The sequence below is a fragment of the Oxyura jamaicensis genome, chromosome 3, assembly GCF_011077185.1.
Source record: "Oxyura jamaicensis isolate SHBP4307 breed ruddy duck chromosome 3, BPBGC_Ojam_1.0, whole genome shotgun sequence".
In the NCBI taxonomy this organism is placed as follows: Eukaryota; Metazoa; Chordata; class Aves; order Anseriformes; family Anatidae; genus Oxyura; species Oxyura jamaicensis.
The window spans coordinates 26,803,650-26,947,828 of record NC_048895.1 but is presented as its reverse complement, the minus strand read 5'-3'; the positions used below and the strand labels follow the sequence as shown (position 1 = coordinate 26,947,828).

The 144,179-nt window shown below is 40.1% G+C and overlaps 2 protein-coding genes across 4 annotated transcripts; one reads left to right on the top strand and one right to left on the bottom strand.

Moving 5' to 3' along the window:
- The first annotated feature begins 46,739 nt into the window (after positions 1–46,739).
- SAYSD1 (SAYSVFN motif domain containing 1) lies at positions 46,740–48,606 on the top strand. The gene is made up of 2 exons (XM_035320624.1): positions 46,740–46,892; positions 46,983–48,606. Exons 1-2 carry the CDS (start codon positions 46,740–46,742, stop codon positions 47,277–47,279), a joined length of 450 nt encoding a protein of 149 aa, XP_035176515.1. The 3' UTR covers positions 47,280–48,606.
- Positions 48,607–48,854: 248 nt separating this feature from the next.
- Positions 48,855–138,793, bottom strand: GLP1R (glucagon like peptide 1 receptor). 3 transcript variants are annotated; one of them, XM_035322139.1, is made up of 13 exons: positions 138,674–138,793; positions 106,182–106,278; positions 104,839–104,949; positions 83,035–83,144; positions 80,116–80,222; positions 76,443–76,596; positions 74,823–74,982; positions 65,580–65,640; positions 61,612–61,681; positions 60,834–60,922; positions 57,722–57,860; positions 56,787–56,828; positions 48,855–52,125 (listed from the first exon to the last, which is right to left on the bottom strand). In XM_035322139.1, exons 2-13 carry the CDS (start codon positions 106,249–106,251, stop codon positions 51,958–51,960), a joined length of 1,281 nt encoding a protein of 426 aa, XP_035178030.1. In that variant the 5' UTR covers positions 106,252–106,278; positions 138,674–138,793; the 3' UTR covers positions 48,855–51,957. The 3 variants fall into 3 exon arrangements, with proteins under 3 accessions (XP_035178030.1, XP_035178028.1, XP_035178029.1); XM_035322137.1 differs by lacking the exon at positions 138,674–138,793 and adding an exon at positions 137,472–137,613; XM_035322138.1 differs by lacking the exon at positions 138,674–138,793 and adding an exon at positions 119,720–119,781.
- Between the last annotated feature and the right edge of the window lie 5,386 nt (positions 138,794–144,179).

Below are 144,179 nucleotides of genomic sequence, written 5' to 3'. Positions count from 1 at the left end.
TTATATTATATTTTAGCATACCATATTTCCATAATTTTCTAGTTCCCCCCTTAGTAGGAATACAAAGTGATTCTTCCAACACACCAAGGAGCTGTGACTTTCTGCATAGTAATAAAAAATATAGTAGTGACATCCTTTCAGAAGAGACAGTGTGTGTCATTCATTGGCTTATAGCAGCAGGTTATTTATTCAAAGCCCATGGTTAGTGATTTCTCCTCAAATCATAAGCAGTTAATATTTAAGAAAGCTGCATGAAATATTTCTTTGTTGCACTTAATAACAACACTACTCAGGAAAGAAGAAAACAAAAACAAACTAGCCATTGAGACAGACTGAGGGGTTTTATGACTAAAACAAGGTCCTTGTGTTGACTTTGGCCTCAGCTCTTGACTATACCAGACAAAAGAAACATTTCTTCCTTTTGGTGTTTACCTGTTCTTCTCATGCATGGTTCAGTGCAATTTGCAGGACCTGAGCATTTAAAGCCCCCAGTCCAGTGAGTTTCGTGCCTTGTTCTCTTCTTATTATAGAGTGTTTGTAGCAGCTGTTCTTCTTTGCAGAGTTTATCTGATCTCATTAACCTCCCCAAACTAGTTGCATGACAGTCATACAAGTTTCTTCTTCGTGTACAAGCTTTCAATAAGAGCAGTGCCCCTCAGGATGAGATGGCCTAGAATCCAGCAGCAGGTCCACACCAGGCAATTTAACAGCCTGAATATTATTTCCTGATACTGTGCACATCCCCATATTTCAGCAAGTGCTTCATCCTCTGTTGAAACACTGACAGCTTCATTTCAGAAACCAACCAAAGAAAGGAACAAAAAAAGCAACAACAACAACAACAAATTGTTGTTCCTTTCTTTTGCTTTGTAGAAGAGCAAGATGTGAAATACAGCATGTTTTAGAAACTGGGCACTAACTTTGCAAGTCCCCCACACAGCAAGCATGAAACTGCTCTTGTTCATGGAACAACTCTAGCTTTAATAAGCTTCACTTTAAAACTTTTACCATAAAGTCTTTGAACAGAGGAAGCTAGCATTAGTTTACATTTCTTAAGTATTCTGATGCTATAAACCACTTAACATTAGTTCCTCTATCATCCAAGTTCCCTATAAATGGATCCAAGTTTCAGGGGTAAGGGAGGAGTAAGAGAGCTTTCTGGTTTTCATAGATGAATCTTAAGTGAGTCATGGGGTGACAAGAAACGGCATTTGGTGGCAACCTTGTGGCAGGGACACTGCATGTCTCAGATTGCTCAAATAGTTGTCATCCACTATTAAGTTAATGCCGATCTTGCTTTTTCCCTTAGAGGTTGCTTTCTGGGTCATTTGTCAGTGCTGAGTCAAGAAGAGGAATAATAATCTCTAAAGCTACAGCAGCACCAGTGCACCATTGTATTATAAAAAAGAGTACTGTCACTTTCATAACACAAAACCTCAAATGGTTTTGCTGAGCAATTATGTGCTACAGATTTGACCTTTATCCTTTCCCAACTCGGTTCTTTGCTTCTTCTCCAAAGGGAATTTTTGTGCGTGTAGGTGGTTTATGGGGAATCTTTTCTCCCCAGTGCAGCAGCACTATTAGGAATGTTGGCAATGAGCCAAGTCAGCTTACAACTTTGGAAATGGCACCATCGAACCACAGGACAGTAAACAATAATTAAAAAAAAAAAAAAAAAAAAAGTCAAAACCATATTTTTTTGTAAATGTGTGGGTATGGTGGAAGCAAGAGGAGGGAGAGGCAGGGAGAAAGCCCGTTCTTCAATCTTTGTGGACCAATTCCTTTTTCTACTCTGGGGCACAGGTAATTGTCACTAAAGGACTGGGGATATTTTCTTGTATTGAACTAAAAAACGAAGCCAACAGAATGTTTGAAACTTAATGGGTGAAAAGAAAATTAAAAAGATAAACAGAGAAAAATATCACAATTTTTTTTTAATGTCATTTAACATATGGTTGGAAGCAGCCAATTCTTACAAAACCTTGAAAAAATATAAAATAAAAAAAAAAAAAACGTATGCATTCCTTTCTGTACTATAATTCCTACAAAACTGCTAGAAACATATTTCAATGCTCCATGCTTTTAGCTCCTAAGGAACCTCCACCAAAACAGACAGCCCCATGCCTCCTAATTCTGCACAGGCTTTCTGCGTCCAAGATGACCAATCCAGCATCTCTGAACAACATATTTTCTTAAAAGTTATTATAAAGAGGAGCACTAATTTAAATAAATAAATAAATAAATAAATAAATAAATAAATAAATAAAAAATGTCTGTCAGGCTTTTCCTTGATGAGTAGGTGTGGGATTTGGGGGAATGTTTTAGGGTGAGTCATAATATGTTTTGTAGATGGGCTGAGGAAATGGCTAGTCTGGAAGCTTAAGAGTCATTTATGGAGAGAGTTTAAACATCCCCAGCATATACAGGTTTAGTGCCAGAGGGCAGAGACAGGAGTAGCTGTCAGAAGTAAAGATGGTGCAAAGAATATTGGACCCTAGAAAGTGTATCAGTAGGTATATTGTCATCCTAAATATGTTCATTTTCTTTATATTCCTTTATACAAACTCAGAGTGTCTTCTTCGTGCCCCATTTTTCTGGTAGCTTCAGAATTTTGTCTTCTTTAGTTTTCACCCAATCCATGCCCGTCTGTCCATGTGTTTAACAGGAAGCCTTTCCCAGCAGGTTAACTCTTCTTAACACCTCCTGCCTCAGACAGCAGCACAGGGGAAATCTCCTTAAGCACAATGCTTGCATTGAAAATGTTTTCTGAAGTCTTTGGTGGTAACGATGAATCACAGCACACCAAGCTACACACACAATAAAATTATTTTTAAATCCAAGTGTGGGTAATGGAGAAATACTGCAAAGGGTTTTTGTCTCAGATAGACTACTTAGCAAGGGATGGGATCTGAGGGCTTTGCCATGGGACCAAAGGCTTTGCCATGAACTTCCTCTCCCTGCTGCACAGCCACAATTTTGCCCTTTTTGATGAGAACATGAATACACAAAGGGACCTGTAATAAAAGACTGTAAAGAGATTTTCCCTCTCAGGTTTTCTTTTTACCTGGTAAAGCTATACCATCTCAAGTGGCACGTGGCTTATCCTGTCTCTGCCACAGCTAACACATAGGAGGGAAGACTGCTAGCTGACAGGCACATGTATCTAGTAGATAGAGTTAAAAGAACTGATAGAGACATCCGAATTATTTTAAATTCATGCCTCAAACACATAAACCTCAAATCTTGGCAGAGACAAAGAAGCCTTTCAGGTGTATTTTATTTTATTTTATTTTATTCTTTTTGTTGGTGGTGGCTTTTATTTTTATTTTTATTTATTTATTTATTTAGGACTATTTTGTTGGACTCAGAAAATAAGAGGAGTTGAAGAGAAAAACATGAATAGAGAGTAAAAAATCACTTCAGCTGTTTATGGGTGAGCTTTTTTAATGTTTACTGATAAATTCAAGGAAAAACATTGTGCATTTCTTTAGAGCTGCTGAAAATATCTAACATTGTCAGCTATTTACTGTAGTTAGGATAAAAGAAAGTCATGTACCACTTTGCTTTCTGGATGGAAATGGATAATATTGGTGAGGTTTTCCTTCATCTGATGATTTACTTTACTAATAATGTAATGCACTGGAATTATGCGTAAGGCTATCCAGTTTGAGAAGACAAGGAAGCTTGAAAAAAAAAAATGCATATATGATGGAAGGAACAAATGATAAAAACAATCTCAGAGATATTGCTGGCAATATTTTAGTAAGACTATACAAACATATGACAGACCTCGGTCCCTAGGAGCAGACAGTTCATGAGTGAAATACTAGAACAGAGTTTCTCAGATAAGATGTGCATTAGCTCATATGCATCCTGCGACTTTGCTAGACTTAGAATGGGATAAGCCATGCATCTGTCCAGGTGAGATAGGCTGGAAGTAGAGAGAGCATCTTTTGGAGTACATAAAAATGTAGAGTGGCTTTATTTTAGTCCATCAAAATCTGACTTTGGAAGGAAAATGGACAACTGGGTTTATAAATATATGAGAATGAAAACTGGTCAATGGGAAGGAAAACTTGCAGATTAAATTTGTTTTGTGATGTTAGGACACTTACAAACAGGATTGCCTGGATGCATTGAAAAATCAGACCTTCCCATTCTTTTAGGGTGACCCAGCTCAAACATGGAAGATAAAGTATTTTCCCAGCCCTAGAGCAGCTCCAGCTTCAGCTGGTTAAAATGCTTCAGACCATCTATAAAATTTTGTAGTTTAAATAAACAAGTTCTTCCTTGTCTGCGTCTCGTATGAGAGATAAAGACCATTTGGCTGCTTGTTTAAAATGTAAGTAGTGTTGCCTTTCCTCTGATACAGTCAGAAGCATTTTTTATATTCTTTAGTCCATGGCAAAAGACATTCACTTGTACCTTCTCAGCACTATTCACCCCAAGATGGGCACAGAGGTTCACCTCACCACACAGTGGTCCAGAGGAGGACAAAGTCATTTTTGCTTGGAGTTACACAATGCCTGTGCCCACACAAATAGCCTGAATGGATGCAGATGTAATTGCTGCTATTCTTCTCTACTGAGCAATGCTAACCTCTCCTGGCCTGCCCCTTGTAGCTGTGCTGTCCTTGCTAGTTTGGTCATTCCCAGGAGGGACTGAGCAAGGGATGCCGGGCTCGCAGGGACTTTTACTACTTGGCCTAAGGCCAGGTATCAAGCTGGCCAGGCTTAACTGTGCTGTGCGCTTTGATTCCTGCTAACTGGGCATCTACTTACCTACTCTTGCTCACAGCCAGGTTTCAACCTGGCATTTTGACAATGGACAACACAAATAAGCTATTTCCTTTACAGGTCATCATGCTTTATAGCCAATGGTGAGAAAACTGTTTCTTCCTCAGTCAGACCAAATTTTTAGTACTGGATGCACAGAGGTAGGTCTGCTTTAGTTTTTTGTTTGTTTGTTTGACTGACTGATTGATTGATTGATTTTCTTTTCTTTTCTTTTTTCTTTTTCAATACTTAATTTTGTTGATGGTGAGCTGCTGGAGCTGCAATTGTTTTTGTCAGAGAGACCAAGAGAGAGCAAGCAAGTTTCAGCTACATCATGTTATATTCCACTGACTTGAAAGTCTCTTGAGACCAACAAAGCTGTGCTGTAAGAGGTTTTTGCCCTTGCCTTTTGCCCCAGCTGTTCCAGAGTGCAGAAAAAAGCTGGTGGTCTCCTTACAGACATGTGAGATGTGGGAGTGCCTACGAACACAGCAGGAAATATTTTCTTGAAAGTACGGGTCATCTCTGTAACCCACTTTTCTGCAGGTGCTGTGCAGGCAGGGTCAAATTCTTCCTGGTCAAGTCTATTTTGCAAAACTAGCTCTCCTCTCATACAAAAACGGAACAGAGGAACAAGCTCTTCAGGACCTGTTTTTCTGGGCAGGTTGGGACAGGAAGAGTTGCACAAAGGCAGCTTCAGCCCAGGCTGGTCTCAGCCTGGAGCCCTTCAGCTACCAGGGATGCTCCATGGGCACAGCAGTGCTGGTGCCCCCGCTGCACCCGTGATGAGAGGGAGCAATGGGCTCCCTCCACCTGAGGACTGTGGCAAAAACAGGCCTTGCCATGGCTTTAGGGGTGTCTGGTAAAAATGCACTGGGGCTGACAATGAAGCACCTACTGGGGGGCTTGTTCCTTTTTTCTTTTTTTCTTTTTTTTTTTTTTTTCTTTCTGGTTTCTGGTTTGTTTCATTTCAGATTGTTGAACTGGTCACTGGATTACTAGGTTCATCTGCTCCTGCTCTCACAACCAGGCTTGTGTAACCAGAAAGTATGTGGGAGTCTGTACGGGAAGAAGCCATGCTGCATCAGTCTGAGGTGTGGGAGACAGGAGAGAAAAGCAGCTTGGGGCCAGAATTGTGCCTTATATGGCTGCTCAGTGTCTGAAGCGCGCCTCTTGGCATACGGCTTATGGTAAAAACCTTCAGGTGCCGTGTTCTTGCATGGCTGTATATCATGTGCTGTTTGATGAGGCTGCACTGAGCTGTTCTGAGTCTGGGCCAAAAGGAGGTAGGTAGCTGGGAGTCACAGCTGTTAAATGGCCAGCCCTCAGATGTGCAAAAGTGCTGCCAAAATCCCTCCTGCAAGCACCCGAGGTGGCCAGTGTTGGCCAGGAAGCCTCATCCTGTGGCCAACTGTATGTCCCCGTGCAGGTGGCTGGTCTCCGCTGTTTCCCCGCCACTCGTGGGAGCAAACAGGACAAGGCACTCTCAGGATGTGGTCCCCAAAAGAGATTACACATCGCCAAGGCCATACCACACTTTATATCAGGCCCTGATTTGTTTTTGTTGCTTTGGCTGAGAACATCTAATGGGAGCGCTCCTGTTTGCTGGGAGGAAACTTAATCTGTATCTGGACTACAGTATAACACTGAGTGCCAGTCTTTCATGTTGCTGGTGCACAACTTGTTTTGAACAGCACCTATTTTTGTTTTCAGGGGTTGTTTTTAACCTTTCCAGAATATTCTGCTGCTGGCAGCCATCCACCAGCTCTGCTTCTTTGGGGGCTCAGCTAAAGTGAATCACACTCAGAGAATGGCCATGTGCTTAGCTGCTGAAACATTGCTTTTTTGCAATATGGGATTTTTGAAATGCAAATATTTGCAGCTCTCCCCAAACCACAAAAATAATGTTTGTCAGTGCTCTAGAGATCAATGCTTAAACCAAACAATTTAGTGCAATCAGGAGGATGTTTTGACTTACTAGTAATATATTTTAAAAGCAAAAAAATGCTTTATAGATACATATACATGTACATACGTATTTATTGATATACATATGTGAGACAGTTAGAGATGTAGATATGTTAGGCAACTCTGATACGCCAAAGTCTTGTCTTAAAATATATATTTACAGCTGTGATAGTATGAGGTTTTCATGGAAGATTACTATAAGCTGACATTTTTATAAATAATGTTCGAGGCCTCAAATAAAACTTATTTGTTTCCTGTCTCAAGCATCTGCCAAAATACTTCTGATTCTTGGGAGACTTAAAGAAGTGGAAGGCTTCCTCTCGCCCTTCAGTTATTCTGCTACCAGATTGTGCAGTTGGGTATGTTGCTTTATGTTTCTCACTCTTATCTGAAAAGCTAGCTTCTCTTTCCCGTCTGTTCCTGAGCTTTGCCAATGCAATGAATACTGGGCAATCTTACAGCCTTGTTACCACTGTAAGTTTTACAACGTAAGTCAACCCTTGAAAGTATTAAAGCTGTCTCACCATTGGTTTTGAAACAATTAATTTGTATTGCATGGTAGAGCCTGATTTTTTTTTTTTTAATTTTATTTGGAGTCCCCAGGATCTTATGATACAGATAGAGTGATTTCTAGTCTTTCCATGCTTGTTAAAATTTAAGCATCTATGTGTTACAGAAGCATCTTAAAGAAGAAAAGGAGGTCATTGCATGATACATCCAAAAAAGAATCCATCTAGGGATATGTAATGAGCATCTGAGCTCATGTCACAATGACCAGCTACTTGGACTTTGAAATTGTGGTAACAAAGCAATGAAAACATGTTCAAATTACTTGTTAAATTGTTAAGCTAAAAGGAGATTAATTAAAACATCATAAAACACAGTTCTTGAAAATGAAATGGAGAAGGCACAGTCCTCTTGTTTTTACAGCAAATGTAGTATTATGATTTTGTGATGAAGAGTTCAGACCACAGCAAATTCCCAGAGGGAAGAATCTTTAAACATAACAACAACAAGAAGGGATTTTCTAGTCTGCTTTTTAAAGTGGCCTCCAGAAGTTAATGGTCACATTTAAATCAGATTTTAGTGAAAACAGCTAAATTTATTTATATGCATGAGTTTGGACGAATATATAGGCTTGTCTGGAAAATGTTCAAGTAAAATGTATGCTCTGTGGTTAGGTTAATACAATAGGTAAAGACTTCATTGTATCTACTCTTTTTCATTTTGTGTTAGTTTACTTTTACTGGAATATAATGATGGGGTACATGTGCTCCTTCAGGCTCTTCTAAAACAACTTGGTGATGTTCACTAGCTGTAGGTGGGCTGGGCTGCTGTGACAAGTAGGCAGCATCTACAATTAATTTGTGATCTAAAATCTTTCTCTTGTATTAGTCTTGTTGCTATCCCCCATTCTGCAGAATGAAAGCAATTTTATGTAATTTCTGTTTTTAAGTTATTCTGGAGGAGGCTCAGACTCAGGTAAATCACAGTGTAGGACTTGCACTTTGTTAACAGCAGTCTTAAAAGTACTTTGCCTACACTGATAAAATATGCATCTCTGCAGAGACATGGGGGGGGGGGGGGAGTAGAAACAGTTGTATAAAGCCATCCCAGAAATCCTGTCTTTCTTTTCTTTGTTATAATATTTGTGATGGTTGTGAGTATGAAATTCAGGTTGTACATAAAATAATGTATAAGAGGATAAGTGAAATCTCCATCTACCACAATACTAAGCACTATTTAACCTGTAGCTGTATTTGCACTGTGGGCAACTTACTAGGCTCTGTGCAGAACTTATTTTTCTTTTTCTTTGTCTTGTGTGTTTTTTCTTTTGGGAGAGAGGTTTGCAGGGATAGGGGCAGTGGGTGGAGGGTTCCCCTTCTGTAACAGACCTCCCCCCTTAGTAAAATCACACTGTTATTCATTCACACAAGACCATATACTGAATGCACTGTGTTCTTGTCCATGACAGCTCTTGTTATTGTTTTAAATGACTTGGCACAATCCCAAACTGCATCAGACAAAATATAAATGAATGTAGGATAGGTAGCAGTCTTGCAGTTTTCCCAGCGAGAAGAACTAGACAGAATCGAGGTATTTTGTGATGCCTGATAAAGAAGGTGTGTGTATATGTCTACTGCATCCCATAAGGGCTACAAAGGAATAGAAAAGAGGGTGAAGGCAGCTGCTTCAGAAGGAGGCTGTATGTACATTTTTGAAAAGAAACAAGTTAGACTTCATTCTGCCAGAAAAATCTGCTGCTGGAATTATTTTAGTCTCTTGCACTGAACATTTTATCTATATTTTGAATCTTACCACTGTTGTTGCCTTGAACATGGCATATATTTCATATTTCTTGTCCCTGTTTGCTCTTTATGCAGGTCCAGCCAGCCTATACCTCAGGCTATGTCTCTAACAGTGTCTTTCAAAAGAGATGATGAGAAACGACCTGATGCAGGCTGGAGGTAGTAAAAACTATTTAATGCACTGATAATTATGGAGTGTTCTGGGAGCTCTGGCTAATGGATGATATGGAAACACCTAGGATTTACAGACTAATATTCTTAGCAGATTTTTGGAATATGAATATTATTTTTAAAATAAACTTTCAGCTAAGCACATGTACCTATTATAAAGAAACAGAGCAAGATAACCTTACACTGAGTCTCTATGTCACCCTGCTCCTATGTTGTAAATTCTTTTGTTATGATCAGTTACTTCTTGCAGTCATCTAGAGGATTGATTTGTTAATGACAGTCACTAGTAAGTATTATTTATGCTTGACTCCCTCAGAATAAGTAATCTCAGCCTTTCTGAATCTCTCCACTTGCTTCTCATGTGAGATTAACAATTACAAATGACATTCAAAGTTTACAGAACAGTTCTTGGCTTTACAGGAACAAAATGTCATGGAAACACCACCTCTCAGCTCCCTCCCCAGTAGCAATAGTAAATATTTGATCAGTGTGTACTTTCCATTCAGCTCAGAATCCTCAGGCTGGTTTGGCACATCTGTTTTTTTGGAGAAGTCTTACATCTGTGATAACAAGGTCACAAATAATAAAGCGGACCTTCCCAAAGTACTTTGGTAAATTGCCGTAGGAAGTAAAACAAGGGGAAGAAATTGAAAGACTTCAATGAGATGCATGAAGATCTGAGGCCATTGGTCCTCTTGATTCCATAGATCTTTAAGATGGATAAGAAAGTGGGACAAGTCATCCCTGCTTTCTGCAATTTTACCTCTGGATTTAGACTTAATTAAAATCAGAGAAATCCCATTTCCTGATTCTTACTGTTTTTTGTGCTTTAAAATCATTATGCCCTGGGAGCAGTCAAACCCATATCTCTTAAGCAATGTTGTTGCTCCCACACTGGCATCCGACCAGCAAAGGTATACCAGTGGGCAATTGTAGGTCCTGTGTAGGTCCAGTGAGCTTTGTAGGTCCTCAGCTGTAAGAGACGGCACAGCAGGACCTACCGAGCTTGACATTGCTCATTTGTTCTCTAACACAGCTGCCTGCTGATCCCACCAGGAAATGTCTCTGAGCCACAAGAAGCCCCATCGTTGTCTGCCTGTGATCTACTCTGAGCTCCCCTCTGCCAGCTACTGGAGATACAGGGCATGGGGTACAGTGGCTCTCCACCAAAATCTGTTTGGCCTGGAGCACCTCAAGGGGCTGCAATATCGTATGCTTGTGCCCTAGGGCAGGGAGCACAGGAGAAGAGGAAAGGAATAAAATACTGAAACACCTCAATGGCAGTTTAGTGCTGCTAAGGGAGGTCTTCTGTGGGTATTCTGGAGGAATATTGCCAGAGAGATGAAGGAAACCATAGCATAGCTGAGAATCAAGCCTTTCACCCCAAATATGGAAAAAAAAAAAAAAAAAAAACATCCAGAAGCAGCTACATAAAGTGCCATTGTCTCAAAGGAATAGAAAAAGACTTATTCTTTTTAAATCTGTGCAGAGAAACTAAATTCCAGGGGAAAAGCACTGATAACAATTTGCTATAAAACCAAGATTAGAGTCCAGACAAAGTACATTTGTTCTTGTTCTCTAAACAAATTTATTAGTTCACACAAGCCATTCAAAAGAGCCTCTGAACAGGTAATTAGAGTCAAAAATTAGGCTTTCAAGGTTTCGTCATATATTTCTCCCTGTTTGTTTTTTATTGCGCAAGCTCAGACACTCCAGTGATAAACTGTTTACTCTGTGGCCTTGCTGTGGTACATGGAAAACTTTCCATGACTGTATTGCTGAAGAACAGAAATAGCTAGGCATGTCCCAAGCAGCTTTTGAAACCCAGTTTGGATCCTGATGAAAAGAGATATTGTTTGGGGGCTCATCAATATCCCATACAACTTGCTTGTTTCTCTTTAAATGTCTTACACGAAGCAGTGTGAATTGCTGGGAAGAGATTTTATTTCATATTATCTTGATAGCTTTTAGAGAGGTACAATGCTGTGCAGTTCTTGAAGAAATTTTCTTTTAGAACTATGCAGAGGGATATAGACTATATTTTTCTCTTTTTTATTCTATTATTGTTATTGTTATTATTAATTTAATGTTGTACTGTATTGAAGGATAAATTCATCTGCCTCATTTTTCAAGAAGTAAAATTATATTTTGATATTAATTTTACCCTAATGTTTTGGGAAATGGAGTGTTTAACTATTTTTCCCTCTGGAGTTTTTAATAGGCAAAATTCTGTGCCAGTACTTAGTGAGTCCTGGTGCCGGGATTTCAATACAGAAAGCTGAGAGGAAAGATATCACAGTTTTCTGTCTCAGTCTGTCTGTTGAGATCAGAGCTGACTTCATTCCTTCTTTCTGCCCAAAATCTCTTAGGTGATTTCTAGTGACTCACCTGACTGCTTCATGTTCATTTTCCTTCTTTGAAGGACAGCTTGAATTCCCACCATCGCCCTCTTCTTTCCATTTCCCTGGGACATAGCCTGTAGGTCTGAAAAAAAACAAGTGGCTACAGTATATGGATATCTGACTGTATCAGATTTACTTGAGATTATATCAGGTTACTCCTTGTTCTCCTTGCAGCTACAGTTGGCACTAAAATAATTCTTGTGGCTTTCAAGAAATAATTATTTTTATTTTATATGTAAGGGCAAGAATACTCATTGCTTAATTTTTCTTCCTCCAGATCACACTAAAATTTCACAGGTAGTTTTTGCAGTTTAACAGTGTTTAACAATCTTTCTGGTTAGGCTGATTAATCCTAGCTGTCCCATTAATCCAGGTAAGAAATACTCTGCTGTGCATCTTTGTCATAACATCTTTTGTGTGAAGCCCATGATTACTTTTTTCCCCTCTACAGATGCATATGTAGAGTTTCAGGAAAATACTAATCTCAGAAGTGAAGTGAAAATACTAATCTCAGTAGTTGAAGGGATTGAGGGAAACCTGACCATTCTGTGATTGGCAAGAGACATGGGATTTTGTACCTTCAAGGCATGGGATTAAAACTGCTGCTGGATGTGGGCTTCCACATCAGCTAGATGATGGTTCTATTAACAGAAGCATTATCCCCATTAGCAGTCTCAGTACAGAAGAGAATATTTAGACAACTCATGCTAGACAGACTAAACTTCCTTCCCTTCAGATGACTTCATCCAGAAGCACTCACAGGAAATGGCATTTCTGAAGTGCGTGCACTATTGTTTGAGTTTACCTGTTTTCTGGAAAACCTGAAGGCTTGAGTCCCTAGGTCTATCCAGGTTACTTCAGCATCATTCTTCTACCACTCTTCTTGTTTGTAACCTCATAAAGATGTAAGAATGCTGAAATCCATTGGTAAAACAGGAGAAAGGTGAACGTAAGATGTTTCTGTTTAAGAAACATAACATACATGTTTCTGTATGTTTCTATATTCTTCCATGCACTTGTCTGCACGGCCTCATTCTCTGCCTCAATGAACATCAAATTCCATTCACAATGAACCAGGGAAAGCAGAACCCTAAGCTAAATACCCTTAGGAGGAAAAATACTTCAGCACTCCAGAGCTTTTGAATTGGAAACTTGGTGATCTTGTTATGATGGACTCAAGGTTTCCAGCTGTGACACTGTGACCCACTGTTTCATTTCAGTGATGTCACTTCATAGGATATAATCAACTTTAAAAGTTTCCCAGGACATCATAATGCTGTTTAATAAACAAATAAACTATGTCTTAGGATTGTGACTCTGAACTCAGAACAGTTAAAATGTTTGTGAACGCGTACATCTCCTGATAAGTTCAGGTTCTGCGAGCCCCTCAATCAAATATGGCAAATCACTGGGACACAGGTCAGGTACCTTCCTCCTAATCCATACTAGGGGGATGCAGAGGGCCACATCTGGTTGTTCAAATACACTCCTTAAGTTTAAGGCAGATTTGGGGAAGCTGGAAATAAAACGGTCAGAGGAGACAAGACCTCTGCAAGGATAAGGAAAAACTTCACTGAACCATCTCCAACAGGTCTTTCTGCCTCCCTTGTGAGTTTCTGGGGGTGCTTTGCAGGCACTGGGAATTAATGTGAACAGCACAGGTAAAAGACAATGACAACCAAGGTCATCTATGTACCTCGTAGTGTTAGGACAGTATTCAGGTTGAGGATGTGACACTGTATTTGAGCTAATTTCTTCCATCCACACAGAATCAGGAAGATTGAGGCTGCTTGTAGTGTTTCATGGTCAAGCAGAGGAGCTGTGCTGGATGAGAGAGGGAAACAGGGCTGGAAGAAATAGTGGTGTAAAGATGCTATGGAAAAGGAAAGGACAAACTGAAATGACACTTTTAGGTTTACTTTCTTAAGACTAGGTTGCATTTCTGGAGGTAGCTGGAGGCTGTCTGGGGGAGAGAAGTGCAAGCACAGGGAGGAGGGGGCTATTAGGTGAGGGCCTCTATTTAATGGCATTTCCCCTTTCCCTTCCCCCAAGAAAACAGTCTCAAATTTCTTATGTATATACCCTTGCCTTTCTTACCACACCGCAAAACTGAGCCACCTCTGTAGCCCTCACTTGTTTAAATATGTCCTATAAAATATTTTCCTTTTGCCCACTACATGTAACCAGAAGCAAAACGCAGTGATTTTAAGAAGAATTCAGATGAACATGGAAGATTATCAACAAAAAAGCAATACTAGTGAGAAAGGGGGAGCTATTTTAATAACTTAATAACTTATTTTATTGGGAAAAACAATGAACAAATAAGTAGCACAATTTCAGAAGTGAGAACCTGCAAGTTTCTCTGCAGATGCCAGAGTTCAGAAGTGAGAACCTGTAAGTTTCTCTGCAGATGCCAGAGTTTTAAGCATAGTGCTTCGTGAAGAAATGTTTTTGGGCTGTTAGAAAATCCCAAGCCATGTAGCTAAGACACCTGAGAAACATCAGACTATATGTATTGCATAGCGAGTGGAAAATCACCAGCATGTTCCAGAGCAATGCTGCACTTCCAGAGCAAGTCCAGGGTTTGAGGCGGGGGGGCTAGGGGCTGCAAGTTAACCTTGGCTGAAATTATAACTGGATGTTCTGGAGACTCTCTGCAACAGCAGCTGATTGTATCTTGTGCATAGATAAAAGTGGATGGACAGAGACATTTCTCTTCTGGTGAAGTTTTGCCTGGAGCTGTAATTTACTGCAAATCAGGGGAGTAACTTTTTTTTCCTCCAAAGATTAGACCGTTACAAGAAATATAGAGACGCTTTTATAGCAGGATGACTTTTCAGGGCTGTAACCATGGAGTCGAACACTCCTATGCCATTCTGATTAACCTCTTCAGTGCTGTCAGAAAGCACGTGCACTCTGGCAACAAATTTCTCGTGACAATATTCCCCCTTTTAGGCATTACCACTTTGGTCATCTGTCTCATTCATAGGCTGAAAAACAGCTGGAGCATCCTACAAGGAAATGCTCTGTACAAGGGGCTTTTTAAGGTATGCCGTGGTCACTGGAATATTTGCATACTTTACTTCTTTACAGCACACAATGAAAAGGAAAAAAGGTACCAGAGGAGGCAAACGAAATAATACAAACAACAGTTTGGAGAGGGTAGAAGACATTGTACCCCAGGATTTACCCCAGTTGCTGGTAGCTAGAGATTGGATTAAGACTAAGTGTATGAGACAGGGAAAGTGACATTCTCTCACACTTTGCTACTGACAGTTTCATTACATTTTTGTTAATTTATTTGTTAATCCATTCAATGAAGTGCTAAAGCAGGAGGATTTTCTTTTCAAACACTTCAAAACACCTTTTGATTCTCTCTACTGGATTCAGACACCCAGACAGTGCTTTTGTTGATGCAGTTTAAAGATTAGCTGTGTTTTTAAATTCAGTGAAATTATAGACGTGACCTGGATATGGACCTGTCTAAATGTGAACAAAACCTGTCCCATAGACTGCAATATCTGCTGCACTTGTTTTCAGATGCCTGTACTCTGAGGTACTGTGTGTGCATGGCGGTAGATCTACCAGCAAGCAAATGTGCCCTTTTCAGGTTTTCTCTCAATGAATGACATTGCATTCTTGATTACCAAGCCTTCTTGCCAGAGTTGCTGTGAAAGGGTCACTGAACTAATAAAAAAAAAAAATTACCCAGACTTTTATTTACTGATTGTCGGCTGATACAATACAGTTCATTCAATCCCAGGCTATTAAAGCCCTGAAGAAACACTGCTATGAACAAGTTCTGACCTAAGTGTTTTCTCATTTTGTTTAAGCTTTTATAAAATCCTGTTCAAAAGACATTCTAATGGAAATAAAGCATTAAGTCTTAATCCCTAGTGGAAGCTACCCAAACAAAACATTTAGTAGAAGCAGACATTTCAAACTGCTTTCACTGATGGGCCAAGATCAGAGGAACTCTTCAGGATTTCAGTTTCACTTCGCCCTGGGAATGACATTTTCTGCTATTTAAAACAAACTGCAATATAATAAAAAGACAAAAGCTAGAAATACTCCAAGGAGAGGAAATCCTTTTCCTCTCTAATACTACTTCAGAGCAAATTCACCTGTGTTTTCCTTCCTTTCTTTCATGCAGATTGAGAGGGCTTCTTCCTATCATCATATTTTGTAGTGCCTGGTTGTGCAGCAGTAAGTGTTACGTTGTCAGAGGCACATGAAGTGGAAGAGAATCCCTTTCAACACTCCTTGACCATTTTGTAAAACATGGTTGGTAAATCCGATTAAATGTGGCCCTGGAATTTCAGAAGTACCCTGTTACTGCAATGCTTATAACATCTCCCAATTGATGAAAAATTTTTCTGCTTATAAGTGCACCTTACCATGGAGATACATTCAGGCAAAAAGCTGGGTTTGCATTTCCATGTAACATTTTTGCATTTTTGAAGTCTATGTGACTTTTTTCTAGATTTGTGGGCCTAGAAGAGCATGGCTTCTTCTCCTGGGCTGCCAAAAGCTTACTCTGTAGCCTCATTGTGCATTGCTTACACCTCAGTTTGGGTGAAGAAGGGTTACATCTGAAGTTAACCTGAAAGTGTTTGTCCTTTCAGGAAAAAAAAAAAAAAAAAAAAAAAAAAGAGAGAGAGAGAGATCTGACTAGCAAAACCTCAGGTTTGCATCATATTGGAGGTTGCTCCTTTGCCATATCTTTCTGATCTAACTGGAGATTGTAAAAAGTTTTCAACTGGAACAACCTCAGCTTAAAGGAGGAAAATCTGGGAGCCCTCAGTTTGTGCATACAGCTTGATCCGCAATCATTCAGCTTGTGCTGATAAAGTTTTCTGTCTGATTTTGTTTGTTTGTTTGTGTTTGTGTTGTGTTTGTGTTTTGTTGTGTTTGTGTTTTTGTTTATCCCTCTTCTTTTTATCCTGCCTGGTGTTTAGAGATAACACAGGCAAGAAATAGGAGACAGATAGCTTAAGGTTAATTTAGGGTTTTATCTGCAAATCTTTAGGGTTTCACGAATAGATTTTTTTACAATACTACTCTAAAAACTGGAACCCACAGAACAGCCTGAAGAGACATTTTTTATTCAAACATGCACATAAAATTAGTTTATATATAAAAATAAATCTCTTTCTATTGCCAGAGGTTAATCCCAATGCTGTGTGCCCACCAGTCATTCCATTCCAAAAACAAATCGTGCCTTTTCTTTGAACTCAAGTTCTGGGTGATTGTTTTTTCCTGGCCCTTGAAGCTGACCTCAGAGTACTACATGCCATCATCTTGCAATGTATCATGCTGAAGAGAGCTTGGGATGGAGTTAAATGTTATGTTGGTCAGCGAATAAACCAAGCTTTTCCCAACAATTATTTTTTTTCCTCTGATAATCACCAGTGACTTTAAAAAAAACAATCTGTGTTTGGATTCAAAAGACCAGCTCTCAGAGGACTTAATGTAATGGCCATGCTGCAGACAGCCAAGTGTTCTTTCCTAGTTTAGTCCTTGCTTAACTGCTTTCTTCAAAGCCAAATACATTTGGATGTATTCTTTGGTATTTGAATGTTAGGAAATGGAAAATTAAAAATAATAATGTAGGAAATTCCCATGTGGGAAATCTGTTGTGTATTCAAAGCACCTTAAGTTGCAACCTTGCACACTGTGGCCTTGAAACATATTGTACCTACAAGCCTGGATTTGAGGTTTCCCAAGGTTTTTATTGACAGGGTGGAGGGCCTGGAAGGGGGACTAGTTCAGACCTGCCTAACTCTATTGCTCTTAGTAGTTCTGCCATCTGGTCTCTGTGCAGATCATCCTTTTTCAACGAAAAGGAACACAGAGCTTGCCTTGACTCTAGATTCAAGCCCAAGATCGGGTTTGTCACTTTTGATTCCTGTGCAGAAAATAATCACAGCAGCAAGAAATGGTGAAAAATGGGCAGTCCTTCCTAGCCTTGTCCTTCCTAGCCTTTCGCTGCCCATCAGAAATGGTCTGTAAGCTGGGGGAAGGTATAAATAGAGTCTGTGGAAAAATCGGTGATGAGAGGTTTAGATGTAACTATCACAGTAGGTGTCAAAAAGTTATTTAGCTCTTTTCTAGAACATACTAAACGATGAGTATCACTGTCCAAAGTGCAGGTCTCAAAGACAGCTCAATGATGATTCGAGCTGTGAGGACAGTTTTTTGAGCAGCAGAATAAAACCAAAGTCAATGCTGGCCTTCCTAGAGAAGGAGAGGTCTGGGAGAGCAGCAGCCAAGGAAAGCCTGCAGAAGCATCACACAGACTTATTTGAAGCATGAAGATAGGAGGAGAAAGAGTTCTCAGGGTTCAGCTGCGAGCTGGAAGAAAGCTTGGCAGCATGAGCAAAGAAAGTGCTTCCTCTAGTGCTCAGTAATGCTCTGCCTAAGAATTCTGTCAGTAAATGCAGAGGTAGAAAGACAGGAAGCTAGTAGTAGTATAAGGTCTGCTCAGGGGCAGGGTAACATAAACTACTTCTTTCTAGCTAATTGACAGAGAAGTAGTAGGGTGCATTTTTAGTGCATTCCTCCAATGAGCAAGGTGTCCAGGAAGGCATTCTGCTTTCCTAGGTTCCTAGATGAGTAGTGCTACAGCTACAAGCAAACCAATCTCTGGCAAAAAGTTACAGCAAATCACTTCTCATAGCCACTTGTCTGCAGGTCATCAAGAGATAGGTGTCTAAACCCATTTGAAAGCAATGGTTTTATGTTCTGTTTTTCCCCTATGATGCCATATAATCTAGAAGCAGGAAATATTTCAGATTTAAGAAGAATCTAAAACCTTAATTCTGTCTCTTCTCAACTTTTAGGTCATTTTCTTTAATAATTTTTTGGTATGTCCTTGACTCCCCTGAGGGGTAAAATGTTCTTTTCCCTGAGACCAATCTGAGCATGCATGTGAGTTGAAAGTAAGTGAAACAGTTTTGCAGGCAATGTGTCACTTCAATTTTATATATTTGAATACTTAGCAAATATATATAAAAAAAATCTAAAAACAAATAGTGCAATTAATCTTGTTCTTACTAGTGCACTGTTAGTCATGGCTGAGAGCTTTCTGGTGGCATTCAGAAGCCATGAAATATGTGGACAGTGCAGCTGGCAGGCCAATTTTCAATACAATGAGTGTTTTTCTGCTTTATTTATTTATTTTTAACTTTCACTCATGTTGTATTTGGCAGTTTTAAACTTCTTTTCCAAAGATGTCATTAGACTTTGACCTTCACATTCCTGTAAATCACTATGACTTTCAGTTTTTCTGCTTCTCCTGCTCTTCGTGTCTTCTCTGTTATCAAGTACTTGTTCCATCTGTTGCTTCGCATCCCTGTGGGTCTCATTAAAGATTATAAGATCTCTGAGATCAGACACTTCTCATTTCACCTCCCTCACAACTGTTGGTGATGGACTTGAGCTTTCTCCTTGAGCCTTTCAAGCCATGAACCATAATCCTGTATTAGAACAAACTGATACAATGTCACCAAAATAAATGCTTCATCTGACATGAAGCGGTGCTAATCTAATTTTACCCATTCCTGAAATTATCTTGCAGAGCTCCTCTTAGGGATCTTAGGCTTCTCGGAGGGGGCTGTTGGTTTTTGCTGTTTGTTGTTTATTTTCCAGTTGCACAGTTCTAGTGACTCTATTTCCTCCAGCCCTGATCACACCACCGGCCTGCCAAACCTCATGTGGAGATAGCCAATGCCAAATACTACCGCACAAAGCTGTTTTTTTTCTGATGTTTTTTTTTTTATTTTGTTTCCGGGTGGGGGGTGTTTTTGGAGATGGAGCAAATATGTTCCCTCAATAACAGTAAAAACATGCCCTTGTACTTGAAGCCTGTCACCTTTCGAACACTTTGTAATAAATACAGTGACCACTCTTGAGGCTGGCCTAGAAAAGGTATTGCTCTGTTTCTCTGGCTTGCAAAAGCCCTACTTCTGCTACCTGAGGTAGAGCTTTGGATGAGCTCTCTACCTGTGCCATGGTTTCAAGGCTGCTGACTGTCAAAGCATTTAGAAGTATCTTAATAGTGTTCTGTTTGTATGCTTGTTTTTTTTTTTTTTTTTTCCCTATTATTTATTTATTTATTATTTATTTAAATCTATAAGCAAGTGTATACTTTCTCCTGTAGTTCAATAAATTACTTATGTGGAAGCAAAAGTTCTTTTTGGCAGTTCTTTGCTGCTTTCCCTCTCAATTTACATGCAACCACAAGTATCTGCTGTTGGAGAAACACTAAGAAAGTTAATCTCTCACTGCAGGGGAGTATTGTACTTCTGCAATACCTAAATCTTGTGAAATAAGCTATTCACCAACCATACTAACCCCACCACTTGATTTAAGAAAGTGGCACAGAAAATAGCATGCACCTCAGGCCCTGCGGCCTGGCAGAAGCAGCACAGCCACCCTCCTCTGCAGTGAACTGCCTTGCTTATTCTTGCTGCTGGGTCTTTGAAACAAACAAGGATGTAGGAGAAAAGAGAGAGAACATCATGCTTAATCAAAATTTTAGATGCCTATGAGTAATTCTGCCAATTCTGCCAAAAACTGCCAACTGAGGTAGCAGTGAAAAGCCTAATGTGCTTATAGGACGCACTAAGCAGGGTATTTTTTGTTGAGATAGGGAAGTATCCAAGCCATTGTTTGTGGCAACAATGAAGTCTCAGATGTACAGTTGAGATCACCTATCTTGACAAAAGCTTAATGTGAATTCAGACAGGTGTAGATGAGGATTAGCAGGCTGCTTAGAAGAAAGAAGTGGACTAAACATTTTCCTGTTACTCCTCCTTACAAGGAGATAAAAAGGCCTTGATTTGTTTAGCCTAGCAGGCAGAAGCTTAAAAGAGGATAAGGCAAATATTTGTAAATGGATTGGAGGGTTATGTATCAAGGAGGGAAAAATCCTGTATGAGAGGATAATACGAGCCCTAGATCAAGTGTTCATTATCTGGTCATGAATACATTTAGGCTGGAAACTGGAAGGTTCCTAAAGACTTCCAGAGAAGTGGTGTTCCAAGCAGGACCAGAGGAAGAAGGAGCTCAAATTGCTGGAAGATCGAGCATGAAATGCCTATGGAAGGGATTGTGTAACTGATCTGGAGAATTCCTGGAGATAAGAATCCATGTGGCTCTGCTAGGTTCAAAAGGAAACCAGATCACTTCTTGCACTATATTTATTTTCGGTAATCCCATGCTAAGGCTGCTGCCCCTTTCTTGTAGGGATCAGCAGAGATTTTTTCCCCTCAAATATTTTCACAAACTCTGTTTAAGGGATTTCTTGCATATTGCAGGGATCTAGCACATCAGTGGTGCCTTCAGTCTCTCTTTGGCTGTCTGTGGTCTACAGCTGTGTTCTCTGAGCTGATGCTCTGGGTTCTGGTTACAAATATCAGGCAGGTAGTATGTGGAAGTCAGTAACTGGACGTCTGTCGAGTGCTGTCCTGGGATTGCAGGAATTCTCACTGCAGGACATATGGCCCAGTACTCCACTCCTGCTGAGGGAGAAATGCTGGTTTCTTTTTCCCTCAAAAGGTGCTAGTCACCCTGTAGTGTTCCCCCATCCTCTGTTTATACAGACAGCTTGTGTCTTTAAAGGCTATTTATTTTGTTGTTTTGAACATTTCACAAGACACATCACTGTTTACTCAAGCAAAAGCCTGGAGTACAACTTAGTCCTTGTCATGCTGTACTGATTGAATCCAAATTTATTTTGCCTCAGTTATTCCTCCTTTCCGGTGGAAAAAAAAAAAAAAAAAAAATTGTATCATGGGAGAGGAGCACTCTCTGGATTCCTTACATGCTCATTGTGTCCCAGTTCTGGCAGAGCTGCCTGAGGACAGCAGGAGGAACCCCCTTCCTCTGGATATGCAAGGAACAAAGCTGATTACTTTTCTTCTCTTGCGGCTTTTGTATTTTGACTTTTGCCCAGGTGAAATAGCTACGAAACTTCAAAGAGTACCAGTCATACCTTTATCTACCAGTTTACATTGCTCAATAGTGCATAGCTAATTCCTTTTTTTTTTATTTTATTTTTTTTCTGTAGAGATTTTTGTTCAAAAGCACTTGTTATGCAGCCAGCTGCTTGGACGCTTTAAGCTAAGAAACAAAAACCCACTGCCAGCTACAAGGTCTTGCTGTTGTATTTTTCCTTGCAACTTTTCATACAGTCAAACTGTTGTTATTGTGCGGAGAACCCAGCAAGGCTATAATCACCATTAAAGAGGGTGGTTTGTCTATGTTTAGTTTGGGTTTAACTATTTTAGGGCAGACAGGAAAATATTTATGTCATTTTTTTTAGGACAGGAATCATCTTTTCCATTTACATTTGTGGAGCGAACACAGCCAGGTCCTTGCAGTACCTGGGGCTCCTGTACTGCAGTACACAACTGTTTGCCATTTCACTTTTTTCACTTTTACCAAGTGTATTACAGAGTCATATATCTATTTCTAGCCAGATATACAACCTTAACTTTGAAGATGTGTTGCTTCATGCATTCTGCAAATAGATAGCTGGAGGGGGACAAGGAGGAAGGAGAGGGATGTTCATGCCTGCCATCTCATGGCAGATAATAATGTCCTAGCATGCTTGGGTGCTGTTGACCTTGTTTCTCATGCAAATGTTAATGAAATATATATATATACATATGTATATATATTTTTTTTTTTTAAAAAAAAGAAGTTTGGAAACCCACTATCCAAAGGGTTTCAAAACTTTATTGTACGAGCCAAATATTTCCAGCTGTTGTTGCCTTCCATTTATTTCCCACAGCATCTTGGCCTGGGTCTGCTAGTGATCTTTTCTTGTTGATGGCATGAGATATTAGCTGAGCCAATGTTTATGCTGCACAGAAGGATATTCTTCAAGCCTTACTTCATTAATGGTTTTAAAGCTTGTTAACCTGTTTAACTTCAAAGGATGGAAGCTTTTAACGCTAAATACTTTGGACAGAATTTATATAGATTTTGATAATGAGTACAATTGGATATCAGTCTCCAGTCTGTGTTGTAAACCGGGAGACACCACACATAGTTCAGTTGCTTCTCACTGAGATGAGTGAGATTACAGCATATACATGGGTGTTTTAAGCAGCATCACATCTGCTAACTCCAACCCATTGAGAGTTTCTAATGTTCAGCATTTTTAAAAGAAAACAATGCTAAAATATTTGATAGTGAGAAATTTGAGGATTGTTTAATACAGCTTCTGTGATCATCTGCGCATTACCTTGTGGCATAGCATAACCTAGTGAGTGGTTTAATTTTAATTTAAACTATTTTAATTTTCTTCTATATCAGCCTACACTTCAAAAGGTGATGTCAAGTTACTCAAAACCACAGTCTGGCTGGCTGGACTGTTTTTTGTTGTTGTTCTGGCTTTCAAATAAGTCTTTGGAGATCATTAGAAGGGAAGGGAGTTTTGCTTTAATTTTATTTTCCACATTGGTGTTACTAGCATTTAAAATTTCCTTTTGTTTTGGTGATGAAAACATCCTACTTGCTTTTTAATTGTTGTAAACATTTACTTAGCACTTTGCAGTTACTAATGAATTAATCTCCCTAATGCTCAGTGAGTGTTATGTGTATTTTAGAGCTCAGGAGCGTTGATGAGACATACCTAAGGCCATGAAGTGTGTCAGTAGTGTAGATGAGGATTTAATTTGAGAACCTTCTATGAGTCACTGTAGTTAATGTGCTAGTGTCAGTCTTCGGGCTTTGTGTATGAGCCAGGATTTGCAATATTATAGAGATTACATCTTTCTTATTGTTCTAAAACAGCTCTTTCAGGTTGTGTTCATTTTTCCTTTGAGGAGTGGGTATTTTTAAAAGGTTGCTTCTAGATCACTGAAATGGTAGCTTTGCTTGAAAGGAAACCTGATTTACAGGTAAAGCAAAACATTAACTATTTCAGTGTCAGCCCTAGAAGTTAGATTCCAAAAGGTGAAAGTCCCCTCTCCATCTCTAAGAGCAGAGAGACAACCTGTTCTCATTCCCACCTGCCTGTCTGCATGGAATCCCAGAAGCAATTTGTTCTGTTGAATCCCAGGGATGCTCACCGCCCCTGCAAGACAGAGCTAAGGGCAGCACAGCCAGGAAACATCTGAAATCCTGATCAGTGTGTGTTAATGCAGCCTCAGACCTAACGGACTCGTTATTTTAATGAGCTCTCATGTGAGCAGTGGGGGCTGAGCAGCCTCTTGGAGCCAGCACAGGCAGAATCTGCCCAAAGGGCCTGCTGGCTCTACAACCCCCAAATGTAGCACCCCATTCTTTCTGGGAAGATGAGGAACAAATCTCTCCTTTAATTCTAAAAATGACAGAAAAGCCACCCCACCCCCAAAACGTGTCACTTGCTTTGTTATTAGCAGTTCATAGCTGGTAGTCAGAATATAAGGCATTGCCTTAAAGTTTGTGTTAGAAGAAGCAGCTCACTGCGATATAAGGTACTTTCATTTCATGTTTGCATTCAACAGTTGTTTCTGCTATTTAAGCCTGATGACCTGAGAATACCAGTGGCTCAACATTCACTGCATGGGTATATGCTTAAGTGCATGTGGCTATGGCTATCTATGGTTTTTGTTTGTTTATGAATTCTAGGCAGAACTAAAAAATTGATGAAAGAGAACTATGGGATGGAGATGGGGAAATAATTTTCCAATCATTTATTACTTTTTCCTCAACGTATCCCTCACCAGCTTTCCCAGGTGATACTGAATGAAACTTACAGCTCAAAAAAGCAGAGCTTTTTTTGTAGCTGGACCTGTTCAAAGGCTATTTATTTGAGTGAAGTAACACTGCCAACTAGTGGTCAGATTCTTCATGGAGTTGAGGCTTGGTATTCTGACCAAAAAAAAAAAAAAAAGAAAATCATTTCAATAAAAATACATGTAAATCACAACAGCTATTACAACAATCTCAATAGCCAGCTTTCAGACAGAAAAAAATATTATATGTTGATTGAATGAAATAAGGCATTTCAATTAGTGGTATGATAAGGATATCATTACATTAATGACATGTTGTGGTTTGACCATGCATTAGTACACTTTACTTTATGCACATTTTACATTATGGTTTTCCTTTTTTTCCCAGATAATTCATTCCACTCATAATCTGATCATCTGTACTAATGGTTTCAAAATCAAAGAAAGGAGTACGTATTATCTCCATCTTGTTTCCCAGTAGTGTTTTTGGGTTTTAAACCATCAATGTGCAGTGGGGCTTGAATATTCAGCTATGGCTCCTGTTTAAAAATGGAGGGTTATTCTATACCAACAAGGTATATTCTTCTAACAGCACTGAAAGCTTTCTTTTTTTTTTTCTTCCTCCTCAGTCTTAGTTTTGAATGTATGTCACCTATCAGATTTGATGAGGTGCTGAGCCTTGAGTTGCCTTTTTTTTTTTTTTTTTTTTTTCCTGGTGTTGCCTAAGGACTCTTCCTGTATACGACTTAGGTTTTGGTATGTGTATGCAAATATTAGTGCCTGTAATCTGAATACCAGAACCTAAACTTAAATATTATTTTATGTTGTTGTTGTTTGTGTTATTTATTTATTATTATTATTTCTGTCAAAATAGTATCCTTCCTATAGACAGTGTTCGTCAAATAGCTATTTCATAAATGTCATGTGGTGATTAACAAGGGGGTTTCACTAGGTGATATAGGAAAAAGCCTAGATCAGGAAGACAGCTCTCTCAGTTCTACAAGCTGGTTAAAATTAGGGTATCTTTTTTTTTTAACCCTGTGTCAGCTGGACATTTTCAGAGCCTGCAGTCTATAGGTCTTCTTTCTTCAGTATCTACAGTTTTCTTGAAGCACTGTATTTCTAGCAGCAGTCTGATGTTGGGGTACCTTATTCTTTTAGTGCTAAACTATGGGAGATATTCCCTGGAGTTTTCCTAGAGATTGTCCTGACTACCTGCCTGCCTAACATTTGAAAAGCAAGCTCTCCATGCGTTATCAGTGTTTATAATTATTAATTTTGCATTCCTAGCCATTTTTAGCATATCTATACTATCGACTATGTTTTATGGTTTCTGTAAATAATAGTGACCTTATATGATCTGCGAAGTCAGTTAGTTTGTGTATGCCTCTTATTCCTTATAAATACAGTACAGTCACCTGTTTTTTATGGTATCCAAAGACCAAGCCATTTCACTTTCCTGATGCTTACTGAACTTTGATCAGCTTCTTGATCTCCAGTGTTTAGCTGTGATACCAAGATCAGGATGTCTAATTCACTTTGGGCCATAGAAAAATGTGGATCAAGCTTAAAGGAAATATTTGGGGGCCTAGTTTTGATTTGCAGTAAAGCTCCAAATCTGCAAACTCTGTCCTCTTCAACCATGGACTAACCCAGGCAGAAAGCTGTCCTCTCCTTCCTGCAGCATCAGGAATTGGAGCCTGGTCTCTGTGGCTACGGAGCTGTACCGTGACTACTTATGGCACTGCCACACGTTGGCTTTGTGCTTGCATCGTTATCCAGCCTGCTTCCACCTCCCTAACAAAAAAATACTCAGCTTTGGCTTTCAGAGTACCACCATGCTCTGTGGCTTCCCTTGTGTTTTGGAGGACAGCAGGGATACAGAACTTCACCTGGCTCTTCTTTGCTTCTACAGGGTTTCTCGTTTCTCTGTCATCCCCCTTTTTCTTTCCTTGGGGGACTTGATTTTGTCCTCCTGCCTTGCTTGCTCAGCACTGGCATAACTGGAATAGTAACAACAGCTCATTTTTTTTTTTCCCGATCTGTGACTACTTGGAAGATTATTCACCAACAACCTTCACAGAAACAACATTCTAGCATGACTGCTGAATATGAAAGTCCTCTGTGTTGCACGTTTCTCACCTGTCTTCAGACCTGTTTTTTGCTTCCCTCCCCTGTCCTCCCCCTAAATCCAAGCTCTGTGGTTTGCATATTGTTTTTATTATCTACTTATCTGTATTTTTAAATTTTTATTTTTAGCTCAGGGTCATCAAACATTGTCTGCATTTCTGGCTGTATGTATTCCCTGCTTTCTTGCCCTTTGTAGCCTGAAGGCAGCTTAAGTTCATAATTAAGCTATGGGCAAGATAGGAAAAGAAAACTGTTTGCTCCGTGAACTTAAGAGCACTTACCATTAACTATGACACTGCTTGTTTATTTTTAATGAAAGAAGAAAAGGGGAAATAAATAACATCTGTTTCTCACCTGTATTGATATATGGGTTTTATGTAGATGAAGCTAGAGGAGGGAAAGACACAGCCATTGCTTTCTGTGATCTTTTCCATCTCTAGTGCTGGAGAGATGACTCCAGAATAGATTTCCTCCCACCTAAGTTTTTCATCCTTCTCTTTTTCCCCTCTCCCCTGGCCTTACATGACCAGCAAGTTTAAAGGGAAGGAAGGAGCAGAAGGAGAGTTCTCAATCTATCATTCTTCTCCCCATTGTAGCCTTTCTTCTTTGCTTCCTGGCAGAAGAATGTTGCTTTTGGGGTTTCTCAGTTGCTAGGAATTCAAAAATATTTGTGGCTTTTTCAAAAATAATTTTGGAAATTGCATCAGTGCTGAGGCCCTGGGGCTGGAAATGCCAAGTGTTACCTAAGTGGAATACTTGGCAGCCAAGAATGGCATCGTGTGATGGGAGACAAACCTGGGGCAAGAGGAGCCAAGTGCCAAGGGTAGAAGGGCCCCCCAGCATTTTCTGAGTCAGACTCAGGCCTTCACGAGAAGCAGCCCACACACAGATTTCTGTGACAGAAGGAAACCGGAGACTACATGGATAGGTGAGCAGATGAGGAGGAACATTTGCCTCAAAGGAAGAAGAAGGATTCTTAAAGGAGAATAAAAACTGGGAGACCCAACTAGCTGCCCCCTGTCAGGCCTCCTTTCAAGGCTGCTGTTTGCCACAGGAGTCCGTGCAGAAGCAATTACTTAGGTTTCTGTACACCACCATCCCACCTAGAAGATTTGAAAGTGAATGGTGAGCACAGTCAGGAAACATGGAGACCTACCATTGGAGTCTGTGGCAAATAGCTCCTGTCTGGGAAATAGTGGAAAAAAAACAGAGGAGTCATTCCTCCCTTGCATGGGCACAATATGCACTCTGGAGTGACACAGAAACCAAGGGAACCCTGCCATCTCTAGGGAAGGCTTAAGATGTTAAAATTCCTGTTTTCTTTGGCGTGGAAAGGAAATATTTTTTGTTGCTTTAAAACCGATATTTCAGTAATACCAGCAGAGGAATTTGTAAATCACATGTGTAATAATGAGAGTAGTGTCTGTGCATGTGACATCTATGAGAAAGAATCTGAAGTGACTGAGCATGTCCTAGCTGCAAATACTGTAAATATGTAAGTTTTTGAGAGATTTTGATTTCTGATACTTTTGCTCACAGTAACTCTACCCGGTTCACAGTTTCATTTGGGCATGCTGTGTAGCAGGTTTGCAACCCAAGAAACACATACATTATGTGAGATTGTTTCGACCTAGAAATGTTGTGCTTCCAAGGGGCCTCTTAAACATTTTGCCTTTTCTCTATCTGAAGGAGCTATGCAACTGCACAAACCTGCCAGTCCCAACCATCTGATACCTTCCAAAATGGCAGCATGTATGATACATACTACATACACAGTGGTTTGTATGCACACATTATGCGCACTGCAAACAGTATGTTTAAGAAAGATGAATTACAGTGCTGATAATGGTTATCTTTATTGCTGCTGTTTTCATTGCAAACTCTGATAGAGCTTTATGAGAAGGGTTAGCAATCCCTGGATTTGAATAAGGACTTGAAATTTTCCAAAGGGCTACCGTATTCAGATATTGGCATTTTGCTTTGCAACCTGCATTTGTTTTCTTCAGCAGAACAGGTAAGCAAGGAACCAGGAGGAAGATTCAGATATTGAGGAATAATGGAGGAATTATGTTTTGAAGAACATGACAGAACCAGCTCTTTGAAATATTTCTCACATCAAAGCAGGACTGTTCTGTCTGTTCCTAATACATATACCCACGTCACATGCTGATCATTTACTGCTGCATTGGTAAAACTCCAGCATACCTTACATATTACACCACACTTAAAAGCTGCATGTAAGCACTGTATTACATTATGAGTTTCCACAAAACCCAAAATTCAGCAGTGCTCCAGCACCCAAACAAGCAATGTTTGCAACATCTAAGTTGACATACATGTTAAAGTAGTGCTCTTTACAATATTTTGATAAGGGAGCTGTTTTGTTCTTCCTCCACAATGCGGATGGCTGTTGTCAGCAAAACCAAAACTTCTTCAGCCACCCTGAATGGCTTCTCTGTTCTCCAAGGAAATAATTTTACACTGTCAAGAAATTCTGTTCAAGCAGCAAAGAGACTGGGTTTTAGCCTCTCATGCCAATTGTCCTTGGTAACAGCCACCCAGTAATTTGTGCAATGGTCCCTCTGCTTTGCTCTTCTGCACTGTCTGGTATTCTGAGAAAGTTTGGCTATAACTGCACAGGATTAGTCACTGTCAGTGGTGGAAAAATGTTCAAGGATATATTCATGCTCAGTGCCATTTTGCAACAGCATATGTGAAAGAATTTTCCTGTTGCTATCTATCATAATATCATAATGTCCTGCAAATAACACTGTGCTGCTGCACTACAGTTGTTCATACATAGCTCTAGGGAAAATTTTATTGCCTGTTTTGCAATCTTCTCAAAATCCAAACCAGGAATTTTTCCCTGTTGGTTCAGTTAGGTCTCTGATGGCTTGCTTCATTTTGTTCCCAAGAACTTGGGGGTCTAGGGCCCCATTTCTTTCTATCTAGAAATGGAGCTCAAATGTGCCACTTGTGGGACAGCTTGGGCTGTGCTTCTCTGGATGTGAAGGAGACCACAGGTGTAATGCAGATCTGAGGAGAAAGGTAAGTTTTGCTCTGGTGCCCTTCAATCATTCCAGGGACTGGCTTAGGAGATCTCTGACCTCTGAAGTGTTCTGCCCTTCTTCTTCCTCTAGGTGAATTCCCTTCTCCACCCTCCACTCCTATGACAAATTAGGGCAGAGACCTGCAAAGACTTTTCTTGACAAATATGACTATCCCTACATCCTCTTCCTCACCCTAGTGTTTTCTTTTGAATATTGTTTTGTTATCATTGATGTCTGATAAGTGCAGGCTCAGATTTTGAAATCATGGCTAAAGAAAGAGATCTGATCCTTTCCTTTCCTCCTGCAAGGCCAGCTAAGAAAGGGAGAGGCTTTAGCTGACCACCCAGCTACTGGGGAAGAGCATGGCAGAGATGGGGACATCACAGAAGCTGAGCAGGAAGAACAAAAAAGCTGCAGTGGGTTTTGTGGTCTGAGAGGCAGGGACATAGGTGGAAGAGGAGTTGCAGATAAGGGCAAGTGTGTGCCCTTACCTATGGGGTATGGGGTGGGGTTAGCTGGAAGAACCTCTGGGAACAGGACAGAGGACTCTGAAGTGTGTGTGGGAGAGTGAGAAGGTGGTGGCAAAAGGTTCTAGGGTGGGTTTTCAGGTCACAACTAAGAATTTGAAACTGGAGAATTCAATAAGGACATCTGGTTTAGGAGGGACTGTGATTACCAGTGGGCAATTCTTGGCCCTTTTCATCCACCCTTCACACTTAGACACATTGGAGCAGGACTCAGGGATGACTCAAGGACAAGAGACATCCAGACCCACCTCCTTGCATCTCCTCTCTGCCCCTTCCATTTGATCAGGCCATCAGGAGTAACCTGAAAAACCCTCTCACCATCCTCTCCTTCGCTTGCGCTATGGAGGTGGCACACCAAGCAATGCAGCAGAAACTCAAACTCACTGGGTCCAAAGTTCTCGGTGCTTCCCTTTCCCTGTAAGGGAATGTTTGATCTTTGGTTGACTGCTTCTTTTAGGTAAACTTGGGCTTTGAACATGTGTTCAAACATGCAGAGCACAGTTCAGAATTATAACAATGGCCCTGATCATGATTTTAGCGTGTGTGTGTTTCTAAATATAAACCATGGTAGCAGGAGATAAGAACAATTTGATCCAGGTTTCTGTACACTCCCATATCATTTGTCATTATTGCAGGTGTAAAAAACACTACACTTCTACTAACAGGTGAAATACTTCTTGTTAGCAAAGTCTGAGTGTGCTTTAATGAGTCTTTAAAATGAATTTTACAGAAATTACTAAATTCTGTATGAAATGCAGTAATTGCAAATGTGGCCTGCTAACTTGCTATCAGGTCATGTGAGAGAGTATCATCATGGCCTTGAAAAAAACAATATGTTTTCTAACTTTTTTTTTTAACAAAATGTGCATGTTACAACGAGATACGGTGCATTGTTTTTTTTTTTTTTTTTTTTTTTTTTTTTTTTTCAGTAGGGTGGCTTGTTAGAAACATTTACTAAAATCTGGGTAGGAAGAAATGCCTGTGTAATGCTGCAGCAAGTATAAACTCTTCTCGAAAACAATGTATTTCTCTTGTCAGGGCACTGGGCAGTTCCCACATAGGCTGCACCTACAGACCTTGCAGTGTCTGTAGGAGGAGGCCTTCTTTATCATTAGCCTGTTTTTTATATCTCTGTTTCGGCTATGTTCCGCGTTTCGATGCTGGCAATTTAAAACAGACCATATGTAAAAGTAGAGCAAGAAAGTGAACAAAACAGGAAATCTTTTATCTGAGAAGGTTAGCCTGTGTATGTGCCCTGTAGTAGCCAGTTTGGGAGCTGTTGGTGTTGTATAAAGGAGTACAGACTCCTGGGCAGAATGTTGATGAAAAATTACTGAGATTCATGTATGTGACCTCAGCAAAGCACATCTGCAGGTAAAGTAATAGAAAAAATATTGCAAACTTTTTATTTTTCCATGGCCCAGAGCACAAAAATAAAGGTTTGCCTTCAGATGGTATGTGATTACTGGATATGGAGTAAGAAACTCTCCAATGGGACTCAATTAATCCAGCAGCCTGAGGTCTGTCTTGTTGATCTTACAACATTTTCTTAACCAACTGTTAAGGCTCTCATATCCTCTTAGCCTTAATTATTTGCCCTAACCGCTGTTCTGTTAAATAAAATGGCATCCATACTGAAAAAAAATGCAGGTGGTATTGTATCTATGACATATTTAATTTCCTAAGCAATTCAGGCAAGACACCTACTGTTTTTGTTTGTTTGTTTGTTTGTTTTTGGTTTTGTTCTGTTTTAGAGTAAAAAGCAAAACCATGGACATTACTTTGCTTAGAATGGAAAATTTATCTACTTGATGCAGCATTAATTAAAAATAAGAAAATCAAATAATTTCCCCTGAAGATGAATTTCAAGATTTGCTTGTCCCTCTTCAGTCCCTCCTGTCTCTTGCGGACATCTTGTTCTATCCAGCAGGTTAATGCTTTTTAGGCACAGTTTAGGATGCCAATATATATGTTTGCACGGTAAGCAACCATTTTGTCCTCTATTTTTTTGTTTATGACTAGGTGGTAGAAGCTACTACTATTTTTATGTGCTCAAAGCTGATAACAGCTCTCTCATTTGAAGACTAAACTTCGCAGCAGCAGCTAAGGTTGCTTTAAGAGGTGTAGAAACTGACCTTGTTCAATGGGCAAAATTTCTAGGACAGAATACTAGCAGGCTTAAAATACTGTACATACCACATTTTTTTGTGAATAGAGGAAGAAAAGTTTGGACTGAATGGCAGCTCCAAACATTTACATGTCTAAAGCTACATTCATCCTCTTGGTTTGTACTGTATCTGTTCCTGGCATTAAGCCCAGCAGCAGCAGGATAACATGGTACTAATTAACTACCTATTGTCTTCTTACAGGATCTTTCAATTCAAGATCTTACAGCCCTTTGTGTTAGAACAGCAATCTACATGTCCAGTGTTTCAAGTGTCCCATACTAAGCTATTGCTCGAACACAGAACAAGGAACTGAAGCTCTCAATTCAACTCTATTCCATAGTAAAATTGCTGTATGTTTATATGCAGGCATCTCCCCAAACACATATTGTTGCCTATTTGCAAGGCAACCAAGCTCAGGTTTTCAGATAACTGAATGCTCAAAGTCAGAGCCCAGGAAAATGCTCACTGACTTTATACATCTTGCTCCTGTGAGAAATACCTAGCTGGAGCTTTCAGGATAGTGAATACAAGGGAATATGCTCATCCATACAGTAATAAACATCCCTGTTATGGTTAGGAATGTGACTTGGGCAAAATCTTCACTTCTTTTTATATTTCTATTTTTAAGTTTCCGCAAAGTAAAACATGGGAAAACTGAAGCTTTTGTTGCCAAATTCTGTTCTGATATGCACAAACATGACTTTGAGTGACCTTTTGAGGGAGGGCTATGCACTTCACTTAGCACAGCAAAGAATAGCATAGGCTTAGAGTGGGAAAGTTAAATAACTAATAGGGACTTCAAGATATTTATTACCAAGTCAGAAGTATTTGGTGAGCAAAATATGGCCAGTTATCTAACTGTTGGGGTGAGGGATAGATAAAGATACAGTAAAGAATATAAATCAGCAGGATCAACACAAAGTCACAAAGCCAAAGAAATAGGGAAATGATGGAAAAAGGTCACCAAAGCTAGAAATGTCAGGAAGGCGACAAAGATGCAACAAACAAGTGTTGAAGTCTATCTGTGAAGACAAAGCAGATTTTTTGTAAGTCTGTCAGGAACAAAAGGTCTGTGAGAGACTGTGTAAGCCAAGGGGAAGTTGTTCATGGAAGTGCTAGATAGTGCTGGGAAACAGAGCAGTTTCTTTGCCTCACCATTCACCAGGAAGAAAAGGGAGAAACCTGCCAGAACCACTGAAGCTGACAGAACAGTCTAGTGGCTCAGCAGAGTGGTCCCAGAGAGCTGGCATCCTCTGTTATACCCCAAAATAGATAGAGATTGCAAGAGTTAACAGGAGGACTGTCAAGAGCCAGCTGCAGTGTCTGCATTGCCCAAGCACAGTACAGGTTGCATTCATGGTGTGTATGGGTTTTGTTTTTTGTTTTTAATTTTTTCTGTGTGCCAAACCTTTGGATTAAACTTTAATTAAGTTCTCCTTCTTTTCTTTATGGTCTCCCTTTCGTTTAGGATGTTTGCTTGCTTTTACTTAGGCAGCACAGTGTGCTCAAAAAATGTTGTATTTTACACTCAGGACCATCATGCCTATTTATCTAGACTTTGTGCTCAACCCAAAGCCCTGGGAATCCAATGAACAAGGTTATGTTACATTTGTGAATAAAAATTTGTCCATTTGATGGGAAAAAATAAGAGGTCAGCTGGGGTTGCCAAGCTCACAGTCATAGATTGAGCAAGGTTCAATCATCATCATCCATGGATAACATCATGGACCATCATCCATGAATAACAGGATACTCTGTTTAGCAATGGGATAGGTATGATACAGGCATGCAGAAAGGGAACCTTTTGTTCTGCTTGTATTTGGGGAAAACCACTGACAGGCATCAGCATGGCAGCAAACAGTTTGGAAGCCAGAAGTGACAGAGACAAGCCCCTTCTTGCTGGGTAGAGTGACAGCAAAGGTATCAAAGCTTCTGTTAGCATGGCCGGTGCAGTGCATGCTTCTGGTTGCTGGACTCAGGCCCCTTTCCCTGACCATGTATCCCTTAGTTTTTTTTCCTAGAAGGATAGATGTTATTTAAATTCTCTATTAAAGTTAAAAAAGGTTCTGCTAAATCTGTAAGCCCCTTCATTGCATGACTTACTGACAACATCCACTTTATTTCATAACTGAGTTGGTCTTTCTTTAGTTTCTGACTATTAACTCTTTGGTTAGCAAGGTCAGTCTCAAAAGAAAGGGGACAAACTCATTCCTTCTATGCTTTGCAAACATCTTTTTCCCTGGAAAATAGATCAAGATCCTTCAGCTCTTGTAATCTAAATTGCTGCTCTTTGACACTTGTTTGGCAACTGAGAAGGGCAGGATTCAAAACAGCATCTTAGAGGTGAAAGGCTACATATCCTGTTAGTGGGAAAACTTTCATCTACAAAAAGCAATGGTATTTGTCAAGAGACTAGGGAAGGTCTGACACCAGGAAAAGCCTTTGTGAAGTCCACTACAGTTACAGAAATGTATTCACCTTGATTTAAAGCATTCTTTTATGGTGAAATCTAAAAATGGAACAAGACTGGGCTATAACTTCAATGCAGGAACTATGACAAGTAACAATTTATATGAGGAAATGGAAGTGCCACAGGGATTGGGTCCTGAGGTACACTTGTCATATGAAAAGGATATGAAGCAAAGTAATTGGCAAATAAACCAGGGATTTTTTTTTATTGTCTGTTAAAAAATAATAATAAAAAATAAAAAAATAAACAGCAGAAGTCCAAGATTGTCTGACATTCAAGAAAGTTTGTTTATGATTAATATATCGAAGAAATTGCTGAACATTTATCCTTGTGAAAGTACTACCTCTAGGATGTTGCTAATATCAGGAAGAATGTGGATTATTGATTACCTTGCCTGTGAATCAAACCTGCAGTAATGCCAGAGTTAAGATCTAATATAGTTGGTCCTGTTTGATTTAAGACATTTTCTGAATTTTTGCTCTTGAAACAATTCACTTTAATGAGGAGTTACATTTCTGTGTGTGTGTGTCTGTGTATGTGTGTGTTTTTCTTTCCTTCTCTGCTTTTCTGTTGTGGAACAATAAGAATTCAACTAAATTGCAGTCTGGTGAGGATTAAACAAGGAGGGACTGGAAATAAATAAATAAATAAATATTTAAAAAAAAAAAAAAATGCATTCTTCCCAGTGCTTCTTGGTTGGTACCAAATGAGTGCACAGTCATGCTGCCACCGTTTCTGCTGGACTTCAGCAGGAGCTGGGATGTTGTACGTGCACAAGAGGAGGCCAGGCAGTTTGCTGAGCTTTGCCTTTTTCCTCTGAAATCATGACCTTCCTGCTCCGTTGAACAGAGATGGTCAGGAGTTCCTGGAGCAATTTTCCAAATAAAAGACACTTTTTTTGGAATCCAAATTTCTTGCAGGAATGTTTCAACAGAAGAAGTTTCCAGCAGTCTGGTAATTTAGATCAGTAAGCTGAGGGAGACCTGCAAATAAGCAGAGTCTGGGTAGACAGACTGCTTTACTATGTGCCATGGTGTGACCCAGTAGCACTGATGTAGAGTGATATAGAGGTCTCTGGTAAAGCTGCCCCTTGAAAACAAGCACCTGCCCTAAATCAAGCAGGACTGTGATTTGAACGGGAGATCTTTCTTGTTTTATTTATTATATTATTCCATATTTTATTTTATTTCCCCTGCAAATGCCCTACTTAGTTTGAGGCAATTCTTTTTCTCTGTTTGTTTGTTTCCCCAAAAAAACAACACACACCACAACACACACCTTCCATTTTAAAAATACTGAGTTTGTCCCCATGTGGAAAACTTCTATGGAATAAGAAGTTTTAAAAGTTTTATTATTATTATTATTATTTATTTTTACTAAGCTCTAGTGCTAGCCGTAGTATGCATGTGGAGCAGAAGGAGGTCATTATTTAGATCTTTAAGCTTTTGCCTGCACTTTTATCCTACCAGATAGTTCAGTTAATTTATTAATTATTCATTTTTTAAATTAAGTAATGATGCCATCAGAACACCATGAATTGCTTTTACTTTACTCTCTTCTTTGGCCTTCTCTAGGGCTTTCTCTAGGTATGGCCTTACCATATGTAGAGCACCCTGGAAAAATGAGCTGACCATGGAAACGTCCACACAGTTGACAACTGGTGTGTTGGGCAGTACTGCTGGAGGAACATGGCACCAGAGAATAACTGAAAGTTCTGGTGATGCTTTCAATGAGGAAGTCCCCAAGCATGCCCTTCTCCCTGTTGTGTAATTCTGAAAAAGCAAAACATTTGCTAAAACTTGCCTTCCTGAAGTTTGAGCAAGTCTTAGCAAGTGCCTAGTCCAGGAGCACAAGTGAAGCTCCTCGGGGCTGCTCCTCCACCTAGCCACCAGCACCAGCAGCTTGACTCCACATCTGCTTTGCAGATGGCAGCTGTGCTGCTGGAGAAGGAAGCGTTCACCTGGCAGGAGAGAGGCGCACAGGAAACCCTTCCTCTCCCAATAATGCCTTTTTGCTACCATCTAGTGGTCATAGACAGCTGTGATAGCACGGAGACTTGTAGAGAGGTAGATGTTAGGAACAAAAAACACGGAGAGCCGTGTACAGAAATTTCCCCAGAATTTCTTTGATTTGCCTTTGTTGTTCCCGGGCCCTGATCCTGCTGCTCTTACTGTTGGTCCACAGTGCAGCACTGGGAGGCCAAGGCAGGGCTGTGGCATGCCCTCACCTGGGAGCCAGCCTGCCATGGTGCTACAGCTGTAGAGACTTCTGTGCACCAGCTGATGCCCACTGAGAACCTAGTTGGTTCTCTCCAGTTGATTCCCATCGGTTTTCCTGTTTTAACCACTGGTGTTGCATGTTAACAAATCTGGGCAACAACAACACAAAGCAAAAGCAACACAGGGATAATTACGTTTGCTCTATTAGAATCATGAAATCCTTTAAGCCGGAAAAGACGTCTGAGATCATCTAGTCCAACCTTTAAACTGCCAACTCCACCATTAAAGCATGTCACCATTCTGTTTCAAGTACATGATCAGTACTTACTTTATACTTAAAATCACTTTTGTGGAAGGATTCATTCAGAGTATTGATTTAGAGTACTGATACCCCATGTTTTAAAACCAAAACAAGGAGAACAGTTTGTTTTAATGAATACAGGAGAATCTCCCCTTGAACTTCAATTTAAATGTTGATGCTTAACATGAAAAAAAAAGAAAAAAGAAAAAAGAAAAAAGAAAAAAAAAGAAAAAAAGAAAAAAAAAAAAAAAGAGGTCAATACCAAATGTCCTCTAAAAAGGAAGAGCCATCGTTGAAAAACCTGAAATTGAACTCTGAAATCCATTTAATGAAAAAGACATTAAATATACAGGAAGACTCGATCCGTTTTTGGCTCAATTTACTGCACAAAGTTCCTAAAGAAAAGGACTTTCTTGGTAATGGTCCAGAGCTCCCTTTACAGTATCCCACGGTCTAAAGACACAGATGCTTTGTGCAGATCTCAGTAACGTAAACCCAATATATTTCCCTCTTTTCACATGTGAATGAATTAAAGGAAAAACAAACTGAGATCTATCAGATCAGTTCTACAGCAAAAAAATACATCCCCATAAAAAGCATAAAGGTAGAGTCTCCGCATATCTGATTTTTTTTTTCAATTTATTTTTCCTAGAACCACAAACATATGTCCACCCCAGAAAGGAAAACAGAATGAGACAGAAAGAGCGAGTATTCATCCAATGTAAGTTGTATTTCAGTTCCTAATCCTGGAATAAAATCCCTTCAAGCTTCTGTAGTCAATCCAAAAACATGTATTTTGAAGATGAGACTCAGAATTGGATTTGTCTGCAACAGGGAAAAGGGAGAGGCAATCTAAACTTGTTTTGTGCAGCTTACCAATGTTAGCTATATGAATGAAAGAAGTGAAGATTAAAGTTGTCTAGCTCTTCAGCTTGTCAGTCAGAGGTTAGGTTTTACAAAATGTATGTTGAAATTCAGTGTGTATGTGAGAAAAAAACATACTTATTGAAGGAATTGGTATATTTTGAAAGGTGAATCTTATCTCGCGTAAGCAGATGGCATGGATTTAAAATTCCTGTTCTATTTAGATTCCAAATGATAGACTAATCTGGACTGTGAAATATTGAACATTTACAGAACAATGAAAGAGAAATAAATCACAGGGCAGCCACAGTTTTTCTAACATGAATACGAATATTGAACCAAATATTCTGTCTGCTTTTTTTAAAGGCAACATAAAACTGCTGAGTTTAATACAGAAATCCTCAAAGTAATCACATAAAATGACAGCAGAGGGTGCTATCATTTCTTCTTTGCTTTATGGTGTCATCACCGAATCCATGGATCTCTTACCCCTTGTGTAGTTACTCTCAAGAACCTTGAATAATGGAGTTAGAGACCACAGATGGAGAACGAAAATACACACTGGTATGTAGATAAGGCCAGAACACAACTTATAACCGTGAAGGCTCTGCAACTTTGATTTTACAGAAATAAAATGCAGAGAATTTTGCTTGTGTCTAGTTAAATTCCTCTGACTGATCAAAGTGAGGCCAATGAGGCCCCAGTTAAGCGAAGTACGGTCCAGTTTGATTGAAGTAAATAAGCAGATTGGGTGTGAGGTTATGTGCTGAACTTGATGCTCGGGGTGCAATGGTGAATGTCTTCCAGGAACAGCTCCAAAATACCAAAACACAGCCCACAGTTTGCCTCTAAGCCCACTGGAGGCAGAATGAGCACCCCATGTTCCAGTCAGCTGGAGCCATGTCTGACCTCTACTTGTTCTAAATTTGGAGACTCAGCCCTGTTCCAGGTTGTCTTTACAGTGCACTATGTAAGACGCTAACCTGAGGTCTTAATTGTCTTCTCCATGCCATTTATCTTATTAAAACCATGCATGCATAAGGCATAAGATTTGTGGGGAATACTTATAGTACAATAAATAAAGTAAATTGGCTGTATCTGTCATGTTAAAACAAGCAAACAATATTAAGGTGTTCTATCTATCTATCTATCTATCTATCTACCTATCTATCTATCTACCTAATGGAAATAAAAATAGAGTGAAGCAAGTTTGTGGGATGCCCGCAGGTCTCAACAAGCAGAAAGAGAGGCATGAGCGCAGTTCAGTTTTTCAGGAGATTTAATCTCAACCCTAGTGTAGCCCTGGTTAAGTTCCCACTGACTTCGGTGGGGTCAGGACTGCACGTCACAGGGCCTCATCAATTCAGGAAAGTTGAGGGCCTCCTTTGGTGACCCATTTCCCTCAGACCCCCTGGAGTGTCTCTGTTCTTGCCTCTGCTGTTCCCACACACATTTTTTGCTGTTTTTCCCCTGTGGATTCACCTAGTCCACCTTACTTGGCTTTGTGCCTGATATTTTGAGTCCTGATCACTAACCAGGGGAGCCTGGTTGATGTGGTGCTTGTTAGGGTTCTGCAGACAACCATATTGTTTCCAGCCCAAGCCAGGGAAATAACCTGAAGAGAAAGCGGTAACTGGTGGCATGCTGAGGATTTTGCATTTCTGAAGATGTTGAAGGTGGGCTCCTGCATTACATACTGGATTCTGGAATATGGCATAGGTTTTTTTTGTTTGTTTGTTTGTTTTCAATACAAGAATACAGGGTTGGCAATGTATTTAATTCAAAGTTATTAATCTGTAACAGTAGGTAAAATTGCATTTTACTAGCTTTCAGCAGTTAGTAAAGGCTCCCTTTTTTGTCTTTTATGGAATTAAGACTTATTTAGTTCTCATGTTTCTTTTTCCAATTTGTCTCACGTAGGTCTCCTTCTAAACCTTTATTCCATTTATTAGAACAAATATTGGCATGAAAAATACTGTAACAGACTATTCTCTAGCATATTTTGGAAGAAAATAGCAGGTATATCGTGCATTTAAATAGCACTTTGGAAATGTTTTCCTAGGTCATGCTGTTCTTTTGGTGGATTTGCTAGTTTATTCCTGTTTTTGAAAGAATAGGGAAGGCTGTACCCCTAACCTTTTGTTATCTACTAGCTGTTATCTCACAGAGGAGTTTCTCACTTCTGGTGGTAATCATCATAAATATTCCAAAATCTAGTGCAAGTGTTGGGACTAAGAGGAGTTGACAGTAAGTAGAATATGACAAAAAGAGTAAAGTGATAGTATTTCCATACAATCTAATAGTTTGTCAGAAGTAATAGGATTTGCATCCTGTAGGTTATGTGGAGATGTAAACATAGAACTGTTTTGGTTTAGTTTAGATCATTTCTTTCATTTAGAGCCAAGGAGGAATAGAACTGCCATGATGTCTTCCTCCTTCATCTTGTGTTGTGCTGAATAAGTTGTGGGAATTAAGAAATGGCATTAAGCCCTAATACCTGGTATACCTATCTCAAGGTTGCAGGTGCAGCCTCACCCACGTTTGGATTGCTTATACGTAAATCTATCAGCAAGAGCCTGAGGCTTCAACCAGCTGGCCGGAATGTATATTGCTAAATGTGATGGCAGCACAGTGCTTTGGATGATGATGATCTGCCTGATCATACAGGGCAGAGATGGGAAGGCAGAAGAAAATGTTGCAGAGACTTTCTGAGCATTCTGATCCTTTAAAAATCAAATATGCCAGTGCTCTGCTGCTCTTTTTGCTTTCATGGAAGTGGCTGTATGAAACAAGCAGTCAATGTGACCATTAAAGCTTACGGTCTATTCTTAATGAAAGACTTCTGAAGACTGATTGTGTGTGTGTGTAGGGAAGTAATGTATTACATTTTTGCCTTCTTCAGTCTTTATCTTCAGTCTTTATCCATCTTCTGCTATATAGCATTTTCTATACTTTAAACTCCAATGGACTTGAAGGAAACAGATGTTGAACCAGAACTTAGGGCTAGAACTGGTTTTAAGATGTTATCTGAGTTTCTCTTACTTTATTTTCCCTGTCTGTAACATGAGGATAATGCTGCTAGTTAACTGGACTGAGGCAGCATCCAGGAGTTCTCATTATGGACCACTGTGGTAACAAAACAAAACAAAACAAACAAACAAAAAAAGACCTTCCCTCCACAGTGAAAGAGTCCAACACATTTATTTGACAGCTAATTTACAAAGTTTTATTGTTGTTATTTTAAAAAGAAGCCTCAAGAAGACTGCAATGGTTAAGCCCAACATATCAATATTGACAGACAGAAGAGGTAAATTTGGGTTCCTTTCACTTAAGTGAGTAATAGGAAACTTCAGGCAGCAGCTGCATTTTTTTCCCCAATCTATCTGTTATATGATAAAAATCAAAAGGCAGCGTTATGATCTTTTCAAGCTTTATGACGATTTTCTAAACTTTCCCTTTTGAATCAAATCAAAGTTGTGAATATAATGAGGCAGTCCTCACTAGAATGCTCATTGGCTGTAATCTTCTAAATGTAATAAAATAGTTTATCTCCCTTCTCTGTTACAAAAACTTCACTAAATATCTCCAGTCTACAGTTGACATTGTAATAGCAAGGGATATTTACTGTGTTCATTTCTTCAAATGGAAGCTTCCCATGAAATGATAAGGAATATTTCAGATAGTTGTGATGGAAACATTAATAATTCTGCTATGCCCATATTTTAATGTGTTTAAATATAGAGCACTTTGGCATATAAAGCAGTAATGCCAAGTGCTAATATCTCAGCTCCTTTTAGTATGCACTGTTGAATACACAAGTGCACACATTTTGAAACCATGCAGATGTGAGAATTTGCAATTCAGAACCTAAACTGATTAAATAAAAAGACAGACAAAATATTTCCTTTAAGTCTAAATGCAAAGTACCCTCATCCTGCTATTTTAGGAAGTAAAATTAGTGCCTATTTTTTACAAAGGAAGCATCTCTAATCTGCAGCTTAGAAATGATTAGTAAATGGATATGCAGAAAGCTCTGCATGGAATTAGACAAGCATGAGTCTGTGCACTCCAATCTGCTTTATACATGTTCCCCAAGTCCTCAACAACTAAAGCTAATGCTCCCTCAGCTCCATTGAACTAATTAAGTTAGGTCATTATCTTAATAATGGGTTGCCCTTCTGTCTGCATTTATGGCACTTAGCAAGTCAGTGTGTTGTGTGGATGCTTATATCATGAAGGAGAAAGCTCCTGTCAATGAATTATATTAATCCATCAAGAGAATTAATGTCACTTGATTACTGTTGATATATCTGAAAAAGCTGGCGTGCATGAACTTGACTCAAAGAGATAACTGCAGCTGTAGGAAGTAAGAAGCAACACTCCAAAGCATTAGGCAAAGGCCCTGAGCCCGTACTACTGAATAAACAGGCTGCCGATGCCAAAGATGTGCTGGTGATAGGCTGCTGCTGTAACAAAGGCAAAGGGTGCCACAGGATCCGAATGTTGCTATCAACACTTAGCTCAAATCAACTCTGTTGGGTTTATATTTTTCCACGAATAGTTCTAATGCCTTCTGTCATATAAAATATTCCCCAAATTAGTTTTCAGTTTTCTTGCTTTCTGAAGGAGCTAGAAGGAGCAGAGAAGCTTGGAAATTTATTCAGAAAAAGTCTGCAGTTGCCCCATGCAAAAATAAAAACTCAGCATACTCTGGACGCAGCTTTGGCAGTTTTCTAGTTTTGTCACTTCCTTTCACCAGCCCCTTCGTCTCCTGTTCTCTTGCCAACTTGCAGTCAATCTTGTAGTGTCCACCGTTGCTAACGGTCTGTCAGTTCCCAACCACCGAAAAGCTGATCCCTTAAGCTGGTGCTAATTGGCTGAGAGGAAGATGCTGAACTGGCAAAGATTCTTTTGTATCATAAATATTAAAATGTAATGAAAGCTTGGTAGCTGGGGTAAAGGAAAAGGCAGAATTGGTGTGTTGGAAATTTATAAATAATAACATTTTTTTTTCTCCTGACAGAGATAAATATTGCACAAGATATGGCAATTATGATTTGGCATAAAACCAAGCCAAAAAAATTGCAAGTTTTTGAGATGATCTTAATGCTGCCTCCTAGAAGCTGATGGGAAGTTCTAGAATTTCAATTATCAAGAACAAAGCATTAGAGATCTATCAATAGCACCCCAAATTTTTGATTAAACATTTACTTAGCTGCAGTACATGGGTGCAAGACTTGTCTCACAATATTAGTATCATAGAATCATTAAGGTTGGAAAAGACCTTCAAGATCATATGGTCCAACCATCGCCCTACGACCAATGTCACCCATTAAACCATGTCCCTAAGCACCACGTCCAACCTCTCCTTGAACCCCCCAGGGATGGTGACTCCACCACCTCTCTGGACAACCCATTCCAATGCCTGACTACTCTTTCTGAGAAGAAATGTCTCCTAATTTCCAACCTAAACCTCCCCTGGTTCAACTTGAGGCCATTCCTTCTAGTCAATAGTTACCTGTGAGAAGAAGCTGACCCCCAGCTCCCCACACCTTCCTTTCAGGTAGTTGTAGAGAGCAATAAGGTCCCTCCTGAGCCTCGTCCTCCTCCAGACTAAACAACCCCAGTTCCCTCCCCCACTCCTCATGGCACTTGTGTTCCTGGCCCTTCACCAGCTTTGTAGCCCTTCTCTGGACATGTTCCAGGGCCTAAATGTCTTTCTTGAAGTGAGGGGCCCAAAACTGAACACAGTACTTAAGGTATGGCCTCACCAGAGCTGACAATCACCTCCCTGGTCCTGCTTGCTACACTATTCCTGATACAAGACAGGATGCTGTTGGCCTTCTTGGCTACCCACACACACTGCCAGCTCATGTTCAGGTGACCACTGACCAACACCCCCAAAATCCCTATCCTCTGCACAGCTTTCCGGCCACTCTATCCCAACCCTGTAGCGTTTCATAGGGTTGTTGTGGCCTAAGTGCAGGACCCAGCTCTTAGCCATGTTGAACCTCATCCCACTGGCCTCTCTCTGCCCGTTGACCCATCCTGTCCAGGTTCCTCTGCAGGGCCTTCCTACCCTCCAGAAGATCAACACTGCCCCCCAGCTTGGTGTCTGCAAACTTACTGAGAGTGCCCTCAATTCCCTCATCCAAGACACCAATAGAGATATTAAAGAGAATGGGCCCCAAGACTGACTCCTGAGGAACACCACTGGTGACCTGTCGCCAGCTGGATTTCACTCTGTTCACCTCTACAGTCTGGGCCCGGCCGTCCAGCCAGTTTTTAACCCAGCAAAGACTGTACCCCTGTCCAAGCCATGGGCAGCCAGCTTCTCCAGCAGAATACTGTGGGATAGCATGTCAAAGGCCTTGATGAAGTCTAGGTAGACTATGTCAACAGCCTTTCCCTCATCCACCAGGGAGGTCATTTGGTCATAGAAGATGAGGTTGGTCAGGCAGGACTTGCCTTTCATGAACCCATACTGACTGGGCCTGATCCCCCAGTTGTCCTGCATATGCTGTGTGACTCCATTCAAGATGACCTCTTCCATCACCTTTCCCTGCACGAAGGTCAGGCTGATAGGTCTGTAGTTCCTCAGGTACTCCTTATGGCCCTTCATATAGATGGGTATCACATTAGCAAGTCTCCAGTTGTCCGGGACCCCTCTAGATGACCATGACTGCTGATAGATGATGGAAAGCGGCCCAGCAATCACATCCACCAACTCCCTCAACACCCTCTGGTGCATCTCATCGAGGCCCATAGATCTGTGGGTGTCTAGCTTGCCTAAACACTATACACTACTGGTTAATTTGTTTTTCTTATACGTAGCACTTAGCAACTCAAAGGTCCCAAAGAATTGTTCCTCCATTTCTCAATGCACTCTCCTGCCCTTGAAGCCACTAGATGAGGATGCAAAGATAGGGCTTGTTGAACAGTCCAGAACCCTTGTAAGCATTGGAGTCGGGAATAAATTGTCCAGATGGTTTGTTAAACAAACAAACAAACAAAAAAACACACCTAAGTATCTATTTAATAAAGATGCTCATTTACAAAGATGATCTGCTGAAGTCTTTTAAGACCCTATGTATAAAATTTGTTTAGATATTTGTCTGCTGTGTAACACTCATTTACAGATGATGTTACTGTACTGCACTTACACCTCAAAGGCATGATTCATGGCACTCTTTTATGTGTTTTCTTACAACACATGGTAATACAGGTAGCCCAACAATGCTATAAAATAGTTATTTGCATGCTAGCAAAAACACACTAAAACAGTAAATTTTGAGTAAAATTAAATTCAGCTTTAACTGTTAGTTTGACTAATGACACATGCAGAGCATAAAGTATGGAATTACCCATCACTTGGAGGCATTGTTTTCATGAGCAGTAGTGTAAGAGGAAGAAAAAAAAATCAAAATCAAATAATGTCGTGTGCAGGATATCCTAAAACATTTTGGATTGTGATTTCAAAATCAAATTTCCACAAATAAAGAGAAAAAATGTCATTCACTGTGGCACTTTTTTCAAAGTCTGAGGGTTGAAAGAAAAGTTATTTTGTAACCAAGCATAAAATAGGCATTTGAAAAATTATTTAGCTGGAAAAAATAAATAAATAAATAAATAAATCCACATTAAGATAACGTAAGAACACCCAAATTGTTTTTTATTAGACTTCTCATGTTTACTTCTAGGCTGACACATGCATGAGATATTCAGCCCTAAAGGTCACTTCTGAGAAAGCTATAAGTGACTGGAAACAGCACTGCAGGATGAAATGATGTCTCATTGGTAACTATTACTGCTGGAAAGTGATAAATGCTTTACTCTGGAGGCTAAGAGCAAGCTCCTGTAAATAAATTTCTATTTCTCAGCTGTAACGATAGCTGAAAGACAATGTGACAGAGCTGCTTCTCCTGAGTTTAATTTGTTGGTTAAACAGAAAGAAGGATGGGCCTGTCTGGATGTGCCACCGTGCAAGGCCTATTTCTGTGGGGCCCTGCTGGCTTGGCCATCACGTCTTTTTCCATGGCCACGACCGTGTGGTGCTGGGTCTTCCCCAGTGCCTCTCGACCTCCCTGACAGCAGCAGCCACCTAGGACAGGCCAAACGAGCAGGGCTTCGTGCTGGGCCCAACACGTGTGCCCACCATGTTGCTGCCCCTTCTGGTGCTGCCTAGCGTTTTCACAAAATGGCCGCTCAGGCATCAATACAAGCACCGGAGTCACCGCAGCAGCAAACATCTCATTCTCCCTGTGCGTCCTTTGGTCACCCCATGCTTTCTTCCCTCTGTTTCCTTTTCTTTTTGGTGTTGACGTTAGTCGTTAAGGTTTAAAAATGAAAAAAATAAAGAAAAAGGGGAGGTTTTCGGTCACTTCCAACTCTTCTTCAGAGCTATGTGGTGGGCTCTTGCTACCCATTCTGCAGAGAAAGGCGGACCACCCGTTTGTCTGTCTCCGCGTGTTTTCACAAACCTAAAACCTCCCAGATTTGCTTTTCACAGCGCTGGGATCCCACACAACTTGACTCCCCACTCCGGCCAGCCCCCAGGGCGGCGCGCACGTCCCCGCACCCGTGTCCCGCCCGCCCTCCGCTGAGGCGTCACAGGCGCGGCCGCTGCCCCGCCCTTGCGCAGCCGCGGCGCGGCCATGTCGGCCGCCGTGGAGCAGCGCCTCGCCCGCTTTCGGGCCGCTCGCGGCACCACCACCGCTACCGCCGCCCGCCTCCCGCCGCTCTCCGAGGAGCCGCCGGGAAAGGCCGCGGCTCCGGAGGCCTCAGAGGGCCCGGATCGCGGCGGCCAGGTGAGCGCTGCGGCGGGCGGGTAGGGGGCGTGCGGCGGCGGCGGGCCGGTGCCTGATGCCTGACGCCGCGCCTCGCTGCTGCCTCCACAGCCCCGTCCCGTCCCGGCGGCGACGGAGCCGGCGAGGCCGCTGCTGGTGCTGGCGCTGAAGCTGCTGCTGTGGGCCGTGCTGCTGGCGCTGTTCGCCGAGCTGGAGCTGGGGCTGCCGTTCTTCGTCGTCTCCCTCTTCTACTGGATGTACGCCGGCACCCGCGGCCCCGGCGAGCGGCGGCCGGGCGAGCTGAGCGCCTACTCAGTGTTCAACCCCGGCTGCGCCGCCATCGCCGGGACGCTGACGGCCGAGCAGCTGGAGCGGGAGCTGCACTACCGGCCGGCCGCCGGGAGGTAGCGCCTGGCCGCCGGGCACGGCCCCCTCACCTCCGCACCGACCTGCTGCGGGGCGAGGAGAGAAGGGAGCCGGCCCCGGGCGCGGCTCGGACTCGAATAAAGCCGTAGCAAAGCGTAGCTCTGGTCTCCTTTCCTCGGGGGTGGCCCCGGGCCCGGCTGGCAGGCACCGAAGCGGCAGGCAGCTGGTCTGAGCGGTGCTGGAAGGGCTCTGAGGGGCACGACCCTCACACAGCTGGCCGTCAGCTTGGCAGCTGGTCAGTTTCTGCACCTGGTAGCCTTAACAGTGGTGGCAGGAAGGCTGCTGTTTGACAACAGCTTTAATAAAGTGATTAACTGCTCTTCTTTCCCAGCTCTGTCTAGAACCCAGTTGTTGAAGACGTGAGGCAGTATCAGTACAACTGAGGCTGGTGCTTCTGTTCACACTCATGTGTTTCATCTAATTGTCTGATTTTGATGCAAGTTCACATAAGTGACAGCTTTTATCATCTGCATTGTAAGGCAAAAGGTTTGATTATTATTCCTGACAGCTGATGTTTTTTTATTCATCATTTTTTAAATTTAGGGTCAGTGTGCAGCAGAGGTGGAAATGCAAGAAGCCCTCAGATAGAAAGGGATTTGCCCTGTCATTGGATTCATTTTTTTTTTTTTCCTCTTTACCATAGCACAGCTGGTGATGCCTCTTACAATCACTCCATACATTGTCAGGTATACAGTTCATGTGTGATCCACTGGCATTTATAAGTAACAGGAACAAACCATGATTGAAACAAATCATTTATATTGCCATAGTGAAGAGCAGCTAAAGGAGCTTACACCTGTGCGTACTGAGTCAAGAACCAAAATCAGAGCTTGGTCTTTCAAATCCTGTTTCATTATGCCTTTTGTATTTTAGCAGTGATTTACAGTGTTGAGGATTGAGTTATCACAGGTTTTGTCATTTGTTAAGGAAACAAAAGGAAGCATTTGTCAAGTTTAATTGGACCAGAGAGTAATGGATTAAAGTACAAACGTGTTTAACAGTGCCAGGTATCTTTCAATAGCTCTCCGCAGTACTGGAAGCAGTAGCTTCTACTAGCTTCTAGTACTGGTCTGTTGTATAAATTCCAAACGCTGCTTTTTAAAGCTAAGCACAGAATTTTCTCACTTTCACATCTTCTACCATCCTCTAGCTGAGATGTAAAAACTCACAGAGTTTTCACTCCTTCTGATTCCTTCTGACTGTACAGATAATGTGCTCTGTTTTGTTTTTAATTAATACAACTTCTGCAGGTTAAGAGCAGTTGTTGTACTGGACACGGTGGTACAAGTAAAACCTTTGCTTCCATGAAGTATAAGTCTTTACATTCTTAGAAAGTATTATGGTAATTAAGAAGAAATAGTGAGGTGATAATAAATAATAAAACACTTAATACTAAATAATAAATAATAAAATAAAATTATTAATAAATAATAATGATTAATTAATTATTAGTAATTAATAATAAATAATAAAATAGATAATAAATAATAAAATAGATAATAAATAATAAAACACTTAATAAATAATAAAACACTTAATAAAATACACCAGTAAGTGTTAGAATTTTGTGAGTTGAATCTTTATTCACGAGGATAAAAATAAACATGTTTATGGGGAGTTGATAATCTGACATCTTTCACAGATCCTGCGGGTGTTTTTTTTTAAACAAGGAAAGACATGCAAATAAATAGTAAAAATAAGGTAACATCCATGAAGTTATGAAACTTTATAGCAGCAATGATGAAAATAAAATTTTCATTTGCTATAAACTCTAGTTACATAATGTCCAGGTGACTTTATAGACTGTTCTGTTTAATACTTTATGAAACAAGTTACCACAGTAAATGAGCATGAAGCTGAAAGGCACAAGAAATAAAAACACATGCAGTTCATCTGTTCCAGTGCTTTGTGCTGCTTTGCTTATTTCATGCTACTCAAATAAATGCACGTTATAAATTCTGAAATGGAGATGTCATGAATAACAACATAGGCTTGTAAAAGATTTTACTGAAGTAGATAACAGTATGATGTAGAAATCATTGTTTAGGCATTGCTGAAAGTATTTCTCATATTACTGTTACTCTGCTTTGGTGGCAATTCCTTTCACTGCGTTGTTTTACTAGTATGTAAAGGGGATATTTAAAAGGCTTGAAAAACAAGAGCTTAATTGGGGAGAAAAAAAAAAAAAAAAAGCTCTGCTTGTTAACATACATTTTTTTTTTTCCTCCTGGATCCTAACAAGTCATAATGGAAGAAGGTAAGTGACAGCTGGTGCTGGAGTTACTTCTGCGGGCCCAAAGCCCTGTTTTTAAGTGACACTGGGAGGGGTAAAAGGAACCTAGTAGCTCAGAAGTATATCAAACTTAAATTTTGTGACAGCAACTAAGTACAGATTTGATGCCACACATGTAAGGACTTCGCTGTCTATTCTCTTTCATTTGGTATGTATTCCAGCATAATAGTGTGTTACAATGCATCTATAACTTCCTGTTGCTGTAGCAAAATTAATTTTGCTAACAGCTGTGCAAGTAGCAGGAACAGTTTTCCAGGTTTGCACACAACGAAGCCCTGGAAAACTACTAATGCCCTACCTGGACTATTCGTGGGTGAAATCAGTCCCTCTAGCGTGCATTATCACACAGATACTTAATCTGTTACCACCTTTTCACCTACCAGTGACTCTAATTTTACCACTTTTCCTATCCAAAGCACTTAATGGTGGATGTTAAGTAGAAACATCAGGTATGCTCAACATACGAGAAGCTAATTAATTAAATTTCAGGACAGCAATTAGCATACACATGTAGTAGTCAGGCATTGTATTAATGGTGACAATGTAGAGACTAGCTATTAAATTTACAGACAAACCTGAGGTGCTTCATTCCAAGGTCAGCTCTGCAACTTGAAGTTACAAAGGGACAACCTGGGAATGGCCTGCGTAGAAGCCAGCATGCTAAGCAGACATAAGCCAGCCTGAGAACTGTGGTGGATTTCTACAAATGTGTCTGACTTTTTCCCTGGAGCTCAATTATAAGCATTATAGCAGAAGAAGGTAACCTATCCTCTGTAATTTGATTCTAACCTGCTGATTACAAAACTAATCCACCCTGTTGGCAATTTGAATTCTAATACAATGATTAAATAATTCCATGCAAAGCAATCTAGCTTCAGGCAGGGAAGATGCTGAATTACATCCCAGAATATCCAGTCCATTTTCTTGGCATTGGGGGATGTGAACTGAAATGCAGAGGGACTTGAAAATATGTTCTTTCTCTCTCTCTGCTGAGCAGCATAACTGCTAGACTATGGCAGCTACTCATTACAGGAAGGCTATGGGCAGGGATATTCTCCAACCTGGTATCTTGCACCTTGTCTGTTGTAAAGGGAGCCTGAATATCTAAGCTGAGTAAAAATAAATAGCGTCTGTTAAGTGATGCAATGGACTGAGCTCTGCTTGTAAAGGTACCTCATTTTTTTCTCCAGCAGCTCGTGTAAACAGCAAGGGTAACTGCTAATTAGCGGTGTAGATGCATATTCTATGAGAGCCCTCGCAGATTCTAGCAGGCGACACAAGCTCATCAAGCTCAGGGTGCTGTGCCGTGGGGGCTTCCCAAATCCCACCGAGTGCCAGCCAAGGAGGTGGTGGGCAGCCAGAGCTGTCTGCCGTGCTGAAAGCACAACCCTCGATACGCCTGGTGAAACCTACCCACTTGCCTGCCACCGCAGGTAGGGTACCTGGTAGGTAGCTAGTGGGCCTCGAGAAATCGGACAAGGCTAGAGAAGAAACTGGAGAAGAGTGAGCCCACACTGGGAAGTGCCAAATCTGTCCCAAGTAGATGAAGTCTGGTAAGACCAATTGTGACTGCAGGTTGACTTCTGCACCCAATTGGAGAGACAGAGTGCCATGTAAAAGCTGAAGGACTGTGCATACAGGGGATATTTCTATCGGTGTCAACAGAGACCTATTAATGAAAAAGAGCTCCCCTACTAGATACTGTTTTGGTTTAATTTTTTCAAGTGAAGCTTAAAAAGAGCGTTCAGGAACGTACACCACACTACCTGCTACAGTTATTGATCTTCAGGATGCTGTTCTTCACCTACCTAGTAGAACAGGTAAGCATATTTTGAACTTTAGGTTTGGAAAGCATATTACAAAACTGATTGATTCTCCCCTAAAACACGTTGTGTCCCACTAAGTTCTTTCTAAAACTAGTAATAGCACCTTACCCTATCCCCATAAAAGTCTAAACGTGTCTTTTTTTTTTTTTTTTTTTTTGGCAATAATCATATTTTGTATCCTTGTAATTTAATCAGTTGATCACTCAGCTCACCCACTCAACAGTAATAGGCCATTGACCCTGTGGTTTCAGACTGGATCAATGCTATGCTTAAGTTTTGGACACCTGGAGGCCTTGTGTGCAAATAGGAAGAAACTCTTTTAACTTACTTTAGACATGATCAATTTTTCCTCTGGTGTGTTGATTATATTAGCAGATTGCTCTCCCTAGAAACCTTTGTCCAACAGCCTTCAGGCAATGAGCAGCATATACTTAAGTTTCTTGCTGGAGATGACACACTTAAGCCACTTGCTTGGGTATTTAAGGGTTTTCAGGTATATTACACAGTTCATTATTCTCAGTCTGATTCACCTTCAGAAATCTTAGCTGAACGTGGCCTGGCAAGTGGCAGCATAGACACTACTGCCTACTGTGCCTCCGCTACTGATGCTGTTGGCTGGACACTTCAGAGGTTTCATACTGCTGTCTCTCTGGACATATAAATGTTCCAATCTCCAGCGCTCCCAGCTTTTCCGAAACTCCATCTGAACCTAATAGGTCCAAAGAAGGAAATAAAAAGAATGAATGTAGTAATAATCAGACCTTTAAATGATTCCATTAGAAAAGGGCAAGTTAAAAATAAGCGTACCACACTGTTCAGAAAAGCTGACAATGCTTTGCATCTGCAATATTACTGTTTTAAATTATCTAATTATCTCATTAGTCCATCATAGGGCATTCCATATTTAACATAATGATGGTATTCACTTGCATAAAGATGGTACCAGGAAATTTTATCTTCAGTATTTTATTCTAAATGGTATTCAGCTGCAATAGTGAAAGTACTCTATGACCTACCACTACTAACAATTAAGTTGGTTTTGCATATCAGTCATGAAATGACTGACAAGATTGGCTTCCAGCTTAGTACTGCCACCACAGGTATTCCTAGAGTTCTGCTCTAATTTCTGTCTTCATTTGAACAGTATCATGTGTGGGATATTTTTATTCTTTGAATATTTATTTATATATATAAATATTTTTACAAAGATAATTCAGAATTGAAACATCAACAAACTAGCACATTAAAGTCTGTATGTTCTTTCCTTATTTTTAAGTAACAATTAGAATGTCTTTGCAGATACTATTTTTTTTTTTGTTTAAAGTTACATACCTAGCTGGTCACAGGTTCTGGGTTAAACTATGTACCTGCTGTACTCACTTGGAAGTTTACTAAGGCTTTTGCAACCATCATGGTTTCAGCTTTTTGTACTTCACAAACAAGAAAAGAATTTAGATCTTCCTGTTCCATGGGCAAAGTTCTTGCCACTTGACTGAAGTAAGAATCTCCATTAGCTTTTAACACGTAAGGCAGAGGACATAAAATTGAACATTTTTTACTCTATTTAGAAAAAGGCAGGAGTGTAACTACAGTAATCGACTCATTAGGGTGTGTACTTCAGCCTGGAAGTAAGGTCAATATGAGCAGGTTACTCAGTGAGTCTTCGCTAGAGAGTTCCTTTGTGTTTTATTCCTTTTAGAATCCGGTACTGACCACCAAGAGACTAAGCTGATGGCAGTTCCAACACAGGCCTGTCATCCCATCCAGACTGCTAAAACCTTCATACTCTGAGGGAAACTTCCTAGGGAACTGTAAAGCTCTCTTCTCTGCTTATTTTCAAATACTAAAACTGGGAGGCAGTCCTAAAAAAGGAAGCAAAGTCTTACATAGGCAATTGTCTTCCTTTGATGGTTACCTCCAGCAGTGCTTGTCAACTTTGAGCTACAGCCCTTGTACCAAGCACTATCCTGGCGCAGGCATGTGTGAACCAACTGCATTTCTGTGTTACTGAGGGTGGAATCTGTCCCTCTGGTGTCACAACCAAGTGGGACAGAAGGAAAGGTGCTGAGATAAAAGCTTGTATTTTACCATGATTACTGTGGGTGGTGGTTGTTGCAAAAGCTACAGAAAGACATGAGGAAAAGAGACTGTTTCTGAGATACCTTGCCTTATAAGAACAAGGAAGAACAGCTTGATAAAGACAGAAAAGAAAACAATGAAATTCAAGGACTATATTGTCTGTAGGATTAGAATTGATCATACTACCACCCCCGTTATGGGCATGGAGAACATCTGATTTAATAGGTAGCACTGGGAATAAGCAGTTTTAGACATTGACAGGTAGATCCTGAAAGAGAGCGTGAATGTACTTACTGACAGAATAAGTCAATGAGCAATACAAGTGGGTATTTAGAATCAGACAAAGGAAGGAAATGAGTCTTCAGTCTGGCTGGACATGACAGGTTGTATCCTAGAGCTATGATACAAATAGCCTGCAAGATTGAGATGAAGTGAATGGAAAGACCTGAACAAAACACCATATCAGAGATGATGTCTTAAGAATGGATCTGGATGACAACATTAATTTTCACTCCAGAGGTTAGGAAAAGGGTAAAGAACAGCTCTGGTGTCAGTGTTGAATTGAATTTTTGCCTCAGTGACTGAGAAGATGTGACCAGTGGCATAGGTTAAGATTTATTTTGTAGATCTTGAGCACAGAATTTGATGTACAGATCTTTCAGCAAAGTTATCATAGCTTAGTAGCCTCTGTGTGTGGATGAGATTCCCCATAAATTGGCTATATAGGGAAAGGGGAACCAAGAGCAAAGCTCCCACGAGAAAGGGGAATTTTTTTTTTTTTTTTAAGAGAAAGGAAAGAGGTATGAGAACTTGGAAAAGGCAATCGTGGAGGTTGAAGATGGACAAGGTATCTCACAGAGAGTGGCTGATTGAGACTAATGCAGCTGATGGGCAAGATGTTGAGTGTGGCAATGAGCCTGGAACGTGATTGCAGAGAAGTTAAACTTTGGCAAAAAACATGTCAATAAATCACAGTGAAAGGAAAGTTGATCTGAAATGACAGGGAATGGAGCTGGTGGAGGAGTTCAATAGATAGTCTGTATAGAGAATACTCAATGAAAAGAAAGAGTTGGCAGTAAATTAAAAAAGTCAGGAGTCCTGGAGTTAGGGCAGGTTATTTTAATGTGGAAGAGACTCAAGTGTACTTCCACTGCAACAGGAAGGGGGCAAAAAGGAGAAGCAAGGCTATAGAGAATGCAACCTGAAACAGCTTAAACTAACTCTGGTGGAAAGACACAGCATCTCTCTGGTAAGAATATTTCTTATAGAAAGCAACACTAACTGCAGAAAAACTGGTCATATTAAACCCAGCTCATTTTCAAAATAATACTGGTGATAACAGGCAATCTGATGAGACCTTGCAGTTTGTTTCAGAGCAATACTAGAATTCTTTCAGTTGAAATGTGACTGAAATTTGAACATATTTTAATGTTCTTCTATAAGCACATACAATGAAGGCACGCTAATAAAGCTTCTAGCTTTATTTCTACCCTTGATCTGGCACCAGTAATTGCAAAAACCTTAGGAAGTACGGTTAAGGAAAAAGAAAAGCTGTCATTGAGTCACAGACAAAAATAAAAATACATTCCATACTGGGGATTGGCTTCAGGCACAAACAATCTGTCAGAAGAACAATTTGAAAACTAAGAATTTCTCATATAGATTAAGAAAGTAATAGAAGAGACTTAACATAATTGAGCTCTTTGCTTGGATTTATTTTATGGATGTTGATGACTGAGCTTGACAAAATTCTTTTCCCTTCTTTTAATAGGAGTTGGAACAAGGAAAAGAATTCAATCTAGATTGTTGTTCAGCTTTCTGTGAAGCTGAACACATTATGATGACATTTTGGTTGCTTTAGAAATGCAAGAGAAGTAGAACAACATGAGATTTGGAGGATCCATAAGAAATATAGGAAAGCTACTTCACAGAAAGTTCCATCAAAAGAAGCAAGCATACCTGGAATCAAGTAATTTGTTTATATTCAATTGGGCTATGATGTAACTTTGTCCTTGTAGGAATGAAATTTCATGGAGGAAATTATTTGGTATTACTCACTAGAGACCTGGCTGCAGCTGCATGGGGATTGTGTGAGCAAAGGCCAAAGTGAATCAAAAGAAGTGCATGATGCAGCAACAGGCGGTGCTTCATTTCAAGATTTACACCTGTAAAGCTGTACAAGGAATTTTAAACAAGTATTCTCTAACTCATACTTGAGCAAATCCTGTTGCTACCCACCTCTGATTTTCGTAAGCAGTACAATTAACACATTCACTTAAACCAAATTAACCCACAGCTACAAAAGTGAACAGCCTCCTGCAGGCCTTCATTCAAGATGCCTGCTGCTTTTTTGTTGACTCCAGCCAGGCCATAATGACACAATTAGAACACTTTTTCTATTGATTCCAGTTCTTTGATGAGGCCTGTCTCCCAGTGGATGATCTTAGATTACAGTGTCATATTTAAAAGTAGAACTAGCGTGAATGCAAAACACACTGATGTGCGTTAGAATTAATAATGTGCTGCCAAATTACTGGTGTTTGCATCCCTTGCAAACCTGGCTGCTGAGTGAATGAATAATAATAATCACTTAGAAGGTAACACGAGAGGTTTCTGCAATACAGAAACTGAACAATATTCTACCCTAACAGGGCTGGGATTCCACAGATGCCCTAGAAGACAATACTTGTATTCAAATTAACTCAAAGCCCTGGTTTTATTTCTTCTGAGCCTTTGGGAGAGCTCACTGCTCCTTGAAGTTCAGTGCTCCATTTCAATGAGGGACTGATGATATCTTCAGTAGCTGGGCCACACAGAAACCAAACTAAACCAAACTATACAGACATTCACCATGAGGACTACAACCTAACCAGCTAGATGATCTGAGTTCTTAGAATAAAAAGGGCTCTACTCCCACATTCATCAAAACAAGCAAATCAGAAACACTTTGAGATGGATTAAGGAGAGCAGCTCTAATTCTCAATAAAAGGAAAGTTCCAGCAGTGAAAACTATACAACTGCGAGCAAGAAACTTGCAAGATTTCATGTCTACAAATAGCGGCCCTAAATTATACTGCCTGAATTCCTTCCAACAACATTTGTCTGAAGAGTTATTGTGTGTAATTGTACAGAGGAGGATCTTCAGAAAAAGTAAAACAAACAAACAAAAAGTCCTGAACATGACTTTTAGCAGTTTAACACCATTTAGCAGTTCAAGACCATTTTCAATTTCCTTTTTCTACAGTGGATGCTGATCAGGCAAATTGGAACAACTCCTAGTGTCTCTCTTACCTCATTATTGATGAAACAGTAGAGAATTGCAACCATCAGCCCCTGAAATCAACAAAAATCAGAAGAGGAGTGAGCAGAGCAGAGCACTTGTCCCACTTCGTCAAGCAAGCCTGCAGAGGGGTGAGCTTCACACCAGCATGTTCCGTAGTGAGAGAAAAACAAGACTGAAAGATGGAGACAATCTGTGGTCCCTGTCGGCCCTTATGGCAGAGAAGTTTGACCAAACTATGGCTTAAAGCTCATGATCTTAGGAAAAGTTATTGTTTTCTTCAGCCTGTCATTTTTTCCAAACAATTCTTTCCCCCTTCTTTTTCCTTACCTGGTTTCTAGCAATATACACTTCATATATGAACAATTCAGTGAGCTTAAGTACAGCTCTATGCTTGATAAACAGGGATTGAGTGGGTGAGCAGGGAAACTAGAAGAATAATGATTCCTTTAGACAAGGAGATTCTTTTAAAATGGCCTTACCTAAGGCAACAGCTAAATAAAAATCACTGTAAGTCTACATTCGCCTTGCATGCAGTTTCAGGTGTAGAAAACTACCTCTCACAGCACAGATTTTCAAAGGAGTATCAAAAACATGAGAGAAGGCACAAAATTTGCTTTCAGCAATGCCATTATACAATTACAGGAACACACAGATAATTTTGTTATTGCCTTGAGGTGTCCCATAGGAAACAGAGATTAATACAAGGATAGCAATACCAGTTTATCGTGGGAAATGTAAGACTTACTGAAAATAAGTGACACTAACATCTAAACTAGCTATTAAAAATTACTTCTCATGCTTTCTCTTCCACTGTCATAAACCCGTAATATCCAGTGCTAAATTGAGAAATATGAAGAACAGGGAGCGTGCAATGAATGAGAGAGCAAGCAGGTCCCCAAACAGCAGTTAGAAAATATCCATGCATGCAGAGTGTGAGCACTACCTGGAAGGAAGCAAAGGAGAGTTCAGTAAAAAGCTTCACGAAGCGCAGCATCCCTCTGGCGTGCTCATCAGTAATAAAGGCAAAGATGACCTCGTGGGTCCCCAGCAGTGGGATCAGTGTCAGTGTAGACTTGGCCAGCCTAAGATCACAAAGAAAGAAAAAAAACACTGGCACTGAATAGATCATTGTTGATCCCAGTGATCACCGAGAGTTGCTGTTTGACACATCGTGAACTTTGGTCACTGCACCACTTTGTCTTGCAGTGTCCTCCTCCAGAGGCTGCAGAAAAATAAAATTAAAAAAAAAAATCCTCAAAACAGAACCACAGTAGGTTTCAGTATGTTTTAATTGCCACTCCACTGCAGACTACTCATTGCTCTCAGCAATGCTATCTGTTCAGCTCCTGGCTGTATTTCACCTAGAAAGCCTGCCAAACTCAGGAGCAGGTCACATGCTTTCTTGTACCCCAAGATGCTTTCCCATGTACCCTTTTCCCCATCTATAAGTGGGAAATATGATCAAAACTTACCTTGTTGATAGCCTGAGCGAAACAGTCTATCAGTGTCTGGAATCTTTTAAAAGTACCTTGGCAAAAGGAGGAGTATTCCTTCCCACCTCCGTGGTGTGTTAAATCTTCAAAACACTGTAACTAACTGTCACTGCACAACACTTCGTAAAAGCAGTTAAACTGTCTTAGAGTGACTGATGATTCCCTGATTTAAATGGCAAGTTCAAAGACACAGCTAGCAAACGAAAAAAGACACTAATCTGAAGTAAAATATTTTTCATCAGTGGGAGAACAATGCTCAGGGTTACAACTACAGAAAAAACATTGACAAGAATGGTCCTTAACTCTCTTTTGATAGGCCTACATGCTGAATCACCCAACAGGATAATGAAAAGGGCGTAAACCCCACGTGGGAGCTTACAGGACTATCCTGGGCCACAGAACCAGCCAACACTGCCAGTGTCTCCTGACAACCTGCCATGAGACACTTTGGTAGATGCAGAATCACTTGACCAGCAGGGTTGTCGGTAAATCTTGTGTGCCCTAGATTGTTTATCCTGAATCACATAAACTTTCAAGTTGGAAAAGATCTCTGGAAGCCCCTAGTCCACTTCTAGTTCACAGCAGGTTGCTCAAGGCTATGTCCAGCCAAGCTTTATATATCTCCAACTCAGATACTCTGGGACCATTTTCCAGCATCAGCCCACTCTCACTTCATTTTTTTCCACCTCTGACATGCAAATGCAAACCTTGTTGCTATACCTTGAGATCACTGCCCCTTGTCCTTTCACTGTGCACCTCTGTAGAAAGTCCAGCTCCAACATCTCCTTTAAGTAGCTGAAACTGCAATCAAACTGCCTAGCCTTCCGTTCTCCAGACTGAATAAACCCAGTTCTCAGCACCTACTTCTACGTTCTCCACAATCCCAGTCCTTACATGTAGAAACAGGATTTGCCATACTGAACAGTGAGCACTATGTCGTCATCAACTGAATGGGCATCATGAGAGAGCAGATGTAGAAACTTTCCTAAGAGCAAAGGACTTTTCTCCTTTTTATACACAACTGTATATAAACCAGTGACTTTCTAGGGCACCCAGACTGGTCTTGTCTAGGAAAATACATTCCACACTTTGTCTTCTCTCCACCCAACTCTTTACCAGTCTCTCTGAGCAGAAAAGAATGGGAAAAAATATTCTGATACAGGTATCTCTGTCTGTTGGTCCTGTAATCATGACAGGTACACCAGGGAACTGAAATCTTTTGGGTAAAGGCAGATTTCTTCAAAGCTTTTGGCTGTAACCACCAACTGCCAGAAGGATCTCCAAGACTTTAGTCTTCATCAGTGAAAAAGGTTCTGATGCCGTTTAAGTTCTTTCTTGATAAACTTTCTCTGCTTTATCAACAGATTCTTGGACATGTAATATGAAGAACAGAATTAGCGTGCACCTCTAAGAAAGGGCTCAGCTGTATCAAACCTTCCTGCTGCTTACAGAAGTCCTGAGTGCAAAGGCTTTCTCTCTTGACAAGATAATTTTGCAGTCAGACTTTTAAACGGCCCCAAGTCAATAGAACTGTCCTCCCACAATTGTACTCTGCAAATTTTACCCTGGTAAATGAAGGTCATGTATATTCAGTATGAATGAAAGCAAACCATGCAGCACATTAGAAGGAGTCCTTTTCTCTGCTTCTCACTCCAAACACACAAAAGGATTTCCAAAATTTCACATGAGGTAACGAAGGCAGGTAACATACAAGTAAACTCTATAGTCTGATGAGAAGACACAAAAATACATGCTGTGTCTAGCTTAGCAGGCTGTAACATAGAAATATCCAACTTCAAACTAGCAAAGTCATCTAGCTGTAGTAGAACAGCTACCACAGCATGTAGCTCCACACTTGTTAATTCACCCTGCTGCAGAATTGTTCTTTCTACAGTATTTTTCAGACTGTAATAAAGAAATATTCTCCAAGATGTAGACATGAAGGATGTGACTAAGAATTTTATCAATGTAATAAAATAACAGGAGTAACACAGACACAGACAGGGCAAAGCCTGCAAAATAAGAAGCAAACACTTCAGTGATAACTTTTGACATCTCGAAACATCTCTACAGAAACATCATATACTTTCTTAGTAAATCCAAGACTGAAAGTTTGTCATAGTAACAATTGGCAAGGAGAACAAGGAGCAGTACTCAAAATGACCCACACCTTGATATTCATTGAAGTTAAAGGTTTTATTTCTCACACTCATATATATATATTTTTCAAATTAAATAAGTACCTGCATATGTTGCAAGTATTTAGAAAATACCTGCTTACTTAATATTCTTCCGGTTTTATGGAAGAACGTAAAGTCATGAGCAAAGAGATCGAGCCTTCTGTTTCTCTATAATGATGGTACAACACCTGCCCTGCCTTCACCAGGAGACTTCTCTGAAGCCTGATTGTCCAAGCAGTCACACTAATATGCACCACAATCTATGCATTTACCCATTGTCTGTGATCTTTAACTGCTATTGTTAATCCACTCCTTTTCATGTACCTTTATCTACTTCCATTTTGAGAGGTAAAAAAATGCGTCAGACCACCAAATGACATACCTGCATTTTATGTCAGTTTTGCACATCAAATTAGCCTGTAGTTTGGAGATGATGATGCATATAACTCTGATAAAGATCAGGAAATTCACCTGGAGAGGTGAAAGAAGGATTTATATCATCATCAAGACGTACATACACATAAGCATTCAAAAACTAGGTTCATGTATACATTTGTAGTTCCTGCTATTCTGCAGCTGCAGCATTTGGCACAGATTTCAATTCTTTGCTAAGCTATCATGCTCTAAAATACACCCTCAGTGAATGCACAAGTCACCTTTGAAAATGCAGGAAGTTCACAAAATAAAATATAGGAGCTTACCTACATCTCTGGGAAGTGAGGCACAGTCAAGGTGTGGGGGCTGACCCATTTGCCTTAGCAAGAGGTCTGAGATCACCACAGTACTGCAGCTGCAGAACACAGCATTTCTCTGCAATGCCACAAAATTTGCTTCTCTCTGGGAGCCCAGTATTTGGAATATTTCCTTCTGGCTCTCTCTGCTACCTGCTGCAGGTTTCCCCATGCAGCACCTAACCGGACTGTGGCATGCTGTTTTGTTATTATGCACTGCCACTACAACACGACAGCATGGCCAAATGCTTGTTTGCGTTATGCTAGTCAGGAATTCCAGTGACAGAAAATCTGGTTTCATAAAATTGCATTTCTGAATGAAAAGGTCAGTACCCCCAAAGGTCATTAGCCTTTGGACGTGCACAATAGCCATGTGCACTTCCACTCTTTCTACTGCATCATGTTGTACTGCATGTACTCCATACTCACCCCGATGGCGATTAGAATGGGCAGTCTGATGATCAGCCAGTAATTCATGTTATAGTTTCTGCTCCAGCAGCTAGGCAGATGGCAAAAAGAGGAAGACAAGAAAAAAAGTTTCAGTACATTACTAAAATCTCCCATTTCTCATTTTGTCACAGCAGTGCAGATGGAAAACAATACTGATGACTAGATACCAGGAAAGCACATCATGCTGACATAGAAACAGATGCAGAGGCTTGATTCTTAGAAACGCTGAATGCTTTGTACAATTGCAGCTATCATAATACAACTGGACACTACTTGTCTGCCCTTCTTGCCCACTAATGGCTAGCTCTCCTCCACGGTTCGCTATGAATTATCATTGGTTAATTGTAAAGACTTACTCCATTAAAACCAATGTCCAAATATGTCACCTAGCTGGGTGGTTAAGGTGGATCTATTCGAGTCAGACCTTTTCTGAATAGTTCTTATCTTACTCTTTTTGAATTATTTTTTTTTTTACTCTGCAGTCTCCAATGTCAGGTCATATTACTTAGCTGCTTATTAGTTCTTTATCACACTACCTACCATCACTTTTTTCGTATCAATATTTAGATCAATCACCTATTTTATTTGCTATTATTTTCAAAAATGACCTACTAATTTCAACCAGATGAAAGCAATTAAGGCAGAGAACTCCAGTTCCAGTATACAATATACATTGTATATGTGTAGGTTTCAGGCCCAAAGGAAGTTTTAAGTTATAAGAAAGCAAAATCAAAGACTGGAGCAATAGTTCATAACTTTTGTTGGCAAACTGAGCCCTCTGCCAAGAAAGTAACATGCTACAGGCAATATAATACTTTATTCTCCCCATAAGCCTCATTTTAGCTTTCTAAATTCTTGTGTCCTTGAGCTATACTGGAGAGCAATCACAAGGAATGTGAAGCTTGAAAGCCACAGTTCAAGATCACTGGTTTGAAGTGAACTTGACACTGGGGCTTCATAAATCTGGTTCTTTTGGGTCCCCCTGACCACAGCCAGCCACCCCAACTGTACGATGGGCTGTCTGTGTGCGTGCACAACAGCTCCGGTGGTTGGGCAGTCTTCACATACCACTTCACTTTCTGACAGAACAGAAGTATACTCAATTTTCCTTAAGTTTTCTTAATAGGCCTGTGAAATTTCAGCTTGGGTGACAGTGGTGGAGAGTAAACCCACTCAACCTTGTTTCAGGACTGTCAACTTGAGAGAAACTAGCAAACCATGCACCACATGTTAGGGGTCCATGCTACAACAACAAACAACTTACACACACTCTGTGGATACTGCAGAGGAGAGTGAAGCAGCTTGGCTGTGGCAATTCCATATTTCCTTGGTTGTACTAGAAGCCCAAGAAGGGCTAGGGATTTCAGTTTTCTTCAATTTCAATTTGATGCATACAACCAGCCCCACTACCTGACTGCATTCAACTGTATTTTACGTACTGCAGAAAAAAGGTGTACGTACCGTGAGCAGTCAGTGTACTTGAGCTGGAATCTGAATAACAGAAGAACTTCTTAATTGCTATGTGTGACTAGAAACTGGCTTTATGTAGCCTTTAAAATTAACTTTATTTGAACCCCTCAAGACAGGCAGGATAATAGACATGGCTGGGAGTGGAATTCTAATTTTCTGACTAGCTGCAGTGAAAGCAGAGGCAATTTTAAAACTTCCTGATAATGACAGAGGTTGAGAAATGGTTCTTTACATTAACCCTGCTACATTTCTGCGTGTATTAATTTGCTTCCTATGGCACAGAGCATATTTAGCTACTTTTAAATTCATACAAATATGTGTAATAAAAAGACCATTAGAATCCAATTAAAGTGTCGCAGCTATTAAAGAGTATAGAAAATGAAACTGATAGATATGTACTTGATTTCTTGTACATTTGTGTTTTCTGGGATTGCAGCAGTGGTAAGTACACCAACAGCTGTTGTGACTGGGTTCAGCACAACTTAGAAGATGCTTGACAACTAAATAACACCAGAACTGTGAATGGGGAATCAGTCCAGTGAAACAGATGTTACTGGGAAGTTTCTGCCTTTGTTTACCAACCTTGTAGACTTTTTCTAAAAATGAAAACACAGAATTTTTACCTTAAAGAGGTACAGCTGAATAGCTCCATTAAAAAAATAAATAATAAAAATAATAATAATAATAAAAAACTGTGGGCTGGCTGTCTTCCTCCCATAATTAATTGCAGGCAGAAATAAAGATGTGTAAGTATCAGCTCTTTAGGCACAGTCTAATAAGTAAGAAGCACAGCTTGCTTTTAATTTGATTTGTAATCTAGACAAAGTGTTTTTCAATAGCTCACTTTTTATAGCAGCAACTGATTTATAAAGGAGTTCACATGAGCACATATAAAGAAAGAAGGAGCCAGTCTGCATATAGGTCTTGCAGGCTTCAGTCCTTCATCCAAGCAGCTACATTTGCAGGACTGCCTCAAACTCCCAGCCCTGACCACATCTACTTACAGTTATTCCTCATAACCAGGGAAGTAGTTGAGTCACAAATGAAATTTACAGCCTGCTGCACATCCGTGGTGACAGTTCTGTGGCAAACAGCATGAAAGATATCCCTAGCTGCTCCAACAAATGTCTGCCCAAGGCGCAGAAATCTTGCCTCTCAGAGAGGCTACTGTGTGTTTATTTATTGTTGTATTTTACAAATATTTATACAAGATTTAGAAAATTCAATAAGGTGCAAAATTGTCCCTTTTAAGGTCCGCTAAAGGCAGTGAATGACAGTTTTCCATAATAGAAAACATAAATCAGCTTTGAGCATCGCATAATGTAAGTGGCTCAGCATGAGTACTTTGAATACATTTTCTACATCAGTGGCAAGATATGTCCATGGACTACTGCCTGTTCAGATGGTACATGCTCTCTACACCTATTTTGATAATTTCAACAAAACTAGCAATACATCACTGTGACCATGTTCATCTTAAACAATATTACCAAGTCAACCTTGAAAAGGAAAGTGAGAAAATCCCTGCGTTGCTTCAGCCAGAAGAGGCAACTTGACTGAGCTCTTTCAGTATTACAAAAGATACTGAAAAAAAAAAAAAGCCAATTCTTAATACTCATGAGCACCAGAAAACACTCTGGGGATGGTTCTGACTACACTGAATTTTCACACTGCAGTATCTCTCCAGCAAGGATTGTGTTTGAAAAAAAACCCACAATCTCTAAAAAAAAATGCTGGCTGTTTGGAAATTAAGTAAGAGGAAGACCTGATAAATAGTTCATTTAGAATACAAAGAAAGTAGTATAAAGTTCAAAAAGAAAGTCACTTTCCTCCCTCCAGTTTTTATTTTTTAAAACAAAAACAAATAATTAACTAAAATACTATTTGGTACATAAAGTATATTAAAGGCATTTTTTTCAGAACAGCCACAATAGTACAAGTGGACAAAACATATTTCGTGTTTTGCAGCAGTTTTGTTTGTGCTACACTTGACTTCAGAAAGACTGTGTTTTTATTTTATGAAGACCTAAATAATGGAAGCTTAAGAACAGGCAATCACATCTCTGCTGCAAGGCATAAGCTAACCGCTACAAATCATAGGCAGAATCTGTGGGAAGTTTTTGCCTTCCTCTGAAGCATAACTGTAAAGGCTACTGCCAAAGGCACAATGTCAGGAGAGGTCTTGGTTAGGTATGATGACTTCTAATGCTGATACTGTAACTACAGAAAAACAAAGCGTACCTTTCCTTGACCTGCAAAAGAATAAATTCATTCAGACATGCAGAAAATTTTGATCAGAAAGAAACATAAGCTCTCTCTTCAAATGTCATGCAAGACCTTCAGACAAAACAGAAGCAATTTTATGAGGTCTCAGCACATTGCCAAAGCAAACCACACTGAACAGAAAGCAAACGATGACCTGCCAGTGCACACACACAGCACAAATGAGATAGCTAGAAAATCAGAACTAAACCAACCCCTCATCTTCATAAAGGTACTTGACAGTTCCCCAGAGGATAACAAACAGCATTGGCACACCTGGGAAAAGAGGAGACAAGGTTGGCACTGATATTAAGGGACAGGGAAAAGCAGAAAAAGACAAAACTCCCCACATAATGATGAGCAACATAATTCACTGGCAGCAAGGTTGTAGCTCCTGCCCAGTGTAGCTGGCTGTGAATGGTGGCAGGAGGAATCTAACCTGCAAGTAATTAATACACGTAGCTTATGTTGCCTGGGCCTCCAACTAGCAAGCACGAACAATAAGCAACAAGAGACCACCACCCTCATACTTGGCATATAACAGCTTTTCTGTGGAGATTTTCACGGAGGGACCAAGAGAACTAAATTTTTGGAGTCTCTGCCAGCTTCTGTATTCAAGCTAGAGGAGGAGTGCAGAGCTCTCTGACCCAAACATTTCTCTTTGCAGGTCTGCTATATGTTGCATTAAGGCAGCACCAAACACATGCTGTCTGTTGGCATTGGGGGTCAGAGCACATTCAGTTCCACATACTCTGAGGACAAATGGGCACACCATGCATAGCAAGTGTGCTCAGGCCTCCCCCAGAAAGAAGTCCCAAGTATAGGAAGTTTAGAAGGAAGTTCAGGTTAGTTTTTAGGAAGTTTAGATGGAAGCTTAAGCTGTGGCACTGCCAGGGACTTGAAGGGTTGCCACAAAGCAGATGCATCTGGGCTCGAGAAGAGGCTTGGTACTATGCTCACCTGACAGTGTATGTGTTACAGACACTCACAGTTTTTCTGGGGTGTAAGGGGAAGAGAGAAAAGCCAAATAAGCTGGCAGTGATTATTTGCTTTATAACGTCAAAGGCTCTCAAATAAATTTATTTCACTTATGAAATTCCTAGGTCTTGAGAAGTAATTTTAAAGTTCATCTACCAACCAATACTCGGTATGGAGAATGCCAAAAAATAATGCAAGGAATGAGAGCAGGTTGAGACTCAGGAAGAAGGATGAAGAATTTCTGCCTAAGGATGACTTGACATGGTCCTCAATTCCTCCATTGGACAGTACCAGATGCTGTATGTATTTTATATGGGAAGAGCAATATTTAATGTACTTTCTTATTACATTCTTTAGAACCAATTGGTAACAGATCATAAGAACATCAGTGTGCAGCACTGAGCATTGCACAGGGCAGATACACAGTTCCTGACAAAAGAAGCTACAGGGAAATCAGTGATCTCTTACAGATTGAAAATCTTCAAGCAGTATCTGTAGCAGGCATGCATTATGAGCAAAAACCTACTCTTTTGTTGTACTCTATTCCTTCTATACTATTAGAACAGCTAAATACTATAGCTGGAAAAGACCTGTTATTCTGCTCAATCCTTAAAAAAAGAAAAGAAAGAAAGAAAGAAAGAGAAAGAGAGAGAGAATAAAGAGCAGCAATAAAAAAAAATCACAGAACAATACCAAAAATTAGAATAATAGCAAAGATAATAAATTGAGTAGAGATTGTTGGGAAAGCGGTTGAATCACATTCCACAGACGTACCTGATACTGAGCATGCACAATATTTTGGGAGCAAAATTACTGAGAAAGTGCTGCTTTGGTACTGGTGTAAGATATTAAGAACAGGCTCATTGCAAATCGCTTCCAAACACAAATGAGCCTTTGATTCATAGAAACTAATTATAGTTTGAATTGTTCCTTTCCTCGACTTTGCTGAGAATTAAAACACTTTAATATGAAATTTACAGGATAATGCACAAACACCGAGAGTGCAAAGGCTTTGTGTCAGTGGAGGGAACAGATATACTGAGTGATAATGATAATTATTTGTGGATACCTCCATCTTCTTGATACATCAGAAATCTCTCCAGATTTAATTGCGGTACTTGACTTTTACATTAAGTGAGAATCTGTTATTATTATGTTTTAAAATGGTCTACCTAGAGGCTGGTATTACAGAACCACATCAGCATCCTGCTATGCAAATATACAAATAGGTAGTATGGTGACCTGTACAACAGAGTCTGCCCTTCCCACCTGTGACACAGACCTGTGGTGCCTTTCTGTTGCAACACTGCCAGTCACATAACATATAGTCCATTCCAGCAACATACTTTTCATGTGAGACACCAAGACTTAACAGTGCAATGCATACTTGTGAGCTTTGAGCATCAGTGCAAATACTACATGGATAATACCATTTGACACATACCAAATTCACAAAGTCCCATCCTAAGAAAAGGGTGGCTCTGAAAAATATCTGGGGGATAATTTCAGCAGATGAGATTGCATCCAGTTTTCCAAAGCCCTAATCAAGATCTAAACAGGAAAAAATGCCACAACAGCCTTCCCTAATCCACCTCAAATCTATAGATATTTGAACAGCAAAAGAGCAAGTTTGCAGCATCTCTGCAGTAACTGTGGCTTGCAAGGATCACTGAGGTTCTCCATAGATTGCTTTATAATCTTGACACCTAATTAACCTCTGTTAACAGGCACAAATGTGTCATTCTAGTTACTTCACTCAGGGGAAATTTGGCTGGCTTCAGCAGGCAGTAGAAGCAAATTCTATACAGCTCATTGAATAAAATCTACAGACAAGTTATTTATTAACAGAATCAACACTGTATTCCAGTCCTAGACTCCCAACATGCAGCCCTTTTGGCACATTTGATTTTCAGTCTTACGCCTTTCTTCTGCAGCTATTCAAAGAATATCAGGTGTCTGGCAAGAAACTGCACTCACTTATAGGGTGTGCTTATTTAAAACACAAGCTGAACTCTTCCTGACTTTGCTTGTCTCATAGAAAAAAAAAAAAGAAAGAAAAAAAAAAAAAGCCTGGTCTTTTTCCAGATTAATTGGCTACAAAAAGGTCTCTGAATTCTGGAAATGATAACACCTACTTCTGTCTGTACTGAATCACTGCTGAAGATGCCAGAGACTACAAAAGTCTGCTCAAAATAAACTCTGCTGTATTAACGCTTACAGGATAACTGACCAAAAGTCTTTGAACTCCACATTGTGATTATGAAACTTATCAAGTGCATTATCAAATATGCATGCTGACAGTTCAGCTAATAAAGTTCAACTTCAAATGACAGGGATGGGGCTTCTGAATAATAGGCTGCAATAATTATATATATTATAGATGATGAGGAAGTAATGGATCTGCCAAGTCAACATCTTAACACCCTACTGCATAAATAAGCAGCAGGATGTATTTTCACTCTATATTACAATATTCTGCACCTGCTCAGGTGTCTGCACAACAGAGAAAAAAAAAAGGTAGGAAAAGCATGCCAAAAAATCTCAGCAGTTTTAGACAAAACAATATTAGGATGGGGTAGGTAAGAGAAGAAAGCTGTGAGAAATTCTGCTCAGGAATCCACCATCTGGTTGACATTTTCACAATGTCTCACTGTCCCTAATAAGCAGAAAGGAGAATCACTAGTGGAGCTGCAAATGGAAGCTACCATGTCCTGGTAACAAAATGTAGAAATCGGTCTCTTCTTTTAACAGGTCTGAGATATTTTGGTAATAGAATAGAAAAAATCAGCCAGCCATGAAGTCCATGAAGTAGCAGTTACCATGAAAGGTGTCACCAGGTATGTTCCATGCCATCTTACCTTCTTCCACCATCTCGATGTGCAAACAAGTTTTCATTCTTGCAGACATATGCCATTGCTAGCTTTACATTGTACCACATTTTATGTAAAAACAATTTCAGGGAAGAGAGATGTATGAGGAGTAAGAGAGACTCCCATCATTCTCACATGCTGATTAGAGATTCTTCTTGATGGAAATTCATAGTACCAGAGCACTGCCATCTTGCTGAGACCATTAAATAAGGACATATTCAGTCATAAAATGCTGTATGCAGATGAGTTTGTTTATAAGGTCAAATTTCAGATGTTTCATGTTTCTTCTCCTAAGCAACAAGTGATAGGACAAGAGGAAACTGCCTCAACTTGCACCAGGATAGGTTTAGGATGGATATTAGGAAAAATTTCTTCATTGAAAGGGTTGTCTTCATTGAAAGGGTTGAGATGCATTGGAACAGGGTGCCCAGGGAAGAAGTTGAGTCACCATCCCTGGGGGTATTCAAAAGATGTGTAGATGTGGTGCTTAGGGACGTGGTTTAGTGGTAGACTTGGCAGTGCTAGATCAACAGTTGGACTTGATTATTTTTGAGGTCTTTTCCATCCTAAGTGATTCAATAATTATGTTCTATGTAACCTGACATCATTGGTTTCCACTTGGTGAGAAGTTCAGCTTCTGGGACAGCCAGGTACACAAACCAGAAGGGCACTACTGCTGCCAAAACTTCAGACCCTCCTCTTTCTCTCAAAACCCATCTAGGACAGTCTGACTTTATCAAATGGTTAATGTGTGGATGCCAGAAATATGTGATCAGTGAAGTGAACTTAGGGACAAATAAACATGACCAGATGTAAAAAGACTATCAGTATGGAAGACAGTATGGAAGATGTGAGAAGAAAAGATAAAATGTTTTTCTTCCTAAAAAAAAAGGAAAAACATGAAAGAGTGTAATGAAGAAGACCAAGCACAAAGAGAATTAAGAGAAATTCCTGATTGACTCATTTCCTACCAAGCTCAGTCTGGACACAAAACCCATTTTAACATCCTTGTCTGAAACAGTTTTCATTGAAAATGGGTAAGAACTGGCTAGTGCAATGAATGCATCCTGTCACTACATTGAGTTCATACTGGGCTTCAGAACAAAGATTTCTTACTGGCTCTGCTCCAGTGAGATCTTCCTTGCAATCAGGATTTTGACACCCTAGCCAGGCTTCCTGCCTTTAATAGCTTCATTTCTTCAGCACATTCTTCCTCAGAGCAAGTCTGGATTACCAAGAGTTGAAGGAGAGGAGTTAGTTATTTTTTATGGCAGTTTCCCTGCTGCAAGAGCAGCTGGGTGTAAAATTACCATAGAAGTTTGGAGAATGCTTAGCTTCTTATTAACATTTTCTTCTTAGTTTTCAGTGCTGAAAATTGTCTCCTCCTGTCATTCTTCCTGCCTGAATGTCATGCACAGTCACTGTGGGAGGTTGCCGTTGTTTCCCCATTCTTCCCTCCTCCCCAGCTCTGAATGTGAGGAGGTCTTGTTTTCAGTAGCTGCTGAAAGATGCACACAGTAGCATTATGGCATTACCGCTCTTCTCCAGAGACTACTTCATACAGCACTGACACAGCTGCTTGAAGTCAATGTCTAGCTCAGTGACTCTTCAATTGGGCTCAGGCAAGAAGAACGAGTTGGTGTCCTGGACATCCTGATGAAGAGCATTCTGAACAACCCAAGAAACAAACAAAACAGAAAAGAGTAATCATCTTGACCTCCTTAGTTAGGTTTTCTTTTCCCCTTTCTTCTACAATTTTGTTCTCTCTAGAAGGTGAGATCCGTGGGTTTCTCTTATGCTAGAGGAAGGAAGCACTGGGTACCAGCAATGCATAGCAACAGATTATTTTTCCCCGCAAGTGATAATGACTATCTGAATCAACATCCTCTTTAGCTACTGTTGTGCTGACCTCCAGACCGAAGGAACAACTCATCTACCTGCTCTGCCATTAGCTTATTAAGACTTTACAAAACTGTTTGTTAATGCTGTTACTATTTCTGTTTTCTTCCCCCTTCCCTCAGCTGTGAAAATGCCATAAGCCATTGTTTTTTCAGTAGGATGCATGGGACTCAGGGTCAAAACAAATGTATGAAAGTATTCTTTACAAAGGAAAAGAAGTCAAGCAAGTCTTTTTCCATATTAAATTAATTGGGAAAAACATAACATAGTTACCTCAAAGCCTACTATTGCATGAATTCTTGACAAGGAAGTGGCCATTACAGGAATACAGTTACCTCACAAGCAATCAGGAATGTTTATAGAATCCTGCCAATATATATGATGTCAAAATAAATGACTCTCAATTTATAAAATTGCATTAGTTTCCTTTGTCTATCAAGTCTGTATAACTTTAGCTTTTGCAAAGTACAATAACATGAGATAAACAGATATATTTTCCCCTCATAAAAAAACCTTTAACAGCAAAGATAATTACTCATTTGAACTGGTGATAAATGGAGCACCATCTAATAACATTAAGAACTGACCTGGAATGGTAAAAACATTATCATATAGCAAAAAATATATTTGGGAAATATTTACTAATTTCTGTAACACCCTTCACTGTCTGTTTACATTTCCTATGAAAACACAAACTAAGTACGGTATCTTTTATATATTTCTATTTGAAAAGCAGTTTTTACCCTTCCCATGTTTTGAATTGAAATTAAATGTTCATGTTAGACATGAAATGGGAGAAGTACTTTCTTCAGTTAAACAGCTTCGTGGACTTTATTCCACTGCAAATGACAAAATATAACACTATCTAATATGATAATTGAAAATCTCAAAGAGAAATATGTATTGGGACATTTTTGCATGCTTGGAAGCTGGTCTGTGTATTACAGTTTTGCTTGGGGTTAACCGGGGAATTATTTGTTCTAGCTTCTTGTTTGTTCTGAGACCTGCTGTTCCTCAAAAATTGTACAACAGGGCTAATATCATGGCCAAGAGTATGCACACACACTCAGATAAAAACCTTGGAGAGAATACACAGCTTATTCATATGTACTTTTGAGAGAAGTACAAGTGCAACCATATGTTATCACATCGGGGATTACAGAAGTTACTCAGACAGCAGAAACAAACAACACCATATTGTCTGGAATGATCATGAAGTTCAATTAGACGAAATAACATGATCTGAGTAACACCCACTAGATTTGTGAACGATACAGATATGAAAAATTAATACATAAATATTCATCAAAAGATGAGTAATGAACAAATTAAAAAAATCATCCTGAAGACACTTCATTAACAGAATAAAGGGTCAGGGTATGAAATCAGCTATGACACAATCAAATAGATATTTTTTAATCCAGCTTAATTTTTACAGTTGATGAACTGCTTCAAAAAGCAGAACACTCTCAACTCAAACAGGAACCTACTGTCTCTGAAGCAAAGCATTACGCTGAGCCTATCATACTGCTCAAAAAAATACCTAAGAATGCACAGCAGAAAGGGATCTGGTGAGGGACCTGGGCACCCAAAAACTGGAAACACCAGTGAAGAAGCAAGAAAGCAGAAAAAAAAAAATATCTTCATCTCTTCCCAGAAGTTGTTAAAGACTGAACTGTTACCTGTTATAACTGATCTGGGAGCACTGAGAGCTTCACAGGACTGCAATAGCAGATGCTTCTGCATTTGAAGACAGAGAATTAGTGTCAAGGTTTGCACATGCAGCCATGGCTGGAATAGCAAGACACTACACAAAAGAGGATCGAATGGCACTGGCAAAGCTTTTCTAGGAAGTCTGGATAAAGTCCATATAACCAGTGTCAATTTCTGGCACTGCCACTAATTTCCACAAATGCATCCAGAAATTCTACATACAATAGCAAAACTTCTACTGTAAAGGAAGAAGAAAACCAAAATAGCATCTTCTGTTTCTTCCTTCTGCTTTTGCAAGAGAAAAACTGTAATTATAAATGATTCAGATCAAAACCATCCTATCTCTTGCTTATAAAACAACACAGTACCCTCAGGATTTGGCTGGATAAAATTTTGCTTTTTTTTTTTTTTAATTATTACTTTTTTATTTTTGCATTTTATTTTTTCTATTTCCTCTCATGACTTCAAAGCTTCAGTATATTTAAAAATAATAAGTAAAAAATATCAGGGGTAGAGTGATTAAAACATACCTAGTTCAATAAAGTGAGCCAATAAGAAAGCTGGAGAGGGACTTTTTATCAGGAAGTGTAGTGATAGGACAAGGGAGAAAGGTTTTAAACTGAAAAAGGATGCATTTAGATTAGATATAAAGAATAAAATCTTCACTATGAGGGTGGTGAGACACTGGCACACGTTGCCCATAGAAGCTGTGGATGCCCCATTCCTGGAAGCGTTCAAGGCCAGGCTGGATGGGGCTTTGGACAACCTGGTCTGTTGGGAAGTGCCCCTGCCCACAACAGGGGGTGTGAAATTAGAAAGTCTTTAAGGTCCCTTCCAACCCAAACAATTATATGATTCTTTGGTTATATAAAATGCTTTTGCTGTATGCCCTATATAAAACAACAATAGAAGACTTTTTTTTATTTTTTTAACTAAAACTCTCCAGCAGGAAATTGCTATTACTTGCATTTATTTATTCCCACCAGCATGTCAGAAAGCCCTTACTCTTCATATATATCTGTTCGGTATAATTGGTTGAACAATTCACAGTAAGCCATTTATATGTATTTTACCAGTGGATTAATTTACTAGTATTCACAGTTGGCAAACCCATACAAACAGGACAGTCAAAACAACTTAGATGCTTAAACTAGTATCTATGAAAGCACTTGCAGTATTTACCTGGATTTACTTTCAACCAGACTGGGGAGAGGCAGGAAAAGGGGAATGAAGTGAAAGCAATAAAAACTTCTGGAGATAATTTCAAAAATAAGATCAGTCTTGATTACAATTACAAAATAACCAGAGAGTGAAAGAACCAAAACTTTAACATTTCTATGGAGGGCAACTCTGGCTCAAGGAACTGATTTTATACCATCATGGTCCTTAATCTCAGGCACACACGTGTTGAACAGTGCATGTAGCCTGATGACTCTCTTGCTTGACATTTGTTATCTGGCCTGCTCTTCCCAGAAAACAAACCTGAATACTCCCTGCTAGCAGCCTCTTATTTGTCAGCCTTATTGCATCCTTCTGCTCCTGCTGCCAGCACATTTCTAACCTTACTCCCAATAAGATATACAATATCGCTGTAATTTTGCACCACAGGTAGCTAACATGCCATTGAATATAATGAGGAACTGACAGGAGATGAAGCAGAGCAGTTCAGAACAGCCTTTGCTCACCTGCAATCACCCACACACCTTGTGTATTGGGAAGCTGATGTTTTGCCGGAAAAGTATCACGAGCCTGTCACTGGCTTGGGGTTTTTCTGTGGTGCAGCACAGCCCCAGCATTATAAACCCACAGCCTCTACGCTGCAAGCATCCAGAAGCTGTGCTGGCCCAGCCTAAGCAAGATCAAGGATCCAGAATAAAAATGGAATGGAGTGTGGGACTTGAACTGGGCACTGCTACAGTTGACACAGAGTATTTTTTCCTATGGTACCATCTGCTGGTACATAGAGCCACTGGTGGACATAAGGAAAGATCAACTTACCCCAGCCAATGCAGAGATAAAGCCGAAAAATTCTTTGCTCAGAAAACACTGAAAGTACCAGCAGCGTGTACAGGTACATGCCTTCCACCAGCAACCAGTAGTAGTTTGCAGCCACACAATATTGCATCATCACAAAGACCAAGCGGCAGATGAGGGATTCCTGTGATGGAAGAAAGCATAGCCCAAATGAATGCAACAGGGGCTACAAGAAAAAGCAGACTAACCCAAAAGATGTTTAATCTCTCCTACTCTTACTTCTTCCTCAAAACAACACTTGCTAAACTCATCACATTTGAGTACTGAAAGGACAGAGGCCAGCACTACGTGCTATACAGAGCAGATAGGCAACATTGCTCCTTAAAAAAAAAAAAAAAAAAAGCATTTTCCCTTAATAAGCATTGGATTATAATTTGAAAAGCAGTACAGAAAGATGAAAAGAATCACAATTGAAAGGTAGTGTCCATATCAACTGCAATCAGTGAACCTTTTCACTTCCCCAAGTATTCTTTTCTGCAGTTGAAAATTTCTCTATTTAAGAGCAAATAGGGGATTCCATAATGTTGACTAAAGCAAAAGTTTTTTTGATAGAAGCACAATATTGTCCAGTGCATCACATTTAAGTGCAAAATCTCTCTTGGCTGATAAATTACAGAGAAGTGGGCAGCCAGGCTTTAGATGAGGATGAAACTTGATTACCTAATTAATATATCCATCAGATCTGATGAAACCACTATTGGATAAGACGCGTGAAAGCACATACCTTTTTTTCTTTTCTTTTTTTTTCTTTTTTTTTGAAAGGAGGAAATGCCTGACAACTTATTGTGAACATTTCCAAACCCTGCATTTAATATATGTATTACAGTGTTATTTTCTGCCAGTCAATATGTTGTAGTTGCAAAGAAATCAACCATCATATGAGATTCACTTGTGGTATTGGCACTTAAGCCTTAGGCAGAGTGTCAGAAAAGGATGGGTATTAAGCATGTATTAGAAGACATACTCTTTATGACCCTAATCCTGTATTTCAGCAGCAACCACTGTACCCATATTCTAGAATCACAAGAGCTATACATATAATGGAAATCCCTTTCTTTAAAGATTCAATTACATTTTATATTCTAGATCTGAAGAGGGAAAGGCACGCTTTGATCATATTCACAAAAGAGTTGCATTTCCTCTCCATTTGATTAAAAGTATTTAATTAGTCTGGTCCTCCAAAGCTTTTCTAAAATTAAATTTGCATTTAAATCAGATGCTTCCCTTTTCCATCATTAAAAGATTATAAAGATCTCCAAGAATTACCAACTAATTTGGTCATTATACCAAAGGGACAGTCGTATCACAAAAGGTGTTGGCTTAGGAAAACAAATGCCCTCTTGTCACTATTGGGGAACAGAACCTGCAGCTTGGGAAGAAGAAATGGTCATTTTTATATATGCCAAAACTCCAGCTCGCACAACCACATACATTGTGCTACAAGATTCAGAGAAACTCTGTGGACTGTAGAAAACAGCATTTTGGACATGCCTCAGTGTACAAATTGAAATTACCTGCTGTGATGCAGACGCATCACTGTGATGACTCCAATATCCTCAGAACCACCACAATGTCTGCCCCTACCTGGAAGGAGATAAGTCCTTCCCACTGGTGCTCTTGTGTGGCTGTGCTGTACATCCACTTCACCACTGAGTCTTTAATGAAGACGGATATAGCACGGAGGATAAAAGAGGTGAAGAGGTTCAGGTGAATATAATTCCTTGTGCAATGCAGATGTCTGTAAAAGAGGAAGAATCTGTCATGAGCCACTCTTGGTATAAAAGCTCCAATATCACAAGTAGGACTGAGGGAGGGAACAATGGGCCCTGTTGAAAATCATGAGGTACATGAGGAAATCCCATAACTTGAGAATGGCTGTGGGCATTTCAAACTGTCTTTGGGAAGAAATCACTAGCAAGGAAAAGACATTCAAAACTTCAAGCCTTAAGGGTGAGTGTCTGAGGGAAGGGAAAAGATCATCACATTAGGAAAAAACTATTTAAAAGGTTTAAAAAGTGTAAAAATGACTAAAACAAAACAAAACAAAACAAAAACCTTCACATAATGCTGTATCTAACCTCTTTGAATTGACCCTGATGTCACTGCACAGGTTTACCTTGGCAAAGCTCAGGAAACATGCAGTAAAGCTTCTGGCTGTGTTCAAGCATCCCTTCCCACAATGGAAAACAAAACAAAACAAACAAAAAAAACCACAACCATCCACCTGCAAATTACCAATGTGACAAGAGAAAAACCTGTATTCAAATTGCCTCCCAGGGGAACTGTAAGTATCTTCTGTGGAACTAAAAGGAACACAATTTTCACCTCCGCATTCAGAATTGAAAACAAAACAGAAAAAATCCTTCTGAATTTCATCAGCCATCTGCAAAGACAACAAAATTGCTACTTGTTGAAAAGAGCGCATCAAGGGATAGCAAAGGAAACCGGAGTCATGTAAATGGCACCCAGCTGCAGAGTGCTGCCAGTGTTTTATCAGCCTCACCCACAAACCTTTTTCTTCCAGCATTGCAAGGGTACACACTTTGCTTCAAAGGAAGCTACTCTGTGTGTATATATATTTTTGGGGGGCTAAAAAATTCAGATAACAAACAAACCAACCAAAAAAAACAAAAATTGTTCTAGAAGAAATTTCAGTGAACTTCTGCTTTAAATGTTTGATTTTATTGCTCTATAAATTTGGGTAAGATAGTCCATGTCTATTTACTTGGTCTCAAAGCTATCAGTTTTAAACTGATGGCAAATGAGAACATATATATATATATATATATGTATATATATATATATATATGTATATGTATAGTTTAAATACGATTTCTTGCATCACTTTTATATCACAGCCAATTTCAAAACTTACCTATGATAAATGTTTATTTTCCTTTAATTTAAAACTTATTTGCTGCTGCCCTTCAGAATTGCCATGCATTTAAACCCAATTGACAAATTTATGTAAATTAGCCAATTGAAGAAAATAGTTTGCAAGTAGTTACTGACTATTTCTGCTGCAAGCAATGCAAGTTATTCAAATTGTTTCAGTCATTAAGTTATGGACCTAATTCAGCTTCACTGAAATTACAGATTTTTCTTTTATTTCTTTCAGAAGATGCAAAATTGGACACTAGAGATATATTGCTTCCTGTCTTGAATCATTATTAAAAGCAAATATAAAGGTTATTTTGCAGTCTAAGAACTCATTAACTCCTTCTATTGCAGAAGTGGATAATATCAGTATTTTGGTGCAACTGAATTAAATTTCTACCCTTATTTGGTGAGGCTGCACAGCTACTGGGGCCACAAGCAGAAGTTCCAATGAGAATCTAGTAACTATGGTCCATGTAGGGGTAAGTTCTTAAGTATTTTATGCGTTCCAGGAAGAAGTTGTTTCCAGATTGATGATTTAGACAGGAAAACACAAAATGGTTTGATGGCATAGTTGTAATAAGGCTCTCAACCACCTTAACATATCTGAAAACTCATTTTCAGAATCAGAAACACACACTTGTGCACATTTCTTCCAGTCCTCACTTCACAGGAAAAAATGCTAAAATGATCTCTCCACAAAAAAACAAAGCATCTAAATTCCCTCTCTCCTACCAGTCATCTGCAACAGAGTTGCTCTTTGTATCCTGCCAAAAACATGCACAACCTTCCTTCGGTAAGTATACGGTTGTGCTCTGTGACCTTTACATTTGGGCTGCTAAGATTATTCAAAAAGTGTCATTGATGGGTGAAACAAGGAGAAAGCTCTTATCCTGGGAGACATTTGGAGAATTCAAGACCATATGCTACTCAGTCGGATGAGTCCCAAAGTTGAACAGCTACTACATGTACAAATCATAATTATCATCACACAGCACTCAGAGGGTGAGCATGTCTCTACATTCCTGCAGTCATTTGAAATCTTTGAGATAGCCTTACACTTCTCCACTGGAAGAAGGAGGGATAATATAATGCTAGAAGGTGTTGCACAGTAGTATAAAACAGGTTATTTTAGTTTTGGAAATTAGAAGCTAAAGGTACGACTGATCTTTTCAAATACATGAGGGGTACATACACTTAGGAGGGAGGATAGGAGGGAGGATAGAAGGATAGCCTTGCTAACAGAGTGCTGCCTCCAGGGCAAATGATCATTAACAGGCAATGAGAATTATTTAGTCAGGGAAGACGGTTTCTTAAGGATCAGAGCATGGAAGTTCCAGACCTGCTTTAAAGAAAGAGTAACTGGAATATGGGGAAATATAATTTTTCAGAGGCAGCCTCATCCAGTCTGTAAGAGGGATGATGGGACCTGGATGCACACAGCAGCAAGGAGCAGGACTGCATGATGAATGGATTTCCCTTCCACACCAGATTAGGTTCACGCTTTTGTGTTTCCTAAGTATCAGTCTCCTGTGCTCAGCATCCCCACACCATAGGAATGTCTGGCTGAAATCGATAACTATTGCATTTGGAGAAGGAAAAAGAGAGATCTCTGTTGGAGCCCAAAGAGGTTTTTTTTGTTGTTTTGTTTTGTTTTTTTAAACCAAATCTATACAATGTAGCATCAGTACGTATCCAACCTGGGAAGGCTGTGCAACCAGCAGCCTCTTAATTTTGAGGTACCAACAATTCGTTGGTGCATACCAGAATGAACCCAGCATGCCAAACTGACCAGTCGACAGCAATATATTTCACAGAAACTTCTAAAATTTCATAATTGATTAGTTTCCCTTCCATACTGCAAAAGAAATAATTTCTGAAAGTTCTACAAAAAAGAGAGATTGTGTCAAAAATCTATTTCTGCATTGAAATACACCCTGCAGATGGGTGTTGGGAAATGGAGGAGACTGAGATTTATGCTCTGGGTAATTCCATGTAAAGCAGGATGAAAACTGTCCTGAATGCCCTCTCACATCCCAGACTAGTGCCACATGTCCAAGGCAACAACATGAGGGAATGCTGGAATCTCTCTTTTTCCATCTCTTCCAGTGGCAATTTCATTGAAATCAAATATATATATATATCAAAAAATCCAACTGAAAAAAGCATATCCACACACATACTGGTAACATTAAAAAAGCTTGCTAATTTTTCTAGCATTTTGAGAAGAAATGATGGTAGGAAAGCACACAGAGGCAACACAAGATAGAGAAATAAGGTGATGGATGAATGGAAAACTCAAATGTTTCTGTCAGTCTGATACTATCATATAGGAAAACGTAACACCTTTCTCCACTCTCTTCAGAGCTTCACCAGTTACCTGAATCCAAGAAGAATGGCAGTTGCAATTACAAGGGCAGAGAAGGAAAGAGCATATCCAATGGTGTATATGATGGACAAATTCAGGAGCTGTTCTTCTGGTGCATCCTGAGAGCATATAAAGGAGAAAAGTAAAGGAGAAAAGTAAAAAAAAAAAAAAAAAAAAAGAGGGGGAGGGGAAGGGGAATGGGGGGGGGAGGAGGGGGAGACAGAGCTCATGGGCTTCAGTTCTTTCATCCCAGTTGCTTTCTAACTTTTCTTAATGACACCCAGAAGTCATTCTCCTACTTTCAAGATTAAATGAGTCTTCCATATTTCAAATCAAATGAGTCTTCCATTTTTCTTATGTTCTAAAGAAATAATTTAATCTGAATTCCCCAGCTGCTCCCAGGTGTTCAGTCAAACAGTTGGACTTCGCAGCCAGGCTAGAAAATAGATCACGTGGTATTATTTGATAATAAAGTTGGAGAAGCATGAATTAACAGACAAGCGGGTGTTAAACAGATGGCAGGAAGAACAGACACAACTCAATTCTGCAGTAAAAATGGCAAAGCTTATGTTCTCAGACTTGCACACTTCGAGCCAGTCACCTAACCACTGTAATGGAGGTGTTCTTTTGGTTATATTTAGAAATAAAACAAGCCAGGTCCCATTTGCTGGCTCTGAGGCAAAGTGTGCCTTGCATTCATATAACTCCTCTCTGCCCCCAGATTATCCCTCTTCTGCCTCAACTATACCACCTCCTGGGAATGGACTCATGAACCACATGTTACAGCACTGCCTGTGAGTAAATGAGCTGATGCAGGCCAGAGCAGCAGGGATGCTTGCACCCTCCTAACAGTCCCAGTCCCAGGCTGCAGCTCTCTTTAGATTTCCTGGTGGAGGTGCATCCACTTTAACCCTTGCTGGAAAGCGCTGGCCAAAATCTTTAGGGAGAAAACTGTCTGAAAAGCTATGGGCACATCTGAAATATAACACAGGCTTATTGTTTTGACTCTGAGACATTAATGTTCTCTTATTCTAGCCTATTTCTAAGCACATATCTTTGAAGAGATTCAGGCATTTTACTTCCCTACTTCAAGCTACTGAATAGGCAGCTGACTCCCAAGATTTGTGCTGTACAAAGGAATATATTCCTTGTACTTCAGGAATAAGTATAGCTATTCAGATGCATTTTTCACAGCTAGGAGGATTTAATGTGAACACACAAGCTGTTCTTCAGGGATTTGCTAGGTTAACGTTTTAAAAGGAAGATATGAGAGCTGTCTTACGAAGAGAAAAGAAATATCTCTTCAGTGTCAAAGCTCAACAAAAAGAAGCTCAGGCAAACTACTGAGACCTGACAATTTAAAACATCTCATACACAGATCAAAACCACATCTCATACCTAAAGAAAATGTTATTTTATAAGGATTCACTCATAAACCCTTGGGACTGTTTTAGCTACTGTTACAATACGCAATAAACTTATCAAAACAACCTCTTGTCTTTGTGCACAAGAGGCATAGTAAAGTAGGTTATTAGGGGCTCTATATATGTTAGCTAGAAAAGCAAACACAGCTATTCACATTTTGGGAACTAAAACCATGCATGCAGGTTTTTGAAATCCAGATCAGCTCATGGCAATCTGGAGGTAGGTGCCAAATGACCAAGTGTTATCGTTAGGTATCTCTCTCCTTGGCATGACCCAAGACAGCTCTGGAAGAAAGTATAATGGCAAACAAGGAAAAGTTAAATGATCAGGCTTATACTAGCTAGTATGATAATGTTCTCTGCTTGGGTACCCCAGAACGTGCTATGGACAAGGAATAAGACTGCAAATTAAAGGAAAAAGTTAAATCTTACGTATTTGGAGAATTAGAAATTATCTCTTCCCATTTCCTCCTAGCTTGCAGCCATCTATTTCTTCTGAAGAATGAGACACTGAGTTTCAGGAACTCCAGAGAACACACAACCTCTTGGGATGTGGCACTTCGGAATTTCATATACTTGAACAGTTTTGGCTAGGTATATGCTAGTCCCCAGCATGCTGGGATGAAGAATGTATACCCAGTTTATACAAGGAAAAGGATCGCCCTTGGAGGCTTTTAGTTGTGATGGTATCACGTCATGGGAACACATGCAGGGCACTAGCTGACGCCAATGGCTGACCAAAATCCCTTGGAAATCCTTTTACTCTCATTTGTTTGATGCCAGGTGTCTCAGCTCCCTGCAGAGTTTAAAGCACTAGGGCAAGAAAATAAACTGACAAGCCTAATTCCATAGCCCACGTCAAATTAAGGTTAAAAAAAAAAAAAGCCACAAAACAAAACATCCTCCCCCAACCCACCCACCCACCCAAACACACAAAAGCAGGAACTGTCTCCTATCCAAACCTGAAAAACAAATACCCTTCAGTTCGGTTCATCTCAATAGCTGCTTTCAAGATTGAGAAGACAAACTGTAATTTTATCCTAGTGATGTTCCACCGACAGAAGGAAAAGCAAAGGAATAACAATGGGTGACTTCTCCAATTTGAGTTTACCCTGTTGTGGATAAGACCTCTTATCCACAGTACGTATCCAACCTGGGAAGGCTGTGCAACCAGCAGTCTTCCTCAGGAGCTCTGAGGAGAGCGAGCCTCACTGGGCTGAGCACAGCATTTGGCCAGGCTTCCCTGCACCATGGCAAGGACCATCCAGTTTGCATCTCCTGATTTTCACCTACATTTGAACCTGGGCTCATCTACCTCACACATAGTCTTTGTTGAAGGGGAGATGCCTGGTATCCCTTATTATCAGGCTCATTGAAGTGGGGCACCCAGGATGAGTCAAAAATGATTACTTTGACAGGACAAAAAATGTGTGGGCATCAATGAATACTTTTATCCTCTTTTGTTTGGTCAGAATCAACAGCAGCAGCCAAAGGCAGAAACTCTTACCTGGTCTGAGGCCTCGCACTCCGACAGGTTCCTCCAGGGCAGGGTCGAGTTCTCCTTCAGCAGCCATGTCCCCTCAGGGGTACAAAACCGGTACACCTGCCCGTGCAGCACTGCCAGAAACAAGAGGGGCCACAAGGTTGGCTGGAGGGGAGCCTGAACACAGGGAGGCAAGCTGATACAACTTTCCTTCCTCCCAGGAACTGCAAGGATGTGGCTGCAAGGGCAGCAAGTGGTGCATATACCTGGACAAACGCTAACCAACAACAGTCTTAAACAGTTGCTGCTCTCTGTTTGTGTTTTACAACAGGTGTACATTCCAGTTCTCTGAAATGTCAGAGTTTAAGACTGACAGATTTTGGAAATGTTAAGCCTCGGCTACAAAATTTACAGGTAAAAGAAAGTGCGGAAAGAGTAAAAGTGCTCTTTCTTTTCTGAAATCGTGGAGACTGATGAACAGAGGAACCTCAGAGAAGGTATGCTAACACAGGCTCCCCAAAATATAAATGCCTACTCAAACACCTGTGCTATAAAACAAAGCCATAAATCTCTGCCTAAACTACCCATGCAGTCTTTTTATTCCTTCTGTCGACATGTTTGGATAACAAAATCAGCAATAAATAAAATGCCTTTCAAAAGCAGTTAGCAGCTTGATCTTGTAAAAGTAGGAATGACAAAATGGCTTATAGTAAAATTACACCAGACTGAGGCACCAAAATGGGAGTACAAGAGGTGAGGAGAACTCAACCATAGCATATAAAAGGAAACCCTCTCTCTGGTGCTAGAAGTACTGGGGAAGCCCTAACAACTCTTACTGCTGTACACCTGGAGAAACCTGGAGCTGCTCCAGTATCAGTGCATAGTTAACGGTAAGGGTGCTGAAGGCTTTGCAAATTAAGTTCCTTGCTAATTACAGTTCTGACTGTAGGAAACTGACGTATTCTGGGTTATGAAGCTACACCTCAATAAGCAGCGCTGTGCCAATCACTTCACCAGGGTTGGTCTTAACCAGGGCAATGTTGTGAAACAGACACTACAACATTTTGTGGTATGAGGAGCTGAGTTAAAATGATTCAGCTCGACAGGGGTAACAAAACACCTCTGGATTCCAGCTTTTGCTCATCTTTGCCTGCTGAAACAGCCTCCTGTTGTCAGTCCCTTCATTACTGCCAACCAGAACTCTCTAGAGCTTGGCTGTTCTCTTCAATGGGAAGTTCTGGCATTTAACAAAAGTTCAAATATTAAAACTTATTTGAAATTATAACAACCCAGTAGGTTATTTTTGTATTAGCTGACAGCTTATAATTTGTTCAATAATTCACTGTCAATGGTATATTAGTAGTAGGCACTGCAAGTAAAGAATGATGTGTTAAAAATAATCTGGACTTTGATATTCTAATGGGCCGTTTCTAATGAGTATGCTAAATGGCAACAGACAACAGCTTTGATAAGCATAGTCTATTTGCTTTTGTAATTAGCGTATTGAATGCATTTTGAGATAACGTAAAAATGAAGTTATGCCTGGTGGAGGATTTTCCTTACTCTTCAGCATTTCTGTTTGTGTATGTTTATACGCAAACAGAAGGAGGGACTAGGCCAGTGCATGTAACATACACGTTGACAGCTATTAACAATGCTAAGGATTTCTCATGTGATGGAGGATAGCAAATTGGAAACCAACATTTTTTTTTTTCCATTTTAAGACTTAACAGACATCAAATTGAAGCAATCCATCTAAAAATTCTATGCAAAGACAGCTCTAGGAATCAGGAATCAGCAAATATTCTATTATAAAAGCCAATGAAGTTGAAAACCAGGGAGTTAAAAGCCTGGACAGTGATAGGACTCAGAAATTCAGTCTGACTGCCAATGCAATAAGCTGTAACCAAGAAGTATTACAAGACAAAATTACTACAAGAACAATCTCACACAAAAACAAATTTAACTATATTCCTGAAGAGAGAAAACTTGCTAGATTAGAATTGATTTTTTTTTTTTCCCTAAACATTATCTCACATTCTCTGAAGCTGTGAAACTTTCTTTTTCTTTTTAATTATTTCTTACTGTCAAGGTCTAATTAAAATGAAAGCTTTGGCCTTGGTGTATTTATTTTCTTTCCAAATCAATCTGTGACACATTTTAATTCTATTTTTCTTTTTATTTATAACAATTCTCTTGAAATAATAAAGAGAAAAATGTATTGTATGCTGAAGCCTGGCACCCATTGGAGAATGGAAAAGTTTAGTGAATGGAAAAGTAAATGGAACATAAAATTTGCCATCAGACAGAAAGACAAGGCAATTCCTTCAGCTATGAAGGAAAACAAATGTCAGTTATCGCCATCTCATATAGATTAGATTATCTTGTAACTTAAGTATATGAATTGATTTTTTTTCTAATTATGTCATGTAGCTTAAAATTAAAGACTGAAAACCAGTCAGTTAAAGAAAAAGAAAAATGATTTCCCTGAATATAACAAAAAGCATTTGGTTATGTTGAAGTGATTATTTTTGACTATGCTAATGGATCTTTTTGTACAAGACTTGTTTCACCAAAGAAAACTGAACACATTCTTTCATTTGATAAAGGAGACTAGCCCTGTTATATTGGCAAGGGGAACTCTTGCCACATCTAGGAGTCAAGAACAAATGGGACTGAGGGCTGCTATGGTCTTGTGGGCAGCAGCAAGGCAGCTGCACCAGGCTGTTATAGCCTCACTGCTTGCCAGGACAGCGGTGGTCAGTGCAGGACCCAAGGCAACTAAAGATCCGTCTATATTCAGGAAAGGAACAGAACTTAGTCTTTAAGGCAGCATTAGGATTCTGGCTGATACATGGAGAGATGCTTATGAACAAACAGAGACCGTGCAATCCATGACATGAAGAGGGCATGAAGAGGGTGCAGGGCTGATGTGCTGGAGGCAAAAAGCTACCCTCAGGAATGGGAAATCAAGTCTCTCCAATGTGGACATAGATTATTTTCAGTTGTTGCAAAACATCAATGACCTCACATGACATCAGCACAGATTGACTGTAAGGGTGCTGAAGGGTTTGGTGCTGGATACACACTGCACACAAGACCCTTCATCCTCTGCAGCTGGGCACACCCAGCACCAGCACTGTGCAGGACCTGGGAGACAAACCCAGTCAACGGGACGCTGGTGTCTTCACATGCCACATGATCAGCTGCACGGGGCCCACAAAAAGGAGGGGCCACAGCCTCATGAGCCCCAGCCTCCACACATCATGGCTGCTGCGTGGCGCACCTTCAGGGCAGACCCTTCCTGGTCCCACCCAGGTTTCTCTGTTTCCTAGAAGCACAAGGAAACCAGCCCGCGTCTACTGATCAACCTGCCAACAGGCTCCATCAGGAGCTGCCACCTGCTACTGCTCAGAAACATGAAAAAAGCTTTGTACATGTGACTGACAGCTCAGGAGAGATGCTACCTTAATTTGATGCCCTTCCCTGGTTGTGCCTCACTGAAAAGAGGGGCAGAGAATGGTCTCTGCCAGAAACTACTCAGTTGTATCTGCAAAGTAACTGATAAAATCCCTAAATGGTGATTTTAGATCTTGTTATTAAATGAAATTTTGATTCAAATTGATAACACACAAGCTAAGTTCTCATCTTTGCTTAGTGAAATCAGTTCCAACTAATTTCAAAGGGATCAGGTACATTTTGATCCAACTACTACAAGTATCTTAAGGAAAGCAAATTATTTGTATTAAAGGTACTTAAAACAGTTTGTTGTAAGCATATACAAATATAGTATTATTACAAATTTTTTTTCATGTGGATTTATTATGATTGCCTCTCTACACACCTGGTCATGGCTTAGGATGGCAGAGGTGTTAGAATCGCAGAATGGTTTGGGTTGGAAGGGACCTTAAAGACCATTTGGTTCCAACACCCTGCCCTGGGCAAGGACACCTCCCACCAGACCAGGCTGCCCAAAGCCCCATCCAGCCTGGCCTTGAACACCTCCAGGGATGGGGCATCTGCAGCTTCTCTGGGCAACATGTTCCAGTAATTGACCACTCTCATAGCAAAGAATTTCTTCCTAATATCTAATCTAAATCTACCTTCTCACAGTTTAAAACCATTATTCCTTGTCATATCTTCAACCTTCTACACTGATGAAAGGACACTATTTGTATGTATTCTCTTTTTGTGTGGGCCTGATCTAAATCTCTAGTCAGCAGGAGTCTCTTGTCCTTCAGCCTTTGCTATGAAGCCTTTGCTGCAAAAGATCAGTTATTAATACATACAGAAGCAAACTGACAACAACTTGCTAGAAGATGCCTGTATGCCATGACAGAAGAGAGGCATGCACATAGCCTTCAGGTCAGCCACTGAGCAGTTTTAGTTCCTTTCTTGCAGGTGGTTTAGTCAGAGGTGATTCACGCTTGTCCATGCCCGAATTCTGCAGTGACTCAAGCCCTCTTACCTTTCATGAAGTGCAAATACCAAATGTACTATGATCAGCTTCAGTTTGAAGAGATTAGTATGAACAACATTTTTAGAAGGTTTGGGTGATTACTGCCTTCTTGCTATCCTACAATACCTCTTTCCTGTATCATAATGTTTTTCGTTATCATACAGTCAATGTTTCAACTCACACCAATTATCACATTCTAGAATTGGCTATCATCTTCTGCAACAAAAATAAATAGAAGCTACAGCCACCGTATGGGGAATATGATTTTATTTAACTTGTAAGTTAATGCATTCACTGACAAAATTGCACAACCTTTGGAACAGGAGCTAAATGAAGCCAGTTTATTTGAACAGTGTCAATCACACCTCATTAAAATTACATGTTAAAATATGGGTTGATGCCTAAAATTCAAACAGACTCTGTCGACTTATAAAAGACAGAGAGCAGAGGCCAAGAGTTAGCACTGAAGTTAATATTATCATCTACCTTGCTCTCTGATGAGTTTGCAAATCAAACCAAACATAATGTCTAGCTAAACATTTTTACACATGGGGGAAATATATTATCACATAGCAGAAGGCTCACAAACATTTCTTTACTAGCCTCCTTTTACTAAAAATAAAAACAAATTATTTCTCTGCTTAAAACAACCAACCTGATCTGCCTTTTATAACATCAGTGTGTCAAGGTCGGTGTGAGATTACTCACCTAACTGTCCCTGAGGATAAACTGGAACATTATTCATTTTTAAAACAAATTACAGCATGTCCTATCCAACCACATTTATTCAGGCAGAGAGAAAAGAGATTGGAAAAAGGACAAGAGACTAAGAGTTTCACCTAGCTGCTATGTGTAAAGTATTATAGAACCCTCCTCTGTTAATAGCTCTTCTCTATTTCAAGCAGGAGTAAATGTTTAGGAGAAGATAATTTTCTCCATAAAACGGGAACTTTGCAGTATATGAGCACCACAAGTCTTCCAGCAGACTGGTTTGTTCTTGAAGTGAGAGAAATGCCCTTTGATGGGGACAAGTTTACCTGAATGTAGGAGTTTGCCCCTCCCAACAGCCCTGTTCAGTTCTCAAAGGATGTGACCTGGGAGTCACTCATCTTGAAGCAGTCACTGTTGCCTATAGAAGTTGTGTGTCATGTAGGCCCCCCACCTTGGTGTCTTGTACAGCAAAAACATCCTAAAACCAAGACTTGTGCACTTGCCTGTGAGCATGCAGCTAGAAATACAACATGAAGGAGCAGCCTGAACACAAAGTCTCCAGGGAACAGGAGGAGCTCCAGCCTGCACTACTGTCCAAGAACCACATTTATCTAAATGCCCATTTATGCTGGGCTCGCTGCCACAATGTCTGAAATTATATTACCTCAACAAGCAGTTTAACTACAAGTACTTTATTTAGTACCCCTTCCCACTCCTCCTCCTCCCTCGTAGAGTATTAGTCATCCCAACTTCTTCGTTTCAGTGATGATAAAGCAATGACAAACAGATATGTCTTGCATTTTGTCTTGAAGACAGAAAGCTGGTGGTCACTTCAAGTTCTTGCAACAGGAAGAAAGTAATTTTCAGTTATATTCTACAGTTCGGGTAAGTGGGGAAACAGATCTGAATGCACCATCACTAGCTCCTAACCCAAGAGACCCAATAACCTCTCCAGACCCTTTCAGTGTAAATACAGTATATAAAAAACAAAAAATAAAAATACTGCAATGAAAAGAGAGAGTCAGACACCCATCGCGCTAGTAATAGATGGATGCAAGCTTCCACAGACCTAACAGATACCTTTAAATGCTGCAATGGGACATTCAATTAAGCAAGTGCAGGCTATGCGACAGACTATAGAAGCCCATCCTGCATGCCCAGAAAGTCCTCTGTGCCTGAATCTTGTGCTGTGCTACCAAAAGTGAAGAATCAGAGACTCTAAACATGGCGGTGATCACCCAAGGGATACTGCCTGCACATAAAGTCTCATTTAAAAATATTCAGTTTGGAATTATATTAATGTTACAAAATTAATCATTCAAGAATTAGGAAATGCTAAGCTAAAACCACTTAGACATTTTTTAATTCCAGACAACAAAACTGTTTCTACATATGCAGTCATACATTTTCTTTTTTTCCAGAATCCACTGATACCCTCTCCCCCTCCCCCTTTTTTTTCTTCAAGGTGAAGAATAGAAGGAGGTCGTTTAACAGGAGATGATTCCTCTTTACCACTGTGAGACATGAAGTTGTATTTAAACATACTGCCAACAAATTCAATGTTTTCTTAGACCACCAATTCGGCTTCCCAATGAACACAGAGTGCTAGTTTCTCATATTTGTTCCCAGAGTTCCAAAAATGAAGATCATATTCTAGTCACATATTAAAGCCAGATTTATACAACAAAAAAAATTATGCAGCCACAAAATCTGTTCTGCATGGACATTCAGTTCTCTTAGTGAAGAGATCATCCTTGCCAGCTCTGTGATATCTTGCCTCACTCAACATAAACTCTCACAGTTAATGAGGCAATGATCTTTCAGAGAACAGTTCTCTTTACTGCATATCTCACAAACAGATCTATTCTGTATAGTGAAGGAATAAGAAATCTGTGGAGAGATGATGGTATATAGCTTCATAATTCAAAACTATTTCCATACTAGTTGCCAATAAATGTGTGAGCAAAGTAGACTGCACTAAATCATAAAGTATTCATTAAGTTGTAACCCTATATATCATTAGGTAGGAGTTAATATCTTAACAAACAAACAAACCATACCATCCTGAAAAACAACACAATTTCCCTAAAAGCAATTATGCTCTCTAAGCATTTCAGCTGAGTAACTTATATTGAGAAAGAGCTGTATTAACTATGCAAGACCACACTGAAACCTGACATAACCTTTTGAAATATACTTTAAAAACCAAGTAATAAAAATGCACGCATGTATGTCTGCATTAGGTTTAATAATGGAGAGTGTTTATGAACTATAAAAGATATATGAATTAACGTAATAAAAGAAGGCTGTTTATGAAAGACAGATCTTTATGATAATGGTACAGCTTTGTGAAGGTTTGGTAAGATACCAAAAAGCACTATTAAAAGTTTTTCTCAGAATAAATAAAAGTGGGTTGAAATAAATTTATTGCACCAACAAACGTGATTGGAAGTTTAATGCATAATAAGCTTGTAAAAACACTGCTAAGAGGTTCTACATTTTAAGGTTATTGGATCAGTAAGTTAATGTAATTAATAGAAGACATCTCATTAAAGTATGTTAAAATAAAGCAAAAAAAAAAAAGGCAATAAAAAGTTTTCTTAAAAGGCCATAAGACAAAACTGAAGGCTTTGCAGATTGCATACAGTGGGAAAAAAAATAAATAATAAAAATAAAAACAAGCTAAAAGAAAAGGAAATAACTAGGCAAGTCATTAGCATGATGTGTGGTGAGCTAAAGCAAGAAGCAGCAATTTTGAGAAAAACCAAGAGCTAACTAGTATGTTATGCATAGCTAGGAGGGAGAGGTGAGTAGGCGTGCAAGTAAACAGTTGTTTGATGAAACTGCTGAGCAAAACAAGAAGCTCCAGAAGACACAGGCTAAAACCAGTGCCAGGCACTGCAAATAAGCTGTGAATACTTGTCATTAGGAAAATAACTGGTATTTAATTATCCTCAAAAACAACAGCATAAATTAGGATTATTGAATCATTGGCTATCACCTCTCAATGGACATTGATTCAATCCAGGTTTGGATTCCTTTTTTTTTTTTTTTTTAATCTTTATCAAACTTCATTTAGAGAAAACTATAATTCCACAAGTGTTACCTACAGGAAGCAAAGGAACTGGATACTTCAAAGCCGAACAAATAAAATGAAGCATCTTGTGCATTTCAAAGAGTGGAGACATTTTTATTTAACAAGCTGTCCACTCTCACATTGGTTAAAGGTTTATTACCTCTGTATAACAGCCTGAAGCTGTAAAGAAAAACTGTATCAACTGGTAAAAGCTTGCTTTCCTATGGAAATAGCTCTTACGCTCTCTGCAGAGACCTGGAATTATATAGATGCAGGCTGTGTGACCGTTATAAGAGGTAGTACTATGCAAAACAAACAAAACCAAAACACAATCAACTAGCTCAGGTGTATGAAGAAACACAGCCCTTGATTTTACAGCTCAGGACAGTGCCCTGTGTCATCAATACACACATTTTGCCATTAGGTTTCTCTGTTACACGGCATGAGGATACGGATGTTGATTTCCAGACTCTGTAGCAGACATACCCTAACAATTGTCTGCCTTCCTCCCCAGCCCTCTTCCTCTTCTCTCTGCCTCCTTTGTCCATCTCCTTTTAGCTGCTGTCACACCACTCCTCTTTCTCCCCCACTTGCATTCCCCTCTTCCTCTCCTTGGTTCTCATCTTCAGCTTTATTCCTCCACCCTCCCTACTGCTACAATGCTTACACGTGCACTACTGATCAATATGCCTGTTGCTGACACTCTCCCTTCATTCTGCGCTTTCCTGTTCCTCTCAGCTCTTACTTAGACTTCTTGTTCTCTGAAAACACTGGAGATAAATAAAATGGCTAACTGACTCCAGCCTCTCTCCTCTTACCTTTTCCCACATCTCCTTTCTTATCAACCTGTTCCTCAACCCTCCTCATCATACCCAAGCACCTCCTCCTACCGTAGCTAAGCAGCGAAGAGGAATGGAATCAAGAAACTCCCTTGCTTTCCATTCTAGAGCCTACTGTGGCCAGCAAGGACATGAGAAGTCTATTCTATTGTGTTCTATTCTATTGTGTTAAATATCATTCAAGCAAAGTTTTGCAAAAAAAATTTTACTGAAACCAAGCTTGAAAGGAAAAAGCAAATAAGCAAAACAAAAAAGTAACAAGTGATTTCATTATATGAACCACCAATGCTCCTGTCAAGTTACTGGAGGTCACTAAAGCTGTAGCATTATGTCTGGTATACAGATTAGTTGTAAAGGAAAGGAAAATCCAATCTCTCTATTCCAAAGTTGACATCTACCCTGATCTAAAAGTTGGGAATTCTTACACCATCCCATTAGTAATCTTCAAGTTTCATAGTCCATTTTTATTTCCACTATATTTTCATTGCTTGAGAAGTATTTGGATGGACATACAATCTTTTTGACTTAAATTTTTATTTTCCTGCCAAAGTGCAATCCTTTCTTGGAGTATCCACTGCTAATGCTACCTCGCATTTTTAAAAGCTTAGAGAGGCTCACTGTCATTCATCATCCACATAACACCAATATTTTCCACATTTTTGCCCATGCTTCAGTTCTGTTTAAAGGAAATTGTTGATACCCTGCTTCATTAAGCTCCAGGGCAATCATCAGGCAAGTTTCGTGTGTGGAAGCCAGTTTTTTGCTTTCAGAGGAAATATGCTGATGAGCGCTTGATCCTTCTCTTGCCTAATTCACTTCTGCTTTTTCCAATTGTCAGAAAGTAAATTAGTTCCAGAAAGGTCAGATGAATCTGGCCAGACACCAGACACCACTATCATTATTATTGTCATTGAACTATTCAAGTACCCAGGTTCTCTCATAAACATGCTGTCCAGAAAAACTTCATTCTTATTCACGGAAAATGTAAAGCGATGTATGGGAATACTAACAGTTAACATTTGTAGCATGCTTGAGGAGGATTTGAAGTCCTTTCGAAATCCATAGCAGGGTCCAGGGTCTCTGAGGGAAAATCTAGTCTACCAAAGAAAACACTCAAAGGGAAAGTTACCAGCAAGACATTCAAATGGAAAAGGGTAATACAGCAAATAAATAAAGCTGTGTACATAATTAACAAGTGCAATCATTGTATAGCTTAGAACATTTTCAAGTTAAAAGCTGCATTTGTGAAATTGGCGTGAGAGGATGTTCTATAATTAAACTGCTCACATGCAGACAACTTTTAAGTCAGTCCACATTTTGCTTGACTACTTTGCCAAACAAAAATATTATTAAAAAAACAAACAAACACTGGAGTTAATAACTTCAAGAGGCAGACAGCATGATTCTCCTCTACATAAGATATTTACATCTGTAGATATTTAAGCATATTGTGCTACATATGCATCTGCACCTGAATTCAGCTACGGTTCCTGGGACGAGCAAGTAGCCCTTTAAGTTCACTACCAGAAATATATCTGTTATGTGAGAGAACATGTACAGATTGGACATAAGATCAGCATTTTCCATCAGACAAAGGTGAAGTGCCAGAAATCACAGAAAAAGGGGGAAAAAGGAGGCTGTAGGTCACATGGCTTGTCTAGCAAGATGTTCTCAACCTGTCCAGGTAAGATCAGGCATTCATGGTTTATCCCATCTTTGTGACTTGGAGAAAAAAAATAAATAATTAAAAAAATAAAAAAAACAATACTTTGATTCATTATCAATATTTAAGTAAACCAGAAAGATGATAACCTGTTCTCATCAAGGCATATAATTACTTAGCACACAAGTACCATGTTTATTCAGTCCCTTAACTATTTCAGTTTACTCTTTGTCCACTATAATTAAAAACTGCAAGTTCTTAAATGTAAGATAATCATAGTTTGAAAAGAAAAAGTAATATGAAGAAGGGTATAAAACCTCTTCCATCAACAAAGTATACTGGTAGTGTGAACAAACAAAAGTGTGGAGATACTACATACTTCAGAAGAGTACTACATACTTCAATTATGCAGGACCTGTAATGCCAGCATAGATGAAGTTAAAGAAATTGGTGAGCCTGAACCTGTCTGTTCAAGTTAAGCAATCTGGTAGACTAGCACAGGCAAAGTACAGAGGTAGTCCAGTATCTTCCTTGCAGCTGGGTGTGACATTTATTTCACGTACAGGACCTGTTTGCAGTCAGATCAGCTAGGGGCAACTTCTCAAGCAATTGCAGAATAAGGCTCAGCTATGCAGCGGTATGCCTTGATATCCTTGACACATCTCAAGCAATTACTTTACCACAAACATTATACAGTTATAATATTAATAAAACGCTGGAAAATATGCAATTTCCTGCCCACTACTTTATGTCCCACAGATGCAGTCACACCTATAGCAAGGGTGTCCAGCCTTTATGTTCAGTTTTGCAGTGCGGAAAAGCACATTATTCCTAGGGAACCTCAGGTGACCATGCCTGTACCTGCCATAGGAACAACATGCAGCTGTCCCTGTCTTCTGATAGGTGCACTTCAACATTCAGCCATATCAAAAGTCTCCTTCTATTCCCATCACGTTTAAAGAGGGACACACATGTTTTGGTTGTAGCAGATGAGGAATCAGAGCGTATACCTTTTCACAGTCCCTAAACAAAGTCATATAACTCATCCCAGCTGAAAGTTCATGCTCTATTGCATGCACCTTGATCTGAAGTTAAACAGCAATTTATTTAAAAATAAACTTCGTATTTTAAAACAAATATAATGTCGAATGGCATTGCCACACAGTACTCAACAGATGCATGTTAATAATATCTATCTGTTAATGATTTTTAAAATTATTTTTCCCAACAGTCCCTATATCTACCGTTGAGATGAGCAGCATATGTTCTAGATTTTTCTGGTTTACTACCAGATGGAGACTAGCAAACAGAAGCAGAGGTGAACTTGAAAGACTTTTTTTTTTTTTTTTTTTTTAATTTAGCAAACTGAAATTGCCAATTAGCTTGAGACAGTTTTTACTGCAAGAAAGGAAGTATAAATTTTGAATTGCTTAAGGGTTAGCAAATTCAGAGCAGCATCTTTTTCACTGAAAAAAGGTCACACCCCTTTCCAGCATTATGGAGAGCTTTCTGGAAACTTGGTTTTATTGGAGCAAAGAAATGTAATAAATGTCTAATCATCTTTGCTGTACCCAATATTTGAAGTGAAATTTATTTCCTTCTACATTAAAAGACAAACAGGCAGTTTAGCTATATGCTCATGTAGCCATCTGCTAACTATCTTCATTTTAAAAATATCTCAGAATAGGAAACTGCATGATTAAACAAAAAGTAAGGGAGATTAAACCAGACAAGGTTTACTCTGGTCCCTTGAACCAAATATTCAAGCCATGAACATATACTGCAAAACTGTCTAAAGATCTCTCACAAACTTGTCCTTCCTCAGTTGTACAGCTTTCTGCAGACCCCTCTAGAAAACATTATATATATATATATATATATATATATATATATTATACATATCCTATGGTCTGCCTTGTACAGACGACAGCCATGTGTCACTCCCCCAGCATCATTACCAGTGTGAGATCTCACAGACAAAAGCAAACATCATTTTTCATTCTGCTTCTTGTTTAGGGCACTGTGGCACTTAAATCCCAAGCTCCCCCGGAGTTTGAACAGCACCCAAACACTGGTACCCCAGGGAAAAGGACCAGGATAGTAGTTTAACTCGTGCAGCACAGCAGCAACAAGGCTCCTCTTTCCTTTTTCAGCCCTTCTCCTACATGGCCCCAAGATCCACAGGAGAATCACTGTTTCCAAACAAAATACTTTTCAAGTCTTATTTTTCTAATGCTCATGAAGCAGGGAATGGGATCCGCAGTATTGCTGTGTATGATGCTATTATAACTGTGCAAGAGGATAAGACATCACAAAGGAGGGAAGTATTAGGGTTTGCTGCATTCATTATCTAAAAGTAGTAGCCAGGAGTAAGCTAGACACTAGTGCAGGTTTGAGATTGTGCAGGCAATACCCATCATCATTGCTGTACCAGAAGGAGCGTTGCCTATACCTCCCATCCTTTCCTGTAAAAGTGTAACAGGCCTCATAGTTGGACCAATAACTTATGGCACTTGGCAGTTATGAGGCAATGCCCCATTTCCACCCAAAGCCTCATGCACAGCATGCACTTACCTAAAGACACACCAAGAAAAGCAGTTCTGTCACCAGAGAGGTAATGGTGAGTGCTGGAGAAACAGCCTCAGACATAAGTTATGGGAGGGAGGGAAAAAGGAAAGAGCTGACCTGGGCGTGTCCTTGCACCTAAAGGTACTCGGAGCAGCAAACTAGTCTCTGGTCTCCTATACACAATGATACTGAGGCCCAGAGCCTGGGCACCTGAACAATCTCACCAACACCAGATTTGTTGTCACATCTCCACGCGAAGCTCGGTTCATGAAATCTTTGTGAGTGGATAAACCTCTTGTGTCAAGTACAGCTGTCCTCTGACTGCATCTCCAATAGCCAGAGGCAGACACAAGGTTACTACCAGAGATCTTCCATCTTCTAGCGTTACTGCTAGTTTATTCTTCTGCCAGAGAGACTTTTAGCTCTTTCATAGCACAGACTGAAAAGCTATGCTGTTTACAAGGCTCCCTAAGGTGTACTTTGCCTCTTCTGGGAGAACAGAGGAGTAGGTAACACCATTGCAACACACAATGTAGTAAAGGGAAGATAATATAGAAATAAAAGTGAATTATGGGAGAAAAGTGATTCAAATAGAGGTTAATGACAACAGACGTTATTAGTTAAAAGGAAAGGATTTCAAACTAAGAGAAAGGCGGATCTACAGAGCACTTGGGAATTAGAAAGCATTGAGGCCACATGGTCAATGCCAGTTAAAAGTATATGAGCCATTTGGTCCTTTCTCTGGCACAAGAAAAGTTCAGAATTTAATGAAAGGTTGTTGACTCAGTAGTCTTCCAATAGCTCCTGTGTTGTCATGCTGGTGAACTTCATAGTATTACAGACAAATCATTAGCTCTTATGTCGCCATCAAAGGTTGAAGAGCATCCAATGGATACCTGGGACACCGATTCTGGTTTAATTTTCTCCAAAGAAACACACCCCACAACTGCTCAAACTGAACTTGGTCACAACAGGACAAAAGTAGGACCATCAAGGGGTTGATTCAAAATCCACTTGTGCCAGACCAAAATACCAATACAGATACTGCCCAGCAGTTAAGCCAATTCAGGTGTCAGATGTCTCATAACTAGAGAGATTTTCTAAACAGAAACACCCAAAAAAGCTGAGAAGATTTTGAGCAGAGATCTGAATAACATTTGTTAGTGCATTTTATTTATGGGCACTTGTCATCTGAATATACCGATTCATATCTAAAGCATCTTTAATCTTGCATTTCAATATAGGTTACCTTTCCATACAGTCAATACCCACACATACATTCACCACCTCATCTATCCAAATAAAGGTAAATTAGAAATATTTGCTACTGCTATGGTACTATGCTACACCTATGTTACACAAGTTTATGTCCAGCCTTTGTGCAGCCCAGGGCATATAGGAGCAACTGATGTGGCTACTGTACAAAAAACTTTTCTCAAAAACTTGCACCCCTGAAAGGTGTTTTTTTTTTTTTTTTTTTTTTAATTTAGAAGGATTTAGTACTATTAAACAATAATATATCAGAACCCCAGAGGAGGCATAATTGTAAAATGAATTGTGCAGCTCCAAGGTTTCCAAATCCACATGGTGTTATTGGCAGCTAGCCTTCAATTATAAAAAGGTAACAAGTAAAAGTACACAGGCACTGATGGCAAGTTGAGGTGCCCTCCATCCCTTAAAGGAATACTGCTCCCCTGGGAGCCTTGGACTTGGAGACAGCCACAGCCCAAGCATAACTCGGCAGTCTTGATGGCTACAATGTGGATAGTAAGATGTGCAAATTTTACCCAGTTAAACTTCAGTGCTAGCAGAAACTGAGTAGACTTCTCAGGTTTTCACTAAACGCAAGATTTGGCCCAAGACAAATGCACATATGGGTAAAAAAGTTCTGACCTGGGCAGCCAGAAGTGCGTGAAATTTAGTTTCAACAAGCTTTGGATATGGTCCAAAATCTGTGCTGGAAACTTCACAGAACAAATCCTTTTAGCAATAACCTTCCCCTCCTGCTACTTCAGCATCTCCCCGTGATGACCTGGCCAACAGCAGGAGTTGCGTAAGCACAAATAGAAGCAAAACAAAGATCTGGAGTGAAATAGCCCACACAGGTATGAAATTGCTCTAAAGTCTACTGTTTCAGAGACGCATAAGCAGGTTATTAGAAGTGCAAATATAATCTTGTCTTACCAAAAGCTTTTCTGGTGGAGGACGGGAACATTATGTGTAGATAAAGACAAAGCTTTAGAATTTCACCTCTGGAGTCCTGAACAGAATATCGTTTGACTGCAGGTAGCTTCCCCTCCACCTTCCATTATCCTCAATGTCACTGTTCCTCGTTGTTCCAAAGGGCTTCTCCACAACACACACAGGCTATTTAGTATGGCACTAGAGGAACATGGGATTTATGAACTCCTACTATGTAGTCACAGCCCAGCAGTACCTGGGCTCCTCCTCTGCTATACCACCAAACTCCTGCACTGTGCTGTGAGAAACATTAGCCACCTACTTCTCATTCCTGTGACAATAGTTTAACTTGCACTGAAACAGAAGCTACTTTAAACATCACTTCTTTCAGCTTCAGTACAATATTGAGTATCTAGATACCTTTAATATTGTTATTTCACAATTCCTTGGTGAGTTAGGGCAATGCTATAATGACCAATCTACTTGAAGTAGATAAATGCTAATGGAATTGCAATCACATCAGTCAGGAAACTGACCTGCATGGGAAAACATGACTCAAAGACTGAGGGGAAAAAAGCCCCCAACTTTTCAGTTGGGTAAAATTCCCAATCTAGTTTACTGCACAGCCACACAAATAGATGAGTTTGTTTAGCAACTAGATGTACAAAATAAAGTAGTGAAGCACCACTGGAGAAACATGTAGCATATGCAGGTCACATCCTAAAAGTTTATTAAGAACTCAATGCCCAGTATTTCACTGGGAGCTACAAAATTAATTCCTATAAGGATTCAGATTTAATTTACTTGCCTGTCACAAAGCAAGCCCATAGCAGTACAGGGATACATAGGTTCAAGCATAAAACCTTGGTCTAATATCGTGATCTTTCTTCTGTCCAATCATCACCAACATATTCTGAGCCTTCCGGGTCCATCCTTGCAGACACTGTGCCAGTACTGAATTTGGCAGGGATGCTGACACACACACCGGGTAACACAACAGGAAAAAGTCAGGCTCAGCACTTCTAAAGGGATCTGACACACAAGTGGGACAGTATTGATTTTCTCTGCTGTATTTTATAGGCTGCCTTTACAAGCAGCACTTTCAAAAGGAGACAGAAGACAAAAGCTGTAATCACAAGGTGAGTGATGCTGTGAGACAAATCCTTGCAACTGCAGGCATTGCTTAGCACAACAGAAACACAGGCCCATTGTCCATGGGTTTGTCTTTAGAAAGACTGGTCTTGAGTCTCCTTATGCACAGAAGTCTGAATGCATACAGAAGTCTGAAAATAACATTTTTTTCCCCTCTAGTCTTTCATTAAGCAGATTCCCCCCTACCCAAGATTGCTTTTCTATCTTGAGATTAACAAGCAATCTGAAGACCACATCTGACCAAAGCATTACTGCTGACCCCACCCCCACAAAAGCAGGCAGTGATTCAGAAGCTGCCACACTGAGTAAGCAAGAAGAAAGTTGAACCTTGGAGAGCAGCTCTGTGGCAGCAGGTAGAGACGAGAACCTGCTAACATCATGGAGGGCTGGACTAGTGACACAGCACATATCTGCTAGAGTAGGTAAAAAAAAATATTCTCCAAATCATTTGCAGCTTGCAACCCTGTTAGGCAACCTGCTGAGCTGCCTCTCTTGTTGAGGTTTGCAGAAGGGTAATCTCAAGACTGACAACCACTAGGACATGATAAAGAGTGGGACAGGAACAAGAACAAAAGCCGTTAAAGGACAAGGTTTGCAAAATTTGTAATTGATCAAGGAGAGCTCCAGCGTTACAAACTTCCCATGTGAATTCTTCTCCCCACCGCCTACTCTGGCTCACACCAATGGAAATTTGTAATACTTGACAGTAAATAAGTACAGAATCTCATCATAAAAAATTCAACAGAAAGAATCACAGAATAACCAACATTGGATGGGGCCTCTGGAGATCTCATAGCATGACCCCTTGCTCACAGCAGGATGAATTAGAGCAGGCTTCTCAGGGCCACATCCAGTCAGGCTTGGACTGTCTCCAAGGTTACAATCCAATATCTCTCTGTCCCAGTGTTTGACCGAGTGGTCAGTAAAATAATTACATTTAAAGGAAATTTCCTGTATTTCAATTTGTACTCATACAAACTGATAAGATTTCCGCACACACACCCCGGAGCCTTCTCCGGGATGAAGAATCTGAGCTCTCTCAACCTCTACTCATACAAGAGATATTTTAACCCATAATCACCTTCATGTCCAACTGCTGGACTCACCTCAGTATGTCCATGTCTCCTCCATAATGTGGAACCCAGAACTGCACAAAGCACTCCAGCTGTGTCTCACCTCCTAGAGCTGAGGGCATAGAACACCCCATCAAACAGTCAGTGGTAGTCTTCCTAACAGAGCCCAGGAAGTTGTCGGCCCTCTTTGCCTCAAGGGCACATTGATGGCTTACATCCAATTTGTTGTCCACCAGGACCTCCAGGGCCCTTTCTGCAAAGCTCCTTTCCAGACAGTGCATGCAGTTATTCCCTGTGCTGGAAGAAGGACTTTGCACTTCCTTTAGTGGAACTTCACAGGATTCCTGTCAGCACATTTCTCCAGCCTCTCCAGGTTCTTGTGAATAGCAGCACAATTGTGTGGTGCATCAAACACTCCCTCCCAGTTTTGTTGTCTGCAAACTTGCCGAAGGTGCATTCAGTTCCATCATCCAGATCATCAACAGAGATGTTAAATAGTATTAGCCCCACTATCGGTCCCTAGAGCATACCACTAGAGACTTGTCTTCAACAGGTCTTTATGCAGGTGATCCCAACTCTTTGAGCCTAGTAGCACAGTTTTTCATTTCTATCTCATTGTTCACTTGTCTAGTTCACACTTCATCAATTTGTCAATGAGGATGTTATGGGAGGTGGTGCCAAAAGCCTTGCTAAAGTCAAGATAAACAACATCCACTGCTCTCCCCTCATCTACTGAGCTAGTCATCTCATCATAGAAAGCTATCAGGTTCATCAAGCATGATTTCACTTTCATAAATCCATACTATTTCCAATCACCTTCTTGTCCTTTATGTGTCTGGGAACAATTTCCAGGATTATCTGCTCCGTCACCTTCCCAGGGTGACCACCTATATCTCCCCAGATTATTACACTTCTTGAAAATAGCAGTAAAAATTGCTTTCTAGTGGTCCACAGGAACTTCCCCTAATCGCAGCAACTTTTCAAAGATAATCGAGAGTAGCTTCACATTGACATCAACCAGCTTGCTTAGCATGTGTTGGTTCATCCCATCATGTCCCATAGACTTGCATATATCCATTTTAAGTGTTACCTAATCTGATCTTCCTCAGCTAAAGATAAGTCCTCATTGCTCCAGACTTTACTACTGATCTTGGAGGGGGTCTGGGATTGCTGCAGGCAAGTCTTACCAGTAAAAGCCATGGTGAAGAAGCCAGCAAGTAGCTCAGCTGCTTCCATGTCCTTTGCCACAAGCTACACAGTGGATTCACATTTCCTCTCATTTTCCCCCTACTGTTGCCATTGCTTTAGAAGACATTTTTCATTGCCCCTCAACAGATTCTGAATAGGCTTTAGCTTTCTTAAACTTCATTCATAGATGGTCACTGTCTAGCTGACCTCCTATGTCACCTGTCTCTGTTTCCAACTCTCCTACCCCTTTAATGGAAACTGCTAAGTCATAAGAGAGGAGCATTCAATGCTTCCTCCATCTCACTACCCTATCATAAACAATATTCATCATTATATGCTTCAGTTTAGGCCCTAGGGAAACTTCTAGGTGGTATAGCATAAAGTTCTACAGCAGGCTTTTTAAGCATCTGAAAAACTGACTCTGAATCAAAGGAAGAATAATTTTAAAGAAGCAAGCTTAACTGGAAGCTCTTCATGTTTACTGATGATGTTCACTGAATATGTTTTGAAGGTACTTTCAAAACAAGGTCTCATCTATACATTTTCTCCATTTTCATCATGTGAAGAGAAAGAACCCCTGCAGTCGATTTTAATTTCTAGGTAGGGGGCTAAGCAAGAACAACTAATAAGCATGCTTCAGTTACTGGAAGTCACAGGGTGTCAGATTTTCTAATGCTCCAGATCTTCCATTATAAAGAAGTTACCCCTCCATTATGGATGTCCATTAGCATTCACTTTGAACATGACTCCACAAGATGTCATGAAAAAAAGTATCAGGTCATAGTAATCAGGCTCCTAAATTGCCTATCTGGCACTGATACCAACCTTCTTGTTTTGTATTGGACAAAAGGCCTCTGTTCTGTTCTTATTTCTCCCTGATAAAAGAGACTGAGGCACACATACAGTATGCACAAAAGGTAAGTGCAGCCAAAGGTACTTTCTGAAGTACTTTTGCAATGCTCCCTAGCAAGATCCTTCCCCCCCCCCCCCCAAATGATGCTAGTCTTTGACAGAAATGAAGCATTATTTTCACAATAATGAATTTGCTTTAAACTTATTTTGAAAATATGACATTGCACTTCCCAATAATTTATTACTCTGCAGTGCTGTGTTAAACCTCCAACACTGATGTTTCAAGAGCAGTTGCAAGTCTAATAACTGTGTCCAGGGTCTTAAAGATTGCAAGTAAACAGGTGTAGAGGGAAGGAGTCTAATCCTGTAAGGAGTTTTAGATATCCAGAAAGATTAGATTTATTGGAAAGAGTTCTGCAGCATCACATACTTTTATGTCAATTATTTGTGAGGTAAGTGTTTTATAAATGTATGGAATCAGTATTTACCCGTTCTAAACATGCAGTATCTTTACTAAGAATTTGAAGAGGGTAAGCAAACAGCATTTTTACAGAGGTTATCAAATTAGCAGTTATTACCACTACAGTTGAGATACAATACAAAAGACAGACTGAGGGAAAGAGCGAGGGAACCAACACTGTGGACATCCAGGTCTGAGGAGATGGAGGGGGAGGAGGTGTTCTGGGCACTGGAACAGAGATCCCCGTGCAGCCAGAGGAGATCCCCCTGGAGCCTGTGGATGCACCACAGTGGATGTGGTTGAGTTGGCCTTGGCTGGCTATTAGACATATCCAAGTGCTCTCTCACTCCTCCTCCTCAACAGGACAAGGGGATAAAATAAGATGGAAGAGCTCATGGCTAAAGATCAAGACAGTAACTGGGAGAGGTAACAGCAAAACTGGGACTGGACATAAGCATGGTAGAAAAATTGAAAAAACACCACAAACTTTTGTTGTGGTAAAGTGGTAATGGGACAAGGGGTGGAGATCTGTGCATGCAAGTTGACCACTTTTCTGGTATCATGATATTTTGATTTTGGTGTGAGGATTTTTCCTTCCCTTTCAAGCTAACAGCTTAATGAGAAAAGCAAAAGCTGTGCATGTAAGCAATGCAAAATAAAGAATTTATTCAATTCTTCACATTGGCAGGCAGATGTCCAGGCACTTCTTGGAAAGCAGGGCCTCAGCACACAAAACAGTTACTTAGAAAGACTAATGCCATAACGCTTCCTCCCTCCTCCCTTTTTCCCCAAGCTTTTATGGCTGAGTACACTGCCATATGACACAAGGTATCCCTTTGGTCACATCAGGTCAGCTGGCCTGACTTTTTCACCTCCCATCCTCTTCCCCCTCACCAAGGTCAGCTGAGCAGGTACAGGGTAGGAGAGAAAGCCTCAATATTATGCAAGTCCTGTTCTACAATAGTTAAAACACTGGTGCATTACCTATGCCTTTTCAGCCACAAATGCAAATAAAAGCACCATACAGGCTGCTATGAAGAAAGTTTCCTCCAACCCAGTCAGACACAGTGCAGTCTCCACATCTTATTCCTTAGTATTTGACACTGTCTTTTAGAGAAAATCTCTGCCATCATCTATACTTTCACCTTGCGTTACTCTGACAAAAAACAAACAAACAAACACTCTCTCTGCAAGCAACAAGAAACACCTTTCACTTTAAACCTTTTTGTCTATACCTACTAGAGGAGGACCTAACTTCTAGCTTTGCTATTATCTCAGTTTTCAAGCTATACCGTTATTACTGTTAGCCACTCTTCACCAACAAGCATCCTGGTACTATTTTATTAATAGTCACTACCATTCAAACAACAAAAGCAGATGATAGCACAGAAATCCAAGCTAAATTCAGCCCTTAAAAACAGTCTCTTCTCTCATTTTCTCCTGTTAGATGGAGATAAAAAATGTATTTTACTGATCCCCATTCCTATTTTTGTATTACAGAGAACTGACTGTATTCATGGCTGTTAAAGCCAATTTTATCCTTTCAAATGCTGTATAAGTAAAGCAGGATTGATTTAAAGCTGTGTTTATAAGGAAGGGTTCTTACCTGTGTTAGCCCAGGGTAAATATGAGGGGCAGCTCACATTCACATAAGTGCCAGGTAATCCATCAGGCCAGCAGGCATAGTTGTCAAATGTTCTGTTGCAAAACTTGCCTTCTACAGAGAGATGGAAGAGAGGATTATGTCACTGCCCTGCATTAATAGTGCAACGAGGAAAAGGCTGAATGGCAGAAGATAAAATGAGCATGTGCATTTAAGCCATAATAATAATATGCAAAAGTTAACTTTTGGACAAATGTGTCTCACTTAGCACTACACAACAGGAAAGTTGAAAAAATAGTTGACTAAATTGAAGGACAAGAAAGGCAGATCAATATTGGTCCATTCCTATCTTTCCTCTTTTATACCCTCATATGTCTCAGCTGGATTTAAAATCATTTTTACTGTGAATATTGTAGATAACCATTCCTGAGAACTGGCTCAGAGTCATGCAGTTGGAAAGTCTAGCCTAATACATAGATCCATCAACAAAATTGCCACACACAACCATAACTTTGCATTACAGCTTAATCAACATGAGAATACTTCAACTTCAGATTTATTAAACTGTCGTTCTTAGAGGGCAGCATTCAACCGCTCAGCAGGATAACAGAGCAGAGGGAGATAAATGTTTCCTGGCCATTGTTGTCATCAGCTACTGCTCTCACTCTGCCATAATAATATAGTTAAGAGAGGGAAAATTAACAGTTTTGAAATAATTCTTCACAGACATAACTTTAGACCCATTCATCTCTTCTAGTGTGTCACAAAAGCACTGAAGCATAGAAGTGCCCATACTGTGCCCAGTTGTGAGCATCACTGACAAGTCACTGGTGTCCTCTAAATACTACAGTGCTGGCATACCACAGCTGCTCTCAGCACATTACAGAAGTTCAACTGCTAAGACATGCTGCATTCTCATTTGCTCTAAAGCACCTTATTTTTTTGTTGTTTTAAAAATTCATTTCAGCATTTTACAATGCTCAACATAATTTATACTGCTAGATCAACATGGTCCTGGATTTCCTAACACTTGTACTCTCCCAACCCCAACTCCCTACAAAAGTTGCAGGAGTATTGTATTAGTGTGCTACTTTGATGCACTACAGCCACCGCTTGCCACTCTTGTGAGACACTCTGCACCTGAATATTAATATCTTCACAATGAAATTCTGTTTCCAAAATGCTTCCTCTCAGTAGGGGGAAGAATCAGAGATCAGGCTGAAGCAAATGGGATAAAGAAGAGACTGGACAATAAGCTGGAGAAGTCTGTTCAAGTTCACAATCACTCCCTTGCTACTGTTATCATAAATTTTAATAATACATTCTATCCTACCAAGGAAGCTTACCTGCTGCAATGGGGGGTGCCTCATACAAGTATTTCAGGCATTGGCGCTGGTACTCCCTCCACTTCTGCATAACACCAGAGAGGGATCCATCGGTACTCTGAAAGAAAAATCATGAGTCTCAGACATTGTGGCATTACATGCCATTTTTCATGCAGCTTAAGTAGGTGGGTGTGAAGACACCAAAGCAGCACTGACAGCACTGCTTATGGTAAATGTTGCAAGATGCTGTTACGTGTTTAATTGCAAATAAAGAAATCACTTTCTGTTTGTACCATACAGAATGGGGGGGGAAGCTCTGCTGTGCCCTCAACAAGACCTAAATTAAGTTAGCTTTGCCATCTCAAAACATAGAATGGTTTGAATTTGAAGGAACCTCAGAGATCACCTAGATGCAGTCCCCCTTCCATTACACTAGGTTGCCTAAAGCCCCAACCAACCTGGCCTTGAACGCTTTCGGGGATGGGGCATCCTCAGCTTCTCTGGGCAACCTGTGCCAGTGCCTCACCAATGCTTGGAATTGCCTTGACTCAGGTCCTTGCACTTGGCCTTGGTGAACTTCATGAGGTTCACATGGCCTCAATGTCTCAATCCTGTTGAGGTCCCTCTGGATGCTCTCTCTTTCCTCCAGCATGTCAGCCGCACCACTCAACTTGGTGTCACCCACAGACTTGCTGAGGGTGCACTTAAATTTCACTGTCCATGTTGCTTAGAAACATGTTAAATAATACCAGTCCCAATATAGACCTCTGACTTAGCACTGGTGGTCCATCCATCAAATCCACATCTCTCCAATTTAAAGAGAAGGACGTCAAGCAGGACAGCATGTCAAATGCTTTTCACAAGTCCAGGCAGATGACATCAGTTGCTCTTTCCTTAAGCACAAACACTGTAACCCTATAACAGAATGCCACCAAATTTTTCAGGCATGATTTGCCCTTAGTGAAACCATGCTGGTTGTCACCTTTGTTCTGTGTGTGCCTTAGCATAGTTTCCAAGAAGTTCTGATCCTGGATTTTGCTCAGTACAGAGGGTGGGACTGACTGACTTGTAGTTCTGTCTTCCTCCCCCCCCATTTTTTTTTTTTTTTTTTTTTTTTTTAAGAAAAAGGGGGGCTGTTTCCCCTTTTCTAGTCAGTGGGACCTTCATCAGACTGCCACAACTTTTCAGATATGACGGATAGCAGATTAGCAACTTCATCTGATAGTCCACTTAGGACCTTCAGATTCATCCTACCAGGTCCCGTGGACTTGTGCATTTTCAGGTTCCTTAGTCTCAAACCTGATCTTCTACCATGGGTGCTTCTTCATTCTCCTTGTCTCCACCTTTGGATTTTATGAATTGAACGGTCTGGCTAGAGCAGTTACTGGTGAAAACTGAGGCAGAATAGTTATTGAGTAACAGCCTTCTCTGTGTTTCAGGCAACTGGGTCTCTCATTTCTTTCAGCAGAGGGGCCCCATGCTTCCCCTAGTCTTCTTTTTAATCGCTGATATACTTGTAAAAGCATTTCTTGTTGCTTTTGACATCCTTGGCCAGACTTAATTCTATCTGGGCTTTAGCTTTCCTACATGTGCCCCAACTGTGAGATTTATTACCTCATGAAAAGATGGGGACAGAAGCAAGTCCTCTTAGAAAAAGGTTTCTTTCCAAAAGCAATACTTCTGCTATCCTATAAATGAGACCAAGTAAATTCACTATATTCAGCTGATATTCCCCAAGCACTATTCCAGAACATGGAAGAGCTTTTCCAGCTCAGTTTTCCTGCCATGAACAATAGCTTTCCATACACCCAGCATATTTTCCTGAAGCCACAGAAAGAGCAGGGACCTCCTTTTGGCACAGTTTGGCAGGCTGCAGATTGCAGTGTCGCATTCCCCAAGTACCAAGGGGCAGGAGGAGTACACACAAGCTACACGAGCACAAGTGAAGCCAGCTGTCGTTAAACTACAGAACATAGTACTGGTTCCTCACTGAACCCTAACAGATGCCTCACCTGGCTCACAGAGGCCCAAGCTTATCCACTGCATTTAAGTAAAAAGACAGCAGCTCTCCTCTGCCTCTGTTTATGTAAACTGAATTACAAACAAAAGGATTACCAGGCTGTATGCGATCGATAAAGCAGCTAACTCAGCATTCCTATCCCAGAGAAAAGCCCAGCATGGAAGTCTCAGACATAAGTCTAACAGCATGAACCAAATGGTACAACACTAATAGTGAGTGGAGGAAAAGTCATTTAATCCCAGCTGTTGATCAGTTTTTGAAGTGAAGCATGAGGGTTAATAATCCTTGTAATTCTACTTTCACAGCTTCAACTGCTAATTTTTGTTTTCCTTTGTGCTCCTAAACTTTTTTTTTTTTTCAGATGGTTAGAAGAAACAGGGCCAGGGAAGGGTTGTTTAAAACCATGTCATTTTAAACTTACACCACATTTCAGGAAAGGCAAACTGAATGCTGTCCACTACAACTAGTGTGACTTTAAAAGATAGCAATGTAATCAGTCTGGTATAAAAGAACAGAAGTAAAAGCAGCATTTTTGGATGATAGACCTCTCAAATCCTCTATTCTCTTTTCTTGTATCCTTCCAGTTAAAAAAAGTTTGGAGGGAAGAAAAAAAAAACACCACCACCACATGCATCATGCTTCTGCCGGGATTAAGCCACAACATCTAATTACAAAGATGTTCTTGGACATGTGATGAGAAGTACAACATGTAGTAGATATCTGTGTTGTGTTTGAAGAATGGTTGCTGCCTGCATTTACAAGCAACTTTTAACTGTAACTAGGGCCTCATGGCCATAATTTTTGGAGAATTTAGCCAACTCCCACTAAAGTCAAAACAAGTACAAGCCTGTGGATCTTTCAAACTCTGACCCTTGTCTTCCCGATTTAAATCATCCTGGTCGCATCTTATCTATGCCAATAAACACTGCCAAAGTTTGTCTGTAATAAAGTTCTCAGTATAAAAATAAATGCATCCTATCAAATCTTAACCCCATGTGCTTGCAGAAAGAAAGAAATTGCAGCATAGTGATTTATGCTCAACATACCTGAAGGACAAAGAAAACATTATCTAAATTCAGGTTAGGGACACACGTGGAACCACATACAACCAAGAACTCCAGAACTAAAATGCCATCTACAAATCCACATAGGCTAAACAACGAATGAATGACTGGTATGGGGAGACAGAGGAACTTTCAAACCCAGCTTTGTCCCAGACAGGATTTAAAAGGTAACTTTCAGGTTATGTATTGTTTAATGTTTCACCTTAAAAAAGGTAGCTATTGAAGCTGCACAAGACAGTTTTACCACCCTCTCATCACCACGTAAATTTTTCAGGATCATCATTTTCAGGATGAACTCTTAAACTGTGACTCAGAATAATTTCTGAAGCTATTCAGTGTCACACATCTTCCCGAAACATAACTGTTGATTATGCACACAAATGACTATATCAAGTTAAACCAAATCCTGTTTTTTAAATTATTAAAAGATAAAAATGCATACAGAGTTTCATTTAGAGACTACATCTTAAAATACTGCCATAAATTTAGAACTATTCACTAAGAAGACTAGCTCTTTGGAGTCAGAAAACCTTTGAAACAAAGTATCTTCTAAATCAAGTTTTCATCTATTGTCTTCACAAACGCAGGAATAACCAGCTTTAATTACAGTTTAGGAAAAAAAAAAAAAAAGCAAGCCTCTATTCCTTCATTTAATGAAAAAGTAGAAACATTCTATTTAGAGGGGTTTCTCATAATGTGAGAGGACAACTCAAACAGGGAGATTAACAAACTATAAGAGCAAAATAATTAGAAATGCCTTTTTGTGGAGATGACTGATTTGGTAGACAAGTTCTCATTATCTGTAGTTGGTAGTATTAAAGACAACCAAATATAAGTCTCAGGTCTACATAATTGAACTCTCTATTGAACAGGTTACTTTGCTTCAAGTACATGCCATGTTTTGTTCCCAAATTAGTTTAAGTTTGATTTTATTATATGCTAATCACCCATTCCCAGAGATTTTGGTTCACATGAACAAGAACAATCAGTTACACACAGATTTACAGTGAGTGCCGTTATTCAACTAAGAGGCACTGTATTTTCTTGGTAAGTGATTTAACTCCTCCTGCAACATCAAAGTACTAAACATGCTTATATGAAGACAAGCCCCCCTGGGTCACTACCCAGAATTATAGCATTATTAATCATAGGAATTATTTTTGTTGGTAAAAGCACCACTTCATTGTATTTTGTTTCTATGTCATCCCCCCTTGCCCTCCAGTTATACTTAGCCACAGGAAGAAAAGCATTACCAGTAGTTTTGCTGGACAGAGATATATTAGAGAGTCTAGGAGAGGATGGAAACATGGCTGACTAAAACATGGCTGACTAGCTTAGGTGGAGGAGTCAGAAAGCAAGAATGGATGAAGGACATTAAGGAGGTAACAGCACAACCTACATAGCATAAAGTGGATGCAGGAAAATTAAGACAGGCAAGAGCACACAGACTGTGAGCCTTTCAGTATAGGTATATAATTAAGTGCAATTAATCTTTAGTGATAAATTAGCTCATTCAATAGTCTGGAGACAGAATTATTTACAAAGCCTTAACACCTTTACAGAAAATCCTCTTTCTGTAGCCATCATTTATCTTCATAGACCCTACTGTAACAGATAGCATTTTAATCACTTTCTAACATCTTTGAAAGTATTCCTGCTTTGACAGAAAAAGCATCCATGGGGATCCCAGGAAAGCCATGCTACAAAGGCACTACTTTAATATAGTGAAATCTGAGCACAGAATATAAGCCTTGAGGGGACTGAGCCTGGATAAAATACACCATGAAACTTCAGAGTGGAAGGTAAACTTCTCAGTTTCAGATGCAGCCACCAGCTCCCAGGATTACCATCTTTCCTCTTCACCCATCACCATATAAAACATCTTACACGAGACAAAAAGCAAGATACCTCCTTTCGTTTGTATTTGTTCCCTTTAATTATCTTTTAAATGGCAACACTTCTGTTACAGATTTAAAATGTTTTTTAACACATCAGGATAGTGTGCAAGACTTCAACATGCCACTAAAGGCTTATATGTCATGTTACAGCCACCAGGACCTACAAAACAATAACCTTAGTCTTCAAAAGCAAAAGCAAGATCACCTGGCATTGAACCACACTTTGGTATGGCCTGGGTATTCTTGCTTCAGATAGGAATAATGACATACCAAACTTCTGAGAGGAAGATTGAGATCAAATTTTCAGCCTTTTATCCTGGAAACGCCGATGAGTTACTTTTAAATTTTATTTATTTATAAAGAAAGGGCTAATAAAACATCCAATACAACATTATTTCAAGGCTTTTCCACTCAGAATCATCACAGCAGACTCCAGGATACCTGAAGATTGCACATTGCTAGCTTTATGTTCATTCTGATTTAACATTGTTTCTTGTATAATAAGAATTGTTTTGCATTGCTTTTTGTCAGTATAAGCTGTGCATCTGCTGCAATGAAAGGCAAAGTGGAAGCAAGCTAGACACCTCGCAGCTTTATTCTACTCCTAGCAATGACATAGGCTTGAACTTACAAGAGTTTTGTCCTCAATTCACAGCCCAAACTGGGGAGAGCACAAACACTGCAATCCCAGAAATATTTGTTGTGACATTTCATCCCAGAAAATTCAAGGTGATTATGTCACAAAAGGAAGCATGCACACTTGACTTGTAACAGGTAAGAGATAATCAATATCTTGATAAAAATAGTGGTTTAACAGGGTTTAATCTTAAGACATCAATTTAACAGAAGTCCTAAATGTGACATGAACAAGATCCATGATGGCAAGGTGACCTGATCATTTACTGCATAGAGGACAGGGTCAGACTAAAAGCATCAGGGAGACCCTCAAAGTGATTCACAAGTTTTGGAATTAAGTCCCTTTGGCCAGACAAACTCCAAGGAGTCTAGATACAGCCAGATCCTATCCCAATCTCAGACTTAACAGTTCCTGCCTGAAGGACTATATGCACAATCAATCCTTTATATCACTTTGCTGAGATAACAAGGTTTCAGCATGCTTAGAAAATTACTTGCAAAGTTTCAACAAGCTAGCTATTAGTCACTTACCGAACATCTGTCACAGGCAAGGAATCTCTCAACCTCAAGAAGTAACCTTGGAAGGCATCCCCTGCTCAAGATCCTGGTATGCAGATCCTGGTATGCAGCCCGCCTGAGCTGCAGTACAGGAGAGCTCAACAGGCTCCAGGCTGTCCAGTATTTGTGGGGCAAGATGACTGAACATTTGTCATGTTCACATACCAGCCATATTTGGTTGGTGCATGCTCCATTAGCATGCTCCTTGGATCCATCTCCCCCAAACGTGCCTTGATCCAGGTTCAGCTATCACAACCAGACACATTCATCACTGCCACCACTGATGGTTATTGCCCAAGCAAGGTCACAGGTAAAAGGTGGGTGGGGGAAGGAAGTAAACTGCCACAGATGAGTCTCCCCTGTCAAAAAGAATGATTTACATGTTTCATTGATTTCAGAGCAAATTAATTTGTGTGGGGCTTAAATACAATCAAGCTTCTGGAAAACACTTTCCTTCAACAGTATCTCTGGGAGTAGAAGTTTTTTTTTTTTTTTTTTTTTTTTTAAAAAAAAAAAAAAAAAGAGGCTGTAGCACAGCAAAATTCTACAACAGGGCAATCTATTCAGAGGATAAAGTTAGCTCCCCCTGCAATTTATCATCATTTTTCTCCACTTCTAATTTACAGTAAATATGAAAGCATATGAATGGCAGGATGCTCTTACTAGCTCCCTAAGCACATCGGTCAAGACCCAACTTATGTTATTATACACCTGTTAGAGAAGTCCTGTGAGTATTGATGTTCAGCTGCCTATTTGAATAAGTTAGTTTTTCAGCTGTTGCAGCAACAGCAAAAATACTGAATTTCTCCTTATTAGAGTGCTTCGACCTGCTGTTCATGCCATGAGAAATCAACCTTCTAGAGGATCAGTCCTTCCAGTGCAATGCTTCTTGAAAAACAAAAGTCTGGAAATATGTTAGCATGGTAGAAGCTTTATGGTTTGCCACCCCCACCCCCCACATATATACACAATTTACCTTGATTTTATAACTACTTAATCCATTGCACAGAAGTTGAATGATTTGTAAGGAGATTAATGAATTCATTATAGACAACACCACTGACAGTCCACTCCCTTTAAAGACTGAAGACATGTCAAAGGGAGTTGCATAAAAAAATGTCAGTGCTATCTATATTACATATAGTACCAGAGAAGTATCATTCGGTACCTCTGCAATACCTTTACCAGAGATCATAAACTGAGATCACACTTCAGAACATCTGACATCCCCCAGATATTCATATTCATTGCTTTTTTGAGTCTAATGTAATTATCTGGCATTATGGAAGACTAAGTGACCCTTTTGAGGTAAAGGCATTATGCTTAGCCCCTTCTTTAGAGCTGCTTGACTGACCAGAGAATATAACATTCATTATTCTCCCCAGGTCATATTTTACAAGATACTTTGTCAGCAGTTGGATCGCTCTGGACAAGTCCCTCACTATTCACAAAACAAAAACAAAAAAAAAAAAAAAGAAAAAAACAAGCAGTGGATCAAAACAGCTTTTCTTCACTCAGAGAAGAGTCTATTGCCAGCTTCTAGGAGCTTTTCCTGTAAACACTTCTGTTCCTTGGTTACTAATTGAGCCAATGACTTCAGTAGCTCAAGAGCACCACAGAAAAAACACCCTTTCAGCATCCTCTCTGATAGCAAAAAGCAGCAAATTATGAGCTCCCCACAAAAGGCGCTACCGAATTCAGCAAGGAACTCCCTGGCCAAGGGGAGATGAGCTTCCTCCTAAGCTGCAATAGCATCACACTTACAATGAGACCTTCAAGAAGGAGAAGTCCCAGAACTTAGATAAACAAATCTTGAATACAGTGTTCACCAGCTGTCTAACCCTGGAGACCCTTCTCTCTATTTCATCCCTCTCAAATAGAAGACTTCAGGTTTTATGACAAAGCTTCAAAAGCAAACTAAACCACCACTTAAAGCCTATCAATGAGACACTGCTTTAACCTTTCTCTTCAGAGGTACTCACCTGAGATTGACAGTACACCTCTGGTATGAACAGTAACACTGGGCTACAATTCCGTTTCATCCTCCACCCAAGCAGCTTCAAAACAGAATTTCAGCCCATCGAAACAGCACTCAGAGAGCAAACAGCACCCCAGTCAAGGACAAAAATACATATAATTTATTTAAAATCAGAAGCATAATCAAGGCATTCCTCTCTCCCAGTTGAAAATAGTGTCTGTACGTCATCCCGCCTGTATGCATGCTGGCAGAGCTTCAAAAGGAAGGGTGGAATGTGCTCCCATGGGAGCCTAGAAGGAAAACAGCACAGAGCACGTTTCCCCTCTGCTCCTCACCCCCATTTTCTTAAGGCCAATTCTTGCTAAATTACAAAAGAGGATAAGCATATAAAGCTCCTAATGTAGGTTAGGAACTGCAGGTTTCCAAACGCAAAATGCATATATGTGGAGATTTGGGTCAGGCATTTTAAAGACCGTTCCCCCCCCCGCGCGGGGGGCCCCACCCCCAAAAAAAAAAAACGAAAAAAAAAAACCACCTGACTTGAGACATATTCTTGTTTTCAGTACTTCTGGTGGCTAGGCAGGGGCAGCTCCCATTTCAACTGACTTATCATTGCACAAATTCTTCCAAATACATACACTGTCTGAACAGGTGGGAGGATTCAGCCCTGACCACAGCAGTTTCCACTCCAGGACCAAACATCTCAGGTCTGTCCTACGATGCTTCAATCATGCTTTGAAACCTACCAGTCCTCTCTTCCTATCCTCAAATTTTGTTTTGACAAGGCATATTTCAGTAAGAATAATATCTCCTGGCTCCCATTATTTTCTGGATCAAGGCAAAGTATTTGGCATTCAAAGGCACAGATGTCAAAGCAAACTGCTTTAATACCTAAATCAACTTTCATAGTATACTGTAATAAAATCAAGGGAATAAAGTGGAGCCTAATATTTCAGCATGCTACAAAATAAAGCATTATGTTCTAGACACATTAAAAAACAAACAAACAAAAAACCTCCTTTAGGTCAGGTAGAAAATTTGGTACAAACCTACTTTCAAAAGGTTATTCTGTCCTTTATCTTCAGTGATGGACATACCTCGGAAAAAGACTTACCCACAGAGGTTCTCTGCCCCATAAAGATTTTTTCCCAGCCCAGATAGAGGTTTCTTCTTTGATCACAGTAGGACACATGAATCCATATGCTTACCCATTTGAAACAGATACATATTTAGTTTGACAGTCATTGGTTCCAGAAAAATGTTATTTTCATTACTACTTCTTTCATCTGTTCTGGTAAATGTTGCTGTCAAGGACTTACTACATGAGCCAGTCATAAAAATGACAGAAGAAACTACTGAGCAACTACGCAGAGAAAAGAAAAATGCAAAAACTCAGAAGAAACTAACTACCAAACTATTGGACAGCAGAAAACAATCCCATAATTTTAGTTGAAGAAACTATGTGCCAACACTCATGAGAATTAAATTATAGAACTGCACAAAGAGACTTTACTAGGCATTGCAAACCTAGGTACAAGGCTTGTGAAGTGCTCTATAGAAGACGTTTATGGATGCAGTTACAGAACAGAGCAAGCAAAACAGAGTAAAGAGTTGAAATTTTATTTTCAGACAGATACAAATGGGTAGCACTAAGAACACTATGGAAGGAACAATGACAAAGTTAAGCAATGTTATGGGAGCATGGGAAACTACAAAGTAGAAAATGAGAGGAGTTCTTCAGTCTACCCTCACAGTTTTAGAGATAAAAATGTAGCCTATGGTATTGGAAGAATAGCAGCCTTTTATTAAGGATATTACAATAATGCCTACTATCACAATGGGCAGCAAGAAATATACAGGGCTGAAAAAGTAAGAAGAGATTTAGGGTGGAATTCAGATGCTCAATCACAGACAACTACTGTTCCTCCCAGTAAGCATAATTGTCTTGCTTTGGCTTCTACCAAAGTTGCAGAGGTGCATGTTTCCCCTACAACCTGCACCACACATCTGCTTGTCCTACACATGGTCCTGAATACTGTAGGAAGTTTTCAGCAGCGCTAGATGCCTGCATTTGGGCAGCTGACTCATCCCAAAAGTCTGAGCTGCTGAAGCAAAACAAAGCAAAGAACATCTGTCAAAGTTGGACTTCTAGCTCTTCCTACTGTGGTCCAAAATGCAGTTAGCTAAGCTGGTTCTTTGTGACATACTGAACCAAGTGCATTCTAAATAAATAAATAAATAAATCTGTTTAAGATTAAAACTGACTGGTTTCTCTACAACAGCCAGCAACAGTCCAATCCCAGAGCTGGCTGAGCAAAGAGATGGACAGAGCCTGCAGTCTCGCAGAGCTACGAAATCACAACATTTGAGTTTCCAAGCACAAAGAGGATTTCACCAGAAAACAGAAGCAATAATCTACATCACAACCCTAGGGACTAAGACAACATCACTGGGTTGTATAAAACCTGTATTTTCACTGCACAAGAAACACACTAAGTCTTTTTCACCTTTCACAATGAAGTATCCCAAGGGATCCACAGCTTTTGAAATGACTATTTACCAGTCTCTCACTCTTTTTCAGAGCTGTGGTGCAGGATCAGAAAGCAAGGGGTAGACATTTAGCTGTTTTTCCTCAGGATCACCAATCCTATACAGCAATGTAAGGCTTCTCTCCAGCTTGCCAGCCTATCACTATGACCTCTCTGATAAGCTCAATAGCAAGGAAAAAAACAAAAAACAGCAGACATACTAACCTTCACAGACTTCTTTCTCACTGAATGCCTTCTCCATTTTTTTAATACTTTTCAAAAAAGTTTAGTTCTCTCCACCTTCCCCCCCCCCCCCAACCAAAAAAGGGTATAAAACAATCACCAGAAAGCTATTAGAACAAAAAACAACCTCCAGTATATAATTTCATGGGTTCTGCATCTACAGTTGTTTAGAGATTGCTGAAGAAGAAAGCAATCAAATTTGTATGGCTTTTACAGTTCTAGCTACGGACAGTAGTTTATTTCAGTTTTAACTAATGCCAACTTAACTCCCTCAGCAGCTCATTGTCACAGTGGCTCAAGGTCCATTGCCCCATTATCTGTCATATTGCTCCTTCCCTCCAACCCACCCCTCTGCCAAGACAATTATATGTAGTGCCTTTGCAAATTGCTAGTATTTTCATCAACAGTTACAATGCATTTGAGATCAGACCATACAAGAGGAAATTCTGCCAGTGAAGCTCATTCTCCAGACATCATCTGTCTTCTTTCCAAACGTTCCATAGAAGATAATGCAGAGGTACACCCTTGTATAACACAATGACATGGGTCTATCACACCTAGACAGAACAGAACCTCTACAACAGTGTCTTTGTGGTATCACAGCATATACAATAGTGTTCACATTTATTTGGTTGGATGCAGCGTTGTGTTTTATAACCAGCATATAATCTTATGATTTTCAGCATTCAACCCACACAGCTGCCAAACGTTATATTCCAAGGGCTTGATTTGTCAAAAACAAGACAGGAGCAATGCTGCATAAAGACTAGTCTTAACTCATCCTAATACAGAGAAACACTGAAGTAGGAAAAAAAAATGTCATAAGACAAATGAAAAAGGTGTACTGAGATGCTACCCAGGGACTGTACTCCGATCATATAAAACAGAAGTAACACAGGTCCACAACCAAGGACCAAATCAGCATGCCTAGAGTTACCTTAATACTGGATGATCTTCACATTATTTTATCCAAAGTTTAATAGGAATATCTTGCAGTCCTTGACACCAGAATCAATAGGGAGTACAAGCTAGATTAAGAAATCTAGCACAACACACTGCAGCAGGACTGCAGCAGCATCCTCAGAGCCATGTTCCTGGTGCAGAGGGAACCAGGTGATGTTATCACTTTGAGACCATCCAACATTAAATTTACATTCCTGCTTTTACGCCACCTCTTGCATCCTTTTCCTTCTACCTTCTTTTTAGACAAGGCATAGAAAATTTTGGCATTCCTACATAGGGGTGGTTTTTGCTATGCTCGTGAAAGACTCTAATGAGAGCACCAATTTAAAGCATCACCTTAACTTGACAACAGTCTGTTGTATTTGTGAGGTCTTGGTTGCTGACTGCATAGTAGTCTTCCTCCACAAGTGACATTAGAAGCATGAATCAAAAACAGATATGAGAGCCATGTTTGGTCTTACTTCTGTGTAGTTTTACCTTTGTTTTATTTGCAGAGACCAATTCAGTTTCTTTGAATGAAAAAAATAAAAAAATCAAACCTGTAGCTTATTTTTTATTTTTCCCCTCTTCCATTCTCCACGAACAGTGGCCATCATCTTCAACCATATTTAAAGTTACAATCAGACACTCTTCAGCTAGTAACAGGACACAGGAATTAAATCTATTTTTAAAAAGCTTTCATTAATCCATTAGGTAATATTAGCTTTTACCCCTCTATTTTTCCTGTATCCTTAATAAAAGGTTGATGCTTTGATTCAAGGCTTTGCATAGAACAAAGCAGGCTGCAAACACCGAAATCACAAAGTTCCAAATAGTGCTTAGCTAGCTGTTCACTAATCCATTGCAACAATGTTATCACCCTTGACTTAAATGATTCAGCAGGATCAAAATCACCCTTTCACCCAGATAAAGGTAACTATCAGATTTATGCAAAATGAGTTTTTGTCTCAGTTTTTCCCTACAGCCCTTCTCTGCCAAGGAAGTACAGAAGTGCAAGCAAGCCAAGTTGAATCACAGATTTTTCTTACTTGCTGCAAAGCAAGTTATGAACCACAGGAATCAGATCAAACTTTTCCTCAAGTCTGAATTAGCCTACCACAAAACCTCTTTCAAAAGGATGACTGTAGTGTCTTCATTTTGGAATCACAGTGCAATAAAGATATTAAGAGAGATGCCAAGTATCTAATGCTTGGGTGCAAGCAAATGGGTGACCAAAAAGTAGACCCAAGGAGTTCGGAGTTTGGTTCCCCAGGGAGAAAACAATATCAGTTCTCTGGAGTTACTAACAGTACAGCTGCATGTGTTGATGATACAGAGGTTTATGAAGTTAAATTAAAAATCTTTCTGTATGCTTAATCCTGAGATCTTGCTTTATTAATCCCCATCTTTGAGCTCAGAGGGCTTTTGTAAATTTGAGCGTTTTAATAAAAAAATAATAAAAAAAAACAAACAACCCTCCAGCATTCCTGTTAGTAGCTTAATAGCCAATATTGGGCCAGTTCATAAGTTATTCTCCCCTGCAATTCTCTCCTCTGCAACCCTCTCAAATAGCATTTTTCCTCAATTCCCTCTCCCAGTATTTTGATAAGGACATGAATTGGTAGCCTGCATTCCATTTCAGTATAATGCATAAATCTACTCTATGTTCTCCCAACTAGTCTACATTCTTACCTCAGTTACGTCCACATAGTTGCACATTAACCTTGTGCACACCATGTTCACATACTAATACTCAGTCTCTGTTCTGCCCAGAGAACCTGCACAACTAGATTCAGCAGCCGGGGCTCTGTGCATTATTCCTGCAAGTCAATCCCACATGCTACTACACTCCATCCTTCCATAAGTAGCACAGAGAAAGTCAAATACAAGTGGTAACCTCCAGTTGTGCACAAGTTTTCCCCCACACCCTGTCCTCAGACCACTTCTAGCAGGTTTTTATCTCCATCAGTTGCAGCCTTGCAACATCATTTTCCCAGTGTGTGAAGCCAGTGGATTCTCCTCATTCAGAATCCCCATCAGCTCCAGGCCCAAACTGTATTTCTTTACTTCTGGCAGGTATCACAGCCTTCAGCCCTGCAGGTCTGCTGTGGCAACAGTCTGCCTCAGAGACAATCATAACTTCAGACATGAGCCTGTCTCCCCCTTGGTGGTTCTTTCCTTCCCATACTCTTGTAGGGGTATATGGACCTAAAGACACTTGTGCCTTAAGTTACAGAAATGAATCGTGATTGTGTTGATGTTAAAACAGAATGGACAGACCTCTGCCCACCCTTCTGTGGGGAGACCTTAAAAAGGAGGCAGAGGTCAGCAAGATGAAGACTGCTGTTCAGTGTTCAGACTGCAAGCAAGCACATTGTTTCTCAGAAAGCAGGAGATGTGACAAAGCCCCAGGGCAGGGTGAAACAACTTCAAAAGAAAACACCCTACACCACACATGCAGAGAGCTTCTTCTCAAGAAAACTGTCCAGCCTGAACAAACAAACACAGAAGAACAAGCTGCCCCTACGGTCAAGTCCCTAATTTTGCCAAAGTGAATATTTTAACTTATACACAAATCTTCCCCTCCTCCATCTCAAATTTTCAAAGCACCAAGGGAAGCAGTGACCATGCAGTAATAACCACTCACAGCTGAAAATAGATAGGTCACTTAAAGGAATTAAAATCATTCCATTAGTTCCATGTTAGTAGTTTCACAGCCACATATTTCCTATTTGACACTAACCTTAAATCAAGCAGCACTTGCAGGAACAGAACAGATCCACTGTGAAGAGGCTAGAGAAAACACTTGAGAACTTAAATAGCAGTGGCTTTATGTGACGTCTTTCCCAAGATGGAGTTTGTTCTCTGAACTAACTCTGGAAAGGATTTTTTAGATTTCAGGTCATCCTTAAGATATACTTCTGGAGCACAGAGTCATCTTGCAGCATAACTCTATCAGCATTTAAAGCAGCATAAACCAGCACTGCTGTTGAAATAAGTTATTTCTCTGTTCTCAAAGAGAGGCTGCCATTTCCTCCCCCCTTCACTCCTCTCTTCTGCTTGTGCCAGCATAAGTATCCATGCCATTGCACTGAGCTGGACAGGCAAGCTCTCCAGGGTAAAATTAAATAGGCAAAGCGTTCAAGAGGATAAGAGTTGCTGCAAAGCAGAGGCAAGCAACAGCAGCATAGCTCACAGGGAAATGTAAGAATAATCTTACTCAAAATCTTGGAACTGAGAGAAGCCTAAAACAAAGCCCACTCCCTGTATAAAAATGTTTATGCTAGGAGTCAAGTATTTATTACTCACAAGGAAACAAAGACTTGAAGACTTCAGCTATTGGAGAAGTAGTCCTCCACGTTTCTTTGTCAGTACCCATTACTAGATAGGCCACTCATGATCTTTCACCTTTTCTTTCTCACCAGGAACAGTACATGGCAATTACAGGGACCTTGAGACCAGAAGAAACCATGATAACCTCACAGCTGATGAAAATCTTATCTCCTTTCTTTGTAACACCTTTTAGAGCCTCACATATGCTATCTTAACCGGAAGATATCATTCAGATACACATCTAATCTTGGTTCAAAGACCTCAAGTGACAGAGAATACATTGCACTCTTAGGCAATATGCTACTATGGCTAATTACAGCCATTATTGAATTTGGTGCTTATTTCTGGCCTGAGTAGACTCAATCATGCAAATAGTTTTCCTTAGGAGGAATTACTTTACAAAACTTGAAGTATATCACAACAATTTTGTTCATCAGAATGGGGCTAATGACATGAAAATACACATAATATTTCCTCTAAATATTATGTTGGTTAATATTAGTTATGTTAGATTATTTTTCAGCCTTTTCACAATACAGTTGGATGAGTATCAGATTGAACAGCTATTAATTACTAGTGAAGGGAAATATAAGTTAAGTTTTTCATAATATTGCTACCATGCAGTACCACGCTAATGCTCTGCCCTGCTGCCCTGTGGAGGGAAGGCTCAATTTTTACTCCCCATCACTGTTACAATTTAGTTGGTTTCTGACAGAGTTAGTTGTCCTTAGCTCCATTATCCATAGAATTTTCAGATACATTAATTTCCATTAGCATTTTTTAATTGTTGATTGGTTTGTACTTGTTGCCATCAGCTTCTTTACTTTTTTTTTTTTTTTAGTCAGTCATTCCTGGTGTTACTTTGAATATCCCTTCAATTTCTTACAGGAATGGATTAAGTGATTACAGAGGGCAACCACGCAGCTAGAGGTACTGGGGACATTATCAACATCTTGAACACCTCAAAGTTAGTAGTATTTGTGCTTTTCTATTTTTTTTTTTTCCACATCATTTTTACTTTTCCAGCTTTGCACTTCAGATGGTAGTTTATATTTCTTTCTACTTTTCCAATGAGAAGAAGAAATTAATTGAATAAACAAGTTAAAATCTGTAGATGGAAGTGCAATGCTATCAGGGCTCTGCCTCACACCTGCTTCTAGAGATCAGTAAAAGCTTTCATGCCTGACTACCTTGCCCCCAGAATAAGTCAGTTCCTCACAGCTAGCAAAGCAGGATACTTCGTATACGGTTGTGGTTTTGCCGTGCTAGGCAGCTGAACACCACAGCTGCTCTCTCACTCCCCCTCCTCAGATGAGGAGGGGAAGAAGTAAAGGAAAGAACAACTCACGGGCTGAGTTAAGGGTGATTTAATCAAAGAGGAAAAATATTATTAAGGAAATATTATTATTAATTAAACAATTCAATTAAAGGGAAAAAAGGGAAAGTGAAAGAGGGAGGGGGAAAAGGAATAACAAAACAAGTAAAGGCTATGAGGAAGTGCAGAGGAAAGAAATTACTCTCTACTTCTCACAAGTGAGCAATGCTTGACCACGTCCTTGAAGCAGGGCCTCAACGCACGTAGCTGGCGTTCGGGGGGAGGACAGACGTTTTTACAACGAGAGCCCACCCCTCCCCTCTTCTTCCTTTTTCCACCTTTTATTGCTGAGTGTGACATCACATGGTATGGAAGATCCCTTTGGTTGTTTTAGGTCAGCTGCCCTGCTGATGTTTCTTTCTCACTTTTTGCCCACCCCCTAGGAGGGTTAGAGAGAGTCCTGATGCTGTGCCAGCACTGCTCAGCAGCAGATGCAACACTGGTGTGATCCCACTGCTGTTCTGGCTACAAGTGCAGCTCAGCACTGTATGGGCTGCTGCAGGGAAAGTTAACATCCCAGCCAGACCCAGTACAACTGTACAGACACAGTGCCTCTGTCACCTCTGGTACCGTTCTTGCCTTAGCAGCATAAATTTTGAGGACAGAAAGTTTACTTGCATAATTTTAAAATAGGTACGTTAGTCACCGTATGTTAAAGTTCTGTACAAATGTCACACCAGTCATGCACATGTACATATGTACACCCGTGCAACCCCCTTACATCCTTCCAAAGAACCCAGAGAACACAGCATTAGAAGTCCCGTGACTTTTTCCTCTTTCTTGCTGTATTCTTCCTCTCCCTCTTACCAAGCATATGTGGAGTCTAAAACAAGATTCAAAGCGCAAGACCTTACAAAGATCCAGTTTGAAAGTATTAGTAGTTAGCATTCACTTCCTGGCTTTAATTATTGGGTTCTACCTAAATTTGTCATCCTTATTATCATCCATTCATACATATACAGCCATAAAAAAAAGGATTATTTTTTATATAGTATCTTCTGGAAACAAAGCATATCTCAACCTTAGGATTAATATATAAAGATGTCTGTGATGCTCTTGCAATTTTATTAGAAGCGTTCCTTTCAAAAAGAAACCCATTACCACAGCTTTTCTCCATGTCACACAGAGCTCTCAACAGGCTGAAACTGATCAGACAAACAAGTTCTTTTTCACTAAGTAGTAGAATTGCAAATTTTAAACTCTATGAAGGTCTAGCCAGTAGCTAATAGATATCCAAGATTGACATGAAGTATACAGATAAAATCTTAATTTCCAAGGGATCTAAGTGAGATAGACATGATTCTACATGGGTAGAAAGAATAAGTGCACAGAGGGGAAAAAAAAAAATACGTCAGCTTTGATTACATTAAAACCCATAGCCAAGGATCAGAATAGAAATTGTAGGTACAGGAAAACCTTGTGCTCCAACAACCTACATGTTCAGGTCATTGTTGGGTATATCCTCCTCCACTCTTACAGCAACCAGGATCTATTTAGACCCCGTGATAAGCCTTTGTGCATGAAAATCTTTCTCAATGTTCTTTACACAACAGTTTCCAATTATTAAAATGAACACATCATGAATTCATTAAAGATTCATCCTCTGTACTTCCTTTCTCCAAAAAGGAGAGTCCTTTAGCTATATAGACGTTTTAAAAGGGCAGGAGGAGGTGCATTTTTATTAGCTTTTCAAAAACAAGAGACAGATACTCATTAAAACCCAACGAGGGCCCAGCTGAGTAGGGGATCTCACTAAACTGACCACTACATAAATGTTTCAGGAAAGGCAAAAATGAAACATGGAAGAGCCACAGCCTAAACAGGAATTGTTCAGAAGGGCCTATTTTGTGGAATTCAACAGGAAAAATGACAACCAAAAAAAGCAGTAACTTGCTATATGGAGGACAATAAGACAACTCGGGCCAGAGCTGGGACATGATCTCTAGAGGAGTCCATTAGATAAGCAGCCTGGGCAGCTGGACAAACACACAGACTGGCCAGCTTGTCTGCTTTGTTTCTAGCAGAACTTTCAGTGGAAAGAACACTAACGCACAGAACATTTCTCTTGTCAGATTACTTGGACCAGAAATGGTGAAAAAAATTAAGGCAGCACTGGGGTGGAGGAAAAGACAGATGAGAGGGAAAAGAAGCCTAAAGAAAAAGACTTAGACAAGACCAAAGTAGGCTGACACTTTCCACTCCTAACTGTTCAGATGGATTCTTCTCCAGTTTGTGTCATAAAACTAAGCAAAAGACAAGCATTGCAAAACAAGTACAAAACAGCTAGCTCATAATAGTACTGAAGTTGAATATTCCTGTGTCAGATGCCTGTCACTCCATACTTGACGGTGTTCCAAGTTTGCTACAAATTTGCTATGAAATGATCTTCTCATTTCCCAGTGAATCTGCTGCACGTTGCCTTTCAAGAAACACTTTTCTCCTTTGCTGATCCCAGCTGTCCATTGAGCAGGATACACACACTTTGAACAGTGTAATAAATCTGTTTATTTCCAGAACTTGATTTTGCTCCAAATATTTCCAGCATGACAAAAATAAAGAGTAAAGAATAAGAACAGCTATAAATTAAAAACAAAAAACAACAACAACAAAAAGCAGAGGCCATTAAGTAGCATTAACATAAAGATCATTGCCTTCGATGTAATTTGTGGAAAAGAGAAAGCATTTGGAATTCAGAATTTTTATGTAAGTTCTTTTCAACACATGAACTGAAAGCTTAGTTTCTTTTGATTAGCTAGAACACAGGCATTCTCTCCCTCCTCTTCTCTGAAGTAATCATATTCATGAAATACTTGAAGGTATGAATTTTCTTTAAAGTTTATTTTAAGCATTATGCCAAGCAGCTCAGACAGATTGGCAAAGCTGAGATTAAAGACAACTCTAAGTCCTTCTACTGAAGATAAACTATTGAGTGTTTTCAAAAACAACAGGGGACACCACACTGCAAAGATTAAAGTCAGGCTGTTAAAACCAAGTTGCTGGACCTGAAAAGGGGAACCTGATGGGGTTCAGACAAGGGGCAATACAAAGTAGAGACATGAAGGGAACTAATTATTGAAAGCTTGAACAAGGAGAAAGTTAACCTCATGAACTCTAAAGGATGTTTATATTAGATTTGTTCTTTCAATATGTCAGCATTTAAGCTCACTAAATAGTATGTGTAGCAACAACTGACAGCTTAGTTCATCGTTAAGTGCCCAGCTTTAAAGAGTATACTGTTTAACAGTACAAATAGTCTCATTGATCAAGATGTCTACTGTGCAGCTGTAAACCCTCCTCCTCTCACCCCCCAAATCAATTACACAGTAACTAAAAACCATTTTCAGAAAAACATAGCCCTTCAGCCCTGACTCTATTACAGAAAGGGCTCAGTACTCTGATTTCTGTAGCCATTACAGATATTTCCAAGGCACCTATTGCATTAGTATCCAAGCACCCAGTCTTGTTGAATGAAGTGCACACAGGAGGGAGCTAATTACCATCACCTTTTCTCCAAACCAGGTATTTGGGAAAGGGTCATATTACTGCATGGATTATGGTGATGTGCATGTATACATATGTGGTCATCCTATCTTTAAGTAGTGAGAGTGACGACCATTCTTACTTTCTATAGAAAGTGTAAGACAACACTAACACATTTTCCTATTTTAACATTCCATGTATTTAATGAGTTATCACCTAACTCAGTTTCCCTAAATGGAAGGGTGAATGCTATTATAAGTTTGAAATTCACTATCTTGCACAGAAAAATCTAAAAAGAGTAAAAGTGAACCCACTCAAGCACAAACCTGAATGTTTCTTGTAATCTATCAGCCACCAAGTGTTCCAGACTTATGTAGTAGTCAGAGATGCATCTAACAAATCGAGCCACCCCTGCTTCTTCTCTTACCTAACTATTCCGACCCTTATTCCTAGGAGAAAGCCTTTATCTGCAAGAGCAGACATTGATTAAAACCATATAAAAAGAAAACTCAAATAAAAAAAAAAGAGAACAGTGAGTGAGTGAGCGAGCCACAACTTTCAGTTTGACTAAACCCCTTGCCATCAACAACCTCCATCTTGAACAGCACATCTCCTTTGAACACCCAGACTAACCATGAGTACTACAGCAACAGCGTGTACAGTTTGTTCCCCATCTTCTCCTCCTTTCTTTCCCATGTACACAAGTAAGAGTCCTGCTCCCAGACAGGACCCCAATTACTCTTTGTAGTTGAAGGCAGGTTCTTCCCAGCCATTCCCACTCAAACTTTTTTTTTTGTCATTGTTGAAAATGGGAAACATTTTACATTGAACAGGTCTGGAGAGTTTGCCCACAATACACACACAGAAAAATACAACAATATCATCTTCCTTCTTGGAAAAGGAAGATCCTAGGAGAGCACTGTAAAGATCCAAACAAGAGACCACTTTTCCCATTTTGAAAGCCTGTAACATTTTTGCAAAAACAACTAGAAGTAGTTAAAGATGCCCTAACTCTAGGGTTGATTTTCTTTTTTTTTTTTTTTTTCCAGAAAACTAACAGTCCACAACTGCAACAATTTCCTCTAGAATTAATATGTGGGGAAATAAATTAATCCATGTAATTGCCCATTTCGCTACTGATGTAATATTTCATCTCTACTGTGATTACATAAAGTGCCTGGGTCTAATCAGCTGATTATAAATCAGTTGTCAGGAGATACATAGAGGTTTGCATCTCAAAAAATAAGTGTTGACTGATGAAATGCAGTATCTAAACTCAGTCTCACAATTAATTAATAAGAACGTAGGGTGACAAAGTGGGAAAGAAAATGGGAATGATGACAAAGATGAAAGCTTCCCTGAAGTGTTAAATGATTTCCCATTACTCAGTTACTGTAAACAGCAAGAAAGTAGAAAAATGGATTAGGAAATGAAGAAATCGTTGGCTGCTCGATGACCCATCCACATGGATGCTATCTAACTATACAAGCAAATACATAAAACTTTGTCACATTCCAGCTCTGAGACACCACTGTAGTTCAGACACCAAAACAAGTAAGAAATCAAGAAATACGGTTTCAAACTACAGTTTACTTTCTTGTGATTTACAACCATGTCTACCTTTGCAAGACCATTAAGAGTTCAGATTATAAAGCTCACATTCTTTTACCCTTACATCTCATTAGTAATAGAATCAGTTTTATTCTGGAGAGCTTTAATAGCCTCATTCATTACCACCAGGTGTCTTAATCCCCAAAGAGCAATGAACAAACTCAGAACATACTGAATTATTCTACAGACAGAAGATATCTTGCGGAGGTTTATCCTTTAGCTAATGTTAGTTGGCCCTAGAAGTCCGTAGGGAATTAAGCTGTGTGAGACTGGATGGAATTTTTACAAGAAGTATGTGTCAACTCTTAGCTCGATTCAACTAACAACACAGGAGTACTGAGATGTGGACTTAAAGTACATCTATTACAACACTAAATATGTTGGATGCTAGTTTTCTGAAGTACTGTTTGAACAGAATGTTTCTGACCACCTTTATGCCTGAGTGCCTTCTGTACCATTTCTGTGATGCTTCACATTTCTGCTAGAGAAACTGTGTAGGAAGAATTTGGGGCTTTTGAAAGAAGTACGCTACAATTACAGCTTCATTTATTTGATGCACAGCTTATAACCACACAGTTCCATTGTAAATAGCATATAACTTCCTGTCTATTTTCCTTTTTCCAGAGAGCACTGTTTGCAGTGTCACTGAGTTTAAAAGGAATAGGATCTTCATCATTCTTAGCATGATGCATTTCAAATAGTACCTGATGAATCCTTTATTATTTTCATTGTAAATGAAAAGGGCAATAAATTAGAGAACACCAGACACCTGACAACAGCAGAGACCAATGGCTATTTCAAATCATTCAGATTAAATGCTCCACCCTTAGTTTTCATGTATGGAGGAAGAAAGCCTCATCCATTGTGTATAGCTAGCATTGCAGAGCAGAATATATAATTTTTTTTTCTTTGGAGGAGTAGGAATGAAGAAGACAAACAAAGACTGACCTAACTGAGCATCATTGATCCAGTTATATAAGGCTGTATCTGTTATTTGTAGCCCACACACAGCAGTAGCAACAGCCACACTTCTGCAGATGACGTATGTGGAACTTGTACGATTTTCAGGATCTGGCTTTTTCCAAAACAGCACTGGAGCCCCCCAGTTATACTGGAGTATATGAGGTAGGCTGTTATGTTCCTAGATGCCAGTGTTCATTTTAAGCCTTGCACTTCCTACTCACCTCACCTACCGAAACAGAGGGAAAAATACGCTGAAGCCCAGATTCTCCCGCTAACCAAAAGGGGAAGAATTTGGATTTTGTGTACAAAACTCCTCAACACAGTGATCGGTCTGTAGATGAGTCACATCACAGCCAGCCATAAAGGCAACAGGCTTCTGGACTTCCCAGACCAGACCTGTACCTTACCCTGCCACCCCATCTCAGGTCCCGCATGGCTCACTGTGGCAGGCTCTGACCACCACAAAGATCAAATCAGGATGAGTAAATACATCCATTTAATGAAGCAGTAACTTCAACAGAGCACTAACTTATAAACCAAGTCTTCTGAAAGTTTCTTGTTCTTCCCATCCAAATCAGCATGAAGTAAGGCACCTGACATTTTAGTGAGCTTGTCAATGCTTCTGTACATGTAACCCTTTTTGGTATGTCAAAATGTCTTACAACAACTCTTCAGCAGCTGCTTTACATCACTCTAGAGAGGTCTGGAATCCCTCTATGTTGGGAAGTGAATCTTACAATAGAAGCCCTTGGATACCAACCATGTCAGTCTCTCCCAGAAGGTTTGAAAAACAATTTTTATTACTTATTCACACCAAAATCGGTAGTTGCATTAACCAGAACTTCTACCAGGCACCTGCAATAGCAGGAAACCAAAGACAGCCAGTATAATTCTCCAACACCCCCCCCCCCGATATGGCTTTAGAGGTGAAATGTAGCCTAGAACAGTCTTTAGCAACATCCACCAAGGTTCCTGCTAACACACAACCCACCCAACGAAGTACCTTCCAGCATGCTGTGTGCATACTTCACTTCAAGGCTAGCAACTAGCTTAAGAACACGGCCTCCCCATATAGTTGAGCACACACATTGTCCTTTCTTCCCTGCATTAAGAACTATGGCATCTTGAAAAAAGAAGAGATTCATTGATGGGATCTCTGCAGTTTCAGGGACACACCATACCCTCTCACCTGCTATTCAACCTAATGTACTATACAGTAACAGCAAATTTCAAAGAAAAGGGACATTCTACAATGCTACAGAAGTTGAGTTCTGGTATTTTTGAAAGGGGGGGCTCAACGCCCATTAAGGTAACAAGTTAATTCTCCAATTTATTTGCTAAGAGCTTCTTAGAGGACTGATTCACACATGCTGCAGTTATGCGAAGGCATCTACTCAGCACCTCCCGTTTATTCCCCCCAGTCACACCATGCAGCCAAGCTCCAAATAGACCTGTTTTCTGAGCACTGTTTACAGATACCAGGAAAGACCTCTTGATCTGAGGAAAGAGATGGGTAAATGCAAAAGTTGACTCAATCTGACCACATTAAAAGCAAACTCTTTGCAACCTACTTGTGGAAAGCTGAGCTGCCATGAAACAACTGGCATATACTTTGAACGGGAAAACATTTTTCAATTTTCGTAATGAAACAGAACATAAGGTTGAATGCAGAATCCAGGAGACTGTGGTTGATACCACAAGCAATATATCTACAGAGCTGAAAGGGAGTAGAAACATTAGGAAGAATAAGGCAGGTGTTTCCTGTGGGAAAGAAATACATAGGAGTTTGGTGTTAACATAATTCAAAAGGAAAGGAAGACTGATGCTACACATCCTGAGCCTGTTTTTAAGGGGTGCAACTCCCATACAAAACTCCTTCCAAAGGAGTACATCTCCTTTATTATCACAGCTCAGCAGAGTGGTAAAGCTTGTTACAGTGTCAACTGCATTTCTACAGCTTGCCTCCACACACACTCAAAAGCAGCTGGACCACCTTACAAGCCAAACACCCATTATGAACAGAGTCAGAGCAGTTCTGAAGCACCTTTGCTGGTAACTTAGCTTGTTTCTGTCTGCATTTGACTTGCTCCTATGTGTGGACAAGCCAGAGTCTAAACTGCTCACGCTACCACAAGAACTCTACTGAGGACAATGAGGACTGTTGCCATAAGCTTCTGCCAAATATCAGAGATGTACTTGATGCAAAAGTCTCAGTGGCTGACATTCCTCCCATTTAGAAAAGGATATATGGGAGAACACTGTTTTCCCTCCAACTTTTCCCTCAGGCTCATCAAAAGTGCTTTGGTTTACCTGAAGCTAAGGCCTCCAGCATGGCTCAGTTTTTAGACTGATATGCTGAACAGCACCAGAACTGTATGTCAAGGGGAGACCAAAATGTTCTAGCCAGAACTGCAGCTCTTAAACAGAGCATGATTTCAGAGACTTGTCCACATGCAAACTTCAGAGGTTGTCCTATGCAGATACATCCATACACACATCTGTTTGTCCTGAAGACAATAGGTCTAACAAATTGTCAAGAACAGTATTTCCTGGAAATAATAATTACAATGAAGCAGTGCAGTTTTGCAGAGCAAGGAGGAGAAAAATCAATACAAATAATGGCAAGAGGTTTGAGTGAGTGAACAGAAAACATGCCTTAAGTATAACAAAATTTGGATGACGTGCTAATTCATCTCCACTTGTCCTTTAAGAAAACAGGGCGCTGAAGAAAGCAGGAGACCAAAAGAGCCACAAGCCTCTCAGCTGTGCTCAAGGAATTCATCTTCTAGCATTTGCAGAAGGTTCTTCTACACAGATCTTGAATCTTTATCTACTTCCAAGATGCAACCAGAAAGTAGGTTCACTTTCCTGAACCTCTCCCCTAGCACAGAAGAGAACATAGAAGCAGCAACAGGGCAAGGAAAAGGGAAGCAAACAGCAGCTAGACCTATACATCATATATTACAAGAATGCAAGTTTTGAAGAGTCCTGAAGGCATTAAAGGAGGGGGGCAGTGCACACATAAGTGAAACAAGACAAGAATGGAACAGGAGAATACAGATGAACTCAAAGAACAGAAAAGACAACTGAAGACAATACAAAAATATTGGAATTGGGAAAGCTACCATAAAACAATTAAGGAAAAAGATGGCAAGAGGGTGAACTAACAATAAAAAGCAACCAGTTGCAAGAAAAATAGCAGTCAATACCAGACAGCACTCAGATGGCAATCCATTAACAGTCAATTATAGTGAAACATCAATAAGATGTAGGCAGTACAATGGCCAGCTGAAGGAACTATTCTTTTCTTTTCCACATGTGAACTACAATTTCCTCTACCCACTTGCCATTTGTAATTGTTCATTCAATTAAGGTGTGTTCATTCTATACATAGCTGCAATATTTATGAGACTGTTAAAGTCACACTTGAGTTTGGAGCATGGGGTGTTCCTCACAAGCATTTAATGTAAGAATTTGAGAAAGATTCTTACAATATTGTATCTGCACATATAAAACTGTAATGATCCATTCACATACATCCAAGCATGGGATTGGTTGTTTCTTTAGGATGGTAAGACCTTAAGTATTCTTAAGGGGACAGCACTTGGTGGATAGACACTTGTTCTCTGTCATCAGGAGATCTGCCATGCTGGACCCCAGAAACACTCTACTGTGGGGCTTACTAAATCCCTAAAACCAAGACTGCAAGGAGTTTTTGCATGGGTCCATGTTCATTGCAGTTGGAACCATCTGGTTTCCTTCAGAAGTAGAAGAGGAGGACCTTCCACGTTTATGCTTAGAAAACACAGATGACACTGTTGCATTGCCTACAGATTCTCCTACTACCCATGAAGACTGACCCTTTTCATAGGCTCCTTCATGTTCATACCAAAGGCTCACTGGAATATAGCAGATCACAGGTCAGTGTGGTTACAATTTATAAAGATCAGATTCCAGCTCTGAACCAAATGACAAAGAACTCTATTCAGTCACCAGCTGCAAACCTATATGAACATACCGTAATTTCAAAGTTTCTGCATTTATATGTAACGTTGACATCTGAATGAGCTACTTTCCATTTGGCAGGCTAGAGAACCGTAGACACTGTTTACCTATCCCTCTTCTGATAGAAAGCACTGGCTGAAAACATTAAGTTTTGTCTTTTCTTCAGTAGCTTGGTCAGGAAGATTTGCTTTAATTAAAGGAGATCCAGCCCAATGCTTTAATTCAGCCTCACAAGAAAACAACACTGTAGGGCTTTTATCTACCTATAGAAGGTCTCTTATCTACCAAGAACTTTTTCATAGCAAAGGCACATCTGCTATTGTGTAAAGTTACCTTTGTTAAGATACAAATTAATGAAACCGATGCACTGCGTCAAGGAAACTTGAGCAGCCTTGGCTAATAGTACATGCATTGGTTTGCCACAGAATAAGAAATACAAAAGCCTTTAACAAAATAAGCTGAACACTAAGATAATTTCGCTACAGCATTGCAGAAGGAAACAAGCAGTTTTCCAAAGGAGTGCTCCAAGTTATAAGCTAGTGAAGGCCTTCTGATGTCAGAAGCAACAGCTCCTGCTGGTACGTCCTCTCAAGTAACTGGCAATCGATCAGCACAGCAAATTAAAGCTCCATTTAGTGTGACAGGCCTACAGAAACAGACTGTAATGTAATACCTCGGAAAAAGCCACTTGACAACCAGCAGGCAACCATTTATGCTTTGTATACCATGTCCACTTTCAGTGAATTTTATTGCACCTATAGAGCTACAACTTTTGGAGGGCAAAAGCTTTAGTTGTTATTCAAAGCTCTGCTTCTGTCACCTTCAGAGTACATTTTTCTTCTCACAAGAGAAGAGAGCTATACATGCTTCACCGCTGATAGAGCCATAACACACATCCTACCATGCCCAGCTGTACTCTGCCTACACTTCACTTCAAATACTTTTGACCAAACTGCTGCCCAGTTTGGGAGTTAGGTGCAGGATGCAGTAACAGCATTAGAAATGCAGGGAAAGTTGGAAGATTTGACAACTCTTTCACTAAGTTTAATGTGCTTAGACCAGACATCAGAGCTTTATAATCAATGCAAAAGGCTAACTCATTGCCTTGCTGTGTTAAACACAGTCCTTTTCTTTGGATATCTGATATCCCAAGCTCCTTAAGCCTGAGATGTCTGCACACACACAAACAAGTACATTTGCAATATTATAATAAGCAATTAAGTATCTTCTTTTTAGCTCATACACTCATATTTGCTGCATTAGGGCATCTGATTTTATTGCACATGTGCTATTACTAGCTTTATACAATTTACAGAAAGAATTGTTTCTGAAAAATACATTTTCTGAATACATAACAGGTGTTTTAGTTGGCCTTCATTTGGGACACTGACTTCATCTACTATTAAGCAATCTGAAGTCTTATACCATATTAACACAGGCATGAATTTATGTAGACTGCAAGTATTAAGTTTTTGAAAAACCTGGCCACGTTCCCAGGAAAGGAGCCCATTACCTAGAAGCTGGCAAAGCGTCCTCTGATAACAGCTACAGCAAGGTGGCACAGTGTCAGACCTTGTCCGATCATCCTTTTCTCAATTACATTCTATACCACCGCCTGTATGTGCTGCTAATAACAGACAGAGCATTAAAAAGCTGAGACTTGTCCAGAACATTTTGATTTTGAAAGTGCAAGCAACAAAGACAACTAGTACTATGTGAGCTCTGAGGAGCAGGAGAACAAAAACCTCAGAACTTCCAGTCAGTGTAAGTAGAGAAGGAAATTTGCTCAGGAGACCACCCTACTGAGGCCATACCTCAAGTACTGTGTTCAGCTTTGGACCCGTCAGTACGAGAAGGGCACTGGGGCCCTGGGGCACATCCAGAGAAGGGCTAAAAAGCTGGTGAAGGGCCTGGACCGCAAGTCCTGTGAGGAGCAGCTGATTGCACTGAAGCCCCTGCAACAGCCTTCCAAAGGGGGAGCAAGTAGCAGGAACTATACAAAACCCCAATGCCTGCAGTCTAGGGAGTCATGCTGACTGTTGGACAACAGATTAGCAACTGTATCTGAAGAAGCCTAAATAACCCACTAGTAATTGAGTGCCAACAACACGCACATACACAAACATCCATACACTCTAATTAACAGAGGTGCTGATATTGATGTGAATACTTGTCTATTTTCAAGCAAAAGCACTTCAGAACTAAGAGCTGAGGACAGCAAAAGATCTGTAACCTTTCCACTGGATTCAATTGTTTGTACTTCCACCCAGGAGCTGTGTTAATCACATTTTAGCCTGAGGAACAAAAGCACCAGGGGTAGTTTGAAGAACAGAAAGCTGATTAAGAGCTGGGGTACAGCTCCTGCGTGTTCTTCACTGGTATTTAAATGACTTTCTTCAAGACTATCCTAACAAAGCTTTGAACATAAACACTACATAGAAAACTGGGGTCTGAAATCCAAACCCAGACTACAACCAGATGGCTGAGAACCAGCAAGCAGCTGTGTGTCAGCTCCGTCAGCAGCGGGACATCGCTGCTCAAGGCCAAGCAGGGAAAGGACATAGGCTTGTCATGAGTAATAAGATTCTGCAATGCAGCCATGTGCTACCAGCTCTTGGTCATTTTACCACCCTCAGTGCAGCAAAAACAATCTAAACACTTAAGCAATTGCCAGTCATCCTGTGTTTAAGGTACTGTCAAGTTTTCAGCATGAACTTAAACTCCAGACTTTTTTTCTTACTTCCACATGCATCTTCACCTTCCTCTTCTGCCTTTCCTGTCTTGTTCCCAGTCCCCTTTATCACCTATTTGAGAGGCTAAGGAGATAGGGAAGTCCTAAAAACTCAAACAGTTCTAAAACAGCAGTCATGGCACCAGTAAAACATTTTCTCCCCCAACTCCCTATCCCATTATCCTGCCTTCCCCTCACATCTGTCATGCCTCTTTAAACCAGAAAAGCTTGCAGCCAAGAGTATTTAAACTGAAATTTACACTGCTTAGGCAGTAGCAGATTATCACCTAGATTTTACCTTTAACACCATTCTGAACTGAACCTGAAAAGACTCCTGACAGCAAAAGTCCCACACTTCTGCATGCTTAGCGTCAAGCAGAGTACTTTGTATGTTTTGTCAGCACAACAGACAAGATCACTGCTCGAGACAAGTTGTCACATAAGACCCTCTAGTGTCAGAAGAGGCTAAAAAGCACACGTCAGAGGGAAATCAGTGTTGAGAGCACAGAAACTTCTTCCCTCTCACCGTCCCCCAGTCCTACATCCAGCCAGAGACCCCTTTGCTAGGAAGAGTACTTCACCTTGTTCCTCGGCCTCTGGCAGCCTGATTCCAAGCATACTCAGCTACATGCTGGCTTCCCAGCTCCACCTGGCAGCACACCTCCACAGTGCTAATCCCTTGCTCACCCCAAACACATCCACGAACCGCATCCACACACAGCCTGGAAGTTCAGACATTTCTAGCACTCCTACAGATGGCAAACAAATGTTACTGATCTCCATCACTAACATAACCCAGGATAACTCAGGGTGGAAGGGACTCCTAGAGGTCACCGGGTTCAGCCAATGCCAAGCCAATGCTGACAGAAGCTCAGTCTGCTCAGTGCCATCTCAAGCAGCAAACACTTACAAGGACAGAGGCTCCCCAGCCTCTCTGGGTCCCTGTTTCAGTGTTCGACCACCTTCAGGGTGAAGCGATTTCCCTGACTGGAATTTTTCCAGGTGCAACTTGTGCCTGCTGCTCCTCTAACAAGGCCCTGATGTCAAAAGCAGACATTAGACAAGCCGAAAACCCAGAAGCCAACAGCCGCAACAACACTGCTGACTAGCTGGGAACTAAACGTATCATTCTGAATAGTGTTCTGTAAGTCAGTAACCTCATAAACTTTCAGCAACTGGAAGAAACGCAGCTGCACAGCTAGCAGGCTTCATCATCCGTCCCTTCACCTCTGCAGCCCACAGTCAGTCTCTCTTCCCAGCCCCACTGAAACAGAATTACCTTTCTCCACCCGTCACCCTCTTCCCCATTGTCTTCCACCACTCTTCCCAAGCCACCCGCTGTCTCCCCATCCCCAGGCCATGCATGCACAGTGCAGCTCTGCCTGGGTGGCCCCTCCCTGAGCCAGACACCGCTCCAGGCTCCCCTGGGTCCAGCAGCCCCATGTCACCCACAAGACCTGCAGAAGAGGGAAGCCTCAACAGCCTCAGTCGCTTCTGCCGGAGGAAGCATTCGAGTAATCTGACAGGCACTTCGCAAAGACAAGGCTGACTCGAGATCTAGGAAAACTCAAGCCACGAGCTCAGCGCCAGGGATGGGTTTTCTCACCCACTCCCCCTCAGGCCGTGACCCAGGCTGCTGCCCTCTCTCCCTCCCCCTACCCTAAAACCCACCTCGCCACCCCGAGCTGTGCCCACTCACCCACCCCACCGCATCCCCACGGCTGCCAGGAAGCAGAGTTACCTTGAGGACCGTGCCACAGCCCTGCCACCGCCTCTACCGGCTGCTGGCTGTCAACCGGGACCCTTCCATAGCGGATCCCCCGCGCCCCACAGAGGGACGGGGGGGCAGCAGCACCCGCTCCCCACCCACAGCCCCGGGATGTCCCGCTGCCAGCATCGCCCCGGAGCCGGGACACCCGCACGAGAGGGGACCCGGGGGCACTCACCCGCCTCACGGGGGCAGCTCTAGCCGCCGCCGCCAGCAGGAGGAGGAGGAAAAGGAGGGTGGCGAGGGGCATGGCCGGGGCCGGCCCCCATGCGCGGGGCGCGGCGGAGCGAGGGGCCCGCTCCCGGCGGGGCTCCGGCGGCCGCTTTTGTAGCCGCGGCGGAGGCGGAGCCGGGCCGGGGCCGGCCCAGGTGCGGCCCGGAGGGGAGCGAAAGGAGGAGAAGCGCCTCTGGGGGTCCTGGCTCTCTGCTCTTCTGCCTGGGGCGGGTGGGGAAAGATAGCCCCCGTCCAGGCTGTTTTCTAAGTTTTACTAGTTTTTAGGAACAGTGAGTGCAGTCAGCTGTTGATAATGTGAATTTCCAGAGCTGGATGTTAGATCAGGTGTAAGTTCCTGAGCTTAAGTCTTCTGAAAGAAGAAAGCATTCAAGACCTGACAGGTCTGGAAGGAAATCTCAAAATTGAACAGAGAACAGGGAAAAGGATTTCAGATTGGTCTTTTAGATACGATTGGAATGTAAAGGAGTTAAATATTAATGATGAGTGTTAATTTCAAATGCATCACAGGCTGATGCTTTGGGAATATGAGTAGCCAGAGCATCAATGTCATGGGATCATGAAATTCCTTAGCATGAGAATAGCCAGGACAGCAGTTACACCTCAACAGCTAACTCCAGGCAGCATTTACTGAAGTGACTTGGTTGACTGAAGGCAAAAAGGTTATCTCCTTCAACTTTGTTAAAGCAGGAAGAAATACAGATTAGAAGAGCTACTCCCAAAGAAGAAAGAAAGAACATGTAATTTGGTTGCTAAAAGAGATGACCGCCAAACACCTCAAGTCAGTTGAAATCCCTGAATGTTTGCCTCAGGTGATGTTTTCTATGTCGCTCGAGATTAATTTTACACTGTCCCAGTAAGAGATGCTCCATTACTATAAAAGTAGCATTTCTGTCACAGACATTGCTGAGGACTTAGAGAACAGCAAAGAGTAAGAAAATAAATATAAACAATAAATAATTGTAAAAACCTGTTCAAGCACTGCCATGTGGCCTAGACCAATGAAGAAGCTGATTTTATGGAAATCAGTGATCCCTTTGCTTCAAACCCATATCTAATGTTTGCCTTAAAGGCAAATGTATCCATTTGTGCTAAGATAAGTTGCACATAACTACAAGAAATTTCTGCAAAAACCTGCATTTCTGTTACCCGCAATTATTACATATCCTTGAAGGAAGCAAACAGCATCTATAACGCCAGACTACTGAGAAGCATGACTAGGAAAATCAAGCATTTTCTATAGTTTTATGTGGTCTTACTTCCCTGAAGGGCTGAGAGAAGATCCTAACCCAAGCCTAGCTACACCTCACAGGAATATTTGACTTGAAGTCTGACACCTGACTCTATCTGGAAGTGCCTATGGGCTGGCCTGATTAACGAATATGTTACAGGTGCTTTCAGGAAACCAACAAAACCACCAGGCAACTGAGCAAAATACCCTCTGGTTTCATTCAGGCCAGGCCACAAAAAGCCTTAATACAGGGGAAGAATCTTCCTCCACCTAGATAGCACCACCAGCTTTGCAGGTGCACCTGCTTCACATGCATGTCTCTACTGCTTTCCATTCCTGATTCTGCTGCTGACTTATTAAGTTTCCTAGTTAGGACTTCTGCTCCCAAAATGACTCCTAGCACTTCTGCTTAGTAGGTGGCCAGCTGGTTTCATGGGAACTTAATAAGTTCATATCTCTGTTTAAGAGCCTCATCAGCCTATGAGGGTGATGTGCATCCCTTTTGAAATAGAGGTATTACTTTAGGCTAATCCTACTTTCCAGAAATAATCACATCTAATTTGTTAGATGTGATTAATTTTATACTGGTGTTACATATGTGAATGTTTTTGGAGGATCTCAATGATTCATTTTTAGTTGTAGGTATATTCAAATAAATATTTTTATTAATTTGCTTATTTTGTTGTCTCCTTGATTGACTTAACTCAAGAGTATTATCTGTAAACAATAAACTCTAAACAGGTATGTTTTTATTATGCCCATTTGGAAGCTATTATGTCATTTCAGAAGGCTGAAAATGACCTGTTGACTTACATCATTGTGATAAAAGAAAGGCCACTTTCCTAGAGATAGGAAGGTATTTGTTACACAAATTCAAATATTTCTGGGGGAAATAATGACAAAAGTTGTTTCCAAAGCTTACATCTGTTGTTTTTTTTTTGTTATGTTTATTGGTGGTTTTATCAATTTTGAAACCCAATTTAATCTTTTATGGGTGCTAACATTAGAGAAGGGTAATTTGAAAATAGAGAGCAAAGTGAAGCATTCAAATGATACCATCTAACTTTAAAAGAACCTGAGATCCTTTCAGTTTGAAAAATACAGCATAATGTGTTGAGAAAGCTTTGAGCTGCACTCTTAAAAAAGAGACTTTTCTTTTCTGCGTGTGTGTAGCTGAAGGACTGCAGATGATGCTTAAAGCGTAGGACTCCTGTAACTTCTCTTTCCTTCCTTCAATTCCTTCTAGCTTACATATGTATATTTGATATTTTAAGGTAAGAGGTTGCTGAGACTTGGAGAACTAAGTGTTTGACCTAAACTCAGGATTTATAAGAAGAGTAGAGGGAGCTGCTGCCCTTACTGCCCTGTACGATGGCTCTGTAAGTGTTGCCTATGTGCCTGAAAGGCTGTTGGCTGTTTCATCTTGTGGTTTGTAACTGTAGTGTGTAGCAGCAGTTAGGTTTTCTTTTTCTTTCTGCTAAGAGGAACTGTCAGTACAGGGCTTTGAAAGCTCAGTAAAAGCTAAAACTTCTGAGGTGAGGATCAGTACATATGAAGCTATTCAAAGAAATGTCTCAAACTTGAAATAGGTATTTAAGAAATGAAGCAGAAGAATTCTAGTATTGAATCATTGAATATGGATGTGTTTGGAGAATCTGAATTCATACAGATACCTGCTTAACTGAAATAAAACTCAGCTAAGCCAAATCGTTCTTTATGCCTCCCAGGGGAGGAAAAAAAAAAAGTAACTGAACAGTATTATGCAATTGTGTATTACAAACAAATAACCTATACTTGTGATTACAAGCATGTAGGCATTTAGAAGAGGTTGTCTTGTCTTGAAGCTATATACACTTTGATATCGTTGGAGAAACTAAATTATCTGAATTGTGTCTTGAAACCTGGACATTGGAAAGTGGTAAACTTAAGCATTTCAGTAACATTCAAAATGATCTTAAAGTATGCTATATCAGAACATGCCTACAGCAAATAGCTGTATAGCAGATTAATGTACAAAACACAGCAGGGGTTGAAATCTCCTGATTTCCTATAATGTGAAGTACGGTACTGGAGATGTAGACTCCAAATGAATGAACAGAAGTTGCTGGTAGTTTGTAGTTCCAGTCTTAAAGGCCTGGTTGGATGGAAATAGATAGAAGGAACAAGTACTGCTTGATCAAAAGAGATCAATTTTTCAGCTGTCATATAGTATGGGTTGTTCTTTTTTGGAAATATATATGTTTTTGATGACAGCAGAGAAACAAATACAAAGATTTATATTTATTACTAAAGTTGCGTAACTAATAATGAATGGAAATAGCTGCATCTACTTTTGTGGTCTAACTGCTGTGTGGAGTTTATCTAACAACTATAGGGAGGGAATGATACAGGTCAAGGCTTAATTTCAATACAAAGCATATATTCTCTGTCAAAGATGTTCTCTGTAAAGAAATTGCTTCAAGTCCTTTCCATAAAATGTTGTCAAAGGGCTCATGAGGCCCTGTGCTGTGGAATCTGTGAATCAGTCCTAGGCATTCCTACATCTAGGCATCTTAGAAATACAAAGATGTAAAAGCTGTTTGCAGTTGAACAATAGGAAATAACTTTCTTTATTACCGTATGAATTTCTTACCACAATTCCTGACTCCTAATTCAGATTTCCTAGTTTAAGATCTTATTTTCAAGAATGCTTTGTTAAGAACAGTATTTTTGCCTATAGACGGCTGCTAGGGTGAACAAAATGAAAATATGCTAGCACAAGGGAAAGGATGGTAAGAAATATTCTGTACTGCTTTCAATTTATCTCCTTGTTTTTTCACAGGAAGCTATGAATCACAGAACAAGGGAGGAAAGAGGAAAATCAAATTATTATTTATCAGAGTAATATCGATGGAAATACTACTTTTCTCTCTCCCTTTACTATAGAGTAGTAGCTTTTTATGTGAGGGAATTATTTAGGAGTTAATCCTTTCAATATTCTTCTCACTAAGGGAAACTGATATGGAAAAGGAAAACTGCCTTGTATATCTTGATATGTCTTGTGCAATGATCATAATACTGGTCTTTGTCAAAGAGGTGGAGAGGACTTCTGTTTACTCTGCTGCTAGATGCTGAGCAGACAGGACCCAGACTTCCACAGGAAAAAGCTCTCCAAATGCTGAGACAAGCATTTTCTCCATCCTAATCTTTGCTATATAAAAAATTGTGGTGTTTCAATTTCCAAAGTTTCCTTCTAGATTTGATCTCGATAGTGGGCTCCTGCTAAATTTAAAAGTTTTTCTTACTGACTTTGTAAGAGTTAATCTTCATGTTTCTTTTGTGCTCTGAAAGCAGTAGTAATCACTTTTTTTTTTTTAAAAAAAAAAAAAAAAGCCTTTTCTATAACTAGCTTTGTCTCAGAAGTACCCTGCTTGTGTGTTGCAGACACATGTACCACTTCTTACAATGCTTGCTTTAGTCCATATGATGTCTATGCTAGGAATAAAACATCAGAGGCTTCTGAAGAAATTGGATCTGGAGATTTGTAATAACTGTGCAATTAAATTCCAATATTTAAAAAGCAGCAGAAACATGAATGTACTTAAAGCTACAACTTGCACATTCTATACATTTTTTTTATTACTTGCCTCAAGGAATTATGGTTAAATACTGCTGCTAAATGTTCTTCCAGACCACCTAAAAATAATGAACTCAATATTAAGAATAGATATAGTCAGCAAATGAGATTACTGAACAGTACAGGAAAACGACTTTTTTTTTTTTCTCCATAAAATATTTCACTTTAGAAGTGAATATTCTGAATCTTTGTGAAACAAACTTTAGTTATAACTAACCAAAATCTCAAGGCAAAAATAGAAGAAAAATGTTTCTGTGTAAATAATAAATCTTTTAAATGAAAGCTTAGCTGGAATGTTATATTTTTGGAACAAGCTTGTACCAGTCAGTGGTTTAACAACCTGAGATGAAAACATCTCCCCTCCCCTTGCAAATTATATTCCATAGTTTTCATTAATTTCTATCTGATTCTATCCATTCCTATATAAAAGCTCACCATACAGCCATGCTCCAGACTTCTTGTGAATCATCACTGAAGAATGCTCACTTGTGTGCAAGGTGATCATCTTGACATACCTAGCAGATCAAAGAACCCCCATTTCCACTCTAAGGCAGTAGGAGTATGTGCCTTATGTTGTCTCACTTGCTTAAACTTGCCTCTGAAAATTGGAGGAAATGGATAGAAAAATCTTCCTGGGAGACAGTTCCAGTGATCAAGGAAGGAATCTGAAAGACTGTGGATGCGTGCTGTAAGGTAATTCTGGACTAATTCTGCTACATGTTCTCAAACATGTTAATGAGTTAAGCTCTTGCTTTCAGAGAGTTATGGTTGTTGGTGGTGGTTTTTAGATTATCTGTTAAGTATTTGTGTTTTGCTGATATGTCATTCTTGTCTTGTCAATACAATCACTGGTATACTGTCTCACAACTTGAATAGGAGTATCCTGAATACCAATTGTCCGTTTAAAAAAAAAAAGGGGGGGGGGGGGGGGGAACAGGAAGCAACTTGTTTATTAAAAGTTGCTTAAAATGTTTATCTGTTCTGGATGTATAGAGCATTCCTGGGAGTGAACGGTCTTCTACGGAGGCCTTGAGCTCTTACAGATTATGTCAGCTGGGAGAAATGACTTGTGATGAATGAGTGAGGCTTAGGAGAGAAAAAATCAAATAATTGTACCTTGTTAGCTGTTTGAAGAGCTGTCTGTCACCAAATAAAGTGTAAGTATTTACTCTCCTGCATGTGAGGACAGAAATATCTCTTGCATATTCTTAAAGCATTCAGAGATAAAAAGGGAGTCTTCTAAATGATAGTAGACTGTTACTGTTGCAAAACATTATTTCCACAAACTAGCTGAAAAGCTATATGGAAATAAACATTGATTGTAAAGAATGTTTTGCTGGAAGTAAACTGTAAGTATTGATGTTATTGAGGGAATAGAAAAACATGATTAAACAAAGCCCCAGACAGTCTCATAGAAGATGGGCAAGGGTGAATGGACTCTGACAAACAGAAGAAGCAGATACTGTCAAGAATCTGATGCAATATATGAAATAGAGATCAACAATATATTATTCATCTCTATTCTTGATATTATATAGGTTGGAGAATGAAACCCTCTTCAGTGTAAGTTACAAAACATAGCACATTATTAACTTAACATGTTCCCTGCTATTTTCCCATGTAGACTGTTATAAATGAGGCAATGTTCACATGGTTGCACAGCGTCCCCACTGTAATGAAGCTGAAAGGGCAGACCAGAAATGAAACTTTAGAAATTAATAAATTAACATGCTTTTTATTTTTCTTTTTAATGTGAACGAAAATATTTTGTACTCAAACACCCAGTCCATTGCCACTTAAGACATATT

What these genes read in the sequence shown, in the direction of transcription:
- SAYSD1 (XM_035320624.1), top strand. Translation starts at nt 46,740, where the DNA reads ATGTCGGCCGCCGTGGAGCAGCGCCTCGCCCGCTTTCGGGCCGCTCGC. An exon ending in GCCCGGATCGCGGCGGCCAG is followed by an intron (nt 46,893 to 46,982) that starts GTGAGCGCTGCG and finishes CTGCCTCCACAG; the next exon opens with CCCCGTCCCGTCCCGGCGGC.
- GLP1R (XM_035322137.1), bottom strand. Translation starts at nt 137,543, where the DNA reads ATGCCCCTCGCCACCCTCCTTTTCCTCCTCCTCCTGCTGGCGGCGGCG. An exon ending in CCATTCTAATCGCCATCGGG is followed by an intron (nt 60,923 to 61,611) that starts GTGAGTATGGAG and finishes TCACCTCTCCAG; the next exon opens with GTGAATTTCCTGATCTTTAT. An exon ending in ACTGTTTCATCAATAATGAG is followed by an intron (nt 52,126 to 56,786) that starts GTAAGAGAGACA and finishes TGGACCTATTAG; the next exon opens with GTTCAGATGGAGTTTCGGAA.